Here is a 144,179-nt window from a genome sequence, read left to right on the forward strand (position 1 = left end):
TTTAACTCTGGAATCTTCAAAAAAAGGAAATTATGTTCCACATACAGAATCATTACAAAGTCATTACAATTACATTTCAGATCTAGAGGATAAAGAAAGAGCATTTACAATGTTAAATCCTTATGAATTAACACTGGAGAAATCTAATTTTTAAAGCAGCTCATGCAGGAGGATAAATTAATTTACAGGCTCATCTTGGGTTTCCTATCTCCCTTGCTGTAGAGATTCTACTGAGAATCATGCCCCACCCTCCCCTCCTGAAATAGCAGTGGTGGACACTGTCCTTGCCTAACCACCTGTGGCTGAATCAGAGGAGGAAGGGAGGGGCTAAAAACAAGCTGCCTTTTGCCTGGGACCCAATCCTAGGTGAGCAACACCCAAGATTGAAAAGAATGCCTGGAACACCCTAATTCCATAAAAAGTGGCAGCCTCCCAGCCATGACAAGGAAAGGAGGCAATCTAAGAAAGCAATGAGATGGGGTACCAGCAGCTGTATCCAGGTTGAAGCCAGTCTTGTCTCTCTGAGGGCACTAATAGCAGGGATCCAGGTTGGAAAATGATAGTTTCTAACTTAGGCTGAGGGAGCCTTGCAGCCCAGCATTGGAGCTGTGCACACCAGCAAAGGGGTTGGAGCTAGCAAATGAGTGATGGGAATTTTTAAAAAGGTTGAAAGACTAATTGTGTCAAGAAAAAAAGCCTCAATAAAAGAGCACAATTGGATAAAACAACAGATAGGATGAGTATTAAATTCTCAAAGAAAATCAAAGCTCTCAACAAGTATTGTAAAACAAAGGAAAGTGAACCAATTTGACAAATTATAGAATACTATAGATTTCCAAGAAAGCATAGAACAACAAACTCCACAATGGTTACAAAGAAGAGAAAAGAAAAGAAGCCGTAAAAAAAAAATTAAAAATATTGGTCAGAGTTGAGTGTTCAATGTAGAGTTTTTAAAAATGACTTGGTGGGTTAGAAAAAATTGAACCCATGATGAAGATTACTGCTAAAGAAATAAAGGAGAAGATTAACAGCAAAATAGAAGCAAAAGTCAACAGTGTTAAAACAATGTATAAATTACATACAAGCAAAAATGACTGATCTTGAAGACAGGATACACAGAAACAGCTTATGATCATAAGTCTCTCAGAAGAATATGAAAAAATAAAAACCTTGAATACCATAATACAGGGAACTGCCCAGAATCCTAAATTTAGATAGTAAAACTCTAGTTGAAAGAATTTACCGATTGCCTTGAGGAAACGACAACAATACACCATGTGCTTCAGGAGCCTCTTAATACATCCCCAGCTAATGAAACATTCCACAATTGTATTCCATAAATACTTGAAGATTCCTTTTTGGTAAAAAGTTGCTTTAATTTCCATGAAGCCTTTATAAGTTCAACTTCTCTGATGTGTGTGTTTTTTATAATGAGACCTGTATTATTCACTCTGTTACAAATACCACTTGGTGTTAACTCATCAAGTAAACAGTTATATTTATAGAATACTTATCATATCGTGAGAAAATAGATTTAAATGTTTAGTATCCTGGAAGAAAATTGTGCGCACCTGGTTTGAAGTAGTTGATAATTAAATAGTGATGAAAATCCATTTCAGAGACAGTATGAAAAACATCTATCCCCTAATTAATATTGCAAACTTTTAAATGTCTAATTCAAAGGGTAGAGAATCCTTTTGTAGCAGTCCTGTGAATTTTTTTAAAACACCAGTTGAATGTCACCAATTTCAAAATTCCAAATTGACATCCTAAAGCTAACAGTTTTTTTTTTCTGGTCTACATCCTGTTATTTGATTTGTCCTCAGAAGTCCTATTGTAGAAACTTCTTCCACCCATGTAGGTTGACAATTCATCTGTATTAGAAGGTTGCATGAGGCACTGTGAGGTTGGGTCTGTCAATGGTCATTTAGCCAGTAGGTGTCACAGGCAGGATCTGAACCCAGTTTTCCTAATTCCAAGACCAGTCCAACTATAAACTATGCCATGCTGCCTCTCAACCTAATAAACATATAAGCTGTTTGGTTTTCCAAAATGAGAGTACTGCTTTAAAAAAAATGCAAATATTTTAGCTCTTTACTCACCAAGTCAGAATACATTGTTGTAAGGGAGTGGTCCTGAAAGCATTCACCACATCACAGAAAAAGTCTAGTAATGAGGCTAAACTAACTGTAAAATGGCAACTCTCCATTTCTTTGTGAGGTACAAATTAGTCCCCAGACTGAATCAAAAAGGGAACAATGCTTTAGGATTGAGAATAATAAACTATGCCTCAGGGTGACTTTTAAAAGTGAGTTTGAAGACAGATTCAAAGGAAGAGACAAGTTCAAAGAGGAAGCCAACTCCCTAAAGGAGGAGCAGAAGCTTAAAGGTGGAGAAAGGAAAACTTTAGAAAGTTACATGGAGCTGGAGAAAGGGAAATTATAAGAAGCTACATGAGGGGCAGCTAGGTGGTGCAGTGTATAGAGCACTGGCCCTGGAGGCAGGAGGACCTGAGTTCAAATCCGGCCTCAGACCAAAACACTTGACACTTACCAGCTGTGTGACCCTGGGCAAGTCACTTAATCCCAATTGCTTAAAACAAACAAGCAAAAACAAAAACAAAAAACCCCCCAAAACAAGAAGCTACATGGAGCTGAGAGAGTGGAAACATCAGGTGAGGCAACTTCCACAAAGGAGTCAGCACTCTGGGAAGGAGGCTGCTTACCCAAACTTAGAATAAAGGTGACTCAGGACAGAAGCTGTGTTGTGGAAGTTGCCTCTCTCACCTCCCTGCCATATACTGACACTAAAGTGGTAACCTTACAACTCTTTTCCCATTGAGTTCTACAGCAGGAGTCTAAAGCCTATTTTTTTTTTAAGGAAAGTGGTGGGGAGGGAAGGAGAAGTGAATGTGTTTACCTTTGTTTTAAATGTTCATTTTGTTTTTATAAACAATAGTAACCACTGGCAATTGCTAGTTAAGACTGTATTTATTGGGAATACAGCTGGAAGGAAGCAACTGCTGTGAGAGGGAAATATCCCTAGAAAAGAGAGACAGGTTTAACACTTACCTGTTTTGCCAGAAGCCTGTCTCTAACTGGGGTCTTGAAGCTAACAAAATGACAAAGAGTATCATATATCTTTTGATACTACCCAGAGTTAAGAAATGTTTATCCTGGGAAAACCCCTCTGGCCAACACTCTAGACATGTAAATGCAGTCTTAAGTAAAATACCCAAATATAGTAGCTGATATTAGCATTCTAACAGTAATATCTAACTGTTGTATTAATCTATCCTTATTATCCTCATTGAAACTTCCATAGACTTCGAGAAAATTTTTTAAAAACATCCTTCTTTTAAGGCACTTTTCTTCCAGAACTTATTTGGGTATATTAAATAATTAAACCATACTTCATGTAAACCTTGCTTCTGTTTGAGGTGATACTGATTTAACCAAGATCAATAAATCCTTAATCCTGACTCTTTTTTTTTTGGTGGGGGGGCTAGGCAATGCCCAGGGTCACATAGCTAGTGTTAATGTGGCTGAGGCCCAATTTGAACTCAGATCCTCCTGAATCCAGGGCCTGTGCTCCATCCACTGTGCCAATTAGCCACCCCACTTAATCCTGATTGTTTACCGGTATATTGATTACATGCACTCTGTTTTGCTAGAATAACATTTCTTAAATATAGGTTTTTGTTTTGTGTCTAATAGATGTTGTAGGTAAGCTGTAGAAAAACAAAGGAAAAGTGGGAAAAAACCAGCAGTGACATTTGTTGATGGAGGAATGAATAACTTTAGTTCTAGATAAAGCTCCTGTGTTTGGAATAGAAAGGCATCCATGAGAGGATTTGAAACTCTCTTATCCTATAGAAGATAGGAAAGCTGGATAAATCTGAATCTGCTGGCAAGACTAATTTGCGCAAAAGCAAAAAGTTAGCAGTTAAGCCTTTCCCAGAAATGTTGTTTGTGCTTTTTGGTGTTTGAGATAGAAGTTTTCTTTTAGAAAGATTAAGGGAACATAGAGACTGGTACTAGCATAAGGGGAACCAGGGCTGAGAGAAAAGAAAGAAGGGCAGCCATTCAAGATTTGTGACTTCATTGCTAGAGACTTACTACCACAATATGGAGGTATTTGGGCAGAAGCTACCCCAATCACTTTGAATTTGGGTAAGGTCCTGCTGTCTTTTGCTTCTGGACTTAAGACTAGGCAGACAGTTTATAGGTGTGAAACTGAAGGGAAGAGGAAGAGTTCTGATCTATTTCATCAAGACATTCCACAGAGCTCCTGCTCCCTCTTCCAAATGTTCATCTCTTTTTCCCAGCCCTCAGGTGATCACCTTCCTACTCTGTCTCCCCAAAAGTAACAACCAAAATAAGGAAACGTTAAGCACCTACTATGTGCAGGTGCTTTACAAACATAATTTCTTTTATTTTTTGCTTAGGCAATCAGGGTTAAGTGACTTGCCCAAGGTCACACAGCTAGTAAGTGTCAAGTTTCTAAGGCCGGATTTGAACTCAGGTCCTCCTGACTCCAAAGCCAGAGCTCTATCCACTGAGCCACCTAGCTGCCCCTTACAAACATAATTTCATTTAAGCCTCACAATCACCCTGCAAAAAAGGTATTATCATTAACTCCATTTTACAGTTGAGGAAACTGAGGCAGACATTGGTTAAGTGATTTGCCCTGGGGTCACGCAACTACTAGGTATGTGTGAGGCGATATGTGAACTCAGATCTTCCTGACTCTAGGCCCAGTGTTCTATCCACTGTGGCACCTAGCTGCATCTTGGAACACAGTTAAGGGAAATGCCATATTTCAGGTTAGATGAGTCATGCATTCTATACAATATTATGACAGTGGTACAGAGGCTAAGGAAGCTAGAAAGTGTGACAGATTTACCCCAATCTGTCCCTTGTGGTACTTTGTGGGAGGAGTTAGTTGCCTACCATACTATCAGTGTCAAAATGCTGGAAATGCATCATTAATTTATCTAAATACCTCATGGCAGTTTCCATCTTCTGGGGTAAAGAAATCTATAAATTTACTTCTTGGAATAATACAATACTTAATTATACAAGACAGTATATTTGCTACTTTACTCTCCAGTAAAGCATTTTTATTTGTCTAAAAACTAGCTCTAAAGCTTCAAGGGTTAAATCCTTGTTCTAAGTATTCAACAGTTAAGGTGAATATGAACTTGTTTCTTCTATATTACCAATATAGAAGAAATCATCTCTGCCTGTTTTTTTGAAGAGCCCTATTTTTCACTCTGTCTTTACAATGAAGATCTTCTTTTGGACATTTTAGTCACTCTTCACTGGACCTTTTAGTGCCCTAGGTTCAAATCCTAGCTCTACCACTTTCTGCATTGCCTTGGATAACCTCCTTATACCTTAGTTCCTTTATTTGCCAAATGACAGCATTTCCTTTACCTACCTCACAGAATTATGAGGATAAAATGGAAATGTTTTGAAAACATTATTATACATTAGGTAGTAGCATTAGTATAGCTTCTACCAAATATCTACTTTAGAAATGAGACCATTTATAGTTACTGTGTGAGATCTTTAAGAATGGAAGCCAGTGGCAATCTGAAGTTGTTTTGGTATGTGGTGCAGTGACTATGTATAATGATAGTTTACACATTTCAGCCAGATACTTTGTGGATACTGTTTGGTTTAGTGAGTTATATATAACTAGTCTGTCAAATTCAATCATTTTATTCTCATTTTTCTTTCTGTAACTATTCTATTCTTGACATATGGGTTTCCCATGAAAATGCTTAACTTTCAAAACTTTGCCTGAAAGGAGTTCATCTGTTCTGAGTACCTCCTCTCCTACTCTGAATTCCTCCTATGGTTATTCAAAAGCCTGTTATTCTAATTCTAATAACATTTTTTTCATCTATACGTTAACGAGGGGGATGGTTTACCAGTTAATACTTCCTGAGAATTCCATAGAATTGTTACATGTTAATATGAAATTAATCTTTAGGTAGGAAACACAGAATAAGTATTTTTAGAAACATAGGTACTGACACACTGAACATCTGATAGTTTTTGTTTAATTTGCTATTTTGCCTTTTTTAAGTAAAGATTAAAAAATCTGAGAATGAATGGGAGCAAATTCTTCTTCTACTTCATTATTTTCCTTGAGCAACTTATAAACAAAGGTGTTTTGCATACAAATGAAATAATAAAAACATTCTGAAGTTCTTTTGAAGAACTTGAATCCAAAGTGTAAAGAAATAGCTTAGATAAGGATATATCCAATTTTATTTCTTTTATTATATTTATTTACTTCACCTATTCTGAATAGATTATCTTTGAGAGGTAACTACTATTTATAATTTTCCACAGGGGTGATGTGAGAAACAGTAAAATCAAAGATCTGTCATTCAGGTGAGAAGACAATTACCTTAACCACCTGGTTTATTCATTTAAAGTATTTTCAACCTGGTCCAAATATTTTTGTTACATGAATTACTTTTAGCCCTAATTTTAAATGCACATTTTTCCAAAATGAAAATTTCCATGTAAATACATACAGTGTTTTCAAAGAGTGTGTTGAAAATTTGGAAAGTCAATGACTCTGCCCCTGTCAAGAACAGTGTTCAGATAATGATTCTGAAACATTCCAGTCAGTCTAAGGTGATTTGTAAATGTGTTATTCCTTGGAAAAAAGTTGCAGGGAAGAAATGGTGCTATAGGTGTTATTTCACCATAACCCTCTGAAGTTGTTTTATACATGATCATCTGAGCTTTTGACAATGTAGTAGATGTTTGGAGCGTAGGTGGATCCAGCATACAGGAAGATACAGGATTGCCTGGATTTACACAGGGAGGAAGGTCTATAGGCTTTGGTTGTTTCTTTGGAGGCAGTTTCTTCTTAGTTGAAGTAATTTTCTTTTCCTAAAAGATAAACACATCATATTATTCCCAGAAAGTTTGATATATAGCACTACTCTACTTGACAAAGTCAATTCAGTAAATATCAAGTGCCCACCATGTGTAAGGCATTTTGACAAGTTGTGGAGATACAAAAATGCAATATTTCCTGCTCCCACCAAAGAGCTTACATCCTACTTATGTAATATAACATGAAGACATAAATGTTAAGACAGGATAGGGAAGGAATATTTAAGGGGGTGAAGAGAAAGCACTAAGATTGCAGGGAGGGAAGATTAGGGACAGTTACACAACGCAAGGATCCTCTAAGCTAAACCTTAATGGAAGAAACTTTAATGTGAAGATGAGGAAAGAGTGCATTTTTAGGCTTGGAACACAGTTTGTATATATGAACGTAAGTGGAAGATATGTTAAATTCAGAAAACAGCTGGTAAACTTGTTTGGCTAGAACACAGGGGAGATACATGAATGGGGAGTAATATGAAACAGAGACAGAAAAACAGTTTGAAGCCAGACTGTAGAGGGTCTAGAACGTAGAAGGGAGTCACTGAAGGTTTTAGACCAAGAGAGTAAGCAACCTATTCAGCCTCGTGCATTAGGAAATTTGACACCTACGTGAAGGGGAATTAACTAAAATGGGAGAGATTAAGGGCAGGAGGAGCAATTATGAGGCACTTATGGGGGTAGTAGCCCAGGTGAGAGCTGATAAAGTTCAGATCTAGGGTGATAAGCATGTGAGTGGAGAGAAGGGATGGATTCTAGAGATATTGTGGAGGTAAAATTGACAAGATTTGATAACTGACTAAATATAATTTTTAAATTAAATTTTATTTTTGTCAATTAACAAAAATCTATTTTCTTTCTCTCCTACTCCCCATTGGAAAAATAAAAAAACTAAACCCTTGTGACAAATATGAATAATCAAGCAAAATGACTTCCTATATTGGTGCTCTGTGTGTGTGTGTGTGTGTGTGTGTGTGTGTGTATGTGTTTATCATCCTGCTCTCTGAGACCCTCTCTTTTGTCAGGAAGAATATTTCATCACTTGTCCTCTAGACTTACAGTTGGTCATTGCTAGATAAGAATTCTCAAGGTTTTCAAAGTTATTTGCGTTTACAGCATTGTTGTTATTGTACAAATTATTTTCCCTGTTCTGTTTGCTTTACTCTGCATCAGCTCATATAAAACTACCTGAAATTGTTTCTTTCATCATTTCTTAGAGCACAATAGTATTCTATTATAATCATATAATCATAATTTGCTCAATAATTTTCCAACTGATAATATCCCCTTAGTTTTCAGTTCTTTGCTACTACAAGAAGACCCTCTATGAATATTTTCATAGTATGTATGGGTCCATTTTCTGTTTCTTTGATCCCTTGGGGGTTATAGGTCCAGTAGTGGTATCACTGGGAAAGAGTATGCATGTAGAGTTTGATGACTTTGGGGTCATAGTTCCAAATTGCTTTCTATGCTTTCTGGAATGGCTGCACCAACCACAGTTCATTAAGGTACTTCTTGTTTTTCCATAGCTACTCCAATATTTGTCCTTTTCCTTTTTTTGGTCAACTTTGCCAATCTGATGGGTTTGAGGTAGAACCTCAGTGTTACTTTAATTTTTGTTATTATTTCAGTCATGTTCGACTCTTTGTGACCCCATTTGGAGATTTTTTTTAAAAAATTTTGAAAAATACTGGAATGGTTTGCCATTTCCTTCTCCAGCTCATTTTACAAATGAACAAATTGAGGCAAACAGGGTTTAGTGACTTGCCCAGGGTCACACAGCCAGATTTGAACTCAGGAAGATGGTAAGTCTTCTTGACTCCAGGCCTACCACACTATCCATTGTGCCACCTAGCTGCCCATTACTTTGATTTCTCTAATTATTAGTGATTTGCAGTATTTTTCACATGGCTATTAATAGCTTTAATTTCTTCCATTGAAAACTGCCTATTCATATCTTTTTGACTGAATCCATAAAGAGAGAGAAAAGTCAAGAATAATTTTGAGGTTATGAATTTATGTGACTGGAGGTTGGTAGTGCCTTCTTTGAACACAGAGAATTTTGAAAGAAGAGTGGGTTCAGTTGGGACAGTGAATTTAAACATGGTGAATTTTAGATGTGGAAGGGACATGTATACCTGTATGTAGCAGGCAACTGACAATACAGACTGGAATTCAGAAGTTCGATTAGGGCTGGATATATAGATTTGTAAGAAAACCTGTGTAGAAGATAGTAATTGAACCTACAGGAGCAGATAAGATCAGCAAGGGTAAAAAGAATGGAAAACGGTGGTCTAAGATAGATTGGGTGGTAGACACTTATACTTGAGGTACAGAAGAAAAATAATGATTTAGCAAAGGAGAGTAGAAAAGGACCAGTCCTGAAAGAAGAGCCAGAAGAGAGCAAAGCCATGGAAGTTACAGGAGGAACTAGGGATGGTAAAGTAGTGATGTACAATTTCATAAGTTGTAGAGTGTGAAGGAGAGTGAGAAAGTGAGAAAATTAATTAGATCATGGTGATGTTTGAGAGAGCAGTTTCATTGCGGTGGGTATAATGCTAGATTACATGGGGGAAAAATGAAGTGGATGGTGAGGAAGTAGAGATAGGGAGCATATGTGAATTTTTCTAGGAGTTTAGAGTGCTGGGCATGGATTCAAGAAGACTCGTCTTCCTGAGTTCAAATCTGGCCTCAGACATTTATTAGCTGTGTGACCTCGGGCAAGTCATTTAACCCTATTTGCCTCAGTTTCCTCATCTGTAAAATGAGCTGGAGAAGGAAATGGTAAACCACACCTGTATCTCTGCCAAAGAAAAAAACAAACCAAAAAACAAATGAAATCATGAAGAGTTGGACACAACTGAAATGACCAAACAACAACAAATAAGCAGTGAAAAGGAGATGAAAGCTTGAGGAGATTGCAGCAGGGTCAAATGGAGAGTTTTTTTAAGGATCAGAAGACCTTGGCATATTTGTAGGAAGGGGGAAAGAGCTGGTAAGGAAAAATTGAAGATGAGAAAACAGAATAGTGAATGATAATAAGATTAGCCTTAGCAAGGAAAAGGACTACCTCATACTCCAAGACTGATGCAAAGAAGGATAGGATAGGACAATGGATAAAGAGATTTTTGAAATGTTGAGTAGGGAAGACAAGAGTCCAATATGGACAGCTTCAGTTTTTTTAGTAAAGTGGGTTGTCAGGTTATCTGGTAGGGAGATGTAGGGGAACAGTATGAGAAGCTTGAGGAGAAATAAAGTGAATTTGTTGGGAAGACAGAGATAAAAGTGAAAGTCTTTCCCTTTGAGCAGAATGATGCTAAGGAATTTACAGTCTAGCTGGGGGAGACCACATAAAGGATTATGCAAATTATATACATGGTGATTTCTAGAGAATGCAGTAGCATAAGGGGATAAAGAAAGACTTCGTGGAGAAGGTGGCTCTTGAGCTCAGCCACGAGGGAAACTAGGGTTTCAAAGAGGTGGTTGAGGAGGGAATGCATTCCAGAGAGGCTATCTGAGTGCTGTGTATGAGCAACAATGACAAGGTCACCTGGGGTGAACTGCAGTATGTAGGAAAGGGAGTTCGGTGTAATAAGGCCAGGAAGGCTTAAATGACAAGCAGAGTTATGCTTGATTCTAGGGGCAATAAGCAGAGGAGTTACATGGTCAGATTTGGACTCAAGGAAAATCACTTTGGTTGGGGTGTGGAGCATGGACTGTGGTAAAGAGAGGGACCTGGGGAAGATCAGTTAAGAGGCTGTGGCAGTATTCCAGGCAAGACAGGCTAAGGACCTGGACTAAGGCTGTAGTCATGTAAGTGGGGAAAAGGAAACATACACAAATGAGGCTATAAAGGTAGAAATGGTGATATTTGGCAACAGATTGAATATATGAATGAGTGGCACTAAGGACTCAAGGCTAGACGGTACAGTGGATAGAGCACTGGGCTTGGAGTCAGGAATATCTGAGTTCAAATCTGATCTCAGACACTTACTAGCTGTGTGATCCTGGGCAAGTAACTTAACCCCTATTTACCTTAGTTCCTCATCTATAAAATGGGGACACAATGGAGAAGGAAATGGCAAATCACTCCAGTACCTTTGCCAGAAAAACTATGGACTTTGTCCATTGGTCATGTTGAGTCAGACATGACTGAATGACTGAACAAGTGAATCTTGTTTGCTAGAAGAATGGTGGTACCCTCGACAGAAATAGGAAAGTTCAGAAGAGGGGCAGATTTAGGGGAGAAAAGAATGAGTTCTGTTTTAGACAGGTTGAAGTCCTATGGGACATCCAGTATGAAATATCCAATAGACACTTGGTGGTGTGGAACTAGAGCTCAGGAAAGAGACTAGAGAAGTATGCATAAATCTGGGAGTCACCTGTTACACAGAGATGATAACTGAGCCCATTAGAGCTGGTGAAGTCACAGAGTAAGCAGGTGTAGAGAGAAGAGAAGAAAGTATCCAGGACAGAGTCTTGGTGTTACACTAAATATATCAAACATGTAACCTGTGGGCACTCCAAGTGGGGCCTGAACCAGATTAAAATGTAATTGGGAAACATTTAACAAAATAAATAAAATTTCGATAAAACATAGATGATGTTAATTTGTGGTTTTCTAAGTCTATATGTAGTCCACAGGGAACCTTATATATGGTTCAGTGGCCCTGGTTTCTATTTGAGTTTGACACCACTGGTGTACACTCATGGTTAGGGAACATGATATGGATGATAATCCAGCAAAGGAGACTAAGGAATGTTCAAACTGGTGGAAAGAGAACCAGGAAAGCAGTATAACGAAAACTCAGAGAAAAGAGCACATCTAGGGGAATATGGTAGTTGATAGTGTTGAATACAGAAGACAGGCAAGGAAGGATGAAGACTGAGAAAAAGTCATGAAGCTAGATGCTTAAGGCTGGTAATTTTAGAGAGAACGATTTCATCTGAGTGGTAAAAAGGTTGAGTGACAGGAAAAGGGGAGGCAGTGATTTTCAAAGAATTTGGCTATAAGAAAGAGGAAAGATGTAAGATGATAGATTAAGGGTATGGAAGGGTCTAGTGGGGGTTTTAAAGACCAAAGAGACTTGGGCAGAGAGAAAGAGAGAGAGAGAGGGAGGGAGAGAGAGAATGAGAATAACTGAATATGCTGGTGACTGTGGAAGCAACTGGTTGGGATTAATGGTACATAAAGAAGGGTTGGCCTTGCTGAGAAGGACCACCACTTAATTAGAGACTGAAGTGAAGGAGGGGAGAATGGGGGATAATACCAAGGAGTTATGAGATGTAGAGAAAAGAGAGAAGCAACTCATGGCAGATGGTAGGAATGCTGCAGGGTTGGAAAGACTGAGGAATAAAATGTCAAAGATGCAAGGATGGTGGGCAGTGCCTATGAGGAGAGAAGGCAAGCCTAAATCAATGGTGGTCTGGGGAAAAAGTGAAAGATAGAACAGGAAGTTTCAGTTGGTATACTTCTCTATATCTGGTCAATAAGAATAGCACATGAGACTGTCAAACATTTTTGCTGAAATTATATATAATACTGTAGCATTTCCCTGATCTACTTGTTTAGAAACTGTCAAAAAAATAAAAAGACTAGTACAGGATAATCTATTCTTAATGAAGCCACACTGGCTCTTTGTGATAATTTTTTTCCCTTTTAGATATTCTCTCATCATCCTTTTAAGTATAACATTTTGCTAGCAATTCAAAGCAAACTCATTAGGCTATAGTTTTCAGATTCCACTCTCTTCCCTTTTTAAAAAAGCCAGGACATTTGCCATTCGCCAATCCTGTTCTCCTCTATTTTGTAAAGACAACTGGCAGTGGCTCAGTTCACATTCACCAGTTTTTTCAGAACTGTGGAATGAATCTAGGCATCTAGGCCTTGCAGAATAATTCCCAAGAGGCAGCTAGATATGTTTTCTTATCTCTTTACTCGTGATGGGTTTTACCTCCCCATTAGCTACTTTGCTTCTATTCTTTCCAGTCTAAAAATCATTCTTTTTGGCAGAAAGAATAGAAACAACAGAAGAGTTAAGTTGTTTCTTCTGTCTTCTGTTATTATTGTTCTATCCCTCTTGACTGATAGTCATGCCCCTGCTTTGATCCTCCTCTTTTCCCATATTTTGGTCATCTTTAGCATTTGTCAGTCTTAGTTCATTGTGAGCTTTAACATTCTTGACACTTTTTACAGAATAGTGCTTCGTTTAGTATTTTATTGTCTGTTCCTGCTTCCTCTCTCTTCTGTACGTGTTTTTTAAAAAAAAGTTTATTAAGTCCTTCATGCATTTTTAGAAAATTCCTTTTTATCTGAATTTTTTCTTGTCTTTAGATTCTTTATACCTTTCTATCCTTTCTTGGGTGGTTTACCCTTCAGAGTACTAATCCATGAGATTATATTTGTTCCTTCCCTAAATCTTTTGAAACTTATCATAATTCTAAGTTGGAAGGTTATATCCTCCCAAGGCTACTGTCATTTTTGCTTGAAGAAGCAGTTCTTGCTTGGTGGTGAAAATCAGGTACCGAATATCAGTTCCCCTTTGCTGGTTCTTTTACCTTTTAAAAGATGAAATTATAATGAAGATGAATCAAGAATTTATTAATTACACTGCTTTTGGCAGAAAGAGCTGGAGTAGATATTTGAATAACTGCAGTCCCACAATACTACTATGGATATTATGTCTTCATGCCACATTTGTGATCTTTTCTAAAATTTATCTATTTCTTGCTTCTATCTGGGTGTTTTGGGTATAAACCTAAGACAGTATGACTTTTGCATCTTCCTTTACTGATCTTTACCCAAATGCTCTCTATCATACTTCCCCACTCAGGTTCCTGGATTTCCTCATATGAATACAGTTTCTAAATTTACATTGCTACCTCCTCCTTTGCTCCATCCCCCCAATTTTCAGGTTAAATAAGGGTAAATCTGTCTTCTTGAGTTAGGAAATTTAGTTCATTTTGCTTGTTACCCACCCATACTTTGTTCATTTGTATACAGATATCTGAAGCCTGAGAATTCATTTTCTGGGTCCTATCTTCTATAAATTACTGGGTTTCTCTACTTTTGTTGCTCTTCTTATGTTATAAAGATTCTCCGGATGCAAAATGAAGTGTACTTTGTACAAAGTAAGAGCAATATTGTAGGATGATCAGCTGCGAGTGACTTAGCTCCTCTTAGCAATACAACAATCCAAGACAACTCTGAAAGACTGAAAAATGCTATCCATCCCCAAAGAACTGATGGTGTCTGAATGCAGATTGGAGCGTACTTTTAAAAACTTTTATTGAGGTTTTTTTTGGCCTATGTTTTCTTTCACGACATGATTATTATGGAAGTGTTTTGCATGACTACACATGTATAACCTATATCAAATTGTTTGCCTTCTCGATGGGGGGTGGGGTGGGGAAGGAGGAAGTGAGAGAATTTGGAGCTCAAAGTTTTAAAAATGAATGTTAAAAATTGTTTTTATATGTAACTGGGGAAAAAAATAAAATGCTCAATAAATAAAAAACAAAAACAAGACTTGAATTCTTAAAAAAAATTCTCTGTGTTATCTACATTGGTAGATAGACCATTTTCTTCTTCTTCCTTCTTTTTCCATTTAAATTATTTGATTAGATTTGCAAGATTCTAGGCAAATTCATTTTTTACCAGCCCTCATTAGGGTGTACTCCATGCTTGAAAGCCTATCATTTCTATCTTTTAAGTTTTTAAAATGCACTTATTAAGTGTCTACTATGTTTTAGGCACTGTGCCAAGCACTTTAAAATATTTGATTCTTACAAAAACCCTGTGAGGTAGATGCTATTATCCCCATTTTATAGTTAAGAAGACTGAGGCAGACAGAGGTTAAGTGACTTGCCCAAGGTCATACAGCTAGTAAGTGGGTGAGACTGGATTTGAATTCTGGTTTTCCTGACTCCTGGTCCAGTGCTCTGTCCACTGTACCACTTAGCTGCCTCTAGTTGCAGTACAGGTTTACATATCCCAATCTCATACAGTATCTTTTTCTAATTCAGTTTTATTTTCTGTTTTGAATTCTTTCCCTCCTACTTTTCCCTCCCCTCATTGAAAAACAAATCCCTTACAAATATATGTATCAAGCAAAACAAATTCCCATGTTAGCTATGTCCAAAAATACAAATGTATCTGTGTTTATGTATGCATGCATACATACATACATACATATATACAAATGCCTCATTCTGTACTCTAAGTCCATTACCTCTCTACCTGGTCTTAACAGCACGTTTTATCATGAGTCCTCTGGAATTGTAATTGGTCATTGTGTTGATCAGAGTTCCTAAGTTCAGACAGCATCTTCTTAAACAGTTGCTCCTATTTTTGCTTTTCTCTTTAGCTCTTGCCTTTTTTTCAGTTGTGATGAAAATACCATCTGTGTCCTTAAGGGTTTCAGTTTCTTATTTAAGACATCATCATCCCTAGCAATACTTTCTATGTTCCTTCTGCCCATATAATTTGTTCCCACGTGAATCCATAGAATAGCAATGAAGGGTAACAAGTTTTGGGAGTCTGCGTTATTTCTCATATACATGCTTCAGGAACACAGCAGTTCTTTCTATTAATGTTAGATAGACAAATAGTTGTTTCAGTACTCCTTACCATATTAATAGAATCACACAGTTTCAGAGTTTGAAGATACCTCAAGTGGCCATATAAGCCAAATTCATACACAAAAGAAACCTCCACTATAAATACACAACTGGTTGTCCACCCACTGTTTGAAGACCCCTCAAGGAGAGTGAACACTTACTCATTTAAACACTACTTGTCTCTTTCCTCTGATCCTTACTCCATGACCTCTTCCCCTAATGGCACCCCAGATCCATATTATCATTCCTTGGGGTTTAAGCAGCTGCTTCCTTTTCAGAGAGTCAAAGGTCCCCTAACTCTCAGCAAAAAAACGGCCTGAGATACATTATTTAACTATAGGTATTCAATGGTCCTTCTTCTCTTTCTCCTATCACATTCTACTAGTGGGCAATGTTCTGACATAGGTCATAATTCCTTTCTGCCTCTTAAGATCTCTTTACCTCTGTGTCTTAAGCTCTCTGTTTTTCTATATTCTCCTTGATAGCTTGAAGAGTAGAATAGCCTTCTTTGAGTCCTCTTACCTTCTTTTCTAGCAGGGAGACTTGCCTGTACTTTGAATTTAGATAACCAGTTAGTTGCCAATGACAGAAAGAAAAACATAGAAAACTCTATGCAGCTCATAAAATTCTTCTAACCCTCCATACTTGTGTGAAATGTAATTCTTCGTGGTAATTTTTGTGATCAACTACAGTGGTAGACTGCCTGTAGACAACCATCTTTTTGATTCACTAGGGGCTCCTGAGAGAGGCTTTTTTATATCCTAAAAGAAGGAATGGTCATCACAAGAGAGGGTGGGAAGGAATGAGATATCTTCTTTGAGGACTCTAGGTTTAAGTACTAGAAGATGGAAAGAATGTGAGATAAAGCAACTGAAGAAGAAGGGAGTCTGTGAACAAAAAAACCACTGGTTCCAGAGGACTTTCCCCAGGGCATAAGTGCTATCTAGATCAAATGATACAATAATTAATTATGCATATCTTGCTTTTATGCATCCTTAAGTATATCCCTAGAAAAATCTCTGAACCCCTGTTTGAAACAGTGAAAATCTGCAACAAAGATGTGCAGCTAGGTCTTAGTGTTGGGGGTGGGAGATGTGAGGGAAGAAAAGGCAATTCAGTTATAGCAATTGTCTGGTTAATAGAACCAATTCACATTACACTCCAATAAATACTAAAGATTTTAAATAGTTGAAATAAGTAAGCAGGCTCTTAGTGATCTTTAGTGCACCCAACAAGCATGGAGGATATAGTCCCACATTTACTCTGGGGAAAACGATGACCCAAAATAGCAACAGGCATGGCCCACCTCACAAATGCTTCACTATATACTAAACATAGTAAAAGCTTACACTTATAGAACATGTTTTACTTCTTCAAAGCACTCTCATATCCACTACTTTATCTCCCTGAAAGCTAGGAGAAGTAGTATAATTATCCTCATTTTACAGCAGGAAGGAACTGATTCACTTAACAGTTACATCATTTCCCTAAAGTCACACAGCTGATTAGCAGTTGCACCCAGGCCTGGAGAGTCCAGGTCTCTCAGGTCTGAGACTTGTGCTTTCTCACTAGACCATCCTCAGTTAGCTCCCTTTATAATCTTTCTGGATAACTGCTACCACTAAACTTCCCAGACTGGTTTTGGGAAGGGGAATTTTCCCCAGTTGAGAAATGTTCCATTCCTAAGTTCCTAATCTTTACTAGGTGTGGGTTGTCGGTCACCCCTTTGTCCTGGAAGAGGGAAAGGAATATAATGAGCAGGCAATTATGGCTAGCTATGCTGTTTTCCAAGACATATAAAGCTGTAAGTCTGTAACTCCTGAGGAACAACACTAGGCATAAAAGTATATGTATTCTACTATATATTTTGCAGCATATGTGCCCACAAAAATGTAAGCTCTTTGAGTGCTGCAAGGACTGTGCTGTACTCAGAACTCAATAAATACTATTGAATTGAAACGTTTTATCTTTGTATCTTCAGGGTCTAAACCACAGTAGGTGCTTAGTAAAAGTGTTTGATCAATTATACTTACTATATCTGCTTTTGACTTGTGAGAATCCAGTTCATTCAAAACAGGAAGCTTCAATAAAATTTAGACCAAAGAATTATTTGGCAGTTTTTATTTTTTTTTCCCACACTGTTAACTCAGTACATAAGTGCTCAGCGTATTTGACCCTTAACATTTAGGCTTTGGTTCTTAAAGTTACAATTTAATTACTGGTAATTTCTACTTCATCATGACATTGTTTATGTGGTATCAGAAAAGAATAGTGGTATAATAGAAGGTTAGAGCTGGAAGGGGAGGGGTCTTCTGACAATGGATCCAGTGCTCTTTTCAGTATGCCTGGATATCATGTCAGCAACTGCGGTCCCTTACGAGACCGCATTTTAAATTACATTATAACTTAGAACTTTTGCAAATACCTTGAAAGCGAAAATATTTTGAAATTTACCATGCCAATTTAAGGTACGGTTACATATTTTGCTAACAACTTATTTCCCCCTCTCCCCCACTTCTTCTTTTCTTTGCCTTTGCTCTAAATAAGGGGCCGTCCAAGCTCCCAGTTAACCTTCTACTCCAGAGCCACTTAGTTCGGGTAAGAACACAATCTAGTTCTCTGTGCGCCTCGTTTTCATGCAGCTCTTCTTGCTGGGGGGTTAAAGGTTAGCGGCTCTGCTCATCAACACAGCTTATGTTTTCTGAGGCAAATTTCCCCCTCCCCAACCCGGTCTGCCCTCCTTTATAACCGAGGTAGCCAGAGATTTGATTATACCTGTCCCCGCCCCGGTTCCTAAGTGTCATCAATCCTCAGAAATACTCCCTCCCTACACACCCACGCTCCCAGCCTCATCACTCATCCTCCCCGTCCTCCTCCATCATTTTCAGAGGAAACTCTTACCATTTCCTTTAATCTCTTCAGCAAACGCGGTTTCCGCTACGCTAAATAAAACCAGCTGTGCGCGGGCGGGGAGGCGGCCAAGAGTACCCCACCCGCTACTGCACTAACAGCCCCGTCACTCCCCAGATTAGAGCGGAAGAGCTAAAGCGAGGCAGGTCCGGCCCTCGAGATCAATCAGAGTAAAGTAGATACAATCAGCGCCCGGGAAGTCCCCGAACCCGTTTCCATAACAACGAGCTCATGCTCCTCTTTTAGCGCTAAGGCCCGGATGTTGTGATAGCACAGCTGACACCCTGGGCGAGCAGCTGCTTCCTGATGTCGCCCAACGGCGAGGCCGCGTTGCTCTATGGGAATCGTAGTTCTCCGACTCCACCTTCCCTCCAAGACAGCGGTGAAGAGGGACTACACGTCCCAGCGTGCCCTTCGGTGCCACCGCCGGTCGTCTTCGTCGCCTCAGCAGCAGGAGCCTGTGAAGCAGGTTGTTGTTTTTATGAGAGGCGTCACTGGGGGACCTGAGCCTCGAATCGCCGCCAGCACGACTACCAGCACTGGCTTCGGGAGGTGGCTCTGGCCACTTTCAGGTACGAGTCGCGTCACGTTTGGGTTCTCCCGGAGGCTTTTGGTACTGCTTCTGCCTGAGGCGGCCACCCTCCCCAGCACCCGGGGTCAGCTCGGGCTGCCGGGCTTGGTTGGGTCCGGGGCTTCGGGCTGTGCGCATCGATGTGTGCCAACTCTTCAGGTGTCTGTTGACCTCTCTGGGGGCGTGTGGCTTGAGCTTATGGAGAGAGGAAAGGGGTCTCAGCCAGGTTTCCTTCAGCAGGCTGGGACAAGTCTGTGGGATCCATATGGAGCGGAGCCTAACGCTCCACCAACCCCACGGGTCCTGCAGATCGAATTTGCTTGGTGAGGTTTGTTTTTGCTGTTCCCTGAACGGTCTAATAACGACGGAATTTAGTCTGGAACTGGGGCTGCCGCTTCCATCCTGACCTGAGGGCTCGCATCGGAACCGACGGGGAAGGAGGGGGTGGGAGGGTCTCTCGTTTCCTTGGATTCAGTCGGTCCAGCGATTTATCTATTGAGCCTCTAGCTGTGCCCCAGCGCTGAAGGGTGTTCACCACCGCAGGGGTAGGGAGCTCGCCTTGGGCTGCATGCCCACCCTCTTTTCGATGTTCACCTCTTTGCCCTTGTCTCAGACCGGTACATCATCATCCTGGGTTGGGTTTCTTCCTTGAAGCAATCAAACTCAAGCATTTGTTAAGTTCCTGCTATGTACTCTTCACTGCGCTAGGCTCTGGGGATACAAATACGAAAGTGGAGATTGTCGTTGCTTTCGAAGAGCTTATTTTCTACTGGGAGAATACCAGGGCTGTGATAAGTAATAACAGAGTATTTGCAACGTAAATACAAGGTGAGTGGGGGGAGGAGAAGCCAAGAAAGGCCTCTTCAAGGAGGTAGCCCTTGAACTGAGTCTGGGGGAGGGAGCAAGGGGTGTCAAGAGTCAGAAGTGAGGAGAGGAGAGCATTCTAGGCACGACAGGGTTAGTTAGCCTGTGCAAAACCACAGAAGCCGGAAATGTGGTGTACAGCAAACTGCAAGTAGAACGTTGGGCCAAAAGTGAGCATAGAAGTGTTATCACCTTGGAAAGATTGGTTGGATCCAGATTGTGAAGGGTATTTCGCCGTCTGGCTCCAGCCTTCATTTCCAGGTCGGCAAGTCAACAAGCGTTTATTAAGTGCCAGGCACCATGCACAGGGAATGAAAAAAAAGTGAAAATAGACCCTGCTCTCAGGAATCTCACAGAGGACTTTGTATCCTAGAGGTAATGGGGAGTCACTGATACTTATTAAAATGGGAAATGACATGACACGATCAAGCCTGCACTTCAGGAATATAAATTTGGCAGCTTTGTGATGAATGGATGGATTGAAGAAAGAAGAGACTTGAGACAAGGACACCACCAATTAGGAGGCTATTGCAATAATTCAGGGAGAGGGAGTGAAGGGTCTGAATTAAGGTGTTGTGATATGTGAGTAGACAGAGAGGGGAAGTTGTGAGGAATATTGGGAAGTGAAATAACAAGACTTGACAATTGATTGGATATTGGGATGTGAAAATGATGGGTTTTGGATGATACTCAAGTAGTGAACCTGAGTTATGGTAAGATGGGTGGGGCCCTCAACAGAAATAAGGAAGTTGGAGAAAGAGGTGAGAGGAAAACAGCAAGTTATGTTTTGGACATGCCTAGTTTGAGAAGTCTGTGGGACATCCAGGTGTGCTACCATGCCTGGCCAGACCTATCTAGTGGGGAAGTAAACCAGATTGTAAGGGTTGCAGTCAGTGGAAAGTGAAAAAGTGGAGGCACTCAGTGTAGACAGCTTTTTATTGAAGTTGTCATGAAGGAAGAAACACAGAGGATGATGCTTGTTACCTGTGTGACCTTGGGCAAGTCAGTTTAATCTTCTTAGGCCTCCAGATGTAGATCTATGATGATTCTAGGTCTATAGACTTTCTTGAATCCTATAGCCAGAACTAATTGCTTCTCTGCCTCCTGGCTTCAAGCCTTTCCTAACCACTCTTTAATTCTAGTGTCTTCTCTCTGTGAATTATTTCCTATTTATCCTGAATATAGCTTGTTTGTAAATATTTGTTTGCTTGTTCTCTTGTGTATTAAATTGTAGCTCCTTGAGGTCAGGGACTGCCTTGTCTGTTTTTGTATCCCTGGTGTTAGCACAGTGCCTAGCACAGGCCTGGTCCCCCCCCCCCTGCCTAGCATACAATAGGTGCTTAATAAATGTTTATTGACTGATTTTATTTCCTAGCCCATTAGAGCTAGAGGTGGGAGGGATTTTTAAAGGTCCTCTTTAACTTCTCTCTTATTTTACACCTCAGAAAATTGATCAACTAGAAGAGGTTAAGTGACTTGCCCTAAGTAAGCAGAACTGGAATTTGAACTCAAGGTTCAAGTGAGTTCATCAATGGCTATCCTTTGTATAACTTCCCTATTGCACTTTTACAAAATACCTTTTATCAGAGATGTGTGCTCATCATATTTCTTCCACTAAACTTAGGGCTCTTTGAGGTTGATGACCATATCTTTTTATCTTTCGTTTATTCATCTTTTCTCTTACTGCACCTAGCACACTGAAAGCATTGAATATTTGTTGGATGAGTAAATATATTTTATTAAGTAGGAGAAACTTACGACGCTAGACTAGGTAAGAACCAGACAAAATAGTCTTTTAGATACCCTAGACAATTACCTATATATAGTACAAATTCAGGGGGCTTGGGGAAGCCCCACCTGGCCCTCAAAAGTCTCTTGGGTGTTAGTTTGTGAGGAAAGGTTTTTATGTAAATGTTAGCTATTATAGAGTTTAACTCAGATTTCCTACAGAAGACTCTGGGAGTGGTAAGTATAACTTTAAGCTTTCAGGACTTTTGTACTTTCTTACCTCATTATTCCAGTCACCCAGGTTTGCATCCTTAATTCCTCATACATTCTCTCTCTGTCTCTCTCTCCTTCCTTATCCAATCTGTTGCCCTGTCCTGTTGATTCTGCCTTCACAACATCTCTCATAAATGTCCCCTTCTCTTTTCAGAAACTAGTACCACCTGAGTGCAAGCCCTCATAAACTTATGCCCAGACTATTCCACTCACCCTGAGAGTTGGCCAACCTGTCTCAATTCACTCCCCACTCCAATCCATCCTACATTCAACTGTCAAAGTGATTTTCCTAAATTTCAGGTCTGACCATGTCACTAACCTATTCAATAAATTCCACTGGTTCCCTGTTGTCTCTGGGATCAAAAGTAAAATCTGGTGTTTGGCCTTTAAAGCCCTTTCTTCCCTTTTGGTGTTACACTTTATTCCTCTTGTCATTCTATGTATACTCCATCTCTCAACTCCATGCATTTTCACCGACTGTCTCATGTTGGAAATTCCCTCCCTCCTCATCTCCTTTTTCTGGCTTCCCCAGCTCCCAGTTGCAGTGAAAATCCCATCTTCTGCCTGAAACCTTTCCTGGTTCCCTTTGAGATAACCCCAACTTTTTCCTGAACTTACCTTATTTGTACATAATTGTTTGCATGTTGTTTCCCTCTTAGGAAGTGAATTTCTTTTTACTGTTTTTTTTAAGTATCCCAGAGCCTATCACACAAATGCTTATTCAGTGATTGATCTTTTTCTTTTGTTAGGGTGGGATAGAGGTAGGACTAGGTAGGTTGAAGACTGGGACAATCTTTTCTCCAAAATTTGCTTAGGGCTAGTCCTACTTTGAATCTCTTTGGCTACAAATTTTAGGAACCTCTTCAAAAAATTTAAATACCTCTGCCCTCTCTCCTCTTGGCATTTCTTCCTCCTGGCCCTTTGCCTGTGTCCCTGGGGATACAAAGGCAAACAAAACAATCCCTGCCCTCTAGGAGTTTATTTTCTTTTGAGACAAAACAACAATCCTTGCCCTCTAGGAATTTACTTTCTTTTGGGGTAAACCACTTATAAATACAAAGTAAATTTAAGGTACTTTTGGTTGTTGGTGGTTGAGAGGTACTCTCAGCTGAGGTGGGAAGGAAGGGGAGGGGATAAGGGCCTTGTAGGATCCAGAGAAGTTTCCAGTAGGTTATATTTATCTGAGCCTTGAAGCTGGCTAGGGATTTTAAGAGACTGAAGTGAGGTGGGAATATATTCCTGTCATGGAGGACAATCTGTTCAAAGGCATGCGGATAGAAGATGGAATGGCATGTATGACGGACAGCAAGTAGTCTTTGGGAGGAATGTAGTGTGTAGGAAGGGTAATAACATACAATAAATCTGGGACTTTAAAAGTCAGAATACTATATACCTTGGCCAAGAGGTATGAGGGAGCCAGTGGAGCTTTTTGAATAGGGGAGTGACATGACCAGAGCTGCAATTTAGGATTATCGTTTTTGACAGCTGATGAGTTGCCCCATCCTGGCCAAGGCTAGCCCCCTCAATTTATCTCTTGATTCATCTCTCTTTGTTGATTTTATTCCATTATTCTTTTATTTCTCCATCTCTCTCATCATTCCACTCTCAGCCTCATCCTCCTCCCTCCCCACTGAAAAAATAGATCTTCATATCTCATTGATTCAGAACTAGAAAGGACCTTAACCTTGTTTCACAAATGAGGAAACTGAGACCCAGGGAAGTTGAGTGACTTGCCCAGGGTCGCACTCAGCAATTGGCAAAGCTGGGAATTTGAACCCAGGTCCTTAATGTTCTTTCCACTAGTGATAGTCTAGGAAAGAAGTAATGAGGGTGGATGTATTGTGGGCTGAGAGGTTGTGACCCCTCAAAGACTTAAGTACAGGAGTCATCTGGAATGAATTCACAAACTCAAGCATTCTTTAAGCCAAGGTGGTAAAGTTTATTGTTACACTTTTCAGTGGGCAAGGATTCTTAAAGGATCCTGCAACCTTAGAGAGGTACAGTTAAAGTTTATATAGGATAAAATACAATAAAACATGTGCCAAATATGCTAACTAGGGGATTCAGGGTGGGATTAGGGAGTGGTTAAGGAGTGGTCAGTTCTTAAAAGAACATGCACTTCTTGTACCTACTGCGCAGGCGTTTTACCCCAAGTTCACTAGGAAAAGCCCACAAGGGGGCCACATGGAGGTGTGGTTTTAGGCCTGCTACGTCACTAAGTCAACCAGAGTTCAGGGTAACTGAGAGTTGTCCAGTCTGCCACCAATCAATGTCTTGTTTGACAAGACAGATGTAGGGAGTTATACATATGTCTTAAGTCTAGAATACAGTTAATGAGGGGCCCAGGATGTAGATAATAAGGTAGGGCGGTAGGATAGTATAGTAGTGGGTAAGAATGTCTTTATGACCCAGTGCACAGCCAGTTTAAACTAATAAATCCTTCAGGTGCTGTTTGGAACTGCACCAGGGAGAGAGATAAGGGTCTTGCTGGGGCCCACTCATGAGTAATTGCTAAGCACAGGGTCCTTGGGCTCGGGAGAAACTGTCAGGGACAGTGTTTCTGAGGCTAGGGAGAAATTGGGGTCCAAGTACAAGCACCCAAACACAAGCACCCAAGTACCCCGTCAGATGCTATATTAGTTGAGAGAAAGGACTGACTAGAAAAGATGGCTGAGGGAGAGGGACAGGCAGCCTAGGGTGGTGGAAAAAGCAATCACTAGAGTTAGGATCTTGGTTCAAATCATGTTTCTAACACTATGTGAACTACTTTTCATCTTCCTCTCATTCTCCAGTTATGTGTATATGCCAAGGCTCTGTCTTGGGTCCTTTTTTCTCTTCTTTCTATACAATCTCATCTATTTCTTTCACTTATACACATATATGCAGCCCCAGTTTTTCCCCTTGAGCTCCTATTTACCATTTCCAGCTACTTACTAGACATCTTTATGTGGATTTTCCACCAGTACCTCAAACTCTATGTTCAAATTAATCTAAATCATTTCATTCTGTCCCTATATACATACACACAATGGCAGGGGTTCTTAAATCTTTTTTTTTTCTTTAAAGTTGTGGACCTCTTTGGCAGTTGAGTAAAGGCTGTGGACCTTTTTTTCAGAATAATGTTTTTCAATGCAAAATAAAATACTTAGGATTGCAAAGGAAACCAATTATATTGAAATGCAGTTAACCTATCATCATCTGGACTCATAAAAAGGTTCTGTTATGTCTTGATAATCTTAAAAGAAGAATGGAAAGGGAGGGGAAAAATGAAAAGGGAGCAGGGGAAGGAAGGTTTGAGGAAATTATCTCATAAGGTGTGGATTCAAACAAAAAGGCAGCGACACTTGAACCTCCTCATATGAAGTGGTCAAAGTTCACATAGCTGGGTACAGGAATACATTTTACTCAACACGGAAATAGAGAAATGGGAGAAAGGAGATGAGAATTAGAAAGAAGGTAGATTAAGGGAAGGTTTAGACCTAAACAAAACACACTCTTAAGGATGTACAAAAATATAGCCCTTTTTTGCCATGGCTTATTCTCACTATGTTCATTTCCATGGTTGTCTGTGTGAAATTCATATTTAGTTCTTTGAAGATTTTGGGATTTCCTGACGTTACCGTATAACAATACTAGTAAAATATTAGTATAAAAAGAAGGGCTATCAAAGAGCTTTGCAACTGCCCCAAAGTAATCCAGACTGCTGTTTTCAACTCTTGAGACCAGCACCTTTTCTATCTGTTATCTGTCCCAGATAAACATACTGTTGGGCAAACTCTATAGGATGTCCTTTCAAATGAATCTGGGCAATAGACCTTTCATCAGCTTGTTCTTTCCAGTTGGTTGTACAAAACTACACAGGTAATGTTTTTTGGATATGGGATTATTTTTAAAATTTTATTAATTTATTTTGATTTATCAATAATCACTTCCATATGCTTTTGAGTTGAAAATTTTTCTCCCCCGTTCTGCCCCCCACCCTCCCCAAGACAGGGCACAATCTGATATAGGCTTTATATTTACACACCCATTAAACATATTTTCACATTAGTGAAGTTGTAAGTAAAAATTAAAACCACCAGGAGGAACCATCAGAAAGATGAAACAAAACTCAACAGAAGGTAAAAATAAGTGATAGCAATTCGACTTGCATAGTTCTTTCTTTGGATGTGGACAGCATTTTCTATCTCGAGGCCTCTGGAGATGTCTTAGATCCTTGTAATGCTGAGAAGGGTTCAGTTTAACAATCTTAGTCATTGCATAACGTGGCTGTTATTGTATACAAAGTCCTCTTGGTTCTGCTCACTTCACTCAGCATCAGACCATATGAGTCTTTCCAGGTTTTTCTGAAGTCATCCTGTTCATCATTTCTTATAGCACAATAGTATTCCATTACATTCATATACCACACCTTGCTCAGCCATTCCCCAATTGATGGGCATCCTCTCAGTTTTCAATTCTTTGCCACCATAAAAAGAGCTGCTATGAATATTTTTGTACATGGTGGTCCTTTTCCCATTTGTTTGATCTCTTTGGGATATAGCCCTAGAAGTGCTATTGCTGGGTCAAAGGGTATACACATTTTTATAGCCCTTTGGGCATAGTTCTGAATTGTTCTCCAAAATGGTTGGATCATTTCACAATTCCACCAACAATGTATTAGTGTTCCAATTTTCCCACATCTTCTCCAACATTTATCATTTTCCTGTTTTGTCATGTTGGCCAATCTGATAGGTGTGATGTGGTACCTCAGAGTTTGGACATGGGATTTTTAAAAGGTCTGTTAGCCTGGGGTGGTTTAAAGCAGAAATTGCAGACTCATCTTCTGTGAATTGTTAAGAGGCTGGGTTGTGGGAAAAAGTGTTTTTTACATTCTGAAGTAGAAATTGTTACTTTTTGACCTGTCTTCCTGGGAACCTTCTATCAATTGTAAGTAAGTTGAAAGGGTTGCACAATTATTATTTTAAACAGTTAATATTTTAAGTATAGATTTCAACGAGTAAGTTTGCCTACCTCTTTCTCACCTTCAGAGAATGACTTTTAGGCCTTTGATTGAAAGGAAAATAACAATGAACCTTTTAAGTGTCTTTAAAAACTAATTGTAAGGAATTCTTTAAATTTTGAATGTAATTTTCAAAGAGTATTAGAGATGCAGTGGATAATCAAATGTTTAGTGACTTTAGTTTAACGGTGCATTTTTTTTTTTTGGTAATGCTTTTCCTTAATTCGTAAAACCTCTTGAAACTTGGATTCTGATTCTGTTTGTTTTTGATACAGGACCTGGAATCTTAGATTTTAAAGTCATTTAGTCCAACCGTATCATAACAATATTAGCTAAAACTTGTAGTGTTTTAATCTTTATAAAGCACTTTGCATATATTTTCTCATTCCTCACTACAATCCTATGAGGCAGGTGCTGTTATTCTGCCTTTTTACAGATGAGTAAACTGAAAGAGGCTACCTGATTAGCCTAAAGTCATAGAGCAAAAGTTAGAGCAGGGGTTGGAATCCAGATTCTTTAATTCCTAGTCTAGAACTTTTGCCATGTATGCCATATTGTAAAAGCTTTTGGCCAAGAGATTTCTTGGGAAAAATTAAGGTATATTTAATTTCTTGAAACAGCTTAGCTTGCCTAGATAAAACTCTCCTAAATAGAAAGAGGAAATATAGTCTCATCTTAACTGATTGATTTGAGTTTCATAATGTTGAATACAAAGGTCTTAAAATTGCAGTATGATGTTTGTGGGGGGTTTATTTTTGTCACTCAAGTCTGATGAGATCAAACAGTTGCAGTTAGTAAGAATAGGGTGTTACTTGTTTCTTATACTTTTTAAATTAGACTTTTGTGTTAATTACATTTGGTAATTCCACTTATAGCTTCCACTATAAATAGTGGAATATTATATATTGTATATATATAGATAGATAGATATAGATATGTATCTATGTATATCTATATCTATCTATCTATGTATATATATCTGAAAGATCAACAGTATGGATTGAAGTCAAAGAACAGTTAGGTTATGGACTTTCTCCTTCTTGGGAGACATTTCAGCCTTTGGCCATTCCTATTAGTTCTTATTTCAGCATTTGACACCTTAGTAATATAATTGCAAAAAATATGTAAAGCAGAAGTTATAAATAAAGGTTATGCTTTGTTAAAATGTAGAAAATTTTGAAGTGTTTTGTGATTTTACAGTGATCAGGTTTACATTATTAGATGATAATTTTAAAGAGGTTTCTATGTGAAAGATCATCTCATGTTCCTTCTGCAAAGTGAAATGAATTTTAGTAAGAATGGCTGGCGTTCTTTATCGTTTTCTATATACAAACGTATATACTTTTAAAAAAGAAAAGACATTTCACAATTCTTTGACTCCTCTGTACTAGGCATTGGGTGATATGCAAAAATTGAATAAAACCCTGCACCTACCCAACAAATTCTAAGTTTAGTATATTGGGTTCAGTTTGTCACTTAGTGTGAATACACATTCTTATAAATTGTTGCTTTTATAGAGCAAGAAAACCAGAAAGGATTACTTTATCTTCAAATATAGCAATAGTTGCTTCTGTTTCTCAATTTGGAGGATGTTACACCATAGAAGAAAACAAACTGAGAGTGCTGTTCTTCTTTACCTCACTACCTCAAATATGTGGAGTAATTGTGTATTGACTAAACTTTCCTTGGCAAAACAAGAAAAAAAAATCTCGATTAAAAAAGAGTTAATCAATTGAACGTCATTGTTGCTATCTCTCTTTCTCTACGTTACAAAAATGTGAATTGCAGCTTCCACCTTCAATTTTAAAAACAAAAAAATGACCTAAGGTTCTAGTTTACCTTAGGGCACACTTTAATACTTTAAGTACAAGTCTAGTTAGTGCTATGACTGGGAACCCTTTCCCATTCTGCTTGTAGGGATAAATTTTCTCTGCAACCATTTTCATGACCTATATTTGTAAGCAGAGAAGTTCAGGGTAATAACATGATCCTGTGGACTCTGTAAAAACAAAATTCCCCAAATTAAGTTGTTTTCACTCTAGCATTATTTTCTTCTTTTGAACTTTACTTCTCTTGAGGGAGTTGCCATTTTAAAAAGGTAACTCTTTATTACTAGGATGAACTATTACTATTCTTCACAAGATGATATAGTCATACTAGAATGCTGAAATTGCCCATCCACTCTGTGCAGGATGATTTCATTGTTTCTATTACAATTACAGCTATGCTTGTCTTCTTAGGATCTCTTTTTAGAAACTAGGAGAGGACTGACTTGTTAAAATAATACATTGGGGAAACTAACAGTAAGGGAATGCTCGGATAGAAAGTACTTAACTTCAGACCACTATGAGTGTTTCTTTATACTTAATAGACCCATATTCCTATCTTCTCAGAAGTTAGCCTCTCTACTTTGTTTTCTCTCTTTTTTGATTTGTTTTTAGTAGTGATTGGTGTCCTCTGTAGTCCTTAATTTTTTTTTAATTTTAATTGATGCCTTCTGACTTTATAGCACATTTATTTCTGGATATACCCTTCCTCTAACCTAGGTAGCTTTCTCTTATAACCAGAAATTAAAAAAAAAGTTCAGCAAAACCGATCAGTGGATTGGTCTCGTCTGAAGAAAAATGCCATGTTCCACACCCTGAGTCCCCTATTTTTTAATGGCTGGAGTTGCATTTAGTAATCTCCCAAAAAGACCAAGGTCTCCTACTGCATGTGGGGCCATCTCCAGTCATCCTGATCTGTATCTTGCCACTGGATCCAAATGGCTCCAGAGGATAGAGTGGGGCTGGTGACTTTGCACAGCCCTCCCAGACTTTAAAAAAAAAAAAGCTGCCTGAATAAGCTACTAGGGCTGATTTCTGAATGAGGACATAAAAAATGGGGAAAAAACTTCAGTCCTAATTCAGTAATTGGTTATTAATATAAAAGGGAAATAATCATTTCTCTCAATTATTTACATATGTTAACTCCTTTGATCCTTATAGCAGCCTGTGTTGATGCTATCATTACCAGATGAGGAAACTTAAGATACCGAGGTTAAGTGACTTGACCCAGGGTCCCATAGCCAGTAAGTGTCTGAGGCAGAATTTGAAGTCTGGTCATCCTGACTCCAAGTCCCTAGCTGTTACCTACTGAGTCTTCTAGTACTGACTTGTTAGTATCAGGTCAATAAATCTTTAAGAGCCTGTTCAATGCAATTAGGCCCCAAGGAAACAGAATTGGAAGATGTAGTCATTGCCCTCAGGGAACTAGGAAGGAGAAAAACATGTACACAGATAGTGATAAGTGTCAAAGGAAAAGTCCTAACAAAATATTAGAAGAAATGTGAAGACATTATTTTGTGTATTTTTATTGTGTGCTTTTTTAGGTGGAGTGAGATCAGGGAAGGCTGAGTTGGCAACACTTGAATTACTACCCTAGTTGGAAGAAATTAATCACTAAGCATTAAGTGTCTATTATGTTACAGGTACTGAAGTGAAACTGTCCCTATTCTCACTAAGTCAAATCAAGAAACATTTATTAAACTCTTACTATGTGCCAGGCACTGTCCTGATGAGTCTATAGCTCAATCACTTGGGGGGGTGGGGGAGGAAGAGGCCTTGATCTTAACCAGACTTGAGGTCCTTGTTTTAAGTTTGGTCACAATACTTAATTTCCATAAGAAAGGTCTTTGTTCTCCATCAGCCAACCTTTCAGCAGGGTGGGAACACCATACCAAGTCTGAAAAGAGATAGACTAGAGAAATACTTATTACTCTAGATGTCTAGTTGACCTAAAAATGACATTTTAAAATGTTTCCATAATCTTTTGGGGAAAAGTCTTTAAACATAAGTAATCTGCTATTTATTTAAAAAATGGTGTTTTTGACATACCATTGTTCTTTATAAGACTTGGTAGAGTTGATTTATTCATTTTTCAAGTGTATGACATTACGTATTGGTGGGAGAAAGCCAATATTTTCGATTCAGTATTTATTGAGTTAACCTTGAATCTGTTAACTATATCTTGATGGTGTCTTTTAATCATTTTAAATCTCTTCTAGTTGCTGACTAGTCTTGTAAAAAATTAATTATTACTATTATACTTTGTTTTTATATTACTTACATTTCCGAGTGCACCTCCCTTCTCTCCTTTCCAAAGATCTACCCTTTACAACAGACAAAGGGGGGGGGGGACAGTTCAGCAAAACTAGCAGGCATGTTGAAAAAAATTTACATTATATGTAGTGTTTCACATCTATTACCTTCCCCTCCCCCCATCATCTTCCCACACCTCTATGAAGGAACAAGGTAAGTTCCTTCTCAGACTTCTTCTTCGGGGCTAAGTTTAGTCATTATGATTTTGCAATATTCAGTTTTAAGTCAACAAGCATTTTTTAAGTTTCTGCTATATGCCAGACATTGCTAAGCTCTGGGGATACCAAGAAAGGCAAAAGACATTCCCTTCTTTCAAGGAGCTTACCTAGTGGAGAAGATAACATACAACCAATTATGTACAAAAAAGTTACATGCCAGATAAATTGGAGTTAATTTCAGGAAAGGCACTAAGATTAAGGAGGATCAGGAATGCATCTTGCAGAAAGTAGTATTTTAGGTGGAACTTGAAGGAAGCCAGGGAAGCCAGGAAGTAAAGATAAGGAGGGAAAGAATTCCAAGGGATAGGAGACAGCCATTGAAAATATATGGAGCTGAGGGATGGAATGTGAACCACAAGGAGGCCAGAGTCACCAGATTATAGAATACATGGAAGAGAGTAAGGTGAAAGAAGACTGGAAAGGTAGGAAGGGACCATGTCATAAAGGACTTTAAAAGCCAAGTGGAGGATTTTATATTTGATACTGGAGATAAAACAGGAAGTTTATTGAATAAAGTGACACACATGCAGACCTGCATTTTGAGGTCATTTTGATAGCTGAATGAAGGATGGTCTGGAATAGGAAGAGACTTAAGTCAGGGAGCCTAACAAGCAGGCTGTTTGAATAGTTCAGGAATGAGATGAAAGCTACACTAGGGTGGGGGTCAGAGGAGAAAAGGGGGAATGTATGACAGATATTGTGAAGGCAGAATTAATAGGATTTGGCAACTGGTTGGATATAGGAGGAGCAAGAATGATGAGTCAAGGATGACATCTAGGGTACAAGCCTGGGTGACTGGGAAGATGGTGGTGTCTTTGACAGTAATAAGGAAGTTAAGAAAGAAGGGAAAGTGTAGGAGAAAGGATAATAAGTCAGTTTTATCCTGTTGAGTTTAAGATGTCTATGAGACCTCCAGTTGGAGATGTCCAATTAGCCTTTGGAGGTGTGAGACTGGAGGTCAGGAAAGAGGTTAGACCTGGTCAAATAGATATAAGAATCGTCTGCATAGAAATGATAATTGAATCCATGGGAGCTGATAAAGTAGTATAGAAAGAAAAGAAAAGAGAGCCTAAGACTGAGATTTGAGTGAAACCCAGTGGTGAGAGGACATGACCTGAATGAAGATCCATTAGATGAGATTGACAGGAAGGGAAGAGAACAAGGAAAAGCATTATCAGGAAAACCTATAGAGAAGAGAATATCAAGGAGAAGATATGAAGAAATGACAATTTATGAGGAATACTGTACTATAAAAATGTCAGCTTTTTAAGGATGAAATGCCCTCAAAACTAGGCTTCTACTTATCAGGTTAACTTCAAAGCAGGGGCAACTAGGTGGCACAGTGGATAGACCACTTGCCCTGAAGTCAGGAGGACTGGAGTTCAAATTCAGCCTCAGACCAAACACTTGACACTTACTAGCTGTGTGACCCTGGGCAAGTCACTGAACCCCAGTTGCCTTAAAAAAACCCCAACAACTTCAAAGCAGATACTTCAGATAACATTCATATGACTACTTATGGTTTAAATTTATTTGTGGGTTAAATTAGCTTACCCTCCTTATAAAGCTAGATTTTAAGTGTCAAAGCTAGGTTGTAAAAGGTCCAGTACTTTTTTATTTATACTTTTCTGCTTTCACTATAAACCCATTTCTGTATAGGCTGCTTTACTACTTATCAACCCATATACAGCAGAGAAAGAGCTCCTTTGTGGCTCTCCTACAATGAAGAAAAGTGTTAGGCAAGAGACCTTTGCTTATTACTTTTCATTGATTCTGTCCATAGATTATGTAGTATTATTATTCCAAAACAGGATTGGCTAATTTAGAGAATTTGTAACAGACTATAGTTATTTATATGTAATGCTTTCTGTTTTGCAAGATTGAAAAATCCTTTACCTTTCCTCGCAGGAAGTTTTTTTTTTTCAAAGAAACATTTTTATTTGATTTTTGGGCAATCTCTGCAAAGCATTTTATTTTGACTGAGGTTTAGATAGAATACTGTGGGTAGGAAAATGTAAAGGTTGAAAATGTCAAGTGATGTTATTCATTGAATCACTTAATAGGATGTTTACATATATCCATTTTCCTTCTGAGTCCTTCTGGGGCCTCTGCTGACAACCCATTGTTTACTTTAGAACAGAATTTTAGCCATGTAAGAGAATAATGCTCCTATTCTTCTCCATCATACCTGTACTCTAGAAGATGAAGTTATGGAAATCTGTTCTTTTTCGTAGTAAAATGTAGTTATTCAGGAATGATGAGGGTACCATCATATCAGGTAACAATGAATCTATCTCTGATTTATTGAGATTAGAATCATTACTTTGTACAGGGAAGAGTAAACAAGAAAATAAGTGTATTTATGTGTGTTTGCTTTTTAGTGATAGTAATTTCTAGTTCCTTTGATTCACTCATTTCTTACATATTGGTTTCTGAATTCATATGTTCTTTTTACATTACAATAAGGTTTAGTTCAGTGAGAAACATTAATAGGTAAATATCATAGATTTTCCTTATATATTAGGGGATAACCTAGAGGTCTTGATTTCTGGGGTATAGGGAAAAAGAATTTTTAAAGAGACTCCTTTTATATATGAAGTTAATTTAGAAGAACCTGTGTACTTATTCTTGAAAAAAAAATAGTGGCAAACATGGGAAGTACTTTTTATATTTGATATAACAAGCATACAAAATTTGACTCAATGGTTAAAAGGGACCTATGAGCAAAAATTTAGTACATTCTTACATCTAATACAGGAGTCCCATTTTTCAGGTATATATGGTAGAGGAGTGGTTATCTTATTTTTTTTTAACACTTTTATTGACTTCTAGATCTCTTGTTAATCCACAAGACAGCTTTTTCCATTTTTGAAAAGCTTTAATTGTTGGAGAGTTAAGCAGAAATTTATTTCCCTCTAACTTCTATCCTTGGTACTAGCTCAGCCCTCAGGAAAACAAGATGGAGTGAGATTTTATCTTTCCATAATTCCCTAATTTCTCATTTCCTTCTACTTTACTCTATCACTCTACCCCAGCTACATATGTAGGGATGGTCACACACTAGATCTTGAAATTACCCACAAGTGATCCACTTCCCCTAATTAGAAACTGATATTCTCTATGTAAGTAACACAGCCTCTTATTATTCTGCTTCTCTCTATGCCTCACGCCTTCCATGCTGATTTTTTGCCATCATGAAGACCTGACTTCTACCCGTTGGTGCTTTCTCAGGCCACTCTCTCCTCTTTCCCCGCCATTCTCCTTGTCAGGGCAAGCCCTCTAAAGGTGCCTTTGATTCTACTTCTTCTGACTTCAGTAGAGTATATCCTGGGTCATTCTCCTTCTCTCAAATATTCAGTCTCTTTCTATGAACTGGTTCCTTCCCTACTGCCTTAAAACATGCCCAAGTTTGCCCCATCCTTAAAAAAAAAAGACCTTACTGTCCCCTCCAGCTATCATTTTATATCTTTCTTCCCTTTCTCAGCCATACTTCTTGAAAAAATTGTCCACCCTCATTCCTATCTTCTCACTCCTCGTTCTTTACAATCTGGCTGTCCATAAAATCACTCAATTGGAAACTGCTCTTTCCAAACTTATAATATTTTAATTGCCGGATCTGGTGGTCGATTCCATAGTCCTAATCTTTCTCAACCTCTCTACTGCATTTGCCATGTTAACCACTATCTTCTCTTGGAGAGGAGGACCAGTCTCTTCTTTCCTTTCTGGGTTTTCATGAAATGACTCTCTCCAGGTTCACCTCCTACCTCTCTGACTGCCCCTTCTCAGTTTCTTTTGCTGACTTATTTTCCGTATCATATTCCCTATCTGTGGCTATTCCTAAGATTTTGGCCTGGGTCCTCTTTTCTTTTCTCGGAAACCATCATGTTTGTGCAGATGACTCCCAGACCTATATAGCCAGCCTCAGTTTTTTCCCTAAGTGTTTTTTGAGACATCTTAAACTCAAAATGTTTAAAACTGAACTGGTTATCTTTTCCTCTAAACACTTCTCTCTTCCAAACTTCCCTATTTCTGTTGAAGATAGGCTTGTAATCTAGGCAGTTATCTTGGACTCCTTCCTCCTACCCCACATAACTAATCAATTTTCAGATCTTACTGTCTGCATCTTCACAACATCTCTCATCTCTAACCTTCTCTCAATCACATAGAATCTTTTACCTCTCTCCTAGATTATTAAGATAGGCTCCTTATTGGTTTCTCTGTCTTCAAATCTGACCAATCCAGTCCATTTTACACACTGCTGTCAAAATAGTTTTCCTTAGTCACGGATCTACCATATGAACTTTACTTATCCAATTCTAGTGGCTTCTTTTTGCTTCTAGAATAAAATCTAATCTCCTCAATTTATTTTTAAGGCCCTAAACAACCTGACCTCAAACTCTCTTTCCAGTCTCATTGGATGTCACTACCTCTTCTGCAGCTTTGTGATCCACTGGCCTTCTTTGTGTGTCATTCATGGCATTTCATCATCCATCTCTGTGCCTTTGCACTGGATATTCTCCATGCCTGGTATGCACCCCTTCTTTACCTTCTACCTCATAGAATTTCTCTCTTTAAGATGTAGCTCAGATATCATCTTTTGCATAAAGTCTTTCTTGAACTCCCCAAATTCTAGTGTCTTCCCTCCAAACTGCCTTAAAACTTTTTATTTAGCTGTATTTAGTGGCTTCCATACCATTGTGCATTGTGTGTTTCCTGCTTGATCTCCAGCCTCTGGGAAGAGGAGAAGCACCATTCCATTGTACTAGTCTCCTGCCAATGAAATGAAAGGAGAAGACACTGTTTCATAATTCTAGCCTGGTTTCTTACTTTAGAGGATGGAGAGTTATCACCATTCCTTATGCTTCAAGTTCTTCCCCCCTTGCTTGAACTGCCCAAGACTCTGAATGGATTCTTCCCCATGCCACCCCAACCCCCAGATCATAATACTGTTGACTTTGAAAATCTCTCTAAATTTTTTACATACTGATTTACTTATTTTACTCTCCTCTGGTTATACCCTTCTCATCCCAATGATTCTGAAACCCCTTAGGTAATGATTATCCAGACCTCATTCCCCATCCTCCCACTGTTTTATTCTTTATTTCTGTTCCTTCAATATCTTCCCCACCCCCCTCCAGATCCTAGTAAAAAGCTATCCTACCAGACTACTCTGTATGCAACAAACTAACAAACAAAGTAGTCTAATGACTACTCTATAGGCAACAGACTTCCTTTCCTCTTAAATCTTTTCATTTCCAACTCCTTTCAAATTCTGGCTCTTAAGACCTGGCTCCTTTCTGATTACACAGCCTCTCAGGCAGCCCTTTCCAACCCAGGTTACACTTTCATTAGTTCCCCCCATCCATACACACATTCTTCCATTGGTTGAAGTAGGAGAGTTGGAATCATCCACTCTCAAGTAAGTGTCTCAAGCAGAAGTCTCTTTTCCGCCAGTTTTAGGCATATTGGTCAGGATATGAGAATGATCCCAACTGATGGACCACTATGGTGTTCAAGGCTTTTTTTTTGCTTTTGTCATATTCTTTTGGGAGATGTAAATCTTTTTTCTTTTTCTTTTGTTTTTGAATCAGTTGATGTTAAGTGACTTGCCCAGGTTTACACAGCTATTAAGTCTCTGAGGTCCTCTTAACTGTAGGGCTGGTACTCTAATTATTGTGCCACGTAGCTGCTTTGACACTTATAAGTCTTAAATTGTCTTTATGCATCCCTGTCTTCTAGATTAATATGTTTTGCTTTGTATAGAGATTATCTTTTCTTTTAATTTATTGCTTTTTGCTTTTCTTCTTCCATAATGCTCCTTTACTTCTGTGTATTTTCGTTCCTAAGCTGATCTATTCTTTTGTTTCTTTGGTGAAGTTTGTTACCATAGATTTTTCTATTATTATTATTATTTCTGCTGTGCAGGCAGTCATTTCTGCTTTTACAATTCTTATTTCTCTCTTAAACCATTCAGGAACATATTTCTGTGGTTCATACTCTCTTGAGAACCCACAGGATCATCTGCCTCATTATCTGTTGATTTTATTTTTTAAAATTCATTTATTTTTAGTTTTCAACATTCACTTCCATGAGATTTTGAGTTCCAGATTTTCTCCCCATCTCTCTCCTGTCCCACCCCAAGAAGGCATGTAATCTGATATAGGCTCTACTTATGTATTCATATTGAACCTCTTTTCTATTTGTTGATATAATTTTCCTTTGCCCTATTTATTCATAGATATCTACTCATTTAGATGATCTGGAAACCATCTTCACTTCTGTTAATAATGTTAACTACTGGCTTAATAGCTTTTGCTCAAGGTCTTTAACTGAGATTTTTTCTTCTTCCTGAGATTTCTGGTAATTTCATCCTTTTTTTCCCTTCTGTTCTTCTGTTGCTTACTTCCTGACTCTTTCCCCTTTGATAGCTGAGGTTTGGACCTCAAAGCAGTCTGCCTCAAGTGCCATCTGGGAGGACAAAACTGACTCTAGCTGGATGCCATTCCACTTTGTTTCAGGCCTAGTCGATCCACATATATGGTAGCATCCTACTCCAGTCCTTTCTGTTGTTCCATTATCTGTCTGAGTATTGTTGCAACACAGAGTACTGCCATGCTGCAGCAGCCATCTAGAGCAAGCGTCTGCCTTTTGGCACAACCTTGTGGTGGTTGGTGGAGTAGGTTGTGCTCATTGGGAGTCTTAGAGAATAAGGATTAGCCTCTGCTATTGGTCATCTGTTCTTGGTACTTTAGACCATGGAGACAGCTGAAATTGTTTCCTCTTGTGCATATTTTTATTTTGGAGAAGCTTCAGAAGTCCTGAGCATTGGCAAGTTTCTAATCCTTTTGTTTATTGGTCATGTGACCCGAAAGTCCAGCAAATTAGCAATGGCCCTATGATAATGACCCTTCAGCTACAGTATTGTAAGGGTTTAAAAAAGAGTTCAAAATTCCTGCCTAGAGTCTCCATTTTTGAGATATAAATTAAGGCATCATTTAAAGCCTTCTCTGATTCTCCTTCCTTCAGTTGTTAGTGCTTTTATTAAGTGCTTACTGTGTGCCATGTTCTCCAAAGCTCTGGGCTGGGGGCAAGAGAGTGAAAAATGGCTGAAGATCTGCTCCCAAAAAGTCACTTAACCCATCAGGGCTTCACCTTTCCCTTCTGTTAAATGAGCTGGTAGGGTTAGGTGTAAACTCAGTGTTATCTCTAAGGTTCTATCCAGCTCTAAACTCATGGTCTTTTAAATGTTCTTCTCATTGAAAATAGTGATTATAAGGAATGTCTTAATGTTTATACTTTAAATATAAATCTTAAAGGGCTATATAAATAATTTTTTTCTTGTATTGTCTAGTTATATTTTTATATGACTTTCTTGTATCCAGAACTGCTTGTGTGGTATACTATTTACATCACCTAGCATTTCTTTCTTCAGTGGTTTGAAATGTATACATTTGTATACCATTTTGTTGAGGTAAAAAAAAAAAGCTTCCTTAAGACAACCTTTTAAATGTATATATGTGTGAGTGTGTGTGTGTGTGTGCGCGCGTGCGTGCGCGTATAAGTATATATAAAATCTGATTGTAGAGGTTGGAAGGATAGTGAAGAAGACTTGAGTTCCCTAATCTATATGACTAATTCTAAGATTTTACTTTATTAAAAGGTTGTAGTTGCAAGGGCCCTCAGAGGTCATCCATTCTCCACATTTTATAAGGCTGAGGTAGCTAATCAATAAATAAATATTTGTTAAATGTTTACCATGTGCCAGATCCTGGGTATACAAAGACAAAATATGAAATGTTCTTTGCTGTCAAGAAGTTTACATTCTAGCTGGAGAAACTACATGTACGTTTACATACAAAATAAATGTTATCATCAACAAAGCATTGATTAAGCCAGGCACTGTGTTAAAGTGCTGAGTATACAAAGAATGATAAAAATGCTGTCCTTTACCTCAAGAAGGTCACATTCTAATGGGAGCAACAACACATAAATTACTATGTTACATATAAGTTGTAGACAGTATAAATGGGAGATAATCACAGAGGTAAGATATCAGCAGTAGGGGTGACTGGGAAAGACCTTTTGTAGAAGCTGTGATTTGATCTTAATTTTTTTCTTCTTTTAAAAATTAATTCTTTATTTTTAGTTTTCAATATTCACTTCCATAAGCTTTTGAGTTTTAAATTTTCTCTGCCTATCTCCTCTCTCTCTTCCCCAAGGTGGTATGCAGTCTGATCTATACTCCACATATACATTCTTATTAAACATATTTTCATGTTAGTCATGTTGTAAAGAAGTTGATCTGAGTTTTGAAGGAAGCTAGGGAAGGCAGGAGATAGAGGTGAATAGGAAGAGCATTCCAGGCATGCTGGCCAGCCAGTGAAAAGGTCAGTGTGGCTGGCTTCCAAAGCTTGTTTAAAAAAATGATGCTGGGGTTTTGGGGTTCTCTTTCAGCCCTCCTCCCTCCCTCTATTTCTTGGGTTCAGTTTGGGATGGGGGAAGATTAGCTACTCCTTCTGACTGGGAAGCAAAAGATCAGTAGACGAGTAGAGGAGGACGAAGGTTGGGGATGGTTGGACTGGCTGGTGGTGAAATTCATGAGTTGTTTTTTGAGTTTTCATTACTTGGCTAACTGAAGGAGGAGGAGAAAGAACTGGAAGAAAAATTAATTCTTATCAGTCCCAGGGATTTGTGACTGTGTTACATCCGCTTAAGTTACATCCACTGCGCCAGTGTCATGCTATTCCAACCAGGTACTGACCATGTGTCTTGCAGTCAGTTACAGAATAAGTGGCTACTGGGTAATTGCCAGATGTTCTTATGCAGCCCATAGTCATCTTTACACATGAGACATTCTAATGCTGAACTTATATCTACCTGTTCCTTTGTGACTTGTATGGTGGGAAGAGTTGTATTTTTTCTTTGTCTGATGGTGGGGCACTGGTGTTTTCAAACTAATTAAGGAGCAGTGTAATGATCACATCCAGGCTATTAGCGCCCCTTGTGTAGGCCACTGAATTATACAAAGAACACCCTACTATCCTTAACCCAATACTAGGTTTGGTATTGCAGGTGCATCAGTTCCGTTGACCAACTGCTAAATAATCCTGTCTAAAGTTGGGTTGCCTTCAGGCCTGCCTCTGTACATGGACCTTAGTGGGAGCAGGTGTTTTCCTATTCTAGGCCTTGCAGTCCTCAGATTGTATCTCAGACAAATGTGAGAAATCAAAACTGCATCAAAAATCCCAAAGGCAAACTGGCTATAGCCCCACAGCAAGGTGAAATAATGCTGATCCACATTCTCAAATAGTTGTTTACTCTGACTCATGGAACCTATAGTAGGGTTGAAACTGTTTTCATTATTTCTGCTCACTTGTGGAAGCTCTTTAATAAAATTACACTCACATCATGGGTAGATATAATATGGCAGCCTCTGGGAGATCTCAGGATAGGGGAAAAGCTTTCACCATTCCTTATTCCACCTCCCATGGAGGAGTAGTCTTAAAGGATTTAAATACAAAACAGAGGAGTTTGTATTTTATTCTAGAAGCAATAAGGAATCACTGAAGTTTCTTAAGTTTGGAGAAGGGGTATTCAGACTTGTGTTTTAAGAGTTATCAAGTGGCATTTATGTGTAGGAAGAATTAGAGTGGATAAAACCTGGAAGCAGGAAGTTATAACTTACTATATTCATGTGAGAAGTGATACAGATTGGAAAAAAAGTAATGAGTGGAGAAGAGGAAAAGAATTAGAAGGATATTGTTTCTTTCTTTTTTTTTTTTGAGGCATTTGGGGTTAAGTGACTTGCCCAGGGTCACACAGCTAGTAAGTGTCAAGTGTTTGGTCTGAGACCTGATTTGAACTCAGGTACTCCTGATTTCAGGGCTGGTGCTCTATCCACTGCGCCACCTAGCTACCCCAGGATGTTGTTAATATAACAATGGACCAACTGACTGAAATAGAAAGTGTGAGGAAGGTAAAAAATCTGGGATGAACCCAAAGTTTTAAATTTCGGTAACTGGGAGTTTGGTGATATCCTCAACAAAAGTAGGAATATTTGGAGGAAGGGCAAGGGTTTTGTTTTTGTTTTTTTCGTAGGGGTGGAGCAGGAAGGATTGGAAGATAAGGAATTCTATTTTAGATGGTTGAGTTTGTGGTACTTGTAAGAATATCCAGGTAAAGATGTCCACAGGCAGTTAGTGATGCTGTGCTGAAGTGTAGGAGAGAGATTTGAATTGGGTTTCTAGATTTGAGTTATCTGTATAGAGAGAATTAGACATGTGAGAGATGAGGAGATAAGCAAAAGAAGGTATATAGAGAGATGAGAAGAGAAGTCAGGATATATTCGCAGGGACTGGCAGAATGCCTTGTTTGTTGCAATTAATATTTTTTGGATTGGATTGCCTAAAATATCAAGTACAAATTTTTTCAGAGTAACAGTAAGGCACCTACAATCTGATCCGAATATGCATGGTATTTCAAAAATCTTAGTGCAATTTTAAGCTTTAATAACTGTCCAAACTTTCTCACAATTTCTTAACAAGAATTGTCCACTTTAGCTTGATTTTTCATCTCATAGTCTGTTAAGTGTACCATCTACCAGCTAATAATAATCATTATTATTGAATTTTACATTTTACAAAGGACTTCACTTAGAGTTGTGCAATGGAAAGAGTGCTGAATTCGTAGTGGAAGAACCTTTGTTCCAATTCTGATTTTATCATTTACTATATATGTGTGACCTTGGGCAAGTCATTTAGCTAAGCTCTAAGGACTTCAGCTCCTCATTTGTAAAATAAAATGGCTAAACTAAATTTTGAATTCTGTTTTCCCATGACTTTGTGACTGAAGTAGTATGCTATAATGCCCATTTTATAGATGTGGAAACTGAAACTGAAAGGTAAAGTGGATTGCCATGTGTTATAAGTATCTTAAAAGTGGTAGAGCTGGCTCTCAAATCTCAAAGTGGTTTAGGGAAATGATTTTTATATGACACCAGGTTGCTTTCCACTGTCTGTTTATCTTTTGGGGCTTAGCACATGTCTAGCCTCTCTCAGGAAAACTTCCTAGAGTATTGCAGTCCACTGTGATTACCCCCATCCTTTGTGTTTATTTTGTGCTTTTTGGCTACAACATATTTACCTATATGCTTAGTTAGGAAGGAAAGTTCCTTTGAAGTCAACTATGTGTTAGTACATAGCAACTGGAATATTCAACAAATTTTTTTTGCTGCTTCTTACAAATAGATACCTGAAAAATGTCTGAAAACTCCAGTGATAGTGATTCATCCTGTGGTTGGACTGTCATCAATCATGAGGTAGGTTTTTAAATCTTAAATATTATAGTTAAAAAATTGGTCCATTGATGATAGTTATGGATTTGTTTGGTTTTATTAAAACTTCTATATCCAGAATTAAAGTTATGTGGCCTAGTATATGAGGTTTTTTCCCCTCCATCTGATTTGGCTACAACATGGTAAGTAACTGGTTGAGACTTTCCAAGGGAATCTCAACCCTCACCAGCCACATACCTTATAGACACTTTGGCCTATGGACTTTGGCAAGGATAATTTTGCTTTACAAAGTCCACCTTTTAATGTTCTTCTTTCTACTTGCTTCATTGTTAACCTTTCCCTTTTTTTCTACTTCATTGTTAACCTTTCCCTTTTTTCCTACTTCGTTATTAACCCTTCTCTTTTTTCCTACTTAATTCTACTTCTTTACTACGTGTTATGCTGACAGATTTCTATTACAGCTTGTTTTAAAAATATAAATTTGACATGTTAAATTTTAGTTAAATGTTAGTTTTAAGGCTATCTTGCTTGTCTGTCTCCTTCTAAAGTCTTTTATTTTGTGTCTTGAAAAGTGCTTCAGGGTCCTTTTTTTTCTTTCTTTTTGCATTCACTTTTAATTTATTCCTCTCCTTCCCCTCCCACCCAATTAAAACAAGACAAACCCATCTTCATTGAGGCAAATAAGCATAGTCAAACAAAGCAAATCCACACATTGGCTGTATTGGAAAATGTATTTTAGTGTCCATAACCTTTCTGTCAGGACATTAATAGCATGCTTTATCATCATTCTTTTAGAGTTGTGTTTAATTGTTGCATTGATCCAAAGAACTTTTTTTCCCTAACAAACTCATTCCTCTTCCAAAACTTCTTTATTTCTATTGAATGTGCTATCATTCTTCTGGGCTACCAGGTTTCTATCCTTGGCCTTATCCTCAAATCCTCATCATCCTTTACCCCACATTATCAAATCTTGTTTCTTTTTCCATATCTTTTGCCTTGAATCCCTTCTTTCTACTCACACTGCCACCACTTCAGTTCCTGCCCTTGTTATGTTCCACCGAAATTATTGCACTAGCCTCCTAGTTGGTCTCCCTCATTTAAATCTCTCTTTACTCCAGTCTATCCTGCATATTGCTGCCAACGATCTGATCTTGAGATTTCCCTACTCAGTTATGTCCAGTGGCTCCCAGTTGCTTCTAGGACAGGGGTTCTTAACCTGAGGGCTATGAACTTTTTTTATTATTATTTACTATTTCAATGTAATTAGTTTCCTTTGTAATCCTGTGTATTTAAATTTTTGCATAAAATTTATATATTTAAAAACATTCTGAGAGGGAGTCCATAGGATTTATCAGACTGTCAAGGGGTCTGTAACACAAAAAAAGTCTAAGAACCTCAGCTCTAGAATTAAATATAAATTCCTTTGTTTACCTTTTAAAACCTATACAAGTTGGCCCCAGACTCTATTTCCAGCCTCATGGGACACTTCTCCTCCTATACTCTCTTCCTCAAATATGACACTCCATCTTTGATCTCTGTGCTTTTGGCAGTGTCCTTGGAATGCCCTCTTCTATCTCTTCTCCCTCATAGATTCTCTCATTTTTTTCAATACTCTTCTCAAGCACCACTGTCTAGCCAGAGCCTTTTCTACATGCAGTGCTTTCCCTCACTTCCTGTCTAGTGGTTTCTCTCCCAAATTTTCTTGTATTGAACTACTCATTATTTACTTATATTTATTTTCTTTAGATTTATTTTGAATATACTTATATATCTACCTGCCTTCTCCCATTAGAATGAAAGCTCTTTAAAAAAGGAGGGTTGAGTTGCAAAGCAGTTAAATCCAGTTTTAAAGTGATAAGGAACTATTAACATTTCATTCTTGTCACTTTTTTAGGGGTCTGATATAGAAACAGTGAATTCTGAAAATGGTGTAGCAAATGAAAATCCTGAGTTTGCATCAGAAGACTACACAGCTTTAGTGCAAGAGGAGCATCAGGGACAGCCTTTAGGTCAAGAAGGTAAGATGCGTAGAAAAAAATTTCTAAAGAAAACTAAAACTAATAAGTCTAAGTCCTTTTCTGTGATAAACTGGTATCTCTGATGTATGTTAAGACACTAACCCCGTGCCTTCAGAAGGTGGATCACTGCAGATACAGATATAGAATCTACCAACAAGAAGGGGCAGATAGTGGTTCTGATATTGTTTGTTGGGATCTTCTGGCACCTTTGGATGTCTCAGCGTATCATATTACATATGAAACAAATACAATTTTGTTTTAACTGTTGAAACCATTTGCCACTAATGATTTAGAAGCTAAGGATATATAACATTAATCAAAAGAGTTATATTCAATGAACTCTTTTCCAGCCTTTTTTTTTTTTGCTATTTGCTATTCTCCAGTAGACTGATGGGAAGTAGGAAAATATGACTTATTTAAGGTTTATTTTGTATTGAAGTTGTATACTTTTTGAATGTCAGCATTACTCATGAAAATAATCTAAAATATTAATTTGTCATGTTTACAGAGTGAAACAGCTACACTGGTAATTTTTAAAAATATTTTTAATTGTCTTTTGGTTTTGTGTCGTTTAAATTTTTACCTGTATTCCTCTTCTTACCTGCTCATAGATGGCCATCCCATACAATAAATATTTTTTTTTAAAGAAAAAGAGGAAGAAGAAAAAAAATCAAAGCAATGGTAATCTTAAAAAATTAAAGCTTATTTTTCTCTACCACTATGAAGCAGATATATTACAGCTTGTTTCTAAACAGTAACTTAGCAGGAAGTTGTATGGTACCTTATTTATCTTTAAATCTAATGGCTTATTCAGGTTAAGATTGTTATTCTAATAGGGAAATGTTTGGACAGGGAAGAATGTTCCAAAAAGAACAATGGGATTTTAAAACAAAAACAAGAAATAGCACATTTTAGCCCTTTCCCTAACTACGCTGGAGTCAAGGGCAGAAAAGTATACAGCAGTAAAATTTTCTTTTTTTAAAGTTAATTAATTTTTAGTTTTCAGCGTTCACTTCCATAAGATTTTGAATTCTAAATTTTCTTCCCCTTCCTGTCCTCTCCCCTCCCCAAGATGGCATACAGTTTGATATAGGCTCTACATATACATTCATATTAAACATATTTTCACATTAGTTGTTTTGTGAAGATGAATTAAAACCAATGGGAAAAACCATGAGAAAGAAAAAAAGAAAGCAAATAGTATGCTTCAATCTGCATTCAGACTCCATAGTCTTTTTCTGGATGTGGATAGCATTTTCCATCATGAGTCTTTAGGAGTTGTCTTGGATCCTTGCATTGCTGAGAAGAGCTAAGTCTGTCAGAGTTAGTCATCGCACAGTGTTGCTGTTAACCGTGTAAAACGTTGTCCTGGTTCTGCTCACTTCACTCCACATTAGTCCATACAAGTCTTTCCAGGTTTTTCTGAAGTCTGCCTGCTCATCATTTCTTATAGCACAGTAGCGTTCCATTCCATTCATATACCACAATTTGTTCAACCATTCCCCAGGTGATGGGCACCCCCTTAATTTCCAATTCTTGGCTACTACAAGAAGAGCTGCTAAAGTTTTTGTACATGTGGGTCTTTCCCCCATTTTTATGATCTCTTTGGGATACAGCCCTAGAAGTGCTATTGCTGGATCAAAGGGTATGCACATTTTTATAGCCCTTTGGATATAGTTCCAAATTGCTCTCCAGAATGGTTGGATCATTTCACAACTCCACCAACAATGCATTAGTGTTCCAATTTTCCCACATCTTCTCCAACATTTATCATTTTCCTGTTTTGTCATGTTGGCCAATCTGATAGGTGTGAGGTGGTACTTGAGTTGTTTTGATTTGCAGTTCTCTAAGCAGTAGTGATTTAGAGCATTGTTATATGACTATAGATAGCTTTAATTTCTTCATCTGTAAACCAGCAATAATATTTTCACAAGAGGTCTTTATGATGAGTTCCTCATTTACAGATGAAGTAACTGAGGTCCAGAAGAGGTAAATTTAAAATCCAATAATCTTGTCACTCTAACATTTTATTTGAATTGAAATAAATGTTTAAAAATCTTAATGTTTTAATAAATATTTAAAACACTAAAACATAAACATTTAAAAATTATGGTACTTTTAGTAATTACTCTGTAAACGCATCTTTTCTTTCAAAGATATTTCATTTTGTGTTAGTCCATATTTGAAATTGGCTATATTAGAACTATGCCTTTATTGGCATAATTTGTGTGGTAATCTACAGGAAACTGATCAAGGCATTTTAAAATAAAGGAATAACTTGTGATTTATCTTTGTTCTGTATCAGGAAATAGTGAAGATGGTACAGTGTTAATGGGAGAAACTACTTATCTAGCTTTGGAAGAAGCCAACTCAGTCCTTGAGGTAAATTTCAGTGATTCCCATTTCCTTTGTGGTTAAATGCTGAACAAGATTTCTTTTTCTTTTACTTAATACTTTATGAGTTAAAATTATTTTTAGCATTCTTTTAAAAAAAAATTGAGTTCCAAATTCAATCCCTCCCTTTCTTCCTTCCTGCCTGAGACAGTAAGCAGTCTGATGTAGGTTATACATGTGCAGTCATTTAAAACATTTCCATATGTCATGTTGGGAAAGAAAACTGAAACCAAAAAAGAAAAGAAAGAGAGTGAAAAATAGTATGCTTCAGTCTGCATTCAGACTCCATCATTTCTTTCTCTGGAGGCAGATAGCATTTTTCATCATGAGTCCTTTCGGATTGCCTTTGATCATTGTATTTGAGAATAGCTAGGGTATTCACAGTTGTTCATTGTATAATATTGCTTTTATTGTATACGATGTTCTCCTGGTTCTGCTTACTTTAGTCTGCATCAGTTCATGTAAGTTGTTTCAGATTTCTTTGAAGTCATCGTGCTCATCATTTCTTACAGTATAATGATATTCCATTATAATCATATACCATAACATCTTCAGCCATTCCCCAGTTGATGGGCCTCTCCATCAGTTCTTATCTAGTACAAAAATAGCTGCTACAAATACCCTTGTATCTCTCTCCCCTGGGGATGATAAGTATTTAGGTATCTAATATATATGCAGTACTGTATGAAGTATGCTAATTTATAATACTTGTGATTCTTCTTCAGACAGAGAGAGAAAAGTCACCTGATGACAATGTCTATTTTGGGGCTATCAGTGATGATTCTGACATCGTTACCCTTGAACCACCTAAGTTGGAAGAAATTGGAGCACAAGAAGAAGTTATAATTGTTAAGGACGTTCAGGGTCCTGAAGATTTTAACTTAGGCTCTTCCTCTAGTAGCCAGTATACATTCTGTCAGCCAGATACTGGTAAGAACTTTACAAAGATAAAGGATCTGTGAATATGAGCCTTTAGATCTCCGGCCAAACTTTACATAACTTTCTGTTTCAAATTCTCAGGTACTAGGTTGTTGAAGGAAGAGCGTTATATTAAGTGCAGTAAGAAAGTTGAACCTTTCAAGTCTTGCCTCTGACACACCCTGGTTCTGTGATTCTATTCAATTTGCTTAATCTCGGTGTCCTGGGCAACTCTCTAAGACCATGTGAACTATATAGAGCAAGTGCCAATCTGCACTGGGGAGGGAGTTTCCATTGGGAGTTCTATATGCCTATGTGGCATATGGCCTATTCTGAAAAAAAAATAGTAGGACCTTAGAGTATTATTTTATTGATATATATATTTTCAAGTGACATCAGATAGGACATGTAGTAGATATGCCAAATACTTCAAAAAAAAGTGACATTTTTCAAACTTAACTCTAGGAAATGAGAGGAAGAATTTAAGATAGCACTTTGGAATCCAGAAAATCTAGTAATTCACTAATATTGCCTGTGGAAAAAGATAGGTAGTTTGTTATGATTATTTTTCTCATCAGTGAGCCATGACTGTACAATTGTACCCCATTATTTATAAGCCACAACTCTAAGGCTTGCTAATTCTTAACCTGTATGTAATGGAACAACATTATTTGAAGGTTTATTATACATTTAACACAAAATAGGCAAACACAACTAGGAACAAAGGAAAAATGATGACATATGAAACTGTGAACTAAATTTACAGTTTTGAAAATGTATGTTATTTTTAATAAGGTAACAAAGTTATCCTCTTTGTTTTCATATCCCTTTCTAAACTTTTCTTGCTTTTATTCCTTTTGTTATTGGTTACGGAGTTGTTATCAGTGTATGTATTGTTCTTTGGTTCTTTTTTTTTATTCTGCATCTCTTCCTCTTATGTCCTATTTTTTGAATTATGTATATTTATCATTTCCTGTGAGATATATATATATATATATATATATATATATACATACCATTAATATATAATGGAGTTTTAAAGTTTGCAAAGTGCTTACAACATGTCATTTGATCCTTATAACAAAGAAGGATGGTATGTTCCCTCATTTTATTTACAGTTGAGAAAATTGAGGTTCAGAGAAGTAAAGAAATTTTGCCTGTGGTTACAGAGAATAGCTAAGGAATACAAGATGCTGGGTTTCAACCCAAGTCTTTTTGGATTCCAAATAGTGTTCTTTCCACTACATTATGTAGACACAAGTGGTCAGCTTTTCCCAATTGTTGGAAGCTTGGTTTTTTTTTTTTTCCAGTTTTTGGTATCCTGAATAGTGCTGTTATAATTTTGTACAGATAAGGTTTTTTTTCCTTGTCAGTAATAATCCTGTTGGCATCAGGAATGACAAACATCTTTCTCAGTTATGTGTTCACCAAATATCGCCATGGTGTCAATAATAGTCTTTCCATTTTTTGTATGAATTTTTGTAGAAGTTGGTGAAGGTGAACCAGAAACAGTAGAATAAGGTTAAGAAATACTTAGTGATATCTTAGCATCTGTGGAAGTGTTATAGAAATCAGTGATTTAGTGTCTGTGGTGGTGGTGTATTTTTGGTCATATGTATAATAAAGAAGTAGAAGAATGAGTAATGACCTAGTTAAATGCTGTAGTACAATAGATTAAATTTTAATGTTGTGACACTTTTCCAAAGTAAATCCAAATCTTTCCTTTTTATTCTTTATAACAAAGGCTTAAAAGTATCTTTTTCTTGTTTATTCGCAAAAGAGAGGTGGTGGGAGAAGCTGTGGAAGATTCCAGAGTACATAAGGGTCTGGAATGATCAACTGAAACACCGTGTTCCAAGCCAGCTCTTTGAAGGTGGCGTGACTAACTCTGATCAGCTTCTGTAGAGCTGAATGTAACCAGTCACATTTATTGAGTGCTTTAAAGGCCCAGTTGTGCTCTGTGATACTAAAAGAAGTGTTCAGAATTATCCCTATTTAAAAAAAAAACCAAACTCCACAGTGTGGCTTAAGCTTTTTGCATGTCATTGAGTTGCTTAAATTTTATGCATTGGACCAGTTAAAGTTCAAAATCCATTTTATCAGCCAGTGGCTTTAGCTGTCATTTTGCTTGGGTTGTAGAGCAAAGCAGTGTTAGATGAAATAGATTTTGAATGATGAAGTGTGTGGCTTGTGCTGTCTGAAATAGTTTAGACTGGCCTTTTAGCAAGCAGTGCAAATGCTGACATACAACAGAAAATTATTTTACATCTGTTCAGTTACAGTTAGAAAATGATTCTTAATATTGCTTTGACCTCTTTAACAATAAGTACAGGAGTCTGAATTTACATGATTCATTCAGAGTATGACCATGACAGCCTTTATTTTAAATAAGGATTTGCTTTCAATTCTGTCTTTGCCCATGAAAATAGAACTCAAGTGGATGTGTTCCTTGGAGATGATATATTAAAAAATTGCCATTGGAAAACTGACTTGACCTTTATGTTCTTATTTCACTCTACTTTTTCTTGGTCATGTAAAAATTAAGAATGTTTATCTGTACCTTTTATCTCTGTGTTAGTTTTTGTAATTCTGAGAATTAACTGAATCTATATGATCTACCTTGGAAAAGTATTGCGTAAAAAACAGATTGGCTGTGGCATGACTATTACTCTTATTGCATAGACAGCTTAATTATGTAATGCATGAATATTTATTTTGGAACTCATTTTCTCAAATTTAAGTTCATGATTTATTCTTCCCCTAATTGATATTTCTCCTTACTGGATTGTGGACATTATTTTTCATGTAGTTTCGCCTTAAGTTTATGACAGTCTGCTGTTACTGATCACATTGAAGTGTTGATTCATTGAATTGAAACTCAGGAGGAAAAAGAAGTGTGACTATATGATGGGGAAGTATCTGGAAAATAAAAGTAACAGTCACTTGAGTAGAGACCTTTTAAGTTCATGTAGCTTTCCTTTGGAAATCTAGATTACTTTATTTCCATTTGTAGATTTATAATTATCATGTGCTGCTACCTTACAGAAGAGCTATTTCTAATATTGAAATACTGCTTTTTCCCTTCTGCTGATATCTGCTAATTGGTAAAATTATATTTGTTTAATAAGAGTAGGAAATTTAGGGAAGGTTTTTCTAGTTTCTGATAAACATATAAATGTCCTGGCCTTGACAATGGAATGATGGAAATGAAGTGTGCACTGTCTGCACCCTGTAAATTTGTTGGGTATGTATCTAGTGGTACATTTTTTCCTGCATTTTAAGTTGTCTCTAAGTTTGTCTTTCCTGGAGATCAAACTGACAAAGTGTTTTCAGTTTACTTCTGAATTAACACAATTTATAAACTTTATTCCTATTGGAGAGCTCACAGTAGACTAGAATGGAATGATTACTTTTGCACAAATGGGAAATGGAACAAAGAATGTGCCTGGAGTCAGTGAATTTGTGTATCTAGAGGATACCTCTTCCCTCTAATCCTGAACATCCCCTTCTGGGAATACACATGGAATACATATGTCAAAAATCAAGCATCATATAGTACTTTTCAGTGCTAGATGTTGTGGGAAAATTTTTAGAACTATTTTTCACATCTTGTAAAAATTTATTTTTAAATTTTAATAGTATTTCCATCTCGGCCTATGGATGACGAGTCCAGTAGTGATGAAACAAGTCATCAGCCCAGTCCTGCAATGAGAAGACGACGTGCTAGAAAGAAGACAATTTCTTGCTCAGAATCTGAGGATAGACCACCTAATGAACACGAATCTGACTGTCCCAAGGAACAGGTGCACCAGCGCCACTTCAGTAGCAGCCTGAACAAATGTATTATTCTGGCTTTGGTGATTGCAGTCAGCATGGGTTTTGGACATTTCTATGGTAAGAGTTAAGAATTAGTCTGTTATTATGGGCAGGCTGATAATGCAACAGATAGATCAGTGTACTAAGGCCAGGCCTGTGTCCTGCTTAGTGATTCTATGATTAATTAGATGAATTAATGTGGTTATGATACTTAAGCTTCTTGGGCTTTGTTCTCCTGTAAAATAGGATAATACCTATTGATAATACTTATATTTGTGTGTGTGTATGTGTGTATATGTATGTGTATATATATATATATATATATTTTTTTTGTCTGTGTGTACACACATGGACATACACCTACATAAAACCTCTCTCCCAGGGTTAATGTGATAGAATGGCCCAAATGATAGATGTGCCATGAAAAGTATTAAGTATTATACATATAAGGGCTTTTTAGTATTTTCATTGTATTTTATAAAAAGATATTTGTCCTTTTTTAGGTAGGATTAAAAATACAGATTTTTACTATGATGCTGACTGCAATATTATGAGCAAAATAATTATTATAGTAACTATTAGTAATTAAATGAGTCATCCTAGCATCATGCCCTTGAGAATAGTGAGAAGATCATGAAATGTTTGTAAACTGCTTTTGAGACATTTAACTGAAATTTACATTTGAAATCTCAAACTGTTACCTATTTCTTACTGTTTATGCATAATTATTATATTTTGGCTATTGCTGTTGGTATGGTTTCATAAAATTTAGAATGTTTTCTTATTCCCTATATTTTAATATATCATTGGTGTTCCAATGCACCAAGTTGCTCATAAAGTGCATAGCATCTATAATTTAAGTCAAACAGTGGAGGAAACTTCTTGATCACTTATCCCTTTCTCTTAGGGTACTATTGTAAGCATAACTATTCTGCTTAGCATTTTATGTGTGTTCTAACAATCAGTTTATATGGCATCTTAAAATTTACAAGTGCTTCCCTCCCTCATTTTGTGAGGTGTAGGTCGTACAATTATTAATCTCATTTTACAGCAAAAGGGCATGGAGGTTCAGAGAAGGTAAGTGACCTTCCTCAAGGTTACATAGCTAATAACTGAGAGATAAAATTTAAACAGTTATTTTAATTTCATTACATTGTATTGCCTCTCCCAAACAAAGAAGAGAAAGGTTCAAAGTGCTGCACACTGTCTCCTCTAACATTTTGGAGTCTTTGGCAAAGAATTCGGATGTAGTCAGAGGGCTGTTAAACAAAGGTGGGGAAATTTTGGGAAAAGATAGTACTGACAGAAGGGGGTTGAATTTCCAAAAAGAGCTCTTTTGGAAAGGATATGACTATTAACTTTACTAATGTTTATATCCAATCTGCACTTAATTTGGAACCATATTTTCAGTTTACCAGGTATTCTAAAATTTTGCTCTGTCAGATCTCAAGTGCCTTTTCATAGGGTGTTGGGGGAGGTTAGTCTGCTTCTTTTGTGGTTGGTTTAGTTTTCTTTACATTCTTATCCTGTCAGCACAACAAAAATAAGTGGCTGCCAACAAGCTATGGAAAGACATTTTTGGCAGGTCCAGTTGTAATGGACTGAAGTAGACTTTATTAATTATTTCACAGTTGTAAATCTTTGTTATATCAATTCCTGATTTTCAAGAAACTGTAGCTTCAAAATTGCCATAACTTTTATAATATAGATAATCAGATAGGATAGCAGATTAACTATTTCTATTCAAAGAATGAACAGATTCCAAAGTGAAGTTGTCCTTTATTGAAACATGCCTATTAGATAGCTTTTCAATGTGCTTAACAAGAAATACTTCCTAAGATAAAAGCCAAGAAAATACTGCCTGCCCCCTCCAATGGCAGCTAAAGTAATTTGAAGTTGTGTTGTTAGGAAATAAACAGATACTATTTGAATTATCAGAAAAACTTTATGTAGTGCTAATAAGACAAATGATATACTCCTAGTTCCTCAGTGTATTGATAGATTGCTACATATCCCTGAGGGTTAATTTCTTTTTTTAAATTTTTTAAATTTTTTTGAGTTTATTTGTTTTTTATTTTTTTTTCACTTCCACAAGTTTTTGAGTTCCAAATTTCTCACCCCTCCCCCCACCCCAAGATGGCATGCATTCTGAATACCCCTTCCCCTGGTCTGCCTTCTGTTCTATCTCTCCCCCCTCCCTTCTCTTATCCCCTTTTCCTTCTATTTTCCTGTAGAGCAGGATAGACTTCTGTACCCCCATTTCCTATATTTCTTATTTCCCAGTTGCATGTGAAAACATTTTTTTAAAGCATGTGTTTTTAAAACTTTGAGTTCCAAATTTTCTCCCTTCCTCCCTCCCCACCCACCCTCATTGAAAAGGCAAGCAACTCAATATAGGTTGTACATGTGCAGTTATGCAAAACACTTCCTTAGTAGACATGTGAAAAACTAACTCTATTTCCCTTAATCCTATCCTGCCCTCCCATCTATTCTATTCTTTCTTTTGACCCTGTCCCTCCTCAGAAGTATTTACTTCTGATTATGAGGGTTAATTTCTTATAGATGCCTCTTAGTATGTTGATGTCATTATGCCCACCTATTGTGAATTTTCAAAGGGACAAATAGAAATAGGCTTCCAGATGGTTACTCATATAGCACTTTTCAATAGGGAGGGGAAATGTATGTAAGCTAATCTTTTTTTTTCTGGATATTTCATCTATATTCAACATAATACTAACACTACTTTATTAACAAAAAACAAAATTTATATATATTTTGCTATAAAGCTACAGTCAAATATTCTCATCTTTTACTTCCAGTATTTAGCTTAAAAGTTATATCCTTCTGTTAAAATTATTGTATAACAAATATTTCCTAGCCCAGTGAATGACCAATCTTGAGCATTTCAAGCTATTAGAATTTAGTACAATATTACAATTTGAATACTCAGTTGGAGTTTTTTATAATGGTCTATGAACAGCATAGGTCAAATTAGTCATAGCTGTCATTTTCATAGTGCTTTAAGGTTTGCAAAGCACTTTACACATTATTTTATATTTTATATATGTATGTGTAGAGAGGGTAGATTGGTATAGTGTATTCGAGAAGATCTGGGTTCAAATTCTACCTCTCACACAAGCTTTATGCCCCTTATCTCCACAGCCTCCCATAACTCACCCTTTATGTGCCTCAGGCAGCTCCCTTGGAATTACTAAAATCACATAGTTTCACTGGGATTTGTGTTGGAGGAAGGAGTTTTCACACTGGAACTTCTTCCCACTAGAATTCTTGTTCCTTTGATCTCATGCCTAGAATATCCCTCTTTCCCCTCTTTAATTCCTATTCATCCTTTAAAGTCCAGCTCACATAATTATTCCTCCAGAAAGCCTTCCCTAGGCTCTTCTCCCTCCCTCACCCCCAAATCATTACTGACAATTTCCATCGCTTCCATCCTCTGAAGGTATCCCCCTCAGAGACTTCATATGTTTTCATGTGTGTGTATGTTTGTGTATATAAAATTGTTTTAAAAGTTAATTGATGGACTTATTGGTTTTTATTTGAATAAAATGTTGTCTTTCCACAGGTAAACCTGCAGGTAATAAGAAATATCTTTTATTCTCTTGCTTAAAGAAAAATTTAATACCAGAAAATATCAAAGTTAATGATTAACTCTAGTGGCATTAAATACCCACATATTGCATGGCCTTTGAGCATTTGGTAAAAAAATTAAAAAAACTTAGAAAGAAAAGATATCTGTTCATTGACAACTCTTTATTATTAAAAAATACTATAAAAATGATATTTCAGTACTTAGGAGTGATAAAACATTCACATCTACCTGTGTACTTTCTACACTAATCTATTCAGAGTAACTATAATAAGATGTGGCAACTGATTTTTCTGTAATTATGTCATGTGCTCCTAAATTGCTTTTTTGGTGATGATAGTATGAGGATAACTATAATGTAATGAGTGTAATATAAAGTAATGAGTGACTTAAAAAAAATACCAGAACTTATAAAGTGTTGCTCTTCAAAGTAATTACTCCTGGGAGACTGTATATGTATTCCAATACTGTCGCAATTGCTCTTTGAAGTTATCTTTAGAGACAGTTTGAGCACTCAGAAAACAGACAAAACAAATAAATCCAGTACTTTTAGTTTTATCATTGGGCTTAAACAGTGTATGACCTAGATAGATTATCCATGAATATGGATATGTAGCCATAATTATTCCTCCAGAATTTTTTTTTCTGGATATTCAACATAATACTAACACTACTTTATTAACAAAAAACAAAATTTATATATATTTTGCTATAAAGCTGCAGTCAAATATTCTCATCTTTTACTTCCAATATTTAGCTTAAAAGTTACATCCTTCTGTTAAAATTATTGTATAACAAATATTTCCTAGCCCAGTGGCTATATTCAAAAATCAAATTCATGCTCAAAAGGGCAAACATTTGAATATCTGTTGTGAATGTTCTAAATAACATTCTACAGTCTGTGCAGACTGTTCCAGAAAAGGAGTTCCAAAAATATTTTTAGTCCAGTGGCAATATCATTGGAACAGATAATGTACCCTCAAGAATTACTTTCAATGAAATACACAGTTGGATGTAGAAAGTTCTGGTGTATTTAGGCACATAAATGCATAATCCCACCCAAACTCTCTAATATAATCTTACTTGGTCTGAATGTAGGATATATCCCCAAAATAAAGTCTTTGAAATGAAGAAAAAAAGTACAGTTGTACACTGAAAATTAATGCCATGTAAGTCCACATTTGAATTGTATACAAGCCACATTGATGGGGAAGAATGTGGCTTATGTTCCTTGCCTGTATTTTATTCACATCTTGTATGTTTAACATGATCATAGATGGAATTACTAAATATTTAAATTTTTAGTCTCTTTCCTTTCAGTTCTCACAGCCCTCCAAAAGGTTACTAATTAACTTCTAATCCAGTGGGTTTAGCCCATACCTTCCTTGACCATAGTTAGAAGAAACATGTGTTATTACTGATCATCTTCTTTTTGATAATCTATCTTCCCATGGCTTAATTTGTGTCCTTCAATATTCTACACTTGGCCCTCATCTTTTTCCTACACTCTCACCTTTGTTGATGCTGTCTACTCTGATCTTAGTCATTACCTTTCATACACACACACACACACACACACACACAGAGTATATGTGTGTATATATGTATAGATATATATATTTCAGATCTATATCCAACCTATTTCCAGAACTAAATTCCATATTTCTAACTTTCTACTGGATAGTTCCATCTGTATACCTAAGTAGCACCTCAAATTCAACATATCCCACCACAGCAAAATTTCACAAATTTCACAGTACTAGGTTCATGCAAAGATATGAAATATATATATATAGGAAGTAGTCTCCAGTATCTTGGAGCATATAGCGTAATCCAGGTATAAGACATACATACTTAAATCAAGGTTCTGTGATTGCATCAGTTTGGATGGTTTCTCATAAGATACGATTTATATTCCATCCTTTACTGCCCATTGTGTGTGACTTTTGTCTGTTGTCCTATGAATTCTCCATAGTGTAGTCTACCCAGTGCATTAGAGGCTTTCCTCACTTTTTCTTCATAGATACTAGTGAGTACTTGGGCTATCGATTTGCCATCCCTCATCTTCTCTACGTGAGTGGCCAATGTTCTTTTTCTATCATACATTTTCCTTATAACATCCTGAAATCTTGTTTTTCAAAATTCTTCATTTGTGATATATTGCAGCCTGCTTATACCCACCAGGCGCCTTCTCCATTACCCTCTGAGTGATAGTAATTTTCGATTCTTTGGATACTGTCTTCATGTCTCAGTTATAAAATAAGACATACATAGATAATTCTAATAAAGAAAAGTATTAGGCCTGAGGAGGATTGTCATTGTCATTACTGATTAGAGTATGGGGAGAAAAGTCCTCAGGAAAGACTTTAATAGGGTAAGAATGATGTGGGTGGGACTTTAAATGATAAGTTTAAACAATAGAAATTTGAAAGGGGAAAGAAGGGCATTTGAGGCCTATAGAAAATGACCCCTTATTCTCATTTTTATTAATAAATAGGATTAAATTTGACAAACATTTGTTAAACTTCTATGTGCAAGACATTGTGTTAAAGGAAGGGAAGGGGAGAACGGAATAAGCATTTATTAAGTACTAATAGCACAGTAGTAAATGCTGTAAAACATCTCAGTGCAGAAACAAACAAACAAAAAGTCCCTGATTTCAGTGAACTTACGGGATTTAGAATTGAAAGTATTCTTGGAGATCATCCTCCAGCATTTTAGGTAAGAAAATTGAGGCCCACAGAGACTGGCCCAAGATTACACAGGTATTAAGTAGCAAAGCCAATCATTGCTCCTCTGACTGCAGAGGTGGGTTGTTTTTGTTTGTTTGTTTGTTTTGGTATGACATGCTGCTTCCCCCTAATCCAGTCCTTTAAAAATTGAAATAAGAAAATAATGAAAAAGAATCTATTATTATTAACGGGGAGTTGGCATGATGTAATTGAAAGAATGCTTGACTACAGGACAATATACCTAGGTTTTATGCCTCTGTGATGTATGTAACATGTGCTCTATGAAGAGCACATGTAACTTCATTTCTCTGGTCCTTGGTGTTCTCACATCTCAAATGAAGGGGCTGGTTAGGCTGAATAATCTCTAATCTCATGTTCAGCTTCAGTTTTAAGTAAATATGTATTGTTATAGCATAAAATATGAGTTTTCCCTTTCATTATGGGACAAAATGTTAAAAGGATGGAAATAGTTTTTTTCTAAGCGAAGTTGATAGTTTTGGGGGGTATAAAAGGATGTCAGAAGCAAAAGAATGGTAATAGATGACATTTTAGATGTTTTTGTGCTGGAAAAGGTAAATGAAAAATCAGTTTTACTTGAATAGTATTAAACTTTTTACATGACTTGTTAATATGTCTCTTCTGGCATTTTTATTTAGGTCTTTTTACTAAGATATATCAGAATTTTTTGCTTTTCTCTATTACTTTATTTTATTACTCTCTATCCTTTAAAAAATTAAGAAAAATATTAATGAAAATAGGAGTCAGTTACTGATGTAACATCTTGTTGCTTCCTGCAAAAGCATCTAGTTTGTGATAATTGCATCATATAAAATTTAGAAGATTAAAAACGAGTTGTTTACCAAATGCATTTTTTACTCTATTAAATTGTGCTTTTTTTTGGTATGCATGAAGCATGTAGCGGCATGTATGTAGCATGTATGTCTAAGAAGTTTGCATAGTATATTTTAAAGTAGATAATATGTCAGCTTTTATTTAGTCTAAGCTCTTTCTTTTAAGAGGACAGCAGAGCTGTGGCTTTCGTAAGAGTCCCTTAAAGCTCTGCTTACATGGGGTCCTGCCAAAATTAACTTTAAAAGTAGAATTGTGATAATATTTGGTGGTTTTTCTCCTTTCCCTATTTTTAGGCTGTATCCATAACATATACAATATAGAAAAATAGAACTGAAAATTAAATTTCACTTATTTCCATTTCTGTTCATGGCTTATATTGCAAACAGATGACATGCATACCTCAGAGATAATTCGGGTTTGGTTCCAGACCACGACAATATAGCAAATATCACAATAAAAGCGAGTCACATGCGTTTTTTGTTTCCCAGTACATATATGTTATGTTTATACTAAGCTGTAGTCTGTTAAGTGTGCAGTAGTATTATGTCTAAAAAAATGCACATAACCTTAATTTAAAAATATTTTATTACTAAAAATGCTAACCATCACCTGAGCCTTCAGTGAGTCATAATTTTTTTTGCTGGTGGATGGTCTTGCCTTGATGTTGCTGGCTGCTGACTGATGAGGGTGGCAGTTGTTGAAGGTTAGGGTGTCTGTAGCAATTTGTTAAAATAAGACAACAATGAAGTTTACCTCATCCCAGTCTTCCTTTCACTTTAACACCTGGAGGCCATTGTAGGGCTGTTACTTGGCCCAGTTTCAATATTGTTGTGTCTCAGGGAATTAGGGAGAGCAGAGGAGAGGGTGAGAGATGGGAGAATGGCCATTCAGTGGAGCAGTCAGAACACACGCAACATTTGTTTGATAAAGTTTGGTGCCTCATATGGGCACGGTTCATGGTGCCTCAAAATAACATATTAATAAGGAAAAAGTTTGAAATATTGAGAAAATTAGCAAAATATGACGCAGAGATACAGCATGAGTATGTGTTGGAAGAATGGCGTCAATAAACTTGCTCAATGCAGGGTTGCTACAAACCTTCAATTTTAAAAAAAAAGCAATCTCTACAAAGTGCAGTAAAGCAAAAGTACAGTAAAACAAGGTATGCCTGTACAAGACTGAACTTTGTGAGCCCCATTTTCTGCCTATGTAAAAGGGGAGCAATACTATTTTCTTCCTCACAGAGGTTTTCAAAAACAAAACACTCCAGAATGGAACCCTGTAAGTTGTTAGAGTTTTCCTTTAGTTTTGTTGTCATAAAAAAAAATAAACCTCACTCTCCTGTGTTGGTGTACATGAAAAGTTAATGACATTTAACTGAGCTTATTCTCTTTTGTCACTGATCAACATTTAATCATTCAATAACCTCATTTATCCCGATGCCAAGCTACCAAAAGCTCAGATAATTAGAATTTTTCAAGTACTGCAGTCTGACATACACATTTAAAAAAAATCTTTATGATGAATTTAAACAGATGAGCATTTCAATATATTCAAAACTGATGAAAAATAACTGTGTATAAAGTCAACTTTGTTGACAGTTTAAGTCTATCTTAAACTTAACATGATAATAACAAAACCTGCCTGTGCTCCCTATTTAATACACAAAGAACAGAAGGAAGGTTTATTTCACTGATTCCTCCCCCACTTTTTTGCAGTTATTACCCACAGACTATATTCCTTGCTACAAATAGCTCTCTTGTAGCAATAAAAACAGTCAAGCAAAATCAGAAATAAAAAACGCAGCGCATTGTTCATGTCTGCACATGTGCTGATAGTAGAGTTCGTAATGGCGATTATGAGGTATAAAATCCTCCAGTGTCTTCTTAATTAAATATTAAATTATGCTCAGCATACTTTTAGTAATTATTATAATTCTTTTGAAAATTGTGAATTACAGGGTACATTAACATTTAGTTTACTAGGGATAGCTAGGTAGTGCAGTAGATAGAGCACCAGCCCTGGAGTCAGGAGGATCTGAGTTCAAATCTGGCCTCAGACACATAACACTCACTAGCTGTGTGACTCTGGGCAAGTTACTTAACCCCAATTGCCTCACCAAAAAAACCAAACCAATAAAAAAAAAACATTTAATTTACTAAGACACCAAATTTTCCCCCAACAGTCTGGGTAAATGGGATTTTACTGTCCTTTGGGTGAAATAGTTGACTTTTAAAATGAAAAATGCATTTATAAATTATAAAGTTTTCTTTGACTTATTTATAAAGAAGAATTTAATAAATATTGTTTTAGGTACCATTCAGATTCAAAAACGTCAGGAACTAGTCAGAAAGCTACATGCTGAAGAGTTGAATGGTATGAAGGATTATCTTTACCGATGTCAGCAAGAACAAGGGTCTTCTGGTGATAAGGTGGGTATTAATGTTTCCTCTAAATTTTTTAAAATTTATGAGCATGCTACATAAACAACTTTTGAAGATAGAGCATTTGCAAATAGGACTGACATAATATAGTAAAACAAAATTCAGTTTATATAATCATTATACATCTTGGTAATTAGATAAGTACTTTGTTGACTAATTAGCATAGGAAACATTGCCTTCACATGCCTCAGTTGTCTACATAAGACTAGTACAGTTCCTACTACTTTATTATAACTATTTGGCTCACTTAGGAGTCTTTAATAACTTTTCTAGGACTAATAATCTTTCCAGTTTCTTAATACCACTGAATACTTGATAATGTGCAGTATTTTCTTCTCCTCAAAACAATTCATTGACTAAAAATACAGGCTTTCAGTTAGACCATGGTATAACCAATAAGCCCTCCACTAAAATCTTACTTTAATGCCTTTTCATGGTGTAGAGGAGACTTGTGATTCCTGCTGTGCCAGCAGAGTATCTTGAAGACACTAAGGGTTTCAAAGTGGCACAGGTGAAAAGGGAAAACATTTCAGGCATGAATTATTCCATACTAACCTCATTCATATAGAATGACTTAAGTAGGGAGATCTTCAAAGATATTTTTGAAGTTCTGTGGATATGTTAGCTGGATAAATTAGATATGTAGATAAGAGTACTGCCACACTTCATGAAATTTATGAACCGAAGTCTTCATCAAAATGCACTTTGTCTAAGGGAAGTTTGCTAGTATTTTATACATAGTGTTTTTTACCCACTTCATCTACATTTAGTGGTTCATTAGATAAAACCTTTGAAAGTACAACTGGTTTTATGTACAGCTGCTCTCCCCCAAGTTCTCCTTCAGTTAGGCCTTCTCCTTCAGTGGGCCAGCATAAGTAATTGGTTCTTCCAAATTCTCAACAAAGATGTGAGTTGTCTGTCTGTAACATCTTCTAGCTGTGGAAAGCTTCTCTTGGTTATGTGGCAAACTTCTTGATCTGTTCCTCAAGCAGAAACACTTTCTCTCCCAAAGGGTTTTAAGCTGACTTTAAGCCCTTTGCTTCTAGAGTTAGCAGTAGTTGCTAATCAGGCAGATACAGTAGCCTGCTGTGCCCATGCTGCTCTGTTAGTATTTGAGAATTTCTTCCTTTGTCATTTAATATTAAAGGAATCTGGTAGTGGTAGAGCAGAATCAGCAGAGGTGACAACAAACAAGTGGATTATGAAGTGACTTTGTTGACATACAGTTTACGTGTTGTTGTAACAACAACAACAAAGAGGCAGGGCTCATTCTGGGCATTTGATCTACCCTTTTTTTCTTATCATCTTCACACACATACCTCTGCCCCTCAACACAATTAAAATTAAGTGAGAAAAGTTAGTAATGGTAAGGTTTTTGCGTTAATATAATACAATAAAATGTTCGGAGCTGGAATATGTCCTGCCAAGAGATTTTATTTGGGTAGATAACTATGATGGTTTTGGAGAGCCTTTTTTTAATAATAAACCAATAAATGACTTGTGAATACTAATCAATAGAAGGATTATTTGATTATATCTCTAGGCTTATGTTATAAAAATTTTATACTCTTTGGCATGTGGCAAATGTAAACATTGCCTAGAGGTATTTATATAATAAATGCTTCCTGTGCATACATAGATAATAGAAGTAACAAAGTTTTTTTTATATTATCATTAGATAAACAATATTGAACTCTTTAAAAACTTTTTTTTCTTTTTAAAAATGTTAGTCACTGAGAGAAAATCTTGCATCATGTTTGAGGCTTACTGAGGTAGAGAAGATAGCCTTTGAAACACAGAAGAAAAGCCTTGCTACAGAAAACCAGCATTTAAGAATGTCTCTGGAGAAGGAAGAAAAAGCTTTTTCCTCTTTACTGGAAGAGTTAAGGAAACTAAGGGAACAGATTCGGAATTTGGAAGATAAAGAAACAAGTACTGAATTGATAGTTTCTGAAAATCAAAAACTTAAACAGCATTTAGAAAAGGAAAAGCAAAAGACTAATAGCTTTCTCAGTCAGAAGGAGACCCTCTTGGCGGAAGCACAGATGCTAAGGAAGGAACTAGAAAAAGAACGACAAACAACCATTGCCTTAAGAGAAGAACTGGATCTTTTAAGCAGTAAACAGTTATCAGGTGATGCAGATTCTCCGAATACATTGACTGAAAATAAGGAAATAGAAATTTTACGAGGAAGATTAACAGAGTTGGAATGGAAGCTAAACTTTGAACAACAACGATCAGATTTGTGGGAAAGATTATATGTTGAAGCAAAAGATCAAAGTGGAAGACAAGAAAACAGTGAAAAAAATAAAGGCAGCAAGGGAACTAACAAGGCTAAGAAGTCTAAAGATACTTTGTTTGGTTCAGTTAAGGAAACTTTTGATGCCATGAAAAATTCAACAAAGGAGTTTGTAAGGCACCATAAAGAAAAGATTAAACAGGCTAAAGAAGCTGTTAAGGAAAACTTGAAAAAATTTTCAGATTCTGTTAAGTCTACCTTCAGCCATTTCAAAGATACCACCAAAAATATCTTTGATGAAAAGGGGAATAAAAAATTTGGAGATAAAAGAGATGAAGCTACTAAAAAAGCAAAAACTGTTTATCGTGAATATTTGCATCCTCAACCTAGACCACCTTCTAAAAACACACATCATAAAAGTCCCAGCATGGCAAGATCGGGAAGAAAACAAAAGTCAGTTCAGTTTGAAACATTTGGGAAGAACACAAATTCACAGAAATGTAGCATGAGCCAAGACTCAGTAAGAAATTACCAATTTTTAAAAAACCCTTCTGATTGGTTTGAATGTGGTCATGAGGAAAAGCCATCAGTTCAGTTTGAAACATTTGGTAAAAACACAAACTGCCCGAAAGGCACCACTGATAAAGACTGTGTGAAAAATTATCACCGTCTAACAAAAGGCTGTTCCAGTGTTTTTGAATGTGCTCATCAGGAATCTATTAGCCTTTTCAACAGAGTATTGGACCCTGTAAGAATAGATGAATTTAATCAGTTAATGCAAAGATATGTTCAGCAAGAAGTAAATGACTTCCATCACTGGGGAGAACTTCAGCAATTCATCAATAAGTTTTTCCATAACAGTGTCTTTATTCATGATCAGATGTTGTTCACTGACTTTGTTAATGATGTTAAAGATTATCTTGAAGACATGAAGGAATATCAAGTAGATAATCATGGAGTATTTGAGGATTTGGATGACTATATATATAGACATTTCTTTGGTGACACATTTTCCCCTCAGTATGGACCCAGGTTGGTTTCTATAGTACCATATGATTGGAATAGCTTCTAAAAATTATAGATAGCTACATATTATAAAAGAAGTTTTTTTTGATAATATTGAAAAATTGAAATGAGCAAGTTTTTTTTTCCATACTAGATGGGAATTTCCCCAGGTAGTTCCAGGTAGAATTATGGACACAAATAAATATTTTGTCTTGAAAAAAGTTTTGTCAAAATTTTAGAATTTTAAAGTTTATTTTTCTCCCCTTCCCTAATATATAAATAAAATTTTATTAGCATATTTCTTAGTCTTTTAAAACCATCCAGGAACTTATATTCATATATAAAATGGACATATATACATATGTGTATGTGTGTGTATACATATAATATATATATGTATACACACACACACACACACACACACACACACACACACACACTCTAGAATGACAACTGAATAAAGAGGATACAGATGGTTCAAGTTTCTCATCCCGAAAGGAGAAGCTGCCAGATAGGTTTTCATCAGTATCTTCTCTGTTTCTGTTATTGCACATTTATAAGTATTTTGGAAATGAAAAATGGAAAGATTTGAGACCTACCAGATGAGGCCTTAACAATAAAGATAATAGAGAGCTTTTCTTTTGTGTATATTGCCTGTAGTATGGCTTCTTTACCAAAAAGAAGGAAACTTAGTTTCCTCTAAGTAGCCCAATATTTTGTATTTGACTTTGTAATTAATTGAGGATAGTCATATTTTAGCATCATCCCATAATTATTTTACATTTCTTAACTATAATACCTGTATGATTAATTTTCAAAATCTGAATTTCAAGGCATACATGATATTCCAACAAAATGACTAATCTCAATTTAAGTTCATGTTTCTGTAGTCATTTTCAGTTCAGCAATTTAATTACACATATACAATAAAACATTGAGAATTTTGCATAATTATAGTAGATTAGATCATGTAACTACCAATAAAAACAGGATTTGCTAAATATATTAATTATGTAAAGGAGATTTCAATGAATGTTTAATGGAGAGCTTAAGCTTTTAGAGCTGCCTTGAGTACTTTAAAAGCAAATGATTAGATATAAACAACTGATATACTATGTCATACTAATCTATAAAAAAATTTTCCCTAAGGAACTCTTAATAGACAAAACTTTGCCTTCTTCCAATCTTTATATTGTCAACAAATAGTTCTAAACATCTTCTGTATGCCTAACACCTTAGGTTATACAAGAACACATGGTTCCATATCACAGAGTTTTTAAGGGGAAGAAATATGAATTTATTAAGTGCTTACAATGTGCCATGCACTATGTTAAACTCTTTACAAATAATATCTTATTTGATCCTCACAGCAGACTTAGGTAGATGCTATTTATTATCTCCATTTTATAACTGAGGAAACTGAGGCAGAGGTTGTTAAATGACTTGCCAAGGATCATACAGCTAGTAGGTGTATAAGGCTGGATTTGAATTTGGGTCTTCCTGACTCTTAAGTCCAGCAATCTATCTGCTATACTACCTACCTCTTAATCTAATTGGATTGGAAAATAGACATTTTTATTGTCCTCATTTTACAGGTGAAGAAACTGAGGCAGACAAAGAATAAGTGCTTTGTTCAGGTCACACACCTAGTTAGTGGCAAGAGAGGAAGCAGAACTTGCACTTAAAGGGGTAGGAGAGAAAAGACAAAGTTGGGGTGAAACAAAGATAAACAAAAGCACAGTAGTAGGGTGTGTGAGCATGGTTCATAAAAGTGGGTTAATTTGACTGTATGTGAAGGTTTGTTTGGGGAAGTTGTGGGAGAAAAGTTTGCTTAGGTAAGTGTTAGTCACCGGAGTGCCTTGGCAAATAACAGGCTTAGAAACTTGGACTTGATCCATTAAGGAGCAGATTCTTAATGGGGTGAGAGGGTTGTTTTGTGGAAAGATTATTTGAACTGTTGGGGAGGAAGGCTGACAGAGGGTAGAGACTCAAGGCAGGTGGAAGAGTTGTTAATCCAGGCACAAAATATTCTTCCCTCTAATAAAATTGTAATTCTTTTAAGAATTAGTCAGGTTTTACTAAATTTTAATGTATCCTTTTTAGAATTTAGCTCCTTAAAAATTGGTTTTTGTTTTTACATCATTGTAGCCTTTCAATATATCCATCTCCCTTGATACCTATTGAAATAGCTCCTTTTAACAAAGAATATGAAGGAGGGAAGGGGAAGCAATTTAGTAAAACTTACACATCAGCCTAATTTGTCTATAGATGCAGTGTCTGCTCCTATAGTTCCTGACGTCTTTAAGTAAGAGAGGAAGCTGCATTTTCTCATCTTTTTTCTGGGACCAAGTATGGTTATTTGTTGAAGATTTTTAACTAAGATTTTCTCCTTTTATTTTTTAATGAAATCCTCATTTAAGCAAAGAAGATACAATAAAAAGATTACTTAATTAGATGGCTTTTCTATTTTTAATTTCATATATGCAGAATTCATGCTGTGAAAATTCTGATGAATTTAGGGAGGGGCTAGGAGGGTTAAAAGAATGGTATTAGAAAACTTTTCATGAAGAAATATACTTAATATACTGTAAAACTGGGTATTTCAGGGATAATTTTTTTTTAAAGTTCTTAAGCCACTTAGTGACTTTAGTATCTTTTTTTTCAGAGGGTTGTTTAAAATTTAATGGAGAAAAATCTTTATTTTCTTTCCCTAATTTTAAAGGAATTTTTTTCTAACATAGAAAAAAATGTGTTTACTGCTTTCAGTCGCCCTGATAAAAAGCATCGTATGGTTAATATTGAAAACTCCAGGCATCGAAAACAAGAGCAGAAGTACCCTCAGCCACAGCATTATAAGAGGGAAGGTAAATGGCATAAACATGGTCGAAGTAATGGAAGACACACGGCAAATCTTGAAATAGAATTGGGGCAGTTACCTTTTGACCCAAAATATTGAACATGATTAAGTAAAATAGATAACTTTAAGAGAATTGTAGATGTTCTCTACTCTGTTCAGTATTGAAAACTAAAACTGAAATTACCAAGAAGTCAATGTCTTTCATCTCTAATCAGTTTGGTGAATTTTACACTGTTAACTCAAAAGCATCCGTCAAAGCTTACTAACTTGCATTTTCTTTGTAGTTTTAGCTCTCTGCTGAATACTTTTTGGCAATGGAAATAAGTTTGGTTGTAGTTTTACCATTAGGGAAGCCAGGCATGCAATAGGTTTTGTGCATGAAATGAAGTCTCCTTTTGTTTTAAGGTAAGACAAGCTCAAGTCATATATGACAAAGTATAAGTAACACATTAAATTTGGTGTTGAGCTGCCTTGGAAAAAATACATTGTGATGGAATTTCATCTCTGTTAATGTTTTATAAACTTGCTTCTTGTCTTTTCTTTGGGTTCAAGAGCCCATTGACTTGTGAAGAATTTGCTGCCTTCTTAATGAGCTTGCCGACTTGTTCATTTGTGAAATTTCTTGCACATCTGAATATTGTGGAAGGAAAAATAAAACTACACCATGGGGAAAAGAAGGTCTTTATTGACAATGTAGCATTGTTAAGTATGTGATTTTACTATTGTTCTAAGAAAATGTCTTTGATTATTCCCTTATCTAAAGGGGGGATCATACAGTGTCACTTGGTAAGAGTGGCTCATAATAGTTGTTGTTTGCTATTTCCATAAAACTCATCCAATTTTTTAAAAAAATTCAAAAGTTTTAATATTTTCACAAGTAAATACAATTTATCCAAGAAAGATATAGTACAGTTTGAAATCTCATCTTCAGGTGATTTTAAATTTTTACTTCCTTTCATAAATATATATATGGCTTCCAGTTCGGCCCTCAGGCAAGTGAGTGTGGAAGATAACAGCAGTTCTCTTGTAGCTATTTGTAATTAGAAAGGTCTTTATTTCCTATGTAAAATATATAAAAAAGTTAAGTATATAATCACATTTGAATTGAAGATTTTTAAAGAAACTTATTTTAGTTGCTTAAGTACATTAATCTGTTCCCCCCCCCCACAATTTCTAAATTACAATAAGCAATTTAGTAAATCAGTTTATTTGATTAAAAAATAGACTTCAGAGGATTTGGATCGATTTTTGTCAGGAGGAAAAAAGCGAAGTAAAAGTGACTTGGTTGAGGTATGATAGTACCTTTAAATACTACCTATATGAGTGGAAGTTTGAGATTAACATACCTTCCCAAAGTTCTCATGTTTACTCACCTCTTCTAAAACGCTGAAGATGATTAAGTGAGTAGGCAATAATATACTACTGGAAAACTCTTCATTTAGCCAACTTAATGGATTTAAGTAAAATTTATCTGCTTCATCAAGATAATTCTCCTTTCCAATCAAGTCTGGGGGACACTGAAGAAATCTCATTGGAAGTGGACAGTGTACATGGCTAAGGGGAAAAAATTTTTTTTCAAAAGGATAAAAAAAAATAGAGAATACTGAAATTGCTCTGAAGCTAAGCTTATTTCATAGCATATATATATATATATATAGCCTAATCAAACTGGGGCTTTGCTTAAGCTGGAGAGAGAAAGCCTAGAATGAATCTTTTATTTATTGTAAACAAAACAATATAAATCTAAATTAGTGGTTTTCCCCTTTATTCTCCTCTTGGTTTCATTTCAAGAAAACATTAGGTTGAATTTAATTCAAATCGAATTAACTTTGATAGAAGAATTAACTGTTCATTGATGAACAGTTTAGCAACAACAAAAAATTCTTTAGCATATAAAAATTATCTCAGTCAAGTAATCTAAGGTGGATTTTAACCAATCTGTATTTCTTAAATTGTGAAAGTAAAAATTAAACCCCAATTTCTCATTTAGTTAAGATGCCCTAATTAGTGATATTATAATGCAGAAATATTTCATAATTATATAAGCTATAGTTTTTTTAATTGCTTATAAATTTCTGTAATACTAAATCACTATTCCCACTGACTTTTATAATTTGAGAGATTTACTATAATTCCTGTTTCAGGGGAGAAAGAGGAAACAATTCAAACATTTGCAAAACAATGCGAGGAAATGGGAATAAAGTCATTTTAAAATATATTATATTTGAAGCTGTGGGAGTGAATCAGATTGCTAAGGGATAGTAAATAGGACAGGGCTAACGACAAAGCATCCGAGGATGCCCATATGTACACGGGTGGGAGGAAGAGGTTGAACCAGAGAACACTGAAAGATTAAGAAAGGACAAAAGCTGGTTAAGAAGGATGAAGACTGGATAAAGGACAGAGTTGGCAATTAAAGTCATCAACAAAGCTGTTGCAAAGTAAACAGTTTCTGTAGCATGGTGGGGACATAAATAGAGGTATTATTCCTTAAACTTTCAGAGTAAGAGAGAACAGTAGATTTAGCAGGTGGAAAGGTCAAGGACAATTTTTCTGTTTTTGTAAACAAAATGTTTAGAAGGAAACCTGAGCAAGTGTGTCAGATGGGAAGGACTCTGTAGAGAGGAGATTTCAGATGAGAGAGGGGAGGGGATGGGATCAAGGGCACCAGGGGAAAGGTCTGGGCAAAAAGAAGTCACTTCCTTTTCAACCTAAGGGAATAAGAGAGTGAAATAAGAAGCTCTGAGGTATTGTGGGGAGGACTCACCATGCATGGTCTTGTCTGTTGAGGACTGGACGTAGAGGTGGTAGGTTAAGGAAGTAGTTTGGAATTACTTTTGTGAGGAGTGTAGTATGGAGTCATTAAAAAGATACCTGGATTGCTGTTCAGCAGTAGTGGCCTAGGTGTGCTGAAACTGCATTGATTTGAGTGGAGCCAGTTACCAAATCATTTAGCCTTTGGGGATAATTATAGCACTCACTTCACAAGGTTATTGTGAGGATCAAATGAGCTAATATATGTAAAGTACTTTGAAAACCTTAGATATGTAAATCTTAGCTATTCATAATAATTATAATAATAATTTATTATTTGTGCTTAATAGTGGCCCAAGGTTAGGGATTAACATGGTAGGAAGGTGGAAGGACAAAGGGGGCAGATGTTTTGAACATGAAAAACACTGACATAGTGAAATGACTGAATTATGGTCAGGAATATGAAGGGAAAGAAGTAAAGCCAGAGTAGGCTTTATGGCTGATGGACTGGGAGAAGAAGGAAGGACCAAAGAAATGGAAGTCAAGATGAGAACAAAAATCAGGTAAGGTAACTGGAGAGATGGAAGAAACAAGAGACTGTAAACTCTGGGGATAATTTCAGAATTCTCAACTTTAAAGGGGGGCATTTTTCAAAAGAAGATGAGGTCTAAGGTATACTCCAAGGGTTCCCTAATATAGCAAGGCATGGGAATTAAGTTAACCAGTTGTTTGCCTTGAATTTCAGGAAAGCTGTATTTCTCACTTCTGTGGAGACTGAGACACCAAAGCAGCACAAACACAGACCTATATGCTTCTCCAAAATTGGGTTATTAAAGGATGGTTTATGTAGTCTGGTGGAATAATAATCAGTGTATCTTAGGTGATTAACTTTTCACGCTACAAAAAATTTAAACTCCAGTATTTCTAATTGGAAAATATTTTCTTAACTGGAAAACTAGCCACAAGGAAAGATGACTTCTCATCAATAACTTGTGGCTGTCTTGACCCCCTGGGAACAAAGGTACAAAACTATGTGGATCTATTTTAAAACTTCTTGAATGGATGAGCTACTTTATTTGGTATTTCACATTCTGAGCTATTTATTATTCCTTGGTTATATTACATTGAGTTTTAAGAAAAATTATTTTTAAAAAGTTAAAAAGTATAAGATCTTAAATGCTATTAAACTTTATTAGAAATGCCTTATTCTTTGACAGAGTTTGAATTATTTTTATGTTAGGGGTCAATACTACTATATTTGAATAAATGTTTAAAATAGATTTAAAAAAATCATTTGTTCATCAGTCAGTTTATATCCAGGAACTTAAAAAAAAACAACCAAAATTTTTAGACCAGTGCCATTACTGAACTAATTTAATTACCTGTAATAAGGAGTAGAGTGGCAAGGCATCATTACAAAGACGGAGGCTGAAGACCGATTAGGGGAATTGTTGTCACAGAGTTCTTGAATATGAGTCATGACATCAAGAGAACCACGTTGATGAATCAAACCAGTGTAGAGGGCCAGGACCACATTTGATAAAAACAGAAAACTTAGTGCTGGTTTCTTCCAGGTTTTCAAGTGATTTAAAGAATGTCCTAGAAGAATACACAAAACAAGTTCAAATCAATGACAGTAATTAAGGGGCTTTTTTGTGCATATTGTGACAGTAACTAATAATGTTAACTTACTGAGGATTTCATGGTTTAATGTTTTCTAAAGATTTGCTAGGATGCCCTGATCATGTCTTTGATCGTTCCCTAATACTCTACATTATCATTTAGCTCTAACCTACCTCTTTGTTTACTCATTTTATCATCTCTGCAACAAGCTGTGCAGTTGCTTACCTACCTTTGTGTATATTTGTGTGTGTGAACCTCATTGTATCTCATAGGCTCAAAAGAAGTGGAAAGGGGGCCTTTGAAATTCTAGTCCAAGTCTCCTGTGAGTATTGTAACTACTGAATGTCCCTTGTGGGCACTGAAAATTTTATCAATGTTCAATAAAGATCAGCGATCTCTCTGATTTGTGTCTGGGATGCATACTATTATTTAATAGATAAAGGAGGTCTACTACACATCCTGGCATGAAGTCCCAAATGCTATCCCAGGAAAGAGACCATTTGTCCATATTGAGACTACAGATTCCCTCTATTCTATCTTTGACACATGGCTGTCCAGCTTTCAGTAATGGACATCCAATGCCTCACAAAAAGCAGTCCATTCCAATTTTGATAGCTTGAATGGCTAGAAAGCCCTTCCTTATTAAATTGAACCTTAACTCAGTGCTTATCTAACAAGGCCCCTCTCAAATGGAAAAAGACTTTGTTGACTAGGAGTGGCAACCTCTGTCATTTTAATTGTCAGAGGAAATAAAATCCAAGTTTTGAGATGCCTAGGTAAAGATCTCTGAACGATGCACAATGGTACCTCTAAATGACTAGTATCATTACAGCCAAATTTGAGGGGAAGGGGTTCCATGTTACAGTCAGAAACTTCTGACAAACATACCTCATCTGAAGGGACAGCTTTGTGGTACAGTGGAGAGAGTACCAGGCCTGGAGTCAGGAAAACCTGAGTTCAAATTTGGCCTCAGACACTAGCTGTGTGACCCTGGGCAAATCACTTAACCCTGTTTGCCTGTTTCCTTATCTATCAAATGAGCTGGAGAAGGAAATGGCAAACCACTCCAGTATCTTTGCCAAGAAAACCCCAAAAGGGGTCATGAAGAGTTGGACACGTCTGAAATGACTGAAGAACCCCAAATGAAATAAATGCCTAATTGTTATTCAGCAAATATTTAATAAATGCTTATTATGTTCAAGGCTGTGTGCTAGGTCTGGGGATACAAAGATGAAGTAAGGTATAGGCTCTTCAAGTAGTTTGCATTTTAATTGGATCTCATTTTCCAGGCAAGGTTCCTGAAAAGGATATGCTCTCTTCTAGGGATATTTAAACAGCTTCCTGATTTTAGCCACCAGTTAGGCTAATCTTGGTTACTTAGATTAGTAGGAAAAGGCCTCTTCTTACATGGTAGAAATTGAATATTTAAGAGGAGAAATAAGCAATATCTCATGTAACTAGTAAATTTTAACCTATAGCATCAAAATTATATAGCAAACATAATTCTAAGCTATAATATATCATGAACAAGCTGTCTTCAGAAGTGGAAAATCAACCATTGGATAACTGCATAACGTTATTATCTAGCCCAAAGAGGTGAAAGCGAATTTCCTTAATCTGGATGACTTTGCAGAAACACTTGCAAAGGAAGGAGAAGGGGAGCAGTGAGTCAGATGTATGTAAACAATGCTGACTCTGCATTTTACCGCTTGGCTGACCAGTTGTGGGGAATGGAAGTGGCTAGGAGAGCAGGTCTGCCTATTTTGCCCGGAGGCATCATGAGATGCTCCACTTCTGCTCTTATATAAAAATATCTATTCAATTACAGATGCATTTGAGATGCAAATATGAGTTAAACTTATAGGTTGCATAATGCTTTAGCATCATGCCTGGCACACAGTAGGCACTTAAGGCCTAGTTGTTGACTGACATCTCACTGACATGCTTTTAGTCCAGGGATTCTTAACCTTTTTTGTGTCGTGGACCCCTTCGGCAGTGTGATGAAGTTTACGAATCCTTTCCCAGAATTTGGAAATTTAGATGGGATGACAGCATGAAAGTTATGGGCACTTAGGCTGCTAAGCATACAAGGAATGAAAGCTGTGGAAGAACTCTGCCAAACTTCACCATTTTGCCCTGGTAGCAACTGATATACCACTGAAAAATCACTTCTGCTTTTGGCAAACAGTTGAGATGTAGGGGCCCATGTAGAAAGCAGCAAACCTCAGCCAACTTTGATTTCAGCTTAATCATCTCTGGCAAGTAAGTCTGTCTAGTTTCCATTTCTGCCTCGTCAGTTGCTTGGTTTAACCAATTAAGTGCCAACTTTTTGCAAAGCAAAACTAGTTCTACTGCCACTTCTGAAAGCAAGTAAGGAGGTATAAGAAAGGTAAAGAAGATATATGCACCAACTGCCAGCTTCTGAATGTAATAGAAATAAAATGATCCTTCATACCTTAGATCCCCTCTACCTCTTCCCTTTCCTTGATTCTGGATAGCTTAGGACTTCCTTTATTTGAGGAGACTTCTATATTAAATACCAAGGGTTTCCTGTACATGCATATTTGGCCTGGATGTGATTTCCTTGGCATAGGGAATTCCCTGGAACAAATTTTGTCAAGGCAGATTAGCAGCTCCTTTTGTTACTTAAATTGTAGATGGGGGAGATGGGGAGAATTAGGAATAAAGGAATACTCCCACGTTGTGAACCCAGATGACTGAAAGTAGTATCAGAAGCAGGAAAATCTGAGTGAGAGAAAGTTTGGGGAGAAGTGCAATGAATTCAGTTTTGGACATGATGAATTTGAGATGTCAGCAGTATACTCCAAGCAGAGATATCCACCAAGAAACTGGAAATTTGGAATGAGCTCTGAAGAGAAACGAGCTAAACTGGGAGTTATCTGCATATAGGGAATAACTGAAACAGAGGGAGTAGATGTGATTGGCAAGGAAGAGTGTAAATGGGTTTGACAGTTCTTCAGAGAACCCACATTTACAGAAATTGGAGAACAGTGAAATCTGTAAAGGAGCTTGAGAAGATCATAAAAGCCAAGGCAATTTGATACTACTAAAAAGGAGGGCAAGAGTCTAAAATTCAATAGACCATAAGACTGCAAGAGCAGTACTAATATGGAAGGGGAAAAAATAGAAATATTCAATCTAAAGGATCAGGGAGCTAAAAAGATGACACGAAGGTTTCAAGCCTAAGTGATGAAGGTAAGAAGGTGATGCCATTCCAAAAAAATACAGAAATCAGGAGGAGAAATAGGTGTTGGAGTTAAGATTTCTGGTTTATACAGATGAAGGTATTTAGAAGTCATTAGGAAATATGCTTCTGATCTCAGGAAGGAAGAGCTAGAGATACCTGATGTGGAAGACACCCACATGGAGAAGGTAGTTGAATCCCTGGCGGTGAATGAGATTACAAAGCAATGCATTCATAGAACAAAGCTGAAGAAAAAAATTAAAATAATTTCAGAATTCAAAAGGACTTCAAGAATACCCACATATTTGGTGCAGGAGGTAAAAAGAGAAAGCAGAGTCAGGAGACAGAAAGAATGGCCACAAAGACAGGAGAACCAGGAAAGTGCAGTATTAAGAAAGCCACCAGAGGATGACAGAATTTCTAGAAATGGAGGAAAGGGTTCATCACCAGTCTCAAATGCTACTGGGAGGTCCAGTAGGTTTTAAGGATTTGGTAACTGGGTCAATGGTGCCCTTTAAGAACAGTTTTAATACCATGGTCAGGGCAGGTGCCACACTGCAAGGTATTTGAAAGGATGAGTAAGTGTTGAGGTAGAAGTGGCAAGTGTGGATCACTTTTCAAGAAGTTTGGGCAGTGGAGAGTTGAAACAGCAGTTTTGAGGTTAAAGGGTCTAGGAAAGGTGTAGAGGAGAGATGAGCCTATTTGTTGTTGATAGGGGGGTGGGTGGTACAGGGACAAAGAAGGGTGATGCAAGAGATAAATGATCATTCATGAAGTGAGATCCTGGGAAAGTGCAAAGTGATGTGATTAAGGGAAAAAATGCAGGGACTAGCTTTCATAAGGAAGAAATGTACTTCCTTTGACTAGAGAAAGAAGATGAATGAAAAAACTCTGAAAGTCTAACTCACACTTACCTAATGCTTTATGCTTGACAGAACACTGCTCACAACTGCTCTGTGAAGTAAGCAGTACAAAATCCATTTTACAGATGAGGACACTGAGGCTCAGAAAGACTGAATAACTTGCTCATATTCAGAATTGTGATTCAAATCTCTTTAGGTTCCTTTCCAGCTCTAAAATTCTATTATTTTGATTCTTTAAAGCCTTAAGTGTCAACCATGTCCTCTGAAGAGATTCAGCATCCTGCTAGAGGGATATATGCTTCCCAGGAGCTCCTTAGGACTGGCTAACAGCTTGGATGGTGGTGAGGGTCCTGTCTCGCAAGTGGAAAGTTCCACTTCTTCACCATCAGTCTTCATCCCAAGTAACTTTAGTGTCTGGCAATAACAAATATTATGACTGTAGGACAGTGAGAACTGTTACCTGTTCAGTCTTTATTGAAAATTCTAAAGCAAAAGAGTAGTTCAAATTCTTTTGGACACAGAGGTGTGAGCTTGGAACAACATACACATTGGAAAAAGGGGAAACCCTAAAAAATACAATTTATTTTAAAAATATCCTTTTGCCTTTTATTTTTCTATCAACTGTGTTGCAGGCAGAATTTGTTAACTCCATCAGTTAGATCCAATGTTCATGCAGCTGTGATTCAATTCAATGCAAACAGTTCAACAAATAGATATTGAGCCTACGAAATGCAAGGCAATGGGATACTGTGCAAGTTGTTGGTTATATATAGATACAACGTAGGCCCTTCTCAAGTATAGTGGGAGCAAAGTTATGTGCACAAAATGCAAAGGGAACTGTGATTAAGTGCAAAAGAGCCAGGCAAAGGACTATGAAAAAGCTGAGGAAAGAGCAATCAGATGTTCAGCTGATGATTTCAGAACCAACTTATCAAAGCTGTGTTGCTGCCAACTCTACAACTGGGTTTATGTCTGCTTCAATCTTATTCCATTGCTAAGGACTCAGATGTAATTTCAAAATCAGGCACTCATGACTACATCTTAAAAAGTATGCTCAATAGGCTGGCTATATTAGACACAAAGTTCTGTAGATGCTGCTGGATAACCAGAACTTATTACAGATATTTTTAACTGGTCAATCTTACCTTAAGTTTAGGAAGTTTTTACAGCCATCTGTTTCTAGACTATGCCTACTGCCATTATCAAAAGCAAGCTATTATTGGTCCCCTCTAGCCCTCCCAAATCTGCATTTTGCAAAGCTCCTTAAACAAAGATCTTCCATATTGTTTCTTATTCTTCTTTATATATTTAGTTAAACCAGAAGTTTCTTAGTATTCACAAAAAATTGATGTGGGAAAAGGTAAGATAATGTATCTATAATTTTAGAACCTCCTTTTTTGCCTTGGCTGCTTCAGAATCTAAGCTATTTTATATAATAGTTAAATCAGCATGATGCTTTATTGGTCTAATGGATCTTTTTAATGAAATGACCTCTGAAATATTATATACTTTCATGCGTAGAAACTTGTTATAATGTTATAACTTATCTGAAGATCGTGCAGGTTATACGTCTTAGAATGGATTTTAGCCAAAACCAATAAAATTCTCACCTGACATGGATGTGTCTTTGTGTGTTTATATTATATATGTGTGTGTGTGTGTGTGTGTGTGTGTGTGTGTATGTATATATATATGTATATATACATACATATATGTGTATGTATATATATAAGCCAAAATAACCTTGACCAAATTTGAAGAACCCAAGAAACTGAAGTATGAAAACACACAGAATTAATTCTCACCCAAACTATATTCTGCTTATCTCAGGTCTGAGCTGAGCCATGTGATCGTAATGGTTTTAAATGATCTCTAAATCATCACCTACATTTTGATAGTGCCATACTGGTCATTTGCAAATAGGCCACCAATCTCAATTTCCATAGAAGGATCTAACACATGGGGATAACCCTTTCTGCCCAGCACCCATTCCTCTTCCTATATGTATCTCTCTGCCTCTAGGCCTCCCTTATGGCATACACCAGGGGTGGAGAACCTGTGACGCTGAGGCCACACGTGGCTTTCTAGATCCTTACATGCGGCCTTTTGACAGAATCTTAATGGATATGTTCTGTAAAATTTGGATTCAGTCAAAAGGCCACACTTAAAAGATCTAGAAAGCTACATGTGGCCTCAACGCCACAAGTTCCTCACGCCTGGCATAGACACTTGTTAGCTAGCAGCTTGGAAAACAACCCCTGGTTAGGGAAAATTCCAAACCCATATAAACTGAGCTATTTCTCAGAATAAATATTCCAAAATGTATTACAAGTCCTCATGAACACAACATAATTTTTCTTGAGCAAAACAGCTTTGAGAGAATAACTGAATAGGTGCCTATGGACATAGGTGACTTAAGAATGGGAGAAAGGATAAAAAGCTACAGCTCTTAGAGAAGGGTTGGATCTGTCTTTCCATCTATCTTACTTATTCCTGACTAGTCAAAGTTCAGAGTCTATGCTGGTGAGCTTTCTTGCTTGGTTAGGTTTCAACAAGATAGCTCTGTGTACTTATTGTACTATCATGCCTGATCTTCATTTATCAATACAAATTCTAATCGACCATTCAAACTCTGCAAGTCAGTTTTAGAGTTATCCACATTTGGATAAGGTCAGTCTGACCATTTGCAAATAGACCACCAAATCAGCAAATTTCTATATAGGTCCTAAGATACACATCTGCTTAGGAGTAGGGGATTCTGAGTGCTCACTATATTTATATGAGATGTGAGTAATAAGTTGGACTGTTGATGACTTGTGGATTTAGTCTCATTACCTGTGGTCACAAGGTACCTACAAAGATTAACAGCTGTATATCTACATAGGAGAATTTGTCAGACTTTGTCAGAATGAGCTCTGAAGACCTCTTAACCAAACTGTTGCACAGATAATGAGGCAGTTTAATTCTGGCCTTGGATTTTTTAAAAACAGTTTTGAGCATAACAGCTGCCTACTTTGAAGTCTCCCCAGCTCCCAATCCAAGTGCTTTTCTTCTTTCACAATATCTGAAAAGGATCAACAATTATTGTGAAATAAACTCTGCATCAGTTAAAGAAAAGCCCAAAAATAACCAGTTCAGAATTATTCCTAGTTTATAAAAATAGTTTGGATAGGCTTCAATATGATCCTTTAAAAATAGGAATGTTAGAAGTCATAGGTAAAGCAAGTACTACATCTCTAGTGGAAAACTGGAGTGAAAAGCAGTTTTATAGATAAATGATGATTTCTATAGTAAGTTAAATATTCAATACAGTTCAGACACTTATTTAAATATAACCAAAGGAATGAATAACTTTAAAAATTGCAAATGTACATTAGATTTAATCTTTAAAGAATAAATATTTTATGTGTTGGAAAAACATAAGCAGGCTTCAACAGCACTTAATATAAAGGTTTTTTTTTCTTTATTAAAATATATCTTAGCTCAAACTTTTTAAAAAGACAAATTCAATGTGTACATTTCTGTTACTGTTTGGTGAGAGAGAGCCCCATCATTTCATAAACTTAGAAGTTGCATGTTAAGAGATACTGGCTAGTTTATGTATACTCTATGTGTGCAGATCTCGTTTGCTATAAACAAATGAATTTGAACACTGTCCTGTTATATCAATATTATTAAATCAAAATGGTTTGTACAAGATGATAATGCTTGGATAAAAATGAAATAAGAGGAAATAGTGTTTAGATTAATTTATAGGTGTCTTCTGTATATGTACATATTCATATGTATGTGTGTGTACTGGGAGGTACAGGCACAAGATGATAATGCACAAGCTATTCTGATTTGATAATACTGAAGTAAAAGGGATTAATTGTGGTAAACGATGATTAGGGCAGTTAGGTGGCATAGTGTATAGAGTGCAGGGCCTGAAGTCAGGAAGACTAATTTCCCGAGTTCAAATCTGGCCTTAGATGCTTACCAACTATGTGACCCTGGGCAAGTCACTTAACCTTGTCTGCCTCAGTTTCCTCACATATAAAATAAGCTGGAGAAGGAATGGTAAGCCACTCCAGAATCTTTCCAAGAAAACCCCAAATGGTGTCAGGAAGAGTCAGATACAACTGAAACGACTGCAACAAAAACAAGAGGTAATTTCTATGCACTGTTTAAAAAAAAAAAAGGAATGGTATTTTAAAGTTTGATGGGATTTGTCAAGCATGACTTTTTAACAATTTTGGAGGTAAATGATAGTTTCCATAATTAAAGTACTTACCACAAAATACCATACAAAATGGTAAAATTGGATAGATAAACCGGAATTCTTTGTGGCTCAACAAGCTGTAACAAAACAAATATTACAGAAGGCTTTAAATATTCTTTCTTACAGTAAATAATATATTGAGGAATAAATACACTTAAATGCTACAGAAAACAAATCATAATTCTATTAAACCAATGATACATTAGCAATACAAAATTCTAAAACATTTTGTGTTTATGTTGAATCATAAAATACTTTGTATTGAAATTGGACCAAAAAAAAAAGTCATCACAGGAACACAGATTTTTTAGATTTGGAGAGGCCCTAAAAGTTATCTAATCTAACCACCTCATTTCCTGAGAGGTTATGTGATTTAGCTAGAGTCACACATCTAGTTAAGTGTCTGAAACTGTAATCTGGACACAGGTTTTTCTAACTCCACATCCAGCATTCTATTAGCTAACATACTGCCTCTACAAATAGAATCATATCACATAAATTAACATGCATTGGATATTTGTTATATTTTCCACATTAAACAGCAATTATTCTTCTGTAGAGAGGTTAGTAATTTTATTACTAGCAGAGATCAGAGCTCTATCCAACTTACTACAGTGTTACCCTTACCCCCAGGGTGGGATTTGCATCAACCACAATTGGTATATAAAAATGGAAAGAAACTGAAAGGGATGTTCTACCAGAAATATAGTACCTTAGGGTAAGTGAGTAGCAGGTGAGACAGAAGCAGAGTGTATTCAAAAGACAGGTTTAAATGCCTAACGGCTTCTCCAGCTAGTTAAGTGCAACTGGCTGGTGTTCATATTTTATATAGAACAGCTGAAATAGCTCCTGAGGCTCAGGGATGGGGCATCAAACCTAAAACAGTTTATATGCCCCTCTGCCTTTCAGCAGATGGCATCAAAAAGCAATAGCTGCCAAGATGCCCACTGCAGAGCATCTTAGCAAGTCTACTATCAGAGGACATCGGTGGCTCTGTATCCACAGAACATTATACGAAAAGTAGCAGCGTTAGAGATGTGAGCTGCCCATTTCATGTGTTCCCTGGCCACACGTGTTCCTTATGTGTATGTCTATTCAATGTAGGAGAGGCAGCAATAATATAGTGGAAAAAATGCTGCAGTCATTGTCAAAGGACTTGAGTTCAATACCAGATCTCTTATTTACTACCTACGTAACCTTGGAAAAGTTCCTACTCTATAAAATATAAGATTTAGACTAGATGAAATCCAAAGTCTCTTCTAGCATAAAAACTATGATCTTATAATCTCTGGTCATACTTGTTCCCACACTGTGCTAAGTGCTTTACAAATGTTAGCTTACTTGAGATAACAATTATGAGAGATATGTGCAGTTATCTCCATACAGTTGAAGAAGGTGAGGCAGACATATTAATGCGATTTGCCCTGGGTCACACTGCTAGTAAATGTCTGAAGCTGCATTTGAACTTAGAGCTTCCTGACTCCAAGCCCAGCAGTCTATCCACTTGGCCATGTAGCTGCCTAAAAAGGACACTCATGTGTATGGAGGTGGGGAAAGTAATTATTGTTACTTATTTGCTTTGTTGTTTAAGAAAATGGCTTTACTAGTGATTGGTAAAGAAACACTGGTAGAGACTTGTGAGCTATGGTTTTCAGTAGGAACTGAGGTAGCTTTCAGGGGACCCATGTGTAAGGAGGGAGCTCCAGATGCTACATTTGAATATACTAAAACTCACGGGTGTGTGCACTTCCACCAGTGATAAAGATTGTGGCCCCAATATGACTTTGTAGATGGTTTTCAAGAATTGCTTTGAGGAGCAGCTAGGTGCACAGTAGATAGAGCACTGGCTCTAGAGTCAAAAGGACTCGAGTTCAAATCGAGCCTCAGACACTTGATACTTACTAGCTGTGTGCCTCTGGGCAAGTCACTTAACCCACCGCCTAGCAAAGAAAACAAAACAAAACCAAAAAAAAGAATTGCTTTGAGCCAAAAATCTAGCCTTCTGGAAAATCTGGTGATGAGCTTCTTTTTCATTATGCTCTAATTCTGATATCTATTATAATTTATAAGTGTTTCCATATTACAAAATGCTAAATGTGATTTTAGGCAGTAGAAGAAATTTCAATTAAATTAATGAGTTATCTTTGGTAAGAAACTTCTCATTTCTGGGGCCATTACCTGTTCATAGCATTAAGAAATGACTTAATCATCTTCCCTGGTTCAATGACTAAACAATCCCCGATTAACCTGAGCATTAATGAATCGTTAAAAGATGATCCATTTATTCGCCACGTGATGGAGCACATTCTTCCCTTGTTTGTATTTTTTAAACAGAGCAAGAAAAAATAAACTCTTACCTGTAAACCAGCACTGTCCATACTACAGCCACTAAAAGTATCCGATATCTCCTTGGGGTTAGGAAGCATCCGTGAATAAAGAAGGGTAGATGAGGGCCTAAGATAACTGGGACTCCTTGACAGACATACCAGTGCCACGGATGAGATCCATAAAACTTACCCAAGTTCTTTAGCACATTAAACTTTAAAAAATTAAGTTGAACAAATGTCCACTGAAATATTTGAAGAGAAAAAATAGGTGTTAGAAATATATCAGAGCTCTGTGAATTCTGAGCATTTCAGGATCTGACACAATGTGGACCAATATGAAGTATCAAGTTCATTTATTACATTTTAAAAATATGAAGGAATAGTTTCTAGGATGCTGTTATCCAAAAACTAGTTCTGTGTTTATACCTAATTACTATGATGAGTAATCGTTCTTAACTATTATTGATGTCTTCAAAATCTTTATTTTTGTGGCCTGAAAACTAATGTGCCATTTTGAAAACTGTGCTTTAGAGATTCAGAGAATATAGGCACACTTATTTTGGAGGCATTAATTGGCCTCCAGTAAAATTTTGCCTAAAAGAATTCCTAAATTTGTATTTGTAATATCTATACCAAAATATTAATATTTAGTAATGATCTTCACTAGACCATATATAAATAACATACTTATGGTGTGTGTGTGTCATACTTATGTGGATCTGTGCTCTCACTGATGTGGGTACTCCCCTTTCCATGGTGAAGACTGCAACCTATCTACTCTTTATCTTGTACAGCTGCCCATATCCTCCCATAAATCCTCCAAAGGTGGGGGTCACCCTGATGAGTAGGGGAGCAATCTTCTAGAGGTCCTGACATTGTGTGTGTGGGCTGTCCACTTGTCAGTTATCTCTTATTATAAAACCAGCCCACCTCCTAGTCTTTTGATGAAATGACTTACACCACTCTTGTGCATAATTCATTGGTAACATGCTACAGTTTATTCATGTTCATCAGGCATCTTTCTATTGTCCTTTGGTTGATCCACAATTCCATGATTTGCAGTAACAGCATCTCTGAAGAATACTGATGTTAAAAAGTTGGGTTTTTGTTTCAGGGAGAAGCTTGGGGTCATTAAAAGCACTACACAATTTCCCAAATGAAATCCAGTCCACTATCTTCCCCCAACTCAATTCTGGGTTAGGTTCTTTGCCATCTGCTATAGTGTTGAAGACAAATGTAGTGATGTATTCAGTCTGAAAAATAAGCATTTTTCATCCACTGGGTTTTTCCTGTGTGAATAACTGGGCTGAGCTTGATGCAATCAGCACAACAAATGCATCCAGAAGGCTGTATCATCTACATGTAATCTTCCCTTGGGGCTCTGCTTTGGACATATTCCATGCTAGTGTCCAGCATTTTTGGTAAGCATACAGCTATCTGTTTTATGACTCCCTTGATACCAGAGTGTTGTTAAATAAAGTTATCTCTGGTTTTGTATCTTTTAGAAAAACTTGAATAATTTTAACATTTCCTTAACAGTTACAAGATTGGAGGAAAGCCATTAGGACCGTGTTTTGCTTCAGTGAATGAAATAATTTTTAATAGTCAACAAATAATACGCATAGCAGGATCTTATGTTCTCTTCACCTTTCAGTCAACTGTTTGTCTATAAAGACATCTACTATAGAATATCATTACAAAAGTCTAATTTTCCCTCCTTATACTTTATGAGGGACGTCCTCAAAATATGTGCAGGTTATTCTCATGAATTTTTATAGAAATAAGAAGGTAGGCATAGGACTCCATAGTGCTGATAAAGTCTCAGTCATATTTTTTTCCAGCAATAATAATGATTACGATGTCCCCCCAGCATTTAGCATTGCCCTCTTTCTGGCATCTTGAGAAACAATCTCTTGACACCCTCAATACTGTGTGACCTCCAGAACAAACCTCTCTGCATATTTGATTTGTTAGAGCTTCTCTTTCCATTTCCCTTTTCTGTAGTACTGTTTCTCCTCTCTAATGCAGCAGCATTTCAAGGACTATGATGTTCTGAGTCCAAATGTTGCAGTTTCAGCGTCACTGCTGGAGAAATAAGTTCGTTGCTGAAACCTTAATGGAACTTTTCCATTTTTCATCTGTTGTCCTCCCAATTTCATTCTTAACTGTTCTCATGACGATTTGGCTTCCTTAAGTCACTTCCCAAAGTTTCTGTTGACTTGCTTTTCCCTCTAATTCTCAATGTTTTATGAAATGGAAATGTCCACAATCTTCCAAGCCATCAGCCTTTGTAAGATTTTACAAATGAATTTATATTCCAAACCTCTCTGTTATTGGCTACCAAATCTTTCTGCCTGCCAGGAGATCACATTTTTTCCTAGCTGAGGTGGCTTCTTAAACTGGCTACCTTATTGTAGTGACTAGTTAACACTAGGTTAAACTTCCTTAGGAAACTGTGAGAGAGTCATCGTTGACGTCCTTTATCCATTTTCCATTTTTCACTATTAATAAGCTTATTTCAGTAGGTCAGGTGGGAGGTATCTTTGCTGTATGCTCTTTTAATTTTGTCTTCTAATTTAATATTGGTTTTGACCTTTGCTTTACTAAGTTGATGGCCCAACTAGTCAGTCAGACTGCTAATTGATTCTGAAATGATTCGCACCCACATCACTAAGTAGTTGTCTCCTGTATATTAAAATGTAATCATTTTAATTTTTTAAAAGCCATTTACCACTTCCAGATTCTTTTCTTAAATGAAGTATCCATCATATATGGATAAAAAGGTTCTGTGGTTTACAAGCCTCTGACCTCTTTGTGTCTTAATAGAGAGTCACATTTCCAACACATTTTTTGCTGTCTTCTCTTAGGGCCACTTTTGCATTGAAGTAAATGAGTAATTAAAGTATATATTGGTTTAATTTTGAGGGTCTTAACTTTTTTAATAGACTTTCTCTACTCTTCGACATCTGCAACACATGGTGGTACATAAGTTATAGTTATTTTCATGGCAGTCTTTTTGCAAATGCTCATAATAAGCATGGCAGTATAACATTATTTAACTATCCCATGAAGCTTCTTGTTACATTTAGCTCCATGAAAATGTGAAGACTGAGATGATTCCACTTGTCCAGTATTATGTTGATTCAGGTATCAGAAAAAAAGATCTATTTAGAATACCAACAGTCAAATGAATGCTTATGGACAGTCTGAAAAACTGATTTCAGCACCTTTCATTCCCTTTTCTGTTGTGCCGCTGCAGGTACAGTGGAAGCGAACTGCAGAGGACTGAGGATTATTTTGTATGGAGATATGCCATGTACTTTAACTAAATGGAATCACTGTGCTTTCTTACAGCATGTATACATGATGTTTCTAAGGAAGTGAAAGTAAATAACTAATAATTAGATGTCATTTAAATCTAATAACTGATTAAGCAGAATGAGGATGAGGTGATTTGGTTAATTTTCTGGATGAGTAAGTTATTAAATAATCTTTTATTTTTAACCTTTTTTGCTAAAAATAGAAAACATTAGTCTACTTCTCTGACTGATTCATCCACTAAAGACTGCTAAATCTACTGAGCAGGAACTGTGTTAAATTATAAGCTAGTGGACTGAATTGCACTGGCCCCTAGAGCATACTCTGGAAGTTATTTTTTTGAGTAAGTCCATATCAGCTGTTTTTCTTTCTATTTTTTTGTCTTCAAAGTTGAAGGCAGAAAGATATTATGATTGAGTATTCTTGTTAATCCAGGTTTGATTGGACTAAATTTCAGATAGCTACTAATACATTTAGACTCACCTGACCAAAAAATATACGATCAATTATCAAAGAAAAACCCAAAGTGACTAGCCTGGAAAAAAAGTAGATAAAAAAAGTGATCATTTGCTTTAGTCTGAATCTACTAAAAATCAAATATTTGCAATTGTAAGTTTCCTAACATATTTGCATTAAACCCTTTCATACTGCTTTGCTATAATATCAAATAAATATTTTCAAATTAAAAAACTGCCTTTGATCTGACATTTTGAGGTTCATTTTCTTCAATTTTTTTTAAGCTAAGTTTAAAATTGGTTATAATTGGGTGTAGAACTAGTCTGTCTTCTGCCCTCAAAGTTTATGTCTCAGAACATTATCAATATCTCAGTGTGTATCGAGGATGGCATAGAATAATATATAGCAGGCATATTTGGGGTCTGGAAATATTTAATACCTTTATAAATGACATGCTCAAAATATTTAAGAGTATGTTCATTATGTTGTTAGGCAATCCTTAATAGGTTAGGTGTAACAGTATGTTAGATGACCTGAAGAGAACTCAAAACAACTTTGATTAATACAAGAAATGCCCACTGTGACCCAACTCACCCATAGGCTATTTGCTTACAAGCCTTTTCAGCTTGCTACCGATAATAATAATACTGATTCAGCATGTTTAATGAGACGTTTTAAATGATCATTTAAGAATTAATACTGAATGAGGCAAATTCTAATAAGGATGACATAAAAGAGAAACCTTTTATGTAAACAATATTTACGGAATCATGATAAGGTAGCATGACTAAACTGTTGACTTTTTTTTGCTTTCTTGGACTATAATATTTCTCACTGCCTTCAAAAAATACTGAACAAGTCTGGAAGAGGTAATTAAAATCCTACTCATAATGTATATTCAGAGTTACAAAAACTGATAGACAATTTTAAAGGTTACTTACCCAACAGGTATAAAATGCTGTAGAACAAGATCAAGTTTTTTCTGCTCTTGCCAGAAATGTATAAAGAGCAAAGGTACCCATGGAATGACAGCCGTTGGACGAATAATGAAGGCAAGTGCTACCAGGGATGAGTACATAAAACTATAAACGAGTAAAATGTGTCAAAGTTCTAATATATTTCTCTATTTTAAAAGTTAATTATTTTTCAAATTGTGATATACAAAGGATATTGAAACTGATTATGTTTTCTTCTTTTTAATAAAGTTATTCCCATGTTTTAATGCTAATGTCTAGTTTACAAAATATACAAATATGGCTGATAACAATTATTAAATTTATTTTTTCCCTAAGTCAACTATAACTTTCATTCTGATCTTTCAATTAAACATTTATTTTTACCTTCCTTCCATCTTCCACCTCAATTGAAAAAAAAAGAAAAGAAAAAAGAAAAGCCAAAGCCTTGTAACAAATATGTATAGTTAAGAAAAATTCTTGCATTGGCCATGTCCAAAAATGTGTCTCATTCTGTCATTAGCCTTCTAAAAAACATTCCTGATCAAAGGCGCTAAAGGTCTCATAAAGCAGACAGTGGAAGGACACTTAGAATCCTTTCTCTGGGGCAGCTAGATGTTGCAGTGGATAAAGCACTGGCCCTGGAGTCAGGAGGACCTGACTTCAAATCGGGTCTCAGACCAGATACTTGACACTTACTAGCTGTGTGACCCTGGGCAAGTCACTTACCCCAATTGCCTCACACACACAAAAAAAGATCCTTTCCTCAGTACTGAAAACAACTCTGGAAATTAGTAACAAGTTAAAAAAATGTTACAATTACAATAGTTAGGTAATGCAATGTAAGCAGTGACACTACCAGAATATATGAGATTTTGATTTGGAAGTAAATTGTTAAAGTTTCCAATCCAACAGAATTTATTGACAGTACAATGAACGTCTGAAGAATAAATCATTTTGGATACACCAATAATTCAATTCAATGTAATTCGACAAATATTTAATAAGCACTACTAGGCATAGAAATTTTAAAAAATGATATAGTCATTGATCTCAAAAAAATTTTCTTTCTACTCAAGGAATACAACATATGTGCAGATTAGTAAATATAAAATAATTCCAGCAGGGAGAAGGCACTTGATGAAAATCAGTGCTTATTGTGAATACAGCAAAGATAGCAGTTTTGTTGTTTTCAGGACTGCAGCAGGAGAGAGGAACTTAATAACAAATTGCTATATTTGGTATTTCCAGTGTCCAAAGGTCTAATTAAAATAGACTGCCTCACCTGTTCACAGATTTTGACCCTTCCAATGGGTAGTAGAAAAGAGCAAAGATGGTGAGAACAGTCTCCATGGTGTTTGTGAGAGTTCTGGTACAGCAATACCATGTAAACCAAGAGCACAGCTGGCAAAAGAACTAAGAACAATTACATGCAATGGTGTGTGGAGGAGGCAATGAAAAGGTGCTGCTAAATCCTTTCTTACTGAAAACAAGCACACGATTCTACGGTACTACAGCAAATGGCATCATTTAGCTGATATTAAGCAAGTATCCACATTCAATATTCATAGATCACAGGATTTAAAACTGGAAGAGAACTTAAGTTCAACTTGCTGTTTTACAAATGAAGAAACCAAGGCCCTGAGTAGCAAAATGGCTTGCCCATGGTCATACAGAAAGCAAGTAGCAGAGCTGGGATTAAGTGGAAACCTACCGAATAGAATGCTTAAAAAGAAACCCACAGAATTTACCAAGCTCCTGTACGCATTCAGGTAACTTTTACTAATCCACAAGTCCAGCTGTATCATGTAGATAAGCTCAATAAAGATAATTCCTTAATGATAGTAAACCTCTAAAACTCTGAATTTCTCCTCAGAGATACAGACATTACTAGTATTTGAGGGCAAGTTCTATCAGTGCCTGGCACATACTTAATACATACTTGTTGAATGATTTCTGATCAGTGATCTACAATACACTTGGCTTCGTTTTTACCAAATGTACAAGATTTACTGGAATGCTAAATAATCTTATGAAATAGTTAAAGCCTAACTGCTTTATGACCCCGAAATGTGATTATTTAAATGGGACACTGTGTTTCGATTCTGAAGACAGATAAGTGTTAAACTGGCAACAGTTAAATGGATTCATTATATAAAATTTAAAATAATAAAGCTTTATAAAAATTAAAGTTACTTATCATTTCCAAAAGTATCACTAGGGAATAAACTAGTTGTATACTTCCAGGTGCTTATATGATCCTGGAGAAATCAGAAGGAGAAATTTAAAGGTCTTCCTCACCAAGAGAAGACCCAACAGAAAAAGCTCTCTTAGTGTGTACAATAATGTTTAAAAATTATTCAGATGTATCATTTCCTAATCAAAGTGTTATGATGCTTCCATTAATTCATTTTTAAAAATATTTTGATAGTTCAAATATATTCAACTTTTATAAGAATTATTCAGTCAGATTTCCTAAAAATAATCAATAAATTATTGCACAATTTGCCTGAGAAATGGAAATGTCTATGTACTAAAATCCTAATGCTAAGGTTACATGACTGAATTGAACTCTACACTAATTTTAGTAATTAACTGTTTTCACAATTATGCTATGTTACTGTTTATACTATCAGCTTATTCATAATAAATAAGCTTTCTTTACTTTTTAGGTTTTTTGGAGGAAAAAGAAAAAATTCAAATTGTAATCATGCTATGTAAATTTCATCTTCTGCAGCTGGGAATACATGGGGAGAATAGAGGAAAGAACACAATCTTTTTTAATTGTGAAAAATTATGCTAAATAGTTCTATGCTAAACAGATTAATTTTTTTTTTTTGCTTTTTGGTGAGGCAATTGGGGTTAAATGACTTGCCTAGGGTCACACAACTAGTAAGAGTCAGGTGTCTGAGGCTGCATTTGAACTCAGGTCTTCCTGACTCCAAGGCCAGAGCTCTATCCACTGCACCACCTTGTTGCCCTAAACAGATGATTTTTAAGGCATAGGGATGCTTACCTCTTGTATCTTTATAGTAACTCATTTGACTTGTACCTTTCTCTTTCCCCAAAATTAAATTTATAAAATATAGTGGGTAGTTTTCTGGCAATATGTAATATGCATCTATAGGCATCCTCAAGCCATGTTCCATAAATCAGATTGTAAGCATTAATAGCTCTAATATTTTGGCTCTTTCTGTTGTTTTTCTAGTTCTGAGTAGACCCCTATGTTTAGTATTTGAGACCTGGACCCATTTTTAATAACCAACTAGAAAGAAACAGGGAAGAGGGGAAAAAAATCAAGAAACAATCTTGAGGCCTTTAATACTGAAACTATAATTTGAAAATGGTCTAAAATGGACTACAGTCTTTAGAGATACATGAAAATTGAATACAGGACACAGTGGACCTTGATTATTTCCTAAACCTATACATAGCTTTGGGGGAAAATCTTAGTATTGTTCTTTCCTGTGGAGAGGACTGATACCTAAACAAAAAAACAAGAACATTAGTAAATTCCTCAAACCCTTTACTTAATGGTTTTTAAAAAGAATGAGAATGAAGTAAGGCAACTTGGGTATAAAGAAAAGAACAATGGATTTGGCACCAGAGGTCCTGTCTTCAAATCTTGACTTTGCTACTTAGCAGTGTGGTATTAGGCAAGTCCCTCAACCTCTCTGGGCTTCAGTTTCATCATCTTTAGAATAGTAGGGATGGACTATAAGATGCTTAAGGTCCCTTTTAGCTCTAAATGTTAAGATTCTATGAATTTTGAGTTAAAGTGCCTGTAGTTTTATTAAAATATTATATTTTCAGTAGTTAGCAGTAGTAACAGTAGGCTGAGTATCCCTTAAAAAAGGATTGAGAGGAAGGGAGATGCAGCAACTGTTTGTAATGACAGGTTTCAAGACCATCTACATAATTACATGAATTGTTTGCTGCAAATAAAAACATACATTTATGCACATGTGTACATATGTGTACACACACACACACACACACACGGTACAGTGTGTAGAATGCTGTGCTTGGAGTCAGAAAGACCTGAATCTGAATTCTTCCTCAGGCACTTAATAGCTGTGTGACTCTGGGCAAGTCAATTAACCTCTGTTTGCTTGTTTCTTCATCTGTAAAACTTGGATGATAATAGCACCTATATCTACACGTTTTTGTAGGGATCAAACTGACAACATAAAGCACTTTGCAAACTTTAAAGTGTTATATAAATCCTAGATATTATTACTGAAATTGTTAATGGGTACTTGTAACAACAGAATTCTAGCTCTTTTTCTATATAATTTATGCCCATATCAATCAATCAACTAACATGCAGTTTTAAAGAGTTTAGGGAAAGACATACCACCCATTTTGCCACCTCTTGGTTTTCTAGTTGCCTCATCAATGAGTAAAGCTTCACATCTGCTACAGCAGACAGAAGTGCTTGGGCAAGCCTGGGAACCCAAATCTAAAAAAGCAAAAAGAGAAAAATAAAAGTCTGTTGTACAAAATGAAAAAAGCAGCTATAAACACTGGTTCAATTGGCATCCTAAGTGCCAAATCTGACCTACCGCTAAGAGAGTTTACATAATTTACCAGATGAAAGGCATAAAAATGAAGAATTATATAAGGACTATCATTTAAATATTAAGTTTGGATAGCTAGTACTTAGCACTTTGATGCAGCTGTGATCTTATTAAAAGGGCACTCTCCAACAATGCAGACTGTAGTCCATTCATCCTTGGCCATTACTATATTAGTGACTAATAAAAAGGTAACTCAAAATTATAAGCAATGTTAGCCACTTGATTATTGTATATACCATTTGGGAAGAATATTTAGTTTTTTAATAATGCAATTATTTGAAATAAGGGTCAAAATAAAGGGTTCTCTTAAGTTTTCAAAATCATATTTTTGGTCAAAATAACAATTCCTACCAAAGCCTCATAACTCATCAATCACTTAGAAATCTGTGATTTGGCTCTTTAATAAACTTTGAACTAGCCAGTTATAAGGCTATATACATAGTAATCACTCAGAAGAATAACACTTGTCAGGTTTTTTTGTTCCTTTTTATATAACTAATATATTTCTGAAAAGCCATATATATGTTTAACTTTTGTCAATCGAATTGTTTTTCCATTAAAATTCCAGAGGTGTTTTTACCTTCAACTGTCAATAACTCCTAGCTAAAATTTTTCTCCTAAGTTAAAAAATATCATTGGGAAAACACTATCTGTGGTGACAACTTTTGTAAATATTATCTTACATTTATTTATACAGCCTTTTGCAAAACATTTGTGTATACTTTATGAGAAACAATGGAAAGAACAATGAACTTCAGAGTCACAAGAACTGTCTGGTCCCTGTTCTGACACTTACAGATAGTGTGATGAGACAAGTTACAACTTCTCTGAGCTTCAGTTAATTCATTTATAAAATGGCAATAATACTTGCAGTTCCTATCTATCAGGGTTTGTTGTGAGGCAACTCCTATGTAAACTGTGAAGCTCTTTATGTTTGGGGTTTTAAAATCAGGTTTTCTTTACACAGGGCTGGCCTATACTGAATCTTATATTAGATGCTACACCTATAGAGTGATTAATATGTCACAGGTCTTTGGGACCAAGGACCTCACAGCTATGATCTTGACCTATGATACCCAGCTCCACAGCACTGAATCGCAATGAAACAAACTTACATTGTGCAAATATTAATATTTTGCTTGCTATATGATCTGTTACAGCAAAATGAAATAAACCCAGCAGTAACAAATAGCCTGGTTACTTTTATTTAAACTTACCAGCAACTGGACACTATCCTTTGCGAAGAGATACAGAATCTTATAAATGCTTGCAAAGATTAAGGGGTAAGAGTAACCTCTCAAACCTTCAACCCATTCCCAGGTCAAATAACCATAATTAATAATATTAAGGACAAAATGACAAATAATATAAAAGTATAAAATACTTTTCCTATTCAATTCTCATCTCAAATTTCAAAAAGCACATTCTTTGTTTTTTAACAATGATTCAAAAAGCACTCAGGCCAAAATACTTCCCCTTTTTTTTAATTGGAATTCTAGGAAAAGCCCCCTTCACTATCCAGACTCCAAGCCACCAAAGGTCCATAGCATATTTTCTACTCAGTATCCTTCCACAACATGCAGCATATTGGTGCTTAAGAGATTACTACTGAATGCTTATTGAAGCAACACTGCCCCTAAAGAAAAGTACAAAAGGCGGATTAGAGAAAAATAAGAAAACTGAAAATTAGTTTCAAACACGTATTAGGGGTTGAGCATAAAACCTAAAACATTTTTAGTTTGGGGAAAAAAAGAACTCTAAAGGATATTTGAAAACCATGTGATGTGCAACTTCAAGAGACTGCCAATATTCGTCAGGAACAAAGCTTGTCTGGACTAAAAAGCAGTTAAGTATTCTTAGAGAAATGGTAAACAAGACCAGGTAAATGTTTTCACCAAGAAGATCTGAGAAAGCAAAATGAACATTTGTGGTACCAACGTTAAACAGGTTAATTTCCCCTTAATCTAACTTATTTTGCTACAGCCATACAACTGAAGCATTTTTAGTAAGCAGCCCTTGTCTAAGTCTTAGAGATCTTGGCCTCACCCATTTAAGATCATTTCCTAGAGATGGTCCTAGGAGAGAATAGACTCCTATTCCTGCCAACTCTAATGGCCAGGAACCCCACTAGATGATTTTAGACCATTATGTGCCATTGAGCTTTGAAAAAGGATGTTCTCTACCATGTCTGTACACATACCAAAATGTTATGAGAGACAACATGGAGCAGTGGACAGTCAGGAAGAACTGATTTCAGGTTCAAGTCTTGCCTCTTGCCATTTGGTAACTATGTGAATCTTATACAGTCAGGGATCTGCAATGTGAAGGTCATGGCCCCATGGGGGCCTGTGGAATAACTTTAAGGGGGCTATACTGAGTTGATCCAAAAGGGATATGTGACCAACCAATGGGGAGATAATCTTATCATTACGGCACCCCATAAACACTACCCATCACACCCCTTCCAGCTTCCCAAGAGAATGGTCATAACCTATCCAGCCCCAAACTCCCAGCTGATGAGCTTACCATTGAGCTTTTGTTTTACAATGGAAAGAGGGATGAATAGAAATGAATGGTTTGTGATTACATTATACATACCCCAACGTCACCTTTCTTCCAAACCTTTTCTGTGGAGGGTACCATGATCCTTCTAGTCACACAGGTTTTATCCTTATCTCCTCTACCTCACCTCTCATAACAAACCAGTGATCAAATATCATTACTTCCACAACATCTTTCCCATTAGGTTCTTCTCCACTTACATAGCCAATACCAAAATCAGCACATACATTTTGAGGGTTTGTGATCAAAAACTTTTTACTGATGGGATGCAGTCATAAAAATTTGTAGCCCATTGCCCTAGGCCATTCTCTAAGACTGTAAGTTGAAGAACTTGACAACTGCATTGGTGGAAGAAGGTGCCTCTCTGGGATTATTTTATGCTAATGAAAACATAGTGGGGGAGATACAATTTCATACATGTGATTTGCATAAAGAGAAACTTTGGTTTGGCATGTAATGGGTTAACAACTCCTACATGTAGTTCTTCGTGGAAAAATCTATTAATAAGTTGCTTGGGACTTGGCACTACAGCTCCGGACATGTACAGCGCAGCAGTACACCACTTATAGGTAGATATGTCGTTGGTCTGCTCATGAGATCTTACTCTGAGATATCTGCTTTTTTTAATTTGACTGTCACCTGGATTCCAGGTCTCTCTTATTCTCCTCCCCTTTGACACAGTGCCACACTGCTGGGGCTAGTACAGCATGTATAGCCTACACCATTCTCTCTTTGCCTGGTACACAAAGATAAATTTTGCCAGTCTAACTCTTAGATGAAGTTATAGTTATTCTCTGCTTCTGTGAATTCAGGCATAGTGTTTCCTAGTAATGTGATGAAGATTCCATATTTGTTAAGGTTCTGATGTCTGGCTGTAGAGGATACGTATGCTACAATTACCACCTTCCTCTCCTTTGAATGGGCTCAACTTTTCCCTCTAGGTCTTTGCAATTAGGGGAAAGAAAGAAGTAAGGTGGCAGCTAGGTGGCGCAGTGAATAGAACACCAGCCCTGAAGTCAGGAGGACCTGAGTTCAAATCCAGCCTCAGACCAAACACTTGACAAGTACTAGCTGTGTGACCCTGGGCAAGTCACTTAACCCCAACTGCCTAAAAATTAAAGAAAAAGAAAGAAAGAAAGAAGGAAGTGCTATATAGGGCCATACCCTACTCTGGTCCTACTGTTCCCTCTCTCTAATCCAAAAAGTGCTTCCTCCTTTCTAGGTAGAGGAGCAGAAATACAGTTCTAGCGCTCGACTGTTCCTAAAAACTTAACTGGGCAGGTCAACCTCCCCTCCTCAAACCCGTTGGCTGCAAATTTGGGAGGCTGAACCAGACGGGGTGTTCTTAAACTTTTTAGTGTCTTGGACCCTTAGCAGTCTGGTGATGTTATGGGCTCCTTTTCCAAATGTTTCTAACCGCATAAAACACAGGATTACAAAGGAAAGCAATTATTTAAGTAAAGATGTATTTTTTTCCCATTCAAGTTCAGGGACCCCCTTGGGCCCTATTTTTGAACCTATGAACAAGATTCTATTCCTATTCAATTTTATCCTATTAGATCTGGACTTTTTTTTTAAGGCAATTGGGGTGTGACCCTTGCCCAGGGTCACACAGCTACTGTCTGAGGCCGAATTTGAACTCAGGTCCTCTTGACTGGAAGGCAGGTCACCCAGCTGCCCCTAGAACTGGCCTATTGGGACGACTTCACTCGGTGTGGAGGGTGACCCGGTTCGTTCCTAGGCCTTAAGCTCGGATGGGTGGAAGGGTTTTAGGGCCCGGAAGGTGGGGCTGTGGGGGAAGAGTTTGAAGCGAGGGAGGCTCATTCCCAGGTGGGCTCCAGGGCCTCCCCACCCCACGGAAACCACAGGCCCTCATGCGAGCCCCGGGGGTGTGCGGGGCTCCCGCGCCCTTCCCGGCTTCCCGCCGACCGGACGTTTACAAAAGAGACACAACAAACGCGGAGGGCGGGGGGAGGGGAGCAAGACCAGCTTCCTGCTCGAGAGGGAGAGGGAGCTGGGGATCGTGAGGGCGGAAGGGAGGAGGGAAGGCACTGTAGGCACCCGCGCTGCGAAACAATCCGCAGTTATTACAAATAATAAGCAATGCGGAAAAGGGGTCGGAGCGGAGGGAGGAGGGCGGTGGAGGGGCTTTAAAAGCTCTCCCAGGAGTTAGAGCGGGAGCCCGGTGGCGGGCTCGGCATTCTGGGTCCTAGTGCCCCGTTCTCCAGCTCGTCCCAAGCCCCGCTCCGCGCCTCCCTCCTTCCCTCACCGAAGCGGCTCCCAGCGCGCCCTTCCGGGGGGCTGCTGTACAATACAGACTTTCTCTTCCTCAGCTTCACCGTCTCGGGGGAGCTGCTCCGGCGCCTCCTGAAGAAGAGGCTGCCCCTGGCCCGCTCCATGGTCGAGCCAGACAGCGGCCCTGACTCCTGGCCGCGCGCCCCTCCAGACCTCCGCGGCTCACCAGGTGAATGAGAAGCGTGTGACTTCGCCCTTCGCTCTGCTTGGCCTCTTCGAGCCGCCGTAGCTGACGGGCGCAGGGGTGCCTGGGAATTGGAGGATTTTCTTCTAAGTCCCGGCCCAGGTGCCACATTCCTTCCGGAGCGGCCTTCTGCGCTGTACCCGAGGAGTCGTAACCCCGGAGCGGCCTCAGGCTCAGGGAAGGTGAGGGGCCGCGGGCCATCTCTGCCCTGTTTTCGCTTTTCTCCCGCGGGAGCGATGGAGGGGCAGTTCCCAGATGGAGACGAGAGCCCCTCGGCCGGCAGCCGCTCAGGAGGTTTCTTCTGAGCCTCTCGATGAGCCTAGACGATTCTTAAAATAGTTTTAACTTCATGTGGCCCCTCGAGTCACGGAGGGGCTGGACCCCGGGGAGGAGCTGACTAATGGCAGGTGGAGGCGGAAGACCCGGGACCAAATCTTTGCCCGGCGCTTACAAGCTGTGTGACTCTGGGCAGATCACTTGCCCTCTCTGGGCCTCAGTGTCTGCATCACTTTTACTGGTCCAGATGATCTCTAAGTCCCCTTCCAGCCCTAGATCTCATAAATCTTAGAAGTCATCCTACTTGGAGTTGGGAACAAAAGTCTCTTGCTTCCCAGGACTTTTGGGGAAAAGCCATTGCTTTTCTAACGGAGGCTTAAGACCCTCACCAGATCCATATTTGGTCATTTATTCATTCATTTACCCATTTAGTAAGCACTTTTTGGAGGGTGCTGCTAGGAGCTGGAGGAGATACAGGATTTAGATAATTCATTGCAACAAATGTAATTTGCTCCTTGCAGGGCACCGGGATAGGTGCAGGGAATACAAGGTTAAAAAAAATTAGACAAAAAACTTTGCATTTAAGGAGCTGACATTCTAATAGTGAGGAGGTTACCAAATCTATGTAAGTAAGTACAAAGCATTTGGAAGCCAGAGTGATCATTAACAACCGGGGTGGCTCAAGGAAAGCTACGTGAAGAAGGTGCCACCCTAGTTGATCTTTGAAGATTGGCAAGGTTGGAGAGACAGAGCTGACAACCCAAGGAACTGAATGGGGAATGGAGATGGGAGATAAAATCTCAAATTTGGGAAATGTCTAGTATTCTAGTTTGGCAGGAAAAGAGTTTATGGAGGGGCATCATATAAAATCAGGCTAGGCCAGGTGATAATAGCTGACATTTATATAATACTTTGGTTGTGTACTTTATCTCATGTGACCCTCACACTACAGCCCTATAAAATAAGCATTACAGATATTATTCTCATTTTACAGATGAGGCCCACAGAGGTTAAATAACTTGCCCAGCTTCTAGTCAGACAGGTAATAAGTGCCAGAGGTGGGATTTGAATGCAGATTTTTCTTAGTCCATGTCAATTATTTTGTCCTCTATGCTATACTGCCTTCATTGTAGAGGACCTTAAATTCTAGGCTAAGGAGTTTCTATTTTATACTACAGCAGTGGGAAGCCACCGAAGGTTTTAACTGGAGGGTGAGCAGACCCAGACCTCTACCTTTGGAAGATTGTTTTGGTATATATGTGGGGAATAGAATATAAAGAGACACTGGCCCCTATCCTCACTGACTGTTGTTGTTTTGGTTTTTTTTTTGATGGGGTGGAGGGAGGACTGTGTAGAAGACAAACCAGCTAACCTTGATGTTCGGTATTGCATGAGGAGGGTACAAATTAAAATGCTGTATGAAGTTCAAGAGGAGATTCTTACCAACATTTTTTTGAGAAAGGGTCCATGTCAGAGGTTAAAAATCTGATCTGAGAAGAGGTGAGCTGGGCAGCTGCATTTTGTATAAATGCTATATGAAGTTCAGGAGGAAGAGGTGGAGATTAAGAATCACAGAAGGTTTCATGGAACAGTTGATATTTGAGTTGGGCTTTAAAGGATGAATAGGAATTCACCATTCTGAGCATAGATGATAATGAACTGAGGCAGGGAGGTGGGAAAGTGAAGAGCAGCAGGACATATTTGGGGGACCACAAGTTAGTACAGTTTAGGCAGATTATATGGTACATGTAAGGCAAAGTAGATAGACTGCTGGGCCTGAAATCAGGAAGATTCATCTTCCTGAGTTCAGATCTGGTCTCAGACACTAGAGTGACTCTAAGTAAGTCACTTAACCCTGTTTGCCTCAGTTCTTTATCTGTAAAATGAACTGGAGAAGGAAATGGCAAGTCAGTTTAGTATCTTTGCCGAGAAAACCCCCAATGGGGCCATGAAGAGTTGGACACAACTGAACAACAAAGGAATAATATGTGACAAATTTATAAAGGAGGAATAGCACTGTATTGTGAAGAATTTTGAATGCTAAGGAAAGGAATTTTTATTTCACTGGTAGGTAATAAGAATTCAGAAAATTTTAAAGAATGAAATTCCTTGATTGGAAATATTGAAAAGGTGAATACATGGAAATCCATGGGTATTTCTCTCTCCCCCAAATTTGATGACAGTGAAATGACCATGTAATTTGTTTTATGAGAAAAATCATTTATCCATCAAACTTGCCATTCTAGATAGTACACCATGCCAAGCTCCATTGTCTCCCAAAATAACAAAGAGTACATAAAATATTAAAGGATGATATGCCAAATTAATATTTTCCATTTTCTTTTTTTGTATACAGATCTGAAGATATTTCCACGGATATACACATTTAACTTTTGAAAACATCCTTGTGGTCTTCTGCATTTGTTGATAAGATGTTTGGTAGATTGACTTTCCCTCAAATGTTTCTTGCATGTGTCCTTGGAGTTGCTGGAGGAATCTATATTTATCAACCAATCTTTGAACAGTATTCTCGAGATCAGAAAATTTTAAAGGAAAAGTCACAAATTGTTCAAGAATCAGAAGAGAAGAAAACTTAATGATGGACTTGAACTGTACTAGGTGCTTAAAACCCAAGTCTTTGACAAGATATACCTATTATTATTTTGAGCATGATTAAGTCAAGGATAATGATCTAGTGGTTCTTAACACTGTTTGAACTTTTTATATACTTTTTTCTTGTTTGTCATATTGTCCTAAGCCTACTGATTTCCTATCACTAAAATCAGTATCTTAATGTTGTAGTTCTATGCTTGGCACCAATTTCCTTAAACTTGTAGTGTGGCCACTTGCTTTTGGTGGCAGTTTTGGGGAGGTCTACACAAGTGAGTATTAGTGGTGTTTACAGTAGCAGGTGTAGGACAGGAGTTTTTAACCTGAAATCCATGGACTCTGGCGGGGGATGGGGGGAGAGGGAGGGTCTACAGATTTCAAAGGTGGGGGAGGTCCTGATCTTCTATAAGAAAAAGATTACATCTTCATTTCAGAATTCTTGGTTTCTTTTTCAATCTTATATATTTTATGTATTCAAAAACATTTTTCGAAAAGGGATCCATGACAGAAACGGTTGAGAATCCCTGATTTGGGAGGAGATGAGCTGGGTACCTGCCTGATGCAGAAGCTTCCACACTTAGCTTCAGAAGATTCAAAAGCATGCCACCTGACCAGAAGCTCCTCATTGCTCTAGTCTTCTCCCCAACCTTCACCTTTGCTGTCTTCAGTCTCTGGTAAAGTGGAGAATTATTAAGAGTTGGACTGACAGATACAGTTGGGACACTTGGCAAGTTCACAGGAAAAGTTTGTGGACAGGAAAGGTGATAGAGTGCACGTTATATCTTGTAGTAAAAATATGTAACACCATCTTTCCATGTAACTCAACACTGATCCCCAAATTATAAACTTTGTATCAAAAAGTGGAGTAGGGAAGCAAAAGAGGAAATCTGTAATTGAAAAAGTACTTAAAAAAAACCTAATTGTCATCTACCCAATATCAGTTTTCCAGGCTTAGTGTTTTGATAGCTTTTGTGCAGCCTCTAGCTTATATTAACAAGGATATACACAATGCTTTTAAAATATAAAGAATTATTTTCCCTTCTGAATGAATTTAGTAAAACTAGTAAGGTCTAATTTCAGTTATCTGTGATGAGTACATAAAATTAAAATCTATAAATAATTAACAAAATGAGATACTAGGATCTGGCTGGTTAACAGATGTTCTGATTTCAAATCCTGCCTCCACCAGTACAATGCAGCTAAATCACATATTTGAACAGTTGCTGGTGTTACCTACAATGTAAATGACGACACTATTTAGTTATAAAGCAGAAGTGATTGTTTTGCTAGAACTCCAAATTGCACGAACGAAGTTCTACATACAGAAATTTCACCGAAAAGATTGTTTCATCTATGTGTTATTGGGTTTAAATAAGAACATATCAGGGAAAAAGCAACTCTGAAGTTCTCTGTAAAAACAGTGGTGGTATCTACTTTAATTCCACAGTCAAATATATTCCTGGGAGAAATTTGTAGCATTGTTTTCGTAGGTAATTGTGCTAAACTGACAATATTAGTATATTCTTTGAGTCTAGCTTATTGAGAATTGTAGAAATAGCTTTCGGGTTGTTGCCTAGAGTTATCAGGAAATCACAGTTTCCTTCTAAAGCCAAAATGCCTATTCGCTTAAAATTGCATAAAAATCCATCACAATGTTCGTGGAAGCAAAACAGTCATCAGTGCTTTGGTGCCAAAGCACTAGATACCAAAAAGCCTGGGAACAAATGAGATGATAAATGAGAAGGTATTACAAGAAGTTGAAAACTCTAGACAAATTGTTCCCAAGTTACAACTTTGGGTTGTATTCCACTTAGGTTTTTTTCTCAATTAGATTGTTATACATTTTTAATAGATTCCCAGGCTAGCCCACAAAAGCCTCTTTAATAGGAAAAAAGTGACTAAGCAAGCCAAGATTGGTCCCTGAGCTCTACCTTTTCTATTTATGTGGTATTTTAAATCTTACTTGCCTTTCCCATTGAGGGGACAGGAAGACCATCATGGCTAGTCATCTGCACCGTATTTGGTAAGCTCCAATTTAGAGGCTAGGCCAAAGAACCTCTCCTTTGCTATAACTATAATAAGGTCAGGGCAGACTAGTCTGCCAGCTCACCATGGAGTTGCTCTATGAACCTCATAGACTATGCCACTGCCCGGCCCCTACTATCTTAGGGATTCAGTCAAAGGGCTGCACTTGAAGACCTAGAGAGCCACATATGGTCTGGAGGCTACAAGTTCCCTACCCCAGTCTTAGCAGTAGCAAGTCCATCATAAAAACATGTTGCTACCTGGTGCCTGGAGTTGATATTCTGTTCCATGGAGCAGTGCCATGGCTGTTCACATGGAAGGGACATTGTAAACCAGGGGTTTGTAACTCAGGTATTGCTTATACTTAAAACACCAAATATCCATCAAATGGGATATGGAACAATCAGAGATGAGTGAGGGGAAAATTGGGGCAGCTAGATTTAGCAGTGGCAGCAGACAGATAAATGAGATGAATACTAGATGTATCTAAACTACATGTACTAGATACAGCTAAACATTTTCATTTTATCCCAGAAGTTACAGGGTTCCAGGTTGTTCCTCAAAAGGAGGAACGCGTATAGCGCGGGCACTTATACAAGCCAGAGACTCATTTCAGGCACACAGGTAGGTATCTAAATTTAAGACCATTGCTAATAGTTGTCCAAAAAATAGGCTTCCCTGTGAGAAAGTTCAATATTTGTTGAATTGAAATTAAGACCAAATGTTTACTTTGGCTTTTTAGCTGCATGGTTGAACAAAGATGTTAAATAGGTGCCTATGCAATGCAGCCTGCAACACTTAAGAGTGTAACTTGAACCAGATTAAAATATAACTGGGAAATCGTTAACAAAATAAATAAAAATACAAAAGAACAGTTAATTTTTATGTAGTTGGCAGTCAACACACAGCCCACAGAGATCCTTATGTACAGTATAATAGCTCTTTCTATTTGAGTTTCATACCACTGATGTAGAGGGTATCTAAAGCTGAACTAAATGACCGTTAAGATACCTTCCAATTCTAAGAGTGATGGAAGGACAGACAGAGGCCCCTGATTCATAGCTCCAGCGTTTGTTAGGAATTGGAAGAACAAGATGTCTCATTCCTCACAATGCTGTCTAGCTCCTGCAAGCTACCAGGGTCTTGCCCTCAGGGAGCTTATAGTTTAATTGGGGAATGCAAATACACAAACACTCATGAACTCAAAAGATAACTAACAATATAGGGAAGTATATTGATACTAGATGAGTGATAACAGTTTTAGAGATTACCTCCTTTTCTATTTCACTTTTAATAAACGAATGGTATTAACCTTCCCATTTCTAGTGGTAATGACTATGGCCTTACATATCCTAAAGACTTTGAGATGTATATATGTGTGTGTGTGTGTGTGTGTGTGTATATAAAATATATATTTTGGTGAAGCAATTGGGGTTAAGTGATTTGCCCAGAGTCACACAGCTAGTGAGTGTTATGTGTCTGAGACTGGATTTGAACTCAGGTCCTCCTGACTCCAGGGCCAGTGCGCTATCCACTGTGTCACCTAGCTGCCCCGATTTTTTTTTTTAATGATTCAATTCAAGTAAACAGTTTGCTTATGTGTGCAAGTTACTGGATGGGCAGGGGGTTCTTGTCCTCAAAATGTTTAAGTTTTCGTTGAGGAAGACATCACATCAGGGAGTGATGGTTGAGGATGGTGTTTTGGTTAGGGAAATCCTACAGATGGAGTCATTGAGTAATTGACTGATGTAACCTTTCTAGGAACAGCAGTCTTGAACTGGTTCCCAATGTCAGAGGTGGAAAGCAGAGATGGGCAAATGGTATGAGGGTGGAGACACAGCACATGAAGGTGGCTGGAGAGCAGCACTGTGGTGGGCCCAGGTCAAACTGGTCTCTCAGTCAGAAGAAGCCCTGGATCCCATGATGGGAATTGGAATGCCTGGTCAGATGTGGAGAAGGAAGATGAGAATTCTGAAAGGCCAAGAGTAGGAAGTGTTTCTATTCAGAGCCCACACAATCCTGGGAGGCTACTTAAGTTCTCCAAGAGCTTTCTGAGATCTGTTTGTATCTGCAAACATGGCTTGCTAGCCTGGGGTTGGCTTCCTGGCCAGCTTCTCAGCCTCTTTACTTAATCCTTCTGCAAAGGTATTGTGGTTTGGGTAGAAATGAACCTCAGATCCACCTCCCAGACATCATCCAGAATCTTTCCCTCCTTCAATTTACAGCATTTCCCACGGAGGTTCCTGTGGGAAAAAAACTGGGCAGAGATGAGTTGCCAAGAATGGATTTATTCAAAATGCAGAGCCTCTGGGGTATTCTTTAGTCTTTTCAGATGTCTGTAGGTACAAGTGAAGGGCGTTCTCAGCAACAAGTTACCAGTAGTGACTGGTTTTATGAGCTGCGATCCAGCAGTTACTGTTTTGACCCAGTAGCAGCAATGAACAACAGGGTGTCTCTGGATAGGAGCTCAGCCGTCCAACTGTTTCAATAATCACAGGCCTTAGGTTTAAAGAAACGAAACTGGCATAAGAGTGAGTCGCTAGGTGGCAGCAAAGGCTGACAGATTTCACCAATTTGGTTCTATGTCATTTTGCTATGCAATTAGGTCATGCATCCTGTTTCTCTCACAGTTTAAGTTGCTTTTAAACTGAATTAGCCCATACCAGGAAGAACTGCATTTATAACCAATATGGTTTGTGCTCATATTTCTCTTTCCTTTGCCACCTTTGATTCCTTTTCACAGCAGAATACTTTTGCCTTTCCCCTTTTGCAGGAATTTTCTCAAAAGTCAGAAATTAGAGACCAATAAAGGATGGGACGGACGGAGCTATCTATTATGCTTAGTGAGCGTGTACGCTCTGAGTGGAAATCCTAGGCTTAGGACCTCATGGGAGGTGAACTGACAAAGGGCTGTACCCCTAAGAGAGTCAGGGTTAGGGCTCAAGTCAGCCACGCACCGGCAGCAGGGTCTGTGTCCTTGGAATCGTTTTCTGAAAGTGGCTCTTGGGAAGGCGCGTGCAAGTTTAATAAGGAATGACTAAACAAAATGCCACACTGCGACTGAAGTGGATCGTTACATGTTCATTCCCTTCCGTCCTTCCACCCATCTAAACAGTACCCTCTTTCCGCTTTCCTTCATTTCTCCTCAACTAAACATTAACCCTTTCTTTACTCCAGCTAAAAAATCTTCAGTCCCAGCTGGTAGCAACCTCACACACCACTTACTCCTTGCAGCCAAGGCCGGGAAGACCTTCGTCTGTGGGTGACAGGAAATCGGCAGCAAAGCCCAGGAACCCTAGCTAGGGGCTCCCCTCTTCCCACTGGTCCGCCCCCGCCCCCTCCGGAGTTCCAGGTGGCTTCTACCCAGTTGCAGGGGCGGGGTCCTCTCTCTAGCCTCTCCTACTTTCCCCGTGGGGCATCAGGCGGCAGGTGCAGGGCCCGTTCTGCTACTAGCTCTGGGCTCCATCCATCGCTCCTTCCCCCAGGAGGGAGAGATCAGAGGACGCCAAAGCGACCTAACTTCCCACGTGGGCGCAGGGGCCGAAGACCTCGGTTGGGAGGTACCCTGCGGGTGAGGAGGAGGAAGAGGGAGGTGTAGGAAAGAAAGGAGGACCCGCCCCCACCTCTCATCTCCTTTACGGGAAGTGATGTGGGGCCGGACGGAACATAGCCGCCAGGGACCCAAAAAAGGGCAGGCGGCAGAGTGGGCTCTGAGCGCACCGAGCGTGGACCTGCGGCTGCTTCGGGGTCGACGGGACACTGTAGACAGGTGAGGGCAAGGCAGAGATCTCCTTAGTCCGTCCCCCATGCACGAGATCGCCCGGAGTGTGGGGGCTGGGGTGTCGTTGGCTGGGTGGGAGAAGCAATGATGGGCATCTCGCTAGTGTTCCAGGGAGACGGTTCACATTTTTAAGGGGGGGGGGTTGCGGATTATGGTGGTTAGTGCAACAGGACCCGCGAGTGTTCGTTTTGGTCTGGGAGGTCAGACAAGGGGGAATGGGAGTGGTGCCCCGCTTCACCCCTAGAGCTCCAGCCCTGGGGCTTTCCTGGGCTGACCCTGGGGGAAAACTTGCTTTTAGGAGCTCTAAATCCCCCCGGGGAAGCTCCCGAGAGATGACATCTGTTTAGGGGAAGTGGTCTAGGGCTGGCCAGAAGACAGAAGTCTAAGGGATGGATTCCAGATTGAGGAGACTGGTTGGTTTGAGTAGGATACTTGGCTGGTGAGGGAAGACCGGAGGACAGAACTTAAGATCTACCTTGGCCTGTGTATCCAGATGTTGGGGAGGGATTATCCCCTCGAGAGAGGGGACTTAGAAATATAGAGAGGAAGAAAGGAGGAAAGCCCTGAGGTTTTCTTTCTTCTATACATTTTATTTTGCTTTTTAAAATTCCTTTACAACCTGTAGAGCCCAGTTGGTGGAGTTTGGCCCTAGGATGTCATTCTTTCAGTCAGCTTCTCTACAACTGGGTTTATCCAGACTTTGGCTTTGAGGTTGTGCAGATGTCTGGTGGTCATCTTTTAAGGGCAAAGCCCTTCTTCTGAGCTTCCCAATAAGTCACATACTGGGGTGTGTGTGTGTGTGTGTTCCAGAGTGTCACATCTCTCTTTTCTCTGACATGGAAGAGGAAGATGGTAGTGGGGGTCCAAGCCCTTTGGTGGTTCATGGCCTGCTCATTGGTCTCTCTTCCCATGAATATTTTCTTCACATACTGTGCTGTTCAGAGCATCTAGTATCAGGTGCTTTTCATGGTGAATAAAACAATCTCTGTAAAGAAGAAGAATTAGATAAGAAATATTAAAGTGAACTTCTGTTAGCAGGTAGCAAGGTACATGGGAAAAATCATATTTGGAATCAGGAGACTTGGGCTCCAATCCCAACTCCCAAAACCACTTAATTTTTTTGGCTCTCAGTTTCCTCCTCTTAACACAGGGATACAGAATTTTTACTGATCTACTCACAAGGTGTTTTTGAGAAAAGCACCTTATAAACACTGAGGGAAAATTATTTTCCTTCTTACTCTACCCCCTTTTTATATGACACATCTTCTTATTAAACTTTAGTTCCTCGAGGGCAATGTCTATTCTATCTAAATTTTATTTTGTCTTTCACAGAAATGTACTAGTGATCTGGCCAATAGGAGCTTAATAAAGGTTAATTGAATTGAATTGACCTTTCTCCATTGATCTCCCACTGTTCTTGCTCTTTGGCATTACTAGGAAACTTTAGGTTCTCAAACTTGTACCTTCCAAAGCAAAATTCGCCTCTAAAAGTAGACCACTGGAACCAAGAGGAATTCTGCCTTTGGTTAGAAATTAGGAGCCATAGTCAATGTTTAGCAGCCAAAACTTCAGCTTATAAACAATGAGATGACCTAACTATATAGACTAGGCAGTTACTTGTTGCCAAGAAAGCCCTAAGTGGAGTCACAAAGTCAGATGTGACTGAAAAATGACTGAACAAATTTAAGACTGAGACTGTAAGCAAAAATCTCTTTCTGATTTTTTAAAGTAAATTTCTTATAGAGAAATTTCATTTTGTGCCCCTTGCCTCATTGCCCCAGGGCTGCATGGACAGAATTGATGCCTTTGCCTTCAGGTCAGGGATGTTTGGGATTTTTCTGTGGTCTGGAATCCTTCAAGCTTTACATTAAGCCTTGATTCAGTATCCACACGAGCCCAGGCCTTCTCATCCTACATGACTCATGTCTATGTTCTCCTACAGACCTTCTGATCTTCCCAATGTACTGAAGACCTTCTTTTGCGTCTGCCCACATTGGGTGGATGTCAGTGTAGCCCAGGCTGTCCATCACTTGTGCTGTGTGTCACACCAACCTCCTGTTCTGATTATGCTTTGCACATAGTGCGGAGTTTAATAAATGTTTGAGGAATTGAATTGCAGCTATTTTGGGAACAGATGAGCAGGAAAACCCTGATAGGAAAGGTAAAATGTCTTTAAATGTAGTTTTGTGATAATAGGCCAAGTTTTGATAGCATTAAGTGCTCTGGTATTTTGTTTTTTGTTTTTGTTGGGTTTTTTTTGCATCCTAGTCTCTCTGTGGTGACTTATATTGGTTGTACAAGGCTCAAGGACCATCAGCTTCCTTTTTTTTCTTCCTTATGAAGGTTTTAAAAATTATGTACTATCGACAGAGTAAAATGGAATATTTTAGTTTCTCTGCCACCCTATCCATTGGTATAATGGTCTCTCATTTTGTTTCTCCTGTGGTGATAATAATATTAATTAATAACTCATCTTTCTGGACATACTTTAAGGTGACAAAATGCTTTTCTTCACCATCACCCTGAGAGGTGGATAGTGAAGATATTATTATACCCATTTCACAGCTGAGGAGCCTGAGGCTTAGAGAGGTTAAGAAACTTGGTTAGGGTCATAGAAGGGGTATGGGTTACTCTGATCTCTCCTGACTCTAACTCATTGTGCCATCTTAAAACAACAGACCCTTGAAATTGACTCCAACTCTATTTGTGTGTGCATGAAAGTCTTTGATCATGAAGATGATCAAAGACTGACCATATCAGAGGTCAGTTTGTTGCCTATGTGTATATCCTTTCTAAGGAAGAAAATGATACCTCCTTCTTCTCCATGCCAGCTAAGCCAGCCTAGATATTCTTCTCTATCCTAAAATTTGATCTTATGTATGCCTTTGCGTAGGCTGTGTCCTATACCTAAAAGGCTCCTCTTTTCTCACCTCTTGGAGGCTTAGCTGTCCTCAAGATTTAACTCAGTTGCCATCTACTACTTGAGCTATTTCCTCATCTCTTCTCCTTCCTTTCCAGGTTGTTAGTGCTTTCTTCCTACCTCCCAAATTAATTTGTATTTAGATATCTAGCCTTGGAGCCCGGAAGACCTGGATTCAAGTACTGCCTCTGAACACATACTGGCTGTGTGACTTTGGACAAATTACCTGACCTCTTGGTGCTCTAGGCAACTTTCTGAGACTATCTTAATCCCTATATGAAAGAAATTGCAGCTTCAGTCCCTATCCCGGTTTTTTAATTGATTTATCTGTGTCTATGTTGTTTCCTCTTACCGCCAATAAAATGTAACCTCCTTGAGGGCAAAGACTGTTATGTTTTTGTTCTTGTGTCCCTAGCACCTAACACACTACTGGTCACATAGTAGGTGCATTATAAATGCCTGTTGAAAGGAATAAGTAGAGAAGCCTGTTGGCTATATCTCAGTGTTAACCTTATAGCACTTCTAATGTTATATAATCCATGCCCAAGGGTCGCAACAGAGGTTCTTAGCCTTTTATGTGTCATGGACTCCTTTGGTAGTTTAGGGAATCCAGTGATTCCCTTCTTAGAATAATGTTTTGTTTTTATATGCATAAAATAAAATACATAAGATTACTAAGGAAGCCCAGGGTTACTGATGAGAAAGATGTAATTTTTTTCCCTATCCATTTCATATCTGAAATCTACCCGCAGGCCCCTTCCATGTACCATGTACCCCAGGTTAATAACCCCTTCTTTGTAGTGCCCTTCTATCAAACAGCAGTCAGATGACCACTCGAAAGGCACATGTGACTTTTCTGAGATCCATTTGCTTGGTGATAGACTCTTTCATTATGAATACATTTGTTGGCCTGAGTATGAAGAAAACCATGGCACTCACTCCTGCAGGTAGATGTGGTTGAGGGGGTGCTGGCCTTCAGCGGCTCTTTCACATTTTTGCTAGCTGTGCTTATTGAGAAAGAGAACCATGAAAACTAATGACATGAACTCTTTATTTCCCTATCAGCCAGGCTGCGGTATTTCAGAGCCTGTGATTTTGTTTTTCATAGCTTTGTTGATGAATTCATATATAGCCTAACCAGCTGCTGGGTCAAGGCGTTATAATAAAAAGTGGTTGCTTAGAGACCAAAGTATCTCATTGGTCTGATTTACTGGAGCCTTTCTACGAGGCCCTGGAAACAACAGTTATGCCAGTCAGGTGGATGTCTTACTAGTTATGACTAATTAGGCATAGTTGTGTAGTCGCCTCCTGTGTCTTGTTGGATTAAAAATTATCCTATTATATTTTTTGGGGGGGTATAATCTTTTATAGCTCTTTTGACCTTATCTGGAGAGTGGTGAACCAGGCAATAAATTACATATGGCAATAAATTTTTAATTAAAATTTCAATATGGCCTGTCAAATCATTTCCTAGGTTGAATTTATGGTGATGGTTGTTTATTAAGAGTGTATGTGTGTGCACGAAGTTGATTTGTATAATGTGTTTCAGTGTCTCTTAGAAATGAATTGAGGAGTAATTGAAGTGATCTGGCAGCCTCCAGAGAACGATTCTTTGGGGAAGAATGTCCTTCCAAGCTGGGTGGAAAGGTTGGAAGGAAGCAAAAGTTAAGCTAAATCGGGGGTTCTTAACCTTTTTATATCATGGATCCTTTTGACAGTTTAGGGAAGCCTGTGGGCCCCTTCTCAGAATGTTTTTAAATGCACAAAATTAAATACATAGGATTATAAAAGAATTGAAATACAGTTGAAATTGTATTGAAATACAGTTACCAAAGTACTTAGAAAAACAACATCGAAGCTCATAGGCCCTCTTACTCCCTGTCATGGACTCTGAGATCCAGTGGCGCTGGCCTCTTGGCTGTTCCTTGCGCACACTTCAACTCCATCTCTTTGTTCTGGGTATTTTCTCGAGCTGATCCCCCTGCTTGGGATTCTCTCCCTCCTCATCTCTCCCTCCTAGCTTCCCTGGCTTCCTTCATCTCCAGCTCAAATCCCATCTCCCACAAGAAGCCTCTCCTGAGCCTCCTTAATGCTAATGCCTTTCTTCTGTTGATTATCTCCAATTTATCCTGTACATATTTTGTTTGGACGTAGTTGTCTGCATGACTTCACCCCCATTAGAACATAAGCTCCTCAAAGGTAGAAACTGTCTTTTCTCTCTCTCTTTTGTATTCCTGACATTAGCACAGAGCCTGGCATTTAGCACGGTGCCTCACACATAGTAGGTACTTAATAAGTGTTTATTGACTGACAGAACCCTAGTTAAGAACACCTGCCCTAAATGGATATTTGTTCATGGAAGATCTCCAAGTCAGTAGCAGTCTAAGAGATTTCTGGTGAGGAGGAATGTGCCACCTCTTGAGAAGATACACTACCACTTCATTTTTTTTTTGTTCTGGATGTTGTAGCCTTCACTCCTAACAAAGGGAACCAAAGGTTAGATAATTCAATGCTACCTAATCCTATGACAAGTCTATATGAGAGTAGTTCCTAGTACTAGTTCCTAGGCTAATACATTTGAGAAGGGATTCATAGTTATAGGATCACAGGCTCATAGATCTAGGACTGAAAGGGAAAGGGTAATGGAATAAGCATTTATATACATGTGTATATATATATATATATATGTGTGTGTGTGTGTGTGTGTGTGTATATGTATTTATGTATATGTAGATACATATATGCACATGTATATACACATGTATATGTGTATATATGTATGTATGTCAGGCCCTGTGCTAAGCATTTTACAAATATTATTTCTGACGGAGGTGCTGTTATTATTCTGATTTTACAGTTGAGGAAACTGAAGCAAAAGTTAAATGACTTGCTCATTGTCACATAGCTAGTAAGTGCCTAAGACCAGATTTGAACTCAGGTCTTCCTGACTCTACTTTGCTACCTATCTGCCTCAGATGCCATGTAGTTCAACCCCCACATTTTACAAATGATGAGTGACTTGCCCGAGGTCACACAGATATTAAATAGTATGCTTACGAGGCAAGCTTTGAATTTACTTCCTCTGATTTCAGAGCCAACTCTATTTCCACTCTACTGTACTTCCTGCAGGCCAGAGGGGAATGGAAATAGGGTACTTAAGTGATAAGTTGGTTCATTATTGTCTGCAAGGGCACAGAGTTTTTATAATTGTATGTAATAAGAGCAGAGATTCCCTTTACCCTTACTAGGGACTCTCCAACATGGATTCAAGTGCCCATAATGAAGGGGCAAAGGAGCCCAAGGGAGAAAGCTTCGAGACATAAGAATACCAGTGGACTTATGCTTAGATGAAGGATTTTGTCAGGAAGCCCAGAATTAGAGAACAAAGACAAGAGAAGGGGGGGAAGAAACCACTTGGAGAAGACCCAGAAACCAGAAATAGAGGGCTACATGAAAACAAGCCGTGGGGAAGAGATGAGATTGTAGGTATTTGTGAATAGCCTTGCATGGAGAGAGGAACAGGATCAGCCTGATTTGGGGGATGCAGTCTACTGAACAGGAGATGTTTGTGCTGCAGTTATACCCAGTTTAGAAATACAGGAAATAGATTCTTAGGCGCTTGTGTCCTGGGCCTATGCAAATCTAGCTCCAAGGTACTGTGGTAGATTTGCTTGCTGGCCACTGAAAGAGAGGAGAAATTTGGAGAAGAGAGGAGAAATTTCCTTACTCTATCTGCCTATGTATTGAAAGCTAATTTACTACCCTGACTTAAATTTTCACCAGTAGCTTTCTATCCTGTATACCACTTAGAGGATGTAGGAGATGATAGCTCTTTGTGAATGGTCACTCTCCTACTTAATTTCCTCTTATTTACTTTATGTCTTGATTAAGTCTTTTTGCTATTAGATATTTTTTTTTCTGGCTAATATGGTCTATAAATAGAGCATTACTCTTCTGATGATGATTTGTGAAATCAGTTTCCCCAAATGGCAAACCAGGGATCAGTCATAGCCAATGTTCCCAGTTCTTTTGGTTCTAATGTTACCTGTGATATTAAACACTGTTTGATGACTTGAGCTATAAGAGTGTACAAGAGAGGCGTGCTGGGCTGTGCAACAGATTGTCTCATGTTTCTCGGTGGGATTTCCAACTAAGATAAGTGTGATAAGGTAGACGGCTTTTTATGCCACAGACATCCCTGACACAAGAGTTACTTAAGGAAATGGTAATACATTTGTTCATTGACCCTGCAGCTTCCTGTTAAACTGAAGTCTGTCTTTGAGATGGGGGAAGAAAAATAAGAAGAGGAAAAAAAGACGACAACTTCTGAATCATTTTGACATCTGGATAAGGAAATTGTATTTGGTATATTCTGAAATGTGCTGATCCAGACTATAACTGTTGGCAAACCAATTTGTTAAGGAAGGTATACTCCAAGAAGATCTCTTTTTCAGATAACCGTTTAATGAAGAAATAGCCTTTCAGAAATATCACGGAAAGTGAAACTAATGTAGTATGAGGTGCAGTGCATCAAAGCAGCAGGTCTGGGAGAAAGGAAATATTTCCTCCAAATCTTTTATTTACAGAAAAGCAAAACACAAATACAATATATTTCATAGGCAAGTTGTTCATTCTTAGGTTCGTAGTATTTAAGGGAATTTAGAGACCATCTAATCCAGTTTTATTCTCATAGTAACAATATCTAGCATTTATATATGGCTTTAAGGTTTGCAAAGGGCTTGACATAGATTATCCCATTTGAACTTCACAGCAAATCCTGTGAGATGGAGGCTATTATTATCTCCATTTTACAAATGAGGAAAGTGAATCTTTTGTTATTATTCATTTGATTCAGTTGCATGCAACTCTTTCTGACCCCATTTGGGGTTTTCTTGGCAAAGATACCGGAGTGGTTTGCCATGTCCTTCTCCAGCTCATTTTACAGATGAGGAAACTGAGGTAAACAGGGTTAAGTGACTTGCCCAGGGTCACACAGCTAGTAAGTATCTTGAGGCTGGATTTGAACTCATGAAGATGAGTCTTTCTGACTCCAGGCCTGATGCACTTTGCAGTGTGGTGCCACTTAGCTGCCCTATTATGTTGTATCTTGTGTAATATCTATTCGTGTATAGGTATGATGCCAGGCGGAATGGTGTACTGGATAGAGAGATGGTCTGAGTATCAGGAAGACCTGGGTTCAGGTCCCACCTCTGACACATCTTGGCTGTGTGACACTAAGTCAGCCACTTAATCTCTCAATGTGCTAGGCCAGTTGCGTCAAACTCAAGTAAAATTGGGGCCACCAAATTGTACCTATGGATCCCTACAGGCTGAATAGTGACTTAGTTTTAAAATACAATATTATCTATGTTTTATTGTATATTATTTATTTTGTTAAGTATTGTCCAATTACATTTTAACCTGGTTCCAGTGGTACTTGGTGAGCACTGGAGGCCACGTAGAGCCCGACTGGCAACTCTGTAGTACTATAAATTGTAGAGAAGATGCTGGTCTGCATTGGTAAGGTCCCTATTCCTGCTATGCCCCATTATACTATAATCTCCATAAGAGCAAGAGCTATGGTTGATTTTGTTTTTTGTATCCCCAGATCCTAGTACAGTGCTTTGAACATAATAGGCATTTAACAAATCGTTACTCGAGTTGATGAAGATACAGGAGAAAACACTGAACTTGAGGTTATATATCTGGGATTTGAACCCTGTGTTTGCTGTTGACTAGAGAGAAATAATTCAACTTTCCAGGGCCTTTGTTTTTGCCTTTAAATGAGAGGACTTGGACTAGGTTATCTTTTAAGTCCTGCCTAGCTCTGATATTCTGTGAGTCTTTCCACCCACCTGTATTTATAGTTTTCAATCAAAATAAGGCTTAAAGTGGCTGTCCTTGGGTTTGTAATATATGTGACTCATGTGGCTAAAATAAACCTCAGCTAGCCACCTGCTTTCCTTGGAAGCATTTATGCAAAAGATGACCTACTATTGACCATAGTCTCCACACAATGGGCATATGTCATTGCAGCATTGTAGTTATCTATTTCCTGGGTCCGTTCATCCACCCTATCTCTAGTCTAGATGCCAGAAGACTTTGTGTAGATATAAGCTGGCTCTTGGGAGACTAAGGTTAAGTATCAGAGTAGTGAGCTTAGTGTGAAATGCTTACAGCAGGGTTTGTGAGGTATGCTTAGAGAAAGTCTACCTTGTCTTTTGATTTGGCTGTTTCTGTAATCAGGTTCTGAACCCAGAGGCACTCATCCCTGTTGCCCTCTGAAGGGGTCCTCTATTGGGTTTTGGCTTTCTAAGTCTTTATTTGCAATCGCCTTCCATTATCTTGCTCAACTTACACAATTATCTCAAGCAACTTCCTTCCCTTGTAGGACATGAATGCTAGCAACTTCCTTCATGCTGCAATAGTAGAGTTATTTTTCATCCAATTAGTAGAAAGATTAGTATTTTTTTTCTATTTTTGAGATAGGAAACACTACCTAATCTGTTTAGAAGATATGAACCTTAATTGTTATGCAAGGAAGGAACTATCATAGTTAATGAATCATTTTCCAGTCCTTCATGAGCAAATGAATGTTTTTTGCCAGAATGTGGAAAGAAAATTTAATATTTCTGGGGACTGTTGCATTCTCTCTTACATTTACTCTCCATGTGGGAAGCCACGCCATGCTTGTGACTGGCTAATGATGTTGACTTTTGTAGCAAAAACAGCCTGTGCTTAGACCAGAACCTGGCTTAAGCTTGTTGTTTTTCCTCCAGTACACAAGTCCTGAGTCAGGTAGGTTGCAATTCAAATCTTTCATTAACTACCTTATCATAGGCAGTGACACAAATGGGGGAGGTGGGCAGTTTGCAACAATGAAATTCTGGGCCTTCTGATCCTGACAGTGTAGTGGACTAACAAAGGACAGAAACTCTGGTCTTTTGAATTAATAAGTTCCATCTCATACCCTTCCTAATCTTTTTCCCACTCCACCTGCAAATAACAGATGCTGATCAGGGACAGGTAGGAAGGAAATAAAAACATCTTGAGAAATTTAGATTGCATAATATACATAGGGACTGGACCTGTGATTTCAATGATGTAGTGAACTCCTAGTAAGGAAACTCTCACTACTAATGCAGGTATGCATCTTTTCTGTCATTTATGGCCATGGAGAATGACCTAAGAGTACAGAGAGGTTGAATCATTTGTTTGGGGTCACACAGCATACATGTGAAATCATGCAAAACATATTTCTATATCACAAAAAGCAAAAAAAAAAGGTGAAAAATTATACTTCAATTTGTGCCCAGAATTCATCACTTCTCTCTCTGGAGGTGGATAACATTTTTGCCAACATGAGTCCTTTGGAATTGTCTTAGGTCATTGTATTGATCAGAGCAGCTAAGTCTTTCACAGTTGATCATCATTATAATATTGCTGTTACTGTGTATAATGACCTCCTGGTTCTGCTCACTTCACTTTGCATCAGTTCATATAGATCTTTACATGTTTTTCTGAAACCATTCCCCTTGTGATAGTTTATAGCACAAGGGTACCCCAATAATCAGTGATATGCTGTATCTTGTTCAGCCATTCCCCAACTGATGAGCAGCTCCTCAATTTACAATTCTTTGCCACCACAAAAAGAGCTGCTATAAATATTTTTGGATACATAGGCTCTTTTCCTTTTTCTTTGATTTCTTTGGGATATAGACCTAGTGGTGGTATTGCAAAGGGTATACACAGTTTTATAACCCTTTGGGCATAGTTCTAAATCAGGCCTGCACAATATATGACCCGTAGGCAGCATGCAGCCTGCCAAGGGATTTTGGATAGCCCATGAAAAATGTAGAGGGTGTAAAAGAAAGTCAAGATGTAATAAATACTTTGTCCGTGCCCCAATTAACCTGCCTTCCACTGGTCACTATTGTGCCCATCATGTAACTTGGTGGGTGGGTTGCCCTGTGCCTGGTCTCCTGTTTGTCACATGACCCGCAGCAGCCAGCCGTCGTCAGTCTGTAGTCTGAGAAGAGTAAGAGTTTTATCTTTTTACTGTGTTTTCAGTTGTTACTGGCACTGAACAGGGATAAAGTGAATGCAGCCACACATTAACGCAGCTGACCCCTACTATGTGATGAGTGGCAACAACGTGAGGGCTTCTTCCCTTCCCTCACTGCATGGCTGTTCTCCAAGTTACAAGAGTGTCTGGCCCTCTTGCCAAGGTCAGACACTCAGTTCCGTATTTCTTTGTGTGTGAACAATTGCAGTGGAGATTTTTTTGTTTGTAACATTAAAGTTTTGGGGGTGACTTTGTAAAATGGGTGGTAAAAAGAAATGGAAGATCAAATCAGAGCATAGAGTATTTAATCTAGAATGGACAAATAGATACTTGTTTACTTACCTTAGAGACAAAATATTGTGCCTTGTTTGCCAAGAAGTAATAGCTGTTCCAAAGGGATACAATCTTTGTTGCCATTTTGAATCAAAACATCCTGACTTAAGAAAATTGGACACCAGTTAAAAACAAATTAAAGCATTTAAATTATTGAAAAAACTCAATGGGGAACAATGGTTTTTCAAGAAAGTAAACTCAGAAAATAAGGCAGCTACTAAGGTTAGTTTTCAGATTTTTTTAGTTGCTGCTGCTGGGAAGTCTTTGACTGAAGGTGACTTCATAAAGTGTTTGCTGATTGCAGTTTCTGGATTATGTGCTGATGAAAAAAGTGTTATTGAGAAATAGTTTAATCATAATTATACCTTTACTTGGAAAGTGAGCTGCTAAAAACCTAAAAACCCAAAGAAGTTTAGCCTATTTTAATTTTGGCCCCTACCTACTGCCAAGTTGTGCAGGTCTGTTCTAGGTTTTTGGTTTGTTTGTTTTTTTTAGGCAGTTGGGGTTAAGTGACTTGCCCAGGGTCACACAGCTAGTAAGTGTCAAGTGTTTGGTCTGAGGCTGGATTTGAACTCAGGTCCTCCTGACTTCAGGGTTGGTGCTCTATCCACTGCGCTGTCTAGCCGCCCCCGCAGGTCTGTTCTAAATTGTTTTTCAGAATGGTTGGACCACTTCACAACTCCCCAACAGTCCATTAGCATACCAATTTTCCCTTATTTGCTCTAGCATTTGTCATGCCTTATAGGTGTGAAGTGGCATCTCAGAGTTGTCTTAATTTGCATTTCTTTAATCAATAATGATTTAGAGCATCTGTATGACTATAGATAGCTTTGACTTCTTCTTCTGAAAACTGCCTGTTCATATCCCTTGACCATTTATCAATTGGGGTATGGCTCTTATTTTTATAAATTTTACTCAGTACTATACTCAGTATATATTTGAGAAATGAGGTCTTCATCAGAGAAACTTGCTGTAAAAATTTTTGATATTACTTCATTGTCTATATTACCTTTTAGCAAAATATAGTTTCCCTGATTATCTCTTTTAATTAGGTCTGTTTTTGCTTTTACTTTGTCTGAGATCGTGATTTCTATCCCTGCCTTTTCTATTCAGCTGAAGCATCTTAAATTCTGCTCCAGCCCTTTATTTTAACTCTGTGTGTATCCTCTTTCAAGTATGTCTCTTGTAAACAACATATTGTTTGATTCAGGTTTCTAATCCAGTCTGATATCTTCTTACATTTTATTGGTGAACTCATCCCATTAGCATTCATAGTTATGATTACTAACTGTGCATTTCCCTTCATCCCATTTTCTAATGTTTATCCTTCTTTATCTTGGCCCTCCTCAAAAGTTTGCTTTGCTTCTGACCACTGTCTTCCTTAACCTGCCCTATCATTACTCTCCCCCTCCCCCTTTCTCTTAATCTCTTCCCCTCCTGTTTCCCTGTTGGGTAAGATAGATGTCTATACCCAGCTGAGTGTGTGTGTGTGTGAGTAAAGTTTCCCCATTCTACCTCTCCCTTTCCCCTTCTCCCAGTGCATCCTTCTTTCTCACCCCTTCGTTTTTTTTTGTTTTTTTGAGATCATCCCAACATAATCAACTGCCATCCATGCCCTCGGTCTATGTAAACACCTTCTAACTACTTTAATAACAATAAAGATCTTAGGAGTTACATATATCGTCTTCCTGTATAATAATGTAAATAGTTTGACCTTATTGATCGCCTTGTGATTTCTCTTTTATGTTTACCTTTTTATGCTTCTTTTGAATCTTCTGTTTAAGTGTCAAATTTTCTATTTGGCTCTGGTCTTTTCATTAGGAATACTTAAACGTCCACTCTAAAATGTCTATTTTTCTCTTGAATGATTATACTCAGTTTTGCTGGGTAGGTTATTTTTGGTTGTAATCCTAGTTCTTTTGTCTCCCAGCATATTATATTCCAAGCTCTTTGCCTCTTTAACATTAAAACTGCCAAATCTTGTGTGATCATGACTGTGGCTCCATGATATTTTAATTGTTTCTTTCTGGCTGCTTGCAATAATTTTTCCTTCATCTGGGAGCTCTGTAATTTGGCTATAATACTCCTGGGAGTTTTTATTTTGTGATATCTTTCAGGAGCAATTAGTGGATTCTTTCCAATTACTATTTTACCCCTCCCCCCAACCTAAGATATCTGGGTAGTTTTCCTTAATAATTTCTTGAAATATTTTGTCTGTATTCTTTCTTAGATCATGCTTTTCAGGTAGTCTCATAATTCTCAGATTATTTCTCCTCACTGTATTTTCCAGGTCAGTTGTTTTTCCGACTAGCTATTTTACTTTTTCTTCTATTTTTTTCAATCTTTTGAATTTGTTTTATTGTTTCTTGATGGCTCATGGAGTCATTAGCTTCCATTTACCCAATTCTAATTTCTAAGGAATTATTTTCCTCAATGAGCTTTTATACGTCTCTTTCCCCTTGGCCAATTCTGCTTTTTAAGGAGTTCTTTTACTATTAGGCCTCTTTTATTATTAGGCCAATTATCTTTTTAAGGTATTATTTTCTCCAGTATTTTTTGTGCCTCTTTTACCAAGCTATTAATTCTGTTTTCATAATTTTCTTGTATTACGCTCATTTCTTTTCCTGTGTTTTCCTTTACCACTGCTATTGCTTTCTTCAGTGCTTTTAGGAATTCTTGTTGGCCATGTGTCCAATTAGCATTTTTCTTTTATGCTTTGCTTGCAGCTGTTTCACATTGCCATTTTCTTCTGATTTTCTGTCTTGGTCTTGCCACCCACAGAAGCTTTTTATGGTCAAGTTCCATTTTTTTGATGATTGCTCATTTTCCCAGCCTGTTTCTTACCTTTGAACTTGATGTTAAAGCCCTAGGCTCTGCTCACTTGGGAGTACAGGGAGGCACTATCTCAAACTTCAGGCTTTTTTTTCATGCTGTGTTTTCAGGGGTAGTTCTGGGAGTCTATGAATTTTTGGTGGTTCCACGGTAGTGTGATCTGGGGTGCTCACTGCTCTCCTGGTCTGAGCTCAGGCCTCTGTTTCCCTACAGCCACAAGTAGTAGTGCTCCTCTTGGTCCTAGCACTGACCAGGTCCCCTACTGCCTTGTGAACAACCACAAACACTTCTCCCTGGAACTGAGTATGAGCCATAGAGTTGTCAATCAGTGCCAGCTGTACCCGGTACCAGCCAAGGGTCCTCGTAATCTCTTTTTGACTAATTGTTTTATCCCCCTTGCCATCTCTTGGCCGAGAGCTCCTGAATATGTATGTGTGTGTGTGTGTATGTGTATGTATGTATGTATGTATGCATATATATATATATGTATATATATATATATATACATATATATAAATTTTTTTTTGGCTAGACAATGGGGTTAAATGACTTGCCCAGGGTCACACAGCTAGTAAGGGTCAAGTGTCTGAGGCCGAATTTGAATAGTCCACCTGACTCCAGGGCTGGTGCTCTATCCACTGTACCACCTAGCCCCTTCTGAAAGTATTCCTGCCGCTGTCACAGCCACCTCCAAAGCCTGCTGCTGGTGCAGCTGCTGTGTGGGCTCTGGGTCAGTCCTGATGTCACAGACCTCTCTTGCTGACCTCCCACATTGTCTTAGACTGGAAAAATGTCTCTTGCTGACGTTTTGTTGGCTCTGCCACTCCAAAATTTGGTTTGAGGCTTTATTATAAGGTTGTGTGGAGGGGAATGTTGGGAGAGTTCAGCCGAGTTGCTTCCTGTCCTTCTCTGTCTTGCTCCAAAAGTGTTAGTGTAGTTGTAAGCAATTAAATAAAAAATAATCATTAGAGCTTAAAACTGCATCAAGACTTTTGGGACACTTTGTATTCTACGAGCAGATAAAACAATAGCTTTTTGTAATTGAGGTGAAGGGTCAGGATGGACATGCATTTTGTTGTAGACTCACTAAAAATGTTTGCAGGACAAATCCAGTAGTAGACAGAATGATAGCAACAATAGATACTACATCCTGTTCCCACATGACTTTGGTCTCTTCTGCTAGTTCTCTTATTAGATTATGAGTATTGGTAAGGTAAACTCTATTAAAAACATTGTCCTTAATTTTTTATAGACATTTCAAAGTTGTTTTTCCTCATATTATTGTTGTCGTCATGGTGTCATTGTTCTCCTGGATCTGCTTACCACAGTACCTGGTAATAAGTAATTGTTGATTTGGCTCATTTCATTTTGTATCAGTTTAGCACTCTGATCAAAGCAAGAAACAACAGTAACTGCAAAAGACTAATAATGAAACCTACCTCTCCTACCTACCTCTAGAGATCCATAATAAGATATGCATTCTCAGACATGGCTAAAGGGTTGATTTGTTTTGCTGGACAAGATCTATTTATTAGAAGGGAAAGCTTCTACTAGGGGAGACAGTCAGTTAGAGGGTAGTGATAGATACACCTCCCAAAAATGACCATCAAGAAAACATTTTTAAAAAATGTACATTTTTACAGAAAAGAACACAATTCAGTAGAACAGCTTATAAAATATTTCTTCTTAAATGACATCCAGTTCAATATAGTTTGGCTACAAGCAGGTGTTGAGGACAAAAGAAAAAAAGGGAAAATTGATATTGCTTGAGTCATCACAGTGAACTAAGTTTGGGGTAACTTTCTACTCATAAATTTTAGCACGTATTGCTGAAAGGATATACACACACACACACACACACACACACACACACACACACACACCCATCATTGTTTGAATTTCAATGACTCAAAGAGAGTGTAAATAGCAGTTGTTTCTGTTTTGGCCAGAAACACTGAGGGTCTTCCCCTCCCAGATTAATTTTTATTTTTTGACTGGGTAAAAGAGGCCATTTTTTGCCTCATTTCTTTCCTATCCTTACTCAAGCCTCAGACAGACTGAGATGTGGGAAAGACCTTAGCTTAAAAAGGCCAAGGTCTCCCACTGCATCTGGGGCCATCTCCTGTTCTAATCTTGCCACTGGACCCAGATGGCTCTGGAGGAGAGAGTGAGGCTGGTGACCCTCCTTCACTTAAATCCAATTCACTTGCAAGTCATGACATGTCCTTCCTGAAGTCATTCCTCCTTGAGAATGAAGGACAAACAACTATATACATACATATGTACATATGTATATATGTATGTATTTTATAGTGCTTCTCCCACCCTGCCAAAATGTTTTATTGTAATTTGATGTAATGATAGAAAGAGGAGAACGAGTGAGTAGTTTCTGCATTGTATGTCCAGTTAATTGTGCAATTCCTCAGAAGTACACTTTCCCTAGGAAATAAATAAAATTGCCACTACTACTACTTTGTTGTTCACTCATGACCCATTTGGAATTTTCTTGGCAAAGATACTGGAGTGGTTTGCCATTTTTTTCTCCAGCTCATTTTACAGATGAGGAAACTGAGGTAAACAGGATGAAGTGACTTGCCCAGGGTCACACAGCTAGCAAGTGTCTGAGGGCAGATTTGAACTCAGGAAGATAAGTCTTCTGGCCTCCAGGCCCAGGTCTCTATCCAGTGCGCCACCTAGCTGCTCTTGTGAACGTTTACACCGTGGAAATTGGCAAAGCTTCAAATCCGGATTTGATTTAGGAGTGTACGTTCACCAAAGGTAGTCATCACCATCATAGATGATGTCTTTGGCAGGGTACAAATAGAAGAGGTATATATATTCCCTATAGATGGTCAGATCAACCAGCTACTCCTATTTATACATAGTACCTAGAAAAGGTAAGTGACTTGCCCTGGGCCACAAAATAACCACCACTACCACTATTACTTAGTACTGTAACGTGTATGAAGTTTGTTAAGTTGGCAGAATCAAGACTTGAACCCAGATCCTTAGACTTTAGAGCTAGAGCTGTTTCCAGTGTACTTTAGTTTTTGAGATAACTTACATGGCTGGGCAAAGTTTACAAGGAAGCATGACAAGAATGGAAAAGGTAAATTAAAAGGGTTGTGTTTATTACCATTCTTAGAAAGACAGTATCAGGCATAAAGGGTGGTGAGGAAGGACACCCCTTGTCTGTACCCTGTGAGACAGGAAAGAGGTGAGTGGAATTCAGTCTCATCAACTCAGCTAAGAGTAAGAGCTTGGGACTTGTTTGGAAACATGGCTTGGAAGTCTTACAGCTTCCTGAGCAGCCCTTTTGGGGCACCATCCAGGAAATCCAGGAGGCTGATCATGTGTTGACTAGCCCTGAGGATGACATTTTCCTTAAGAAGCTTCACTGGAACCAAATGACAGCAGCACCAGGGGAACACTTGAATGTCTAATAGCAGCATTGCTGCAGAGAATCGTTGAGCAGCAGCAGCTTGGGAGGGAGAAAGTAATTACAATAAGCAGTTTAATTCAGTGGATTATATCGGAGAAGGAATGGAGCAGCACGGCCAGTGAACCATGTCAAGGAGCTGTGGGAGGCAGGATTGACAATGGCACAGTGGGTTGGTAAGAGAAAGGGGCTTGAAGGTGAGGTAGGAAAGGTTGCCAGGCAGATGGCATTGAAACCTCTGTTCACTTTGGAGCATGAGTTTTCCGGCGATTTGTTTCCTTCTACACCAATGTGTGAGAATGTGGGAGGTTGTTCTCATGTGGGTGCGTGGCTCAGGATAGAGCACTGGGTCTTTCTGACCTGAGTTCTAACTCAGCCTCAAACACTTACTTGCTGTGTGACCCTGGACAATTCACTTAACATCTGTCTGCCTCAGTTTCCTCACTTATAAAATAGGGATAATAATAACACTTTCCTCCCACAGTTATTGTGAGCACCAAATGAGGTATTTTGTAAAAAAGTGTTTAACACAGCGCCTGATGGATAGTAGGTCTCTATAAATGCTCGTTTCCTTCCCTGGAGACCAAGCATAATCTTGCAACTTGACTTTTTCCTGTTATTTACCTTTCTTTTCCTTTCTAATTAAATGCATTGCTATTTGAAAAAAAAATTCAAAGGAACAAGTCCTAGCAGTGTCAGAGAATATATCTGCTCCCTAAACAAAGTAATTCTATGTTTTCATTCCTAACTATCCTCATTCTGCTTTGGACCAGACCAAATTACAGTGGGTGGAGTTAAATCTTCACATGAAGACATTGGTAGACATCATATATTCACATTAGTTTGGGGGAATTTTCATTTCCCTGAAGCTGTTAGCTCCAGTCCTTATAGAAAGTTGGCAGTCATGGGATCATATACTTAGAACTCAAAGGGATATTAGAGGTCATCTAGTTCAGCCTTCTTATTTCATGGATGAAACTGAGGACCAGAGAGGTTAAGTAAATTGTTTGACATCACATAGCTATTAGTGGCGGAGGCAGGATTGTAAACCATGTCCTTTGATTCCAAATCTAGCATGATTTTTTCCTTCACAAATAGTATCTCAGAAGCTGAAAACCTCTTCAGATTTTATGCAGTTTTCCCAGTGTTCAGGATAATGTACTCTGATTAGAGTCACTTAATTAATTTGACAGTAGGATCTAAGAGGTATAGCAGTCTGTCCTACAGGCCACCCTTTTTCTCTACTTTCTATTATAGTTCTACTTTGAGATAAAGAAATTCCAATATGATTCAAATGCCATCAGAATGTATAGCACTGTGTTAATGATACATTTGGGACTGCAGTTCTTTTCTTATAAATAGATATTTAGGGGCAGCTCAGTGGCACAGTGGATAGGGCACCAGCCCTGAACCTGAGTTCAGATCCTCCCTCAGACCAAACATTTGACACTTACTAGCTGTGTGACCCTGAGTAAGTCACTTAACCCCAATTACCTAAAAAACAAAAACAAAAAAAATAGATATTTAATATAGGATGTACCAAAAGTGTCAATGTAGTTTTAAGTCTCTATCACACTGTAGAATTTCATGACCTTTTAGATTCCTTTCCCTCAGTTTACATATATTTAAAACTCTGGGCTTAAAGACTATTTTATTTGCATAAGACTCTCCTCATTGGTGAAGATTCATTTGTCTGTGCCTGTGTGAGGCGTAGAGTCCTTGAGAGCTTGGGAGAGAAGACATCCTTAGTGTTCTGGCTTCCAGATTCGAGACAGAACAAACATACTTCTAGATGCTTTTCAGGGAGAGGTGTTTAAAGGTAGAGAAAATCTTTTCTTTTTTGTTTTCTTTGAAGCTATAAGCCAAGATTTTTCCAACTCCATCCCTTCCCTAGGTACCAAACATCAAATAATCAATATCCACCAAATGAGGAGAGTTTTATGCAACTGAATTTGAGGTCATACCCATACATGTATATATACCTATACCTGTATCATCCATATCTGTATCTAACTCAGTGTGGTATAAAGATTGGTTCTTTGATGGTTGTCCTTTATTCTCGAAGAGGACCAAAATGACATCACTATGTTAGAGTCAAGTTACAGTGTATGTGACTATGGCTGATCTGACCAGTGCAAGCTCAGAATGCTCTACCATAGGTCGGACACAAATAGTCCACGTGAACATTTGGGGTGGATTCTCTAAATCTGCATCTTGAGTTTCTCTGCAGCTACTTCAATTCTGCTTTGCTCATAGAGCATAGCACCTTCTCTGATGAGGGCACAGATGCCAGGCAGTCGCGTGCCAGTGTCTTCCGTGTCACACAATCAATTCCACAGTAATTAAGAGAGACCTTAAGGGGCAGCTAGGTGGCGCAGTGGATAGAGCACCGGCCCTGAATTCAGAAGGACCTGAGTTCAAATCCGGCCTCAGACACATAACACTTAGTAGCTGTGTGACCCTGGGCACGTCACTTAACCCCATTGCCTAGCCAAAAAAAAAAGAGAGACCTTAAGAGTGTCCTTGTGTCGCTTCTTCTGACCACCACGTGAGTGCTTGCACCATGTGAGTTCTCCATAATATAGTCTTTTAGGCAAGCGTACTTGTGGCATTCAAACAATGTGGCCACCCATTGGAGTTGTGCTCTCTGCAGTAGAGTTTGAATGCTTGGCAGTTTAGTTCAAGAGAAGACCTCAGTGTCTGTTATCTTATCCTGCCAGGTGATCTTCAGAATCTTCCTAAGACAGTAGATAAAGGAAAACTTGGGAACAATTCTTGCCTCTGACACTAGCTATATGACCAAAGCCAAGTCACTAAACCCTTTGAGCCTCAGTTTCCTCATTTGTAAAGAACATATACATGTATAGAACCTACCTCACAGAGTTGTAAGGTTAGAATAAGTTGATGTATGTAAGATATTTTCAAAACTTAAGGCATTTGTAAATGTAAATTATTACCTATGCAAATTGTTTACCTAATTTGTTTAATATTTAATAAAGGCATCGAGGTGGCATAGTGGATAGAGCACTGGGCCTGGAGTCAGGAAGACCTGAGTTCAGATCCAGCCTCAGACACTTACTGGCTGTGTCACCCAGGGCGAGTCACTTCACCCTGTTTACCTCAGTTTCCTTGTCTATAAAATGAGTTGGAGAAGGAAATGGTGAACCATTCTAGTATCTTTGCCAAGAAAACTCCAAATGGGGTCACGAAGAGCTGGACATGACTGAAGACAACTGAACAAGAATATTTAATAAACTGTTCATTATTATGGAAGTTATCATTACTGTGAGACTGGTACAACGAGTAGGGGTTAGGGATAGGGCACTGTGAGTAAGGTGAATTTTAGTGTGTGTAAGGAGGCTTTTGTTATTCCTTTTTTTTTTTTTTGGTGAGGCAGTGGAGTTAAGTGACTTGCCCAGGGTCACACAGCTAGAGAGCATTAGGCGTCTGATGCCGCCTTTGAACTCATCCTCCTGACTCCAGGGCCAGTGCTCTATCCACTACGCCACCTAGCTGCCCCTGTTATTCCTTTTTAGATAATAGTTCCAGGATCCTAGATAAGATTTCTCATAGATGATGGTTGAAAACAACTTCTACTGCCCTGTCGCAGTAGAGATATAGGGGGTGACATAATGTATACCTGTGCTGTGCCAGGTCATGACGATATTGCTAAAGTTACTAAATGGAATTGTCAGTCATACGTCATTTTCCTTTCTAACAACCTCTTCCTCTTCTATGTTACTCTGTAGTGATACTCTAATTTATCTTGGAAACTGAGTGGTTGAACTCCGTACTCAGCAAGCCATCCCTTGTAACAAAAAGTGAAAAAGAAAGAGGAAAGAAAGAAATCAGTAACACTAACCAAGGCATCAGCTGAGTGTGAGGATGTTTCACATCGCTGGTGTAATCGTAAGCAAACTTTATAGATCTTGGTCATTGGTTTCATGTCTTCTTAAGAAAACACAAATGATGGACTTATGTTTAAGAAAATGTTTTAAATAGTAAGTTTTTAGTGCTTTATGTAAGGGGTTTAATAAAGTAATTTCCTGCTCAAAAATAGATCAAATAATTGAATCTTGGGAAGCTTTTGAAAGGGGGGAGGGGAAATCACTTGACTCCTCAGTCCTAAGACCGCATGACAAACAGCTGAGAGTAATTAGGTAGAGTGAGTTTTTACCAAGATGCACTATTTTCTGTGTTCTTGTAGCTAGAGCAAACCTCTTTGAACAGCCTATCAGCCTCCAGCCTTGACTTTAAACATTTTTCTGTCTGGTCAAGATGAAAGGCAACCTTCTCAATGTGGACATGTGATTGAAAGTCATTCACTTGTATCAGTGGTGAGAACTCTGATCTCTAAATTATCTGGAAAAACAACCAAAATTTTGCTTTCCCTGTCCAGGTATGTTTAAGATTTTATTTGCTTAGAGGGACATTGTTTTCTTTGGTCAGTTTTCATATACTTTAATCATATTTGATTTAAATAAACTTAGCATTGCATGTATCAATTTAAATCTCACCTCAGACTTTTGGAATCACAGCTAAATTTCCTGAGTTTAGTCTGAACTAAAATGCAGTCTTAACTGTAAGAGGGTGAGTATGAACACTGAATTAATTTCTGTTTCTCTCATTTAATGAAGTCAAATGGATTTTTAAAAAATAGTGGATAATCTGTTTAGTGAATCTGACTAACTCATGAGTGAGATTATTGAAAATGTTCTGATTAGCTTCTGATGGCTTATGCCAGTTTTATTTATGAATGAAGGTGCTAGCTTCCTCAAAGATAGAAAACTAGATCTAATCTTTGCATTTTTACAGTCTGCATTTCTCACTTGAGTTATCTGATCTAAAATTATCTTAGAGAAAAGAATTGTTTTTTTTCTCTTTTAAGTTTTAATACTTTGGAGGCAGTGTGATAGGGCAGACTTATAAGGACTTACGGCCCGGAGAGATCTAGGTTTGGCTGCCACCTTTGACACTTAACTGCTTTAAGCCATAGCTTCGTCATTTGTAAAATGGGAAAAGAATACCTGTTGTACCTGTCTCACTAGGCAAATGAAATAATATATGTCTATGAAGCACTTTGCAAGTCTTAAAATTCTCTGTAAACAGCTGTTGTTACTAATACTTTTAAAGTTATTTTTTCTAAATATTAAAATAACAGTTGCCATGTTCTATTTTGGAAAGCTCCACACCTCAGTTATTTTTCTTAGTTACATACTTAGACTAATTTTGAAGAGAAAGATCATTGGAATGATTATAATGTCATGCGTTCATTGTGTAAGAAAGTATTTATCATGAAAAGCTAAAGCTTGCTGGGCTAGAGACTCGGTCTATGGTGTGCCGGGTTTTTTTGTTTTTGTTTTTGAAACCACAGGAAAGGTTCTCAAAAGTGAGAACCGAGAAGGGCTAATGGCAGCATTTTTGTCACGGCAGTCTAGTCACCACCCAGATAACTGCACCTTCCTTCTTGCTTGCTGTCACTCAGCTGGCAGTAGCCACAGGAGGAAGAAGGTTCTGGTGGTGATTAAGGGTGAGGGAAAGAAGATAAGGAAACCATGCCCTCAGCGAGATGGCACCTGTTGGCTCCCAGTATTTACACTCCACCGCCAGTGGCAAAGAATTCTCTTCCATCTCTCTCTCCTTTTTTGAAGGCCTTGAGAAGACTGCTGCAGATTCAGCATGAAGAGAAAATAGAGGCTCCGTTGTTTTGAATTTCCCTTGTTGCTTTGCTTTCATTGGTGTTAGTATCGGAAGTATTAGTGGTATTTCTGGCTCTTTCTGACTTGTCACTTCCCCAGCTTATTTTGTTCTTGACTAAAAATGTCCATTGTGGCTATTAAAACCCCTTTAAAAAAGAACAATTTATTTATTTTTAAAATTATTTTAAAAGTGTATTTTTTTGTTTTCATATCACCGTCATTTCTGAAAATATCTTCATCCAGCCAAAAAAAAAGATTAAAAGTAGCTAACATTTATACAGTGCTCTAAAGTTTGCACACTTTATAAATATTTTCCCATTTCATCTTTATGGCAACCCTGGGAAGAAACTGCCTGTCATTATCTCTATTTTACAAATGAGCAAACTGAGGCAGACAGAAGTGAAGTGACTTGTCCAGAGTTCACACAGTAAGAGTCTGAGGTCAAATTTGAACATAGGTCTTCCTGACTCCAGTTCTAGCACTCTGCTCCACTTAGTTGCTTATCTCCTGGTGACAAAGAATGAAAAAGGAAATAGAAAAAAAGTAGCTCAGTAGACCTTCCAACACATCAGCCCCTCTGGCAATATATGTATGTATGTATGTATGTGTGTGTGTGTGTGTATGTGTGTGTGTGTATGTATTGCTGTAACTCCTAGCCCTCCACCTTTACAAATAAGGAAGAAACGGTGTATTTTTTCTTTTTTTTCCCCCTGTTCTTTCCATTTTTTCTTGTTATCACTGTATGTATTGTTTTCTTGGTTCTGTTTATTTCACTCTGCACCAATTCATATAGGTCTTTCTATGCTTCTCTGAGTTTTCAAATTTGTTTCTTGCTGCACAGTAATGTTCCATTACATTCATGTCTACAATTTGTTTCACCATTCCCCAAATTTGCTTATTCTTTTGAGCCTGCATATATAAGAAGAGTTCTACTTTTCCTCAGTCAACAATCACTGAAATGGACAGGGCTATTCATCATTTCAGAGACCCAAAGCTCTGGAGTACAGTATTCTGAAAAAGAAATAATGACCTGCTGACAGCCTGATAGCTTGAGTATGTGACTTGACTTGCCATCAGCTCCATAGGGAGCCAAGCACTGTCTTGAGTTGAAGATCTGTTGCAATCATTCTGGAAAGCTGATAGCATCTCTTTCATTCACCTCAGACTTGTGAGGGGCCTCTCTCCTTCCTGTGTTATCTGAGTGGTGATCTAGCTGGAAAGCCTGTTCTCACTGCCCACATCCCTGTGAAAGACAAGACAAAGGGCCCATGGAAAACTGCTTGCTTTTTCAAAAAAGGGAGAGATGTGAGCCTGTGTTAAGCTCATGCTTCTGTGCTTTGGTGAATCCCCCAAAGCCTGTAGATTATTCCAGCTTTGAAGAATCTATTGTGTTTTGTTTACATGCAGTTCTCCCCCGCCTCTCAAGGTTATTGAATTGGAGGGACTCTAAGCTGTTTAGGATTTAGCTGGCAATCAGCCCAGCAGACTCCCTCTATCCTGGCCACCTTCAAGCTTACTTAGGAGTATCTTTGTGATATCCTTGGTATTTGGTTCATTTCTGTCCAGTTCTATCTATCATTAATCAATTCAGATTTCACCTTTTGAGCAAAAATGATAAAAATGACTAATCCTTGTCTTTTTGGATGGGTATTAATACCCAATTTAGTTTTTAAGGCTTTTTTTTTTTAAAACTTCATATCTTCTCTACAGCATGGAGACAGTGTTTCCTAGGTTTTACGTGTGGACATCCTTTTAAAAACTGAGCTTGGAGAAGAAAAGACTTGTGGGGTAGGCTTGGGAAGACAGGCTATGTAAGATCCTTGTGTTCAAGGGCTGTTCCTGGGGAAGATGGATCAGACTTGTTCTGCTTGGTCCTCTAGGGACACCCTAGAAATAATGGGTGGCAATTGAAGTGAGGCACGTTTTGGCTAGAAGGAAGGAAAAACTCCCAAACAACTTACACTGTCCAAAGGTGGAATGAGTTGCTTTGGAAAGTACTGAGTTCCCCATCCTCAGAGGACTTCCAATAAAGACAGTTTGCCAAGTGTGTTATAAAAGGGATCCTTTTTCTGGCACTGGTTAGACTAAATAGTTTCTGAGGTTGCTTCTAACTGATATTTTGTAGTTTTCTTTCTCTTTAAAGCCAGATGACCATATTTGTGATCTGCTGTTGTGTGATGGAGAAGGTGGAATGAGTGGAGCCAAGCGCAAGGGTCAGGAGGAGTTGGGTTTCAATTTTATTTTATGCCATATTTTATATCTTGTTTTAGGAAGTGTATTTTCCCAAGAAATTCCAGTGATGAATCAGGTGCCAAGTACTATGGGTTACTCTGTGGATTTTCACATCTTTTTCTATGCAGGTTCTCTTTGGACACCTACCTGCCTAAGAACATCTTGTAAAAAAAAATCAAATTTAGCCACCATATTTTAAGGAAAAGGAAATAACCAGCCTCCCATAGAGTGCCTACATTATTAAAAATAAAACTATACCCTATCTATAAATGATTTCAACTGTATCTTTATTTGGTCACATAATGGAGCATTTTTCTATTGAATAGCTATTTTTACCCCCCAGGCCCTTACTAGACACTGACAGAAGTCAGAATAATTGCATCCTTAATTAGAGTTCAGGGTATGGACCAGGGATCCTTCTGGCTCTGTTAAGTTGCAAAATATTCATGAACAAGTGTGAAGAAGTATGGCTGTGGATTTCATGCTCTTTTCAGTGACGCATGCATGATAAGCCTCAGGAAACCCATTATCTCAACTTCCAGAAGCAAGATATAGCATCAATACTCAGAACAAGGTCAAATGTGGTGTTGAAATTAAACCCCAAACATAACTTGGAATACTTCAGGGTAATTCTCTTAAAGAAACATGGAATAATTTCAATAATTTCCCAATCCTGAATATCATGTGTACTCCATGCAGCTAAGTAGTGTAGTGCATAGAGTACTGGGCTTGAAGTCAGAAGACTCATCTTCGTGAGTTCAAATCCAACCTTAGACACTTACTAGCTGTGTGACCTTGGGCAAGTCATATCACCCTGTTTGCTTCAGTTTCCTCATCTGTAAAATGAACTGGAGGAAGAAATGGCAAACCACTGCAGTATCTTTGCCAAGAAGATCCCATATGAGGTCACAAAGAGACAGATACGACTGAACAACAACACTCCATTCTAACCTTAGATCAGATCTGTCCTAGGGAAATGCAGTTACTTTGGACCAAGATTTTTTTTTTTGTGTGAATAAGACAATCCTCATATATCACCCAGAGAGGGGAAAGAAAAAAGATAATAGTGGACTGGAAAACTTGGGGTCAGTATAGCCTAGGAATCGGAAAATATGGCTAGAGCCAGATTCCTAGGTAAATGTGCTGGAAAGGCGAGAAGAAACCTGGGAGGAAAGACTGATGGGTAAAAATCAAGGCAAAGGTTATAGGAAGAAATCAGTGATTTGTAGAACTTTTCTGGGGCCAGACTCTTAGGGAGAGAGATGTTTTCAAGAGAGTGTGAAATATTAGTAGATTTTGGTGATAGGGTCTGAATTCTAGAAATGATACAGAGGATATATAATTCCCCCCCCCCCCCTAATCCTTATCCTTCTTGACCTCTCTACAGCCTTTGGCAGCCTGGATCAACCTCTTTTCTGTGATAATTTTCTTCTGACTCTAGGCATTTTTATTGGATGTCCCCTATGCTTGAAATTCTCTCCCTTCTTATCTCTGCCTCCTGGCTTCCCCAGCTTCAAGTCCCAGCTAAAATCCCACTTTCTGCTCCTCTGTAATCTTAGACATTTCCCTTTGAGATGACCTCCAATTTGTCATATATATATATATATATATTATGTATAGAGATAAATGATTATTAATAACAAATGATTTGGGGAATTCCCCCCTTTTTCTAAAGTCTTAATTTCAAAAATTCAGTCTCTTGAAGGATGTCACTGATAATGAGATTGGACTAACTTTCTTAACAATCTTGTTCCCATCCATCTGGGGAAGCCATGGTGCTCTACTCAGGTTTCAGTGGGGATAAATTCTTTGAATAGATTGCCCAGTGTTGGAGGTAACTTAGAAGTAAATGACATAATCAGAGTTCATTTGAATAGGTTCAGCCTCTCATTGTAATATTCATTCTCTTGTTAATTGTTAACCAATCAGAGTTGATTGCCACCCCCTGAACACCCCTCTTCCAATGGGCATATAAAGCTATGAGCCTGCCACCATGATGGTCTTTGGTTTAAGAGAAAGATGGTCAAATGACCATCCTTTTATTAATAAATGTGCTAGAATTATTAATAAAATGATTAAATTATCCAGAAATTATGTCTCTCAAACTTTTTAAAAGTTCCAAATTGTTTGGGTCTTGTCTCTCCTATTAGACTGTTAGAGCAGGGACTGTTTTTTGCCTTCTTTGTATCCCCATTGCTTAATGTGGTGTCTGTCACGTAGTAGACACTGAATAAATAATAACAGCTAGCACTTATATAGTGCTTTAAGGTTTGCAAATCAGTTTGTAAATATTATCTCATATTATCCTCACAGCTACCCTAGAAGGTAAGTGATATCATTCTTCTTATTTTGTGGTTCAACTGTGATACAACTGTATCTGATCCTTCAGGACCCAATTTGGGGTTTTCTTGGCAAAAGGAGTAATGCGTCATTTCCGTCTGCAGCTCATTTTATAGATTGAGGCAAACAGGGTTAAGTGACTTGCCCAGGATCACATAGTAAGTGTCTGAGGCTGGATTTGGACTCATGAAGGTGTCTTCTTGATTCCAGGCCCAGTACTCTATCCACTGCACGGCCTAGCTGCCCCACTCTAAATGGATGGGTAAAAGTAATGTTTTGGTTGTCTTTATATAGAGGCCAAACGCGGCCCTCTAGGTCCTCAAATTTGGCTCTTTGACTGAATCCAGACTTCACAGAACGAATCCCCTTAATTTGGATTTGTTCTGTAAAACTTGGACTCGCTCAAAAGGCCACACCCGAGGACCTAGAAGGCCACATGTGGCCTCGAGTTTGCAGGTTCCTCACCCCTGGTCTAGGCCTAGGGATTGTGATGTTGAGAAATAATAACAATAATAATAGTATGAATTTCTATAGGCTTTAAGGTTTACAAAGCACTTTACATATACTAATTCATTTGATTGTCACAAATACTCTGGGGGTAGGTGCTATTATTATCTCCGTTTACAGGTGAGGAAACTGAGGGAGACAGAGATTAAGTGACCTGTCTAAGATCACACAGCTAGTAAGTGTTGGAGCCCAGATATGAACTCAGTTGTTCCTGGTCCAAGTCAGTCTCTCTATGTACTGTGCCGCATAGATGAAACAGTAGATTTCAGAACAGGGGTTCTTAACTTGGGGTATGTAGGTAGATTTGGATAGATTTTAAAGAGTCCATGACTTTAGATGGGAAAAAAATTTACAACTTTATTTTCACTAAATTCTAGTTGAAATTTAGTATTTCCTTCAATTATTTAAAAACATTATTCTGTGGTGGGCGTCTATAGGCTTTGGCGACTGCCAAAGGGGCCTGAGACATGAAAAAGGTTAAGGATCCCTGCTTACAAGCAGCTTGAAAATTTTGGCAGCAGTAAAAGGTTTCTGAATGTGCAACAACCAAAAATTAATTAAAAATCAAACACGATGAATCCGAGGTGGTTCTGGCAGCGCTTGCCTGTGTTACATCGAGCATAGCATGCATGTGACATTCTTAAACGTATAATGATCATTCCTGCTTTTGCTCCTTCCTCCTTGCCCCCATTTCATACACACCTGCAGTAGTTTTCTTCCTCCTCTCTGGGTAATCAAATCCTACCCTTCCTACAAGGCCAAGTTCAGTGTTAAATGACCTAATTATGCTCTACCTTGAATTGCCCTTCATATGTGTAAATCTTGCCTCCTTAACTAGATTGTGTTTATTGTGCTCAAGAAGTTTAGATGTTTCTCCCCTTTCACTCATCAGTATCTGGCACAGGGGTAAGTACATACTAGGTGCTCCATAAATGTGAACTGAATGTGAAATTCTGCCCTGTCAGGTCATCAAACAGGAACAGATGTCACAGGGCCACCAAGACCCTTTCTGAATCACTCCCCAACAAAGCCAGCAGTTAAGTAGAGAATGAAGAAAGACAAGGGGAGGGAGCCTGGTGGAAAAAGTGACTGAGGTTTTTCCCCTGTCTTCGATTTTTGAATCTTTCTTATTGGGTATAATTTACTGCTCGTTAGGGAAGGAGGAAGTTCTATTTGGAAGAAAAGCTGATGGAAAGTAAAATAAATTGATATATTTATTAATAATAAAATACATTAATAAAATATTTTTTAGAAAATAATTTGACAGGTTGTCAGCCAATAATATTTAGCTGTATGGAGAACCCTATAATGAAAGGAGATTGAACAAATGAATGGAAAAGGATTATTAAGCAGTTACTGCATGCCAAGCCCTATGGTAATTGCTGGGAATATAAATATAAAATTGGAACAGTCCTTGCTCTTACAGAGCTTATAGTCTAATGGGGGAGATATCAGTTATAGATGAATAGGGGATGCAGAAGGATCTCTTGGTCTGGGAAGTCATAGAAATGGTAAATAGGATGATAGTGCAGTCTGTTGACAAGTGCTTTTTGGAAATGATAGTGCTGATTTTATTACAGTCCTTAGAACAAGAATTAGAAAACTGGGTGTTGAGATGGGGAGTTTGCACTGTGGAGTGCATGGGCCCAGGGCGTTCCAAGATGACTGACTGAGTGGCTTAGCTTCTCTCAGATGTGGTGTCTGGAGATTTGATTTGGAAGGGAGAACAGCTGTAACAGCTCTGGAGCAGATGAGGCTGCAAGGTCCCTGGGAGTTCAGAGCTAGAAAGCAATAGAAATTGAAAGTTGAAAATAGATGCAGTCTCTCCCCCTGGAGGAACTATTACTTTGGTTGGGAAGATAATTTAGCCAGAGAGTGAGGCAGAATTCATAAGGAAGGGCTTTCACCTGGAGGTGAATTTTAAATATCTTATTGTAGGGCTTGGTTGTAGAGTAAATAGGGGATAAAGGCTTCTGACAACTTTGGTTCAGTTTATGATTAATGTGTTAACTATTGTGATTGTGTAACTCACTTAGATAAGAATAATTTTAAAAATTTATCGTAAAGGAATCTTGAGGAATGGGATGGACATGGGGGAGATGTAGTTGATGCAAAACAAAAGATATCAATTAAAAGATTTTTTTTTAAGGAATAAATAGGATGTCCCAGTTGGAGACTCTCCCTTTCTGTGGGTCAATGACTCCATTAGCTCAGGAGTGCAGAAGAAAGTGCCAAACACAGGTCTTTATAATCTGGGATTGTTGGTGAGTTCTATATGTAATCTTTATGGTCTTTTGTTAATAGAGATTTTACACGAGTAAGACATAACCTCTTCTGTGTTCCTTTTACTTGATCTAATGGTTTTTGTCAACCCTCATCCTTCTTGACTTCTCTGCAGCATTTGATACCATTGATCACCTTCTCTTGGATACTCTTTTCTTTCTAGGTTTTCATGACAATACTCTCTGCCTTGATTGTTCTCCTACCTGTATGACCACTTCTTCTCAGTCTCTTTTTGTACCTTTATCCAAGACACTCTCAACTGGGTGTCTGTCAAGGCTGTGCCTTGGGCCTTCTTCCCTTCTCTTGTAGCATCTCACTTGGTGATCTCATCAGCTGTCATGGGTCCAGTGATCATCCCTATATAGATGGTTCCCAGATCTTTATCTCCAGCCCTAGTCTTCCTCCTGAGCTCCGTTCCCATACTGACAGCTTCCTTTTGAACACTGCAAACTGGATATCCCAAAGCCAACTGAAGCACGATATATTTATAATAGAACTCATTATCTTTCCCCACAAACCCTCCCTACTTCCCAGCTTCCTTGTTATGGTCAAAGGCATCACCCTTCCTCCCAGTCTTTTATTGTTCAGTCATTTTCAGTTGTGTGCAACTCTTCATGACCCCATTTGGGGTTACTGGAGTGATCTGCCATTTCCTTCTCCAGCTCATTTCCAGTTGAGCGACTAAGGCAAACAGAGTTAAGTGACTTACCCAGGGTCACACAGCTAGTATGTGTTTGAGGCCAGACTGGAACCGGAAAGATGAGTCTTCCAGACTCCAGGCACGGTGCTCTGTGTGCCACCTAGCTACTCTCCTCTCAGTCAGCCAGATTCAAAACCTTGGTATCATCCTCAACTCATTTGCACTTACCCCATACAACCAATATGTTGAAAAATGTCATTTTGATCTTTGTAATATCTCTCGTATATGCCCCCTTCTCTCTGCTCACATAGCCACAACCCTAGTGCAGGCTCTTTTCACCTCTTACCAGAATTATTCCAATAGCCTTCTAATTGGCCTCTGCCTCTAGTCTCTCCCCACTCTAGTTAGCCCTATACCCAGCTGCCAATGAGATTTCCCTTCAAGTTCAGGGCTGACCATGTCACTCCCCTGCTTGGGCTACTCCAATGGTTCCCTGTTGACCCCAGGATCAGATATAAACTTCTCAGTTTTGCATTTGAAACCCTGGCCCCTTTCTACCTTCAAGTCTTCTCATACTTTGCATCTCTCCATGGACTCTGATGCAGCCAGAGTTCTTTGTGCTGCTCATTGTGCATAGCACTTCACCTTCATCTCCAAGTCTTCATGTCCATTATCCTTTCCTGGCTGGATTGCTCTGCTTCCTCCCCTTTATCATTTATTTTTCTTATTGTGTTCAAATCCTGCCTTCCACAGAAGGCCTTTCTGGAGCTCTCTGTTATTGCCTTCCCCTCTCAGGTTACCTTTCATGTACTCTGTACAGATCTTGTATGTACCTAGTTATTTACAAACATTATTTCTCTCATTAGAATGTAATCTTAAAGGCACAGACTGATTTTTTTTTGGCCTTTTTTTGTATCCCTATTGTTTAGCACAATGGCTGGCACATAGTAAATGTAAACTAATTATTTTTGTGATCCCTAGCCTTTTACTGAGAAAATAAGAGCAAACTTATATATTAAAAGCTTAAAATCCTCAGCCTCATGCTATCATATTTATCATCCAGTTTAGAGCAAAAGAAATCTTTGCAGAAGAAGCCAGTCACCATCTCTTGAGGGAGCGCATTCTGCTTTTGGACAGCTTCGTTAGGAAATTTTTCTTCCCTCCAGCCCTAAATCTCCCTCTTTGCAATTTCCAGTGGTTGTTCCTTGTTGGGTCTTTTGAGGCCAAGTAGAATGATTTCCTCTTGCCCAGGGCACCCCCTTGCAATACTTGAAGTATTGCTATCCTGTCCCTTGTAAGTCTAGGCCAAGCATCTGCAGTTCTTTCATCCCGTACGTAAGTGTCCATCTTAAAATGAAATGCCCCCAAATGAACTCAGTATTGCAAGTGACATCTGACCGGGTCACATTACAGTGGGGATGCCTTCTTCTGGACAGTTTGTCTCTTCATGCAAGGCTACTTGTATTAGCTTTTTGGGGTTACGGTCACCCTGTTGATTCACACTGAGCTGACTTTCTACTAAAACCCCCAAACTTGTCTGGTCACAACTCACCTATCTTGAGCTAGCATTTTGTGTGTGTGTGTGTGTAGATAGATAGATATAGGTATATAGATATACACACATATATACACTTAACCTTTGTTTTTTTTTTAATTTTGAGTTCCAAATTTTCTCCCTCCTGTCTTCTTATTTGTCCTCCCTGAGATGGTAATCACTTTGATATAAGTTATATATGCACAATCATGCAAAACATATTTCTGTATTAGTGAACTCATTGTTCATTGTGACTATGTCCACTGATGAAGCTTTCCTCCTCAGGGGTCATAAATTTAGAGGTGTAAAGGACCTTGAGGTGACCTGTTCTAAAGCTGTCATTTTAAAGATGAGGAAAGTGAGATCCGGGGAAGTCAGATAACTCGCCCAACGTCACACAAATAGTGTCAATGGTGGGGTCTTGCCACATTTCACTGGCCAGTTTTGTCTCTATGTTATCTTCTCACCTTTCTTTCCATGTAGAGCTCAGTGCTTTCTTTTCTGAAAATGGTTGGTTCAATGGAAAGAGTCCTGACTTGAGTCAAAGGACTTGCTTTCCGATATCACCTCTGATGTTTAGTACTGGTGTGTCCTTGGGTGAGTCAGTTAACCTCCTTGGACCTCAGTTTCCCCATGTGTAAGATGAGCAGGTTGGATGAGATGTACTCTGAGTCAGCTCTACATTGATAATGCTATGACCCTAATTCAACTTCATTAATTCAGCTTCATGATTCAACAAAAGCTATCCTTGTGATTTTTTTGCTTCAATTCTTGTTCATCCCTAATTACTTAGTATTTTATGTTTCCTTTCTCCCTCTCCTTTCTTCCTTTATGCAACTCACCTGACATCCACAGTCTTATCTTTTTTATGTTGACCAATTTAATATAATCAATTATCTTAATTAACATCATTATTCATAACATAGATTAGAGTATAGCATTAATATTATGAGCTAACATACAACTTTAAATAGTTCATATTAATTATATTTATATTGCTCTATATTTTATGTATAATAATATATAATCATTATAAATATTAATAACCTCATATGGGCTCATGACCCACAGTTTAAGTAGTGCTGAAGGGGTCACGAGTGGAAAAAGTTTAAGAAGCATTGGTTTAGGTCACAATAATTAAAAAATATATTGTTGCCATCCTCATTTTTTTTTTGTTTTTGTTTTTGCTAGGCAGTCGGGTTTAAGTGACTTACCCAAGGTCCCACAGCTAGTAAATGTCAAATGTCTAGGCTGGGTTTGAACTCAGGTCCTCCTGACTCCAAGGGTGGAGTTCTAGCCACTGCACCACCTACTGCCCCCATCCTCATTTTTTAATCCATAATAAGGGATATCTTGAACCTCTGTAGACTTTCATTTTTTTTTTTGTGGAAAGATGAGTGACACGTTTCAGAACGCAAGAGAATTTGATTAGGTTCCTTTATGATGGTTAGCTGGTACCAGGTGTTGGTCAACAGTCCTTGTACATAACCTGATACACAGGGCACACCTCCTTCTACAAACCCCAGCTGATGGAAATGCAAGCAAATGACGTAGAGCCTGAGAGTGTCTGTATTAAGCAGGTGGACCAAGGAAAGGCTTCTTAGAGCAGTAAAGAAGGATGTCACTTTGGCCTGTTGCAGAATGTTTCTTACCCATAACCATGATGGAAGTGAATTTCTTTATACTTAAATTATTTTAGGAAGCTGTTCAAAATGGCCCTATGGGTACACATACATACACATACTTTATGTATTATATAATGTGTGTGTACATATATTTATAATACATATAAAATACACACATGCATATATATATCTATGTATTGCATAGATCACAGTGAACTGGACAAGGACTCTAAAATTTTGCCTTCCCCTTCTCCCCTCATTTAACTGTCTCTTACCAAGTTGCAAAAATATAGAGCCCAGAAATCCAGGTGCCACCCACAGCTTAGGTGGCATTAAAATAACTTAAGATGATCTAATTTTGTGGCTCTGTTTCATGATTTTCCTGTAAAGTTCTATACTATTTATATTCTAATATACAATTTCCTGTAAAATTTCATACTGTTGCTACATTTATAACCACTTTTCTTTCAAACCTGTGGCTAGATACTCTGGCTCATGGTTTCCTTTTTTTATGACTATATCATCTTTTTCAGAAATTTGCATGCAAAGCAGATGTCACACCTGCAATAGATTCTGTGATAATAAAAGTTACCTTCTGGACCGCTAGATGTGGAAAGAGGCCTTTTTGATATTTAAACATCTTTTTTAAAAGTTTCTCCTTCTACCCTCAATTTTCCATATATTTTACCTGAGCATTCTGTTTGAATTTTATATTATTATTAAGAATATAGGCATTATCATCATTAGAACTCTCAGGGCCTTTTAAATTCTAATATTCTCTAATTCTATGCCTGGGGATGTACTCAGGGTAAAGTAGAAATTGTGTATTATTGATAGAGATAAAAATCTTCAGAATTTTGAAACCCTGGAGGAAAATTCCCTTCATATCTATTTGAATGCAGAAGAAATGATTTTTTTTGGGGGGGGGTTAAATTTATGCATTAATTATCTTTTAAAATTGCCATTTTAACTGGAAAGTTTTAGTTTAGGAACATAATTATGTGTAAGTTGATTAGCACATGAATCATTGTTATATCAAATTTAAAATTTTTTTTTTTTTTAACAATATTTGTTGTTGTTATTCAGTTGTTTCAGTCATGTCCAGCTCTTTATGACCCATTTTTGGGAGTTTTCTTGGCAGAGATACTGGAGTGGTTTGCCATTGCCTTCTCCAGCTCATTTTACTGATGAGGAAATTGAGGCAAACAGGGTTAATTGACTTGGCGAGTGTTAGATAGCTAGTAAGTGTCTGAGGTGGATTTGAACTTATGACTTCCAGATTCTAAGCCTAATGGTCTATCCACTACAGCATCTAGTTTCCCTTTAAAATCTTAGCAATTTGTAAAAATTAAACATTTAATTGTTTTAAATGTTTGTTATCAGTACAACTACAAGAAACTTGAAGGAATCTGGCCTTACCAATTTTTGTCAGGTTATGAAAGCAAAAACTTGAAAAAAAGAGATGGATGGATTCCAGTAGAACAAGAAAAATGATGTAAGTACTTAGCCGATCATGCACTAATTGTCAAGCTCCTAGAATGACTCTAGATTTGGAAATGAATAATACCTTCAAAAATCTCAAAGCTTCTTTGGCTGTGAAGACGCAGCGCTTTAATGAATGTAGCCAGGATGGGCAAAGACTGAAAGATCAATTCTTCCTTTGTGCTGCGATCGATCGGTTTGCAGAAAGAACATGCTTTGGTGAGAGCCTGAGTCAGAGTCCCCTGTTTAGCACCAAAGTTTCGAAGTGAGTGTGAAGGAAGCGACAAGAGATGCCTGAGACAAGAAAGTAAAAAATAGAAAGAAAAGGGAACAGTGGTGGCATGGCTGCCAATGCTGAGAAACTGGGTGGGGGGTTGGGGAGAGGCAAGAATAGCAGAGAGCAGGACACTGTGGATGGTGACAACAGGTGATGGAGAGAGGGAGGATGGAACAAGACTGGCAACCAGCTGAGCCTCAGGGCTGGGACTTCGAAGGCAGAGTTCATTGCCCTGTGTTTGGACATAGGTGGGTTGTTGCTGTTCTGTCATTTTTCAGTCATGTCCGACACTGTGTGACCCCATTTGGGGTTTTCTTGGCAAAGATACTGGAGTGGTTTGCCATTTCCTTCCCCAGCTCATTTGGCAGATGAGGAAACAGGCAAATAGAGTTAAGTGACTTGCTCAGGGTCACACAGCTAATAAGTGTCTGTGGCTCGATTCAAACACACGTCTTTCCGACTCCAGGCCCAGTGCTCTATCTACTGCATCATCTAGCTGCCTTAGGTGGGGGTGAGAAGGGGACAAATAACCATTAGTCTTGCAGCTCGTTAGCTCATGAAGGCATCTGTGCCACGCTGAGGGCATGCCAACCAGTATATAGTTCATCAGTCTGGGAGCAGTATTCATTGCACAGCATTTTCTGTCCTTAGCATGCTATAGGATCATCAGTTTAGACCTGGAAGGGATCTAGGCCATCTGGTCCATCATCTTCCTTCTCGTCTTGCCTAACAGTTTACAGGTGAGGACCAGAGAAGTTAAAATGATTTGTCCAAACTCACACAGATTACAGCATGGTAGATCTAGTACTGTTTAGTAAGTAGTACAGCTGGGATTCAGACCCAAGTTCTCTGACCCCAAACCCAACACTCTTTACAGCATACCACACTACCTCCATAATGACCAATGTTCATCATGATACTGAATCTTCAAGAAAAGATTAACATGTTTTTTCTACCTCTGTTTAATCAAGACATGCATTTATTAAGTATTTACTAAGTGCCAGTCACTGTGCTAAGTGCTGGGAATATCCACTCCACTTTGCATCTGCTGCCTTGCCTGGTTTCAACAAGAGGTTCCCTCCTCCCCCTAGCCCCTGGTGTCTTGTTCTACCTCCTTTCCTGCCTCTTTTTGTGTGCTCCCCCCCCCCCCCGTTTAGAGTAGAAGCTCCTTGAGGGAAGAGACTGGCTATCTTTTTATCAACTATATCCTCTGCGCATAGGACAGTGCCTGGCATGATGTAGTCACTTAATAAATGTTTATTAGATTGGATATAAATACAAACAGAGAGTCCTTGCCCTCAAGGAGCTTGCATTCTAACGAGGGAAGACATATAAAAAGAAGCTGAAAAGGGGATGAGGTGAGAAAGAGAAGAAGGGATGAAGGTATCTGGCAAAGTGTGGACAGTATAGAGAAATTCCAGGAGATTGAGGAATGCAGTCTGTACAGGAAGGAAGACATGGTTGGCCTGGGCACTCTCCTTAAAATGGAGGTTCTGAGAAGAACCACCAATCTGTGAATGCCAGGGCTGGCCTGAGGCTTCAGGATGAAGGTTTCTGGGTCATGGGAGAGAAATTCTGGAAGAGTTAATTGTGTAGTCTGGACTGGAATAAAGGCAAGAATCCGGGCAAGACATATTACCTTTTCTATATTTGATATAGTACTTTAGGGTTTGCAAACTGCTTTATGTATATTATTTCATTTCCTTCTCCTACATTTGCACAACAAAGCTGTGTAGTAGGTAATGAGGAAACAGAGGCACAGAGATGTTAAATGTCTTATTTAGGAGCACACAGCTAGAAAGCTTCCAGGGTACTATTTGAATTGAGGCCTTCCTCACTCTAAGCCCTGCCTGCTATCTACCTTGTTACCTACTTGCCTAAGAAACAGACAAATAAACAGGACAAGAAAACAGAGTTAGCTGTGTTGGGTCAGGGCAGACCGATGCTTGAAGAATTTAGAACAGAACAGTATGTGCTATTTATTGCCAAAAATATTTGCTCATCACTAACAGACTCTTCCTAGTTAAAAAAAAAATCACATGACTCGATAGATGGCTCATCTGCGTGGTAGTCAAGAAACACCAGCACTAGAAAACAAGTGCTTTCATTGCATTTCAGCAGCATCATCCTCCTGTCAGAGGGGAAGCGCCTCCCTGGGAGGCTTTTAGTGCTGTATATGACCCATTCCCCCTTGAGGTTCCAAGATAGCCACCATTTTCTTGTGTCATGTTTTCTGGGTACAATGCCATACAAAATATTAAACAGACTGGAGTCGGAAAGATACATCTTCCTGAGTTCAAATCTAGCCTAAGACACTCATTAGCTGTGTGCCCCTGGTCAAGTCACTTCACTGTATTTGCCTCAGTTTCCTCATCTGTAAAATGAACTGGAGAAGAAAATGGCAAATTACTGTATTTGCCAAGAAAACTCCAAATGGGGTTTTCTTACACGAAGAGTTGTACACGACTGAACGCTACAACGA

At 38.0% G+C, this 144,179-nt stretch overlaps 4 protein-coding genes across 6 annotated transcripts; 2 read left to right on the forward strand and 2 right to left on the reverse strand.

The window, feature by feature from the left end:
* Positions 1-6,048: 6,048 nt before the first annotated feature.
* Positions 6,049-18,760, reverse strand: PIERCE2 (piercer of microtubule wall 2). Of its 2 annotated transcripts, XM_020981296.2 has the most exons (3): positions 18,438-18,747; positions 17,570-17,617; positions 6,049-6,917 (listed from the first exon to the last, which is right to left on the reverse strand). In XM_020981296.2, the coding sequence occupies exons 1-3, from the start codon at positions 18,438-18,440 to the stop codon at positions 6,561-6,563; spliced, it is 408 nt and encodes a 135-aa protein (XP_020836955.1). In that variant the 5' UTR covers positions 18,441-18,747; the 3' UTR covers positions 6,049-6,560. The 2 variants fall into 2 exon arrangements, with proteins under 2 accessions (XP_020836955.1, XP_020836964.1); XM_020981305.2 differs by lacking the exon at positions 17,570-17,617 and having other exon boundaries at positions 18,438-18,760.
* A 140-nt stretch (positions 18,761-18,900) lies between these two features.
* Positions 18,901-72,196, forward strand: CCPG1 (cell cycle progression 1). Of its 2 annotated transcripts, none has more exons than XM_020981272.2 (9): positions 18,901-19,018; positions 42,488-42,558; positions 44,429-44,552; positions 46,858-46,934; positions 47,672-47,876; positions 51,504-51,758; positions 61,185-61,303; positions 63,046-64,586; positions 67,326-72,196. In XM_020981272.2, exons 2-9 carry the CDS (start codon positions 42,499-42,501, stop codon positions 67,513-67,515), a joined length of 2,571 nt encoding a protein of 856 aa, XP_020836931.1. In that variant the 5' UTR covers positions 18,901-19,018; positions 42,488-42,498; the 3' UTR covers positions 67,516-72,196. The 2 variants fall into 2 exon arrangements, with proteins under 2 accessions (XP_020836931.1, XP_078007375.1); XM_078151249.1 differs by lacking the exon at positions 18,901-19,018 and adding an exon at positions 33,431-33,519.
* PIGB (phosphatidylinositol glycan anchor biosynthesis class B) lies at positions 68,082-96,814 on the reverse strand. Its single transcript, XM_020981284.2, has 12 exons — positions 96,588-96,814; positions 93,525-93,660; positions 92,974-93,091; positions 91,534-91,638; positions 88,462-88,592; positions 87,165-87,305; positions 86,251-86,302; positions 82,480-82,691; positions 80,135-80,199; positions 71,553-71,769; positions 68,790-68,970; positions 68,082-68,475 (listed from the first exon to the last, which is right to left on the reverse strand). Exons 1-12 carry the CDS (start codon positions 96,715-96,717, stop codon positions 68,362-68,364), a joined length of 1,602 nt encoding a protein of 533 aa, XP_020836943.1. The 5' UTR covers positions 96,718-96,814; the 3' UTR covers positions 68,082-68,361.
* Positions 96,815-96,873: 59 nt separating this feature from the next.
* On the forward strand, positions 96,874-99,874 carry PIGBOS1 (PIGB opposite strand 1). The gene is made up of 2 exons (XM_020981318.2): positions 96,874-96,979; positions 99,430-99,874. The coding sequence occupies exon 2, from the start codon at positions 99,506-99,508 to the stop codon at positions 99,668-99,670; it is 165 nt and encodes a 54-aa protein (XP_020836977.1). The 5' UTR covers positions 96,874-96,979; positions 99,430-99,505; the 3' UTR covers positions 99,671-99,874.
* Positions 99,875-144,179: the final 44,305 nt, after the last annotated feature.

Source organism: Phascolarctos cinereus, unplaced genomic scaffold, assembly GCF_003287225.1.
Source record: "Phascolarctos cinereus isolate Bilbo 61053 unplaced genomic scaffold, phaCin_HiC Scaffold_3;HRSCAF=262, whole genome shotgun sequence".
NCBI lineage: Eukaryota > Metazoa > Chordata > Mammalia > Diprotodontia > Phascolarctidae > Phascolarctos > Phascolarctos cinereus.

Bases quoted from the DNA above. Each gene is read 5' to 3' on its own strand.
- PIERCE2 (XM_020981296.2), bottom strand. The intron at 6,918-17,569 runs GTAAGTATAATT...TTTATCTTTTAG, and splicing joins ACAAGTCAAAAGCAGATATA to GAAAAGAAAATTACTTCAAC.
- CCPG1 (XM_020981272.2), top strand. From the start codon at position 42,499: ATGTCTGAAAACTCCAGTGATAGTGATTCATCCTGTGGTTGGACTGTC. The intron at 47,877-51,503 runs GTAAGAACTTTA...AAATTTTAATAG, and splicing joins ATTCTGTCAGCCAGATACTG to TATTTCCATCTCGGCCTATG. The intron at 61,304-63,045 runs GTGGGTATTAAT...TAAAAATGTTAG, and splicing joins AAGGGTCTTCTGGTGATAAG to TCACTGAGAGAAAATCTTGC.
- PIGB (XM_020981284.2), bottom strand. From the start codon at position 96,717: ATGGAGCGGGCCAGGGGCAGCCTCTTCTTCAGGAGGCGCCGGAGCAGC. The intron at 93,092-93,524 runs ATATCCTTTAGA...TAATATTATTAA, and splicing joins GCACATCACATGGTTTTCAA to TTATGGTTATTTGACCTGGG. The intron at 91,639-92,973 runs GTAAGTTTAAAT...TTGCTTTTTTAG, and splicing joins AGGATAGTGTCCAGTTGCTG to ATTTGGGTTCCCAGGCTTGC.
- PIGBOS1 (XM_020981318.2), top strand. From the start codon at position 99,506: ATGTTTGGTAGATTGACTTTCCCTCAAATGTTTCTTGCATGTGTCCTT.